The sequence below is a fragment of the Leuresthes tenuis genome, unplaced genomic scaffold (genome assembly GCF_036924035.1).
Source record: "Leuresthes tenuis unplaced genomic scaffold, fLeuTen1.0.hap1 SCAF_19, whole genome shotgun sequence".
Lineage (NCBI taxonomy): Eukaryota > Metazoa > Chordata > Actinopteri > Atheriniformes > Atherinopsidae > Leuresthes > Leuresthes tenuis.
Window position 1 is genome coordinate 7,419,290 of NW_027325373.1, and position 129,811 is coordinate 7,549,100.

The 129,811-nt window shown below is 39.0% G+C and overlaps 5 protein-coding genes across 7 annotated transcripts; 3 read left to right on the forward strand and 2 right to left on the reverse strand.

Moving 5' to 3' along the window:
* Positions 1 to 4,830: 4,830 nt before the first annotated feature.
* Positions 4,831 to 21,690, reverse strand: smad2 (SMAD family member 2). 3 transcript variants are annotated; one of them, XM_072371566.1, is made up of 11 exons: positions 21,541 to 21,690; positions 18,414 to 18,913; positions 11,670 to 11,759; positions 11,283 to 11,476; positions 10,976 to 11,110; positions 10,810 to 10,872; positions 10,546 to 10,599; positions 10,219 to 10,431; positions 9,965 to 10,102; positions 9,063 to 9,207; positions 4,831 to 8,262 (listed from the first exon to the last, which is right to left on the reverse strand). In XM_072371566.1, exons 2-11 carry the CDS (start codon positions 18,668 to 18,670, stop codon positions 8,139 to 8,141), a joined length of 1,413 nt encoding a protein of 470 aa, XP_072227667.1. In that variant the 5' UTR covers positions 18,671 to 18,913; positions 21,541 to 21,690; the 3' UTR covers positions 4,831 to 8,138. The 3 variants fall into 3 exon arrangements, with proteins under 3 accessions (XP_072227667.1, XP_072227666.1, XP_072227668.1); XM_072371565.1 differs by having other exon boundaries at positions 10,798 to 10,872; XM_072371567.1 differs by lacking the exon at positions 11,670 to 11,759 and having other exon boundaries at positions 10,798 to 10,872.
* A 1,398-nt stretch (positions 21,691 to 23,088) lies between these two features.
* Positions 23,089 to 24,644, forward strand: LOC140277061 (N-acetyllactosaminide beta-1,3-N-acetylglucosaminyltransferase 2). The gene has a single exon (XM_072371946.1). The coding sequence runs from the start codon at positions 23,089 to 23,091 to the stop codon at positions 24,430 to 24,432; it is 1,344 nt and encodes a 447-aa protein (XP_072228047.1). The 3' UTR covers positions 24,433 to 24,644.
* Positions 24,645 to 29,302: 4,658 nt separating this feature from the next.
* LOC140277017 (heat shock protein 30-like) lies at positions 29,303 to 30,144 on the forward strand. The gene has a single exon (XM_072371888.1). The coding sequence runs from the start codon at positions 29,449 to 29,451 to the stop codon at positions 30,061 to 30,063; it is 615 nt and encodes a 204-aa protein (XP_072227989.1). The 5' UTR covers positions 29,303 to 29,448; the 3' UTR covers positions 30,064 to 30,144.
* Positions 30,145 to 31,650: 1,506 nt separating this feature from the next.
* On the forward strand, positions 31,651 to 32,403 carry LOC140277003 (heat shock protein 30-like). Its single transcript, XM_072371874.1, has one exon. It carries the CDS (start codon positions 31,721 to 31,723, stop codon positions 32,333 to 32,335), a length of 615 nt encoding a protein of 204 aa, XP_072227975.1. The 5' UTR covers positions 31,651 to 31,720; the 3' UTR covers positions 32,336 to 32,403.
* A 21,941-nt stretch (positions 32,404 to 54,344) lies between these two features.
* LOC140276809 (ephrin type-A receptor 5) lies at positions 54,345 to 117,046 on the reverse strand. The gene is made up of 19 exons (XM_072371621.1): positions 116,770 to 117,046; positions 111,544 to 111,608; positions 104,077 to 104,797; positions 86,408 to 86,563; positions 85,941 to 86,279; positions 77,280 to 77,404; positions 76,044 to 76,133; positions 75,779 to 75,848; positions 75,575 to 75,677; positions 72,496 to 72,563; positions 71,211 to 71,336; positions 70,479 to 70,664; positions 69,962 to 70,023; positions 65,821 to 65,888; positions 65,595 to 65,736; positions 63,513 to 63,662; positions 61,668 to 61,861; positions 60,175 to 60,339; positions 54,345 to 59,664 (listed from the first exon to the last, which is right to left on the reverse strand). Exons 1-19 carry the CDS (start codon positions 116,867 to 116,869, stop codon positions 59,553 to 59,555), a joined length of 3,042 nt encoding a protein of 1,013 aa, XP_072227722.1. The 5' UTR covers positions 116,870 to 117,046; the 3' UTR covers positions 54,345 to 59,552.
* Between the last annotated feature and the right edge of the window lie 12,765 nt (positions 117,047 to 129,811).

The following is a 129,811-nucleotide window of genomic DNA, read 5'->3' on the forward strand; positions in this document are numbered from 1 at the left end:
TACCATTGTGGTTTTCAGTGACCTTTTGAACCCACCTTAATTGCAGGTGACAATGATGTCATTTCAACCACAAACTTCCTAATGGTCGGCTTGATTCCCAATGGTTGGCCGATTAATTTAACTAAATGTAGAATTCACTTGCTACCAATGAGAAATATAGTTTGACTATTAGTATTAATTTATGCACAACCAACATTGAAGTGAAGAGCTTATGAAAAAAGAGACAACTCAACCAGTTTTGAGGACAGTTCATTCATTAAAAGCGTGGTTGTTTTTGACCTGTGTATTTGGGAGGGTAAAGGAACCAAATGGAGTTAAAGGAAATTAGTCTTGGTTTATTTTGGAATGATGAGTATTAAAATAATCCAGTTACAGTTGTTAGTTTATCCAAGAGTGACAGCTAAACCTGTAGGATGGTTGAATGTTTTAAAGAACTTAAAACTCCCCAGAGTTATCACTCATCTACTTGCTTCTCCCTTGTTCCTCCTCCTTGCATGCAACTGTTTTTTTTTTTGCTTGGTTATGGTTAATCAGTTACAGGTCTGGTATACAGGTATGAAAAAGAGTAATGCCCTGTGTGTTAAAGCTCTGACATAGAGATAAAAGCAGTACAGCCTAAAATGATAGCAATATGGATGCAGAGATGGATGACTATTTCAGTATAAATATTTACAAACCAATGTGGCAGTTAGACTTATTTAGACGCAGTTAGACTGAGATATTTACTCAGCTGACTGCTAAAATACACTCATATTACTTATTACTGAGAAAACACATGATCCACTTTATTTATTCTAACACAACCATTAAATTTGAGCTCTTAAAATCCATCCTGACTGGGTTCCCAAGCATCTAATTTTGAAGAATGTTGCATTTAACCAAATCAGCGAACATGTAGCAATGGATCCCGACTGAAGTGATCTGTCTGCCGCTTATTTACAGACAGGCTTGATTGTGAATTAATTATATTTAGTTTTCCCATTTTGATCAATTTATTGATGAAAGGGAATATTTGTCAGCCAAGTCGCAATAATATCTTCATATAGGTCTGAAACCTAATCAAATACAAAAGATGAAATAACCTTTATTGACACACCATGGATGAGGGCCTTTGGTTTAGAGATTTATGGGATTTATTCTCCATTTCAGAAAACAGGTGAGATGGAAATGTTTTTTGTTTTTTTCTGCTCCAACAATCAAACAAACAAAGCTGGTAGTATTCATCTCCTGCAGGAAAAAGAAAAAAAGTAACCACAGAGCCTACAGCATCCCTTCCTTTAGCCCCGTCTTCTTATGACCACATCATGCCCCGTCCGACGCAATGACTGCCTGACCTTCAGTCTATCTTTGTCCCAGTGCTGCCACGACCCACTGAGTCAGTGGAAAACTCATTTAAGCCTAATTACACGGGCAAGGCTTCTACTTCTCTCTTACTTTCTTTCAGTGAAGAGCCACTTCCTTTCTTTCACCCATCTCCATTCTCCTTGGCTCTCTCACTGTCCTTTTCTCTTTGCTCTCTCGTTTCTTCTCTTCTCGTGCTCCAGTTACCAGATCAAGGTAGCCCCGCACTACCAGTCAGCCAAAACACGCACACACACACCCAGGACATCCAACACTCTACTGTGGCTAAGAGGCCACAAGTACAAAAGCTCTTAGATGGTGCATTGTTGTAACACTAGGGTCAGCCATAGGTTAGGACCCAGTCTTAATTAGTTGACATAACTTATACATGATTACCCTTCTTCAGTTATTGTGGCCTACATGTACACGCACACACACACTTTTTTCTTCTAAGCACCCCGAAGAAGGGTTAATCTACACCCATACTACCAAACCACAAGGCACAACCCAGTGATCCCTGCTCAGGACAGAAGCACCCCAGAGAATGAGGCACGTGTAAGGCTTAAAAACAAGGGGTCAGTTGGGTGAAATGTAAGGAAGCCTGAGAGGAACCGTACTCTGGGCTGTCAGATGGCAAAAACACAACGTCTGAAAACAAAAGTCATATCAATGATAGATGACAGTCTAAGGTCAGTGCTCGGGTTGTATGTCAGGAACCTGCATTGCAATGTCACCAGGAATTAATGATGGCAGACTTGGAGAGTTCAGTGTATTTGTAAAATTCCCCCTCACCTGTGAAAAGTAGAATTTTTACCTTGACAGTGTAGTGGAAAACATTAGACAGGTACACAACTACAGCAAATAAATAACACCACAGTACAGGTCAACTGTCAAATTTATATTTCTGCTAAAATGCGACCACCGTAGCAGGTTGAACGCTCACAGTTGCAGTATGTATGCCCTTCAATGTAATTTACCAGACTGAATTACACCGTCATTGGGAAGGATTTTACATTTGCTACTGCTATATGAAAAAGCGTATCCTATAAATGTCCAGTCCATAAAGCAGATGCAACAGACGGAAAAAATTAACAGGCTTTTGTTTATGGGGAAAAAAAAGAAAGATCAAACGGAAGTCTGTTTAGCAACCACAACAGACAAAAATGACTGCCAACATTACCAGTCTATATTACTCTTCCAGAAAGTTTAGGTACACTCAGGATATGGTATTAATTTGTTTGGGAAATGTTTACTGCTCTGGATGGTAACAGGGCTCTGGGGACTGGATGAAATCCAAGGCCAAACCATAAGGAAGGAGGGTGAGTATCAACAAACAGTCTAATGATGCTCTGGTAATGGAGAGGGTCAAACAGAAAGAGTACTCACTCTGACATGCAAAAAAAACAAAGAAAACATAGATAAAATAGTGTGTTCACTATCACAGACTCTTACAGACAGGCCCGATAAGTACCACGTATTTATAAAACTATGCATGCCTAGTAGTAGCAGTAATAATATTAACAAATATAATAACATCTGCAGATTTGAAATGACAATACATTTGGTACATTATAGTAATGGCAATAAACCGCACTTGCAATTGGTAGATAAAGAGGTACAACTGCAAACAAAGACATACTCTGAAAGTCTGTAAAGACTAAATCCAAATCTCTTCACCGCAGAGGTTTTTAATGTGTTTTAATGTGTCTGGGATGTTTAACTATAAGACCGTCATTTGGCTGAGTAGCCTGCTGCTCAATAAACAGAGGGAAGCGGTAAAGGTTTCACTCCCTGAAAGTAAACAAATCTAAATTATTCAGAGGGAGGAATTAAAATTTCATTTATTTGTTACAACCCCGAAACAGTAATTGTTTCAGGGTTGTGATCCAGTGTCTGAGAATATGCATGTTCGTGTGAATGGGAGTGTTCAGGAGGAAGGCTAAGTTAGAGCGCGGTGATGACATGCAGAGGTAGAAGTATCTGCTTTGAGCGGCATCTCATAAACAGTCTTCTTTGGTGAAGAACTCAAAAAAAAAAAAAAAAAGACGGACAGAACCCCACCTCTTGTGCAAAAATGCAGATTAAGTTTCAATGTATTTACTCATCAGATTTCTAAATCAGTCCAATATTGCCTCGTTTAAGAATAGTAACTCTTGGAAGAAAAAAAAGAGGGAATCATTTCAGTTCGTAACTAGATTGATATACAGCCTCTCATTCAGAGGCTTTTCACTTGTGTCATTCCAGCGCCCTCTTCTGGCTTGAAGAGCACATGGCATATAGCAACGTCACTACCCTACTGTACACCACATACTTTGACAACTTTTACTCATTTTCAATACATTTTTAAGACTAAACATTACCAACTTTCACCTAAACAATGAAACAGCGGTGGGGCAGAGAGCTGGGAGTTATTCTATATTACTCTGCTCAGAGGACGGTTTATTTGTCACTTTTTAGGCATTATTTTCTGTTCCGATTTTCTCTTTTTTGGTTTGTTTTTTCTCCATGTTAAGAGGCTTGTTACTGTTTGGCTGTTTAGGCTTACGTTGAAAACCAAAACAAGCTGTCTAAACAAGTCTTCCAGTCTCAGTGGCGCATAGAAGTACGCAATTTTTTACGTTGTATGTTGATTCGAGTTCGGGTCTTCATCAAGCCAGTCATCAAGTTAGTCTGAATTGCCCGCGAAAAGCCCCCGTCACGTTCTTCCTGCCACACCTGTTCCTCGTTAATTAGTACACCTTACCACTTATGGGCTGTTCCAATAAACATATGTGATGTGGTAAAAGATGAGAACCTTTATAATGGGACAGTATTTAAAAAATTCCTATACTTAAGGACTAATACTCCTGCACGAATGACCTATACTTTCAGTCAAGCCAAAATCTCTGAGACAGAGTGATCCAGAATCAGGATAATCGACTACCAATCAAGTATAATCCTACTTTCAGACTCTTAATAGTGAACATGCAGTTCCACAGAGTGGACGTTACTGACAGCCACACAAATGAGACCATTTCTCAGATTAATTTAACAGCTTTATTAGTGTACACTGTAAGAAGTCGTAAATGTAGGATAGTTGGAAAGTCTATGAAATTCAGTGATTGAAGAACACAGAACCACTAACAGATTGTTGCCTAGTGAATATGCTCTGTTAATAGCAAGCAGAAGAAATGTATATGGGAAAAAAAAAAGTAAAATTACAACTATAGAACATCACTAGTGACATGTAGGAACTTCACTTTTTCCAAAAAGTCACTTTTTTTTAGGGACTCACCAGAAAAAGGCTTATATTGGACTACACAATTGTTATCACAATAAGGGAGAAAAAAAAAAAAGATATACATATAGACAGAGATATATCTATATGTATATAGGAATGCAGAATGCGTTGACCTTCATAAAACCTCATTTGATTCCACCCTTGCCTCTGAAGGTGAGAAGAGCCAGTCGGCACTCATTTAAAGGAAGAAAAAAAAAAATGAATTAAAAAAAAGATGTAAAGGCTTTTGCTGAATCCTGGCATTATGCACACAAATGAATGCTTAACCATCAGCAAACACACTATGTAGAATTTCCCAAAAAGTTTTATATTAATGCATAGAATAAAGATGTAGGTCAGCAATGAAACAATGACAAATGAATACTGCATTTGTGTGTCGGGTTGTACGATTTTGGCTTGACCTTGTTCAGTCCAATTTTTTTCCCTGAATAAATGAGGGAAAAACACAAGACAGGTGTACAAATGAAACACATGAAACATTCCACAGAAATTGGCTGGTTTAAGGTTGGAAGTGCTAGCTAAACAATGACGGTTTACCTTAACGTATTTGTTGCAATTGACCTTTTCATGAATAACCAGATGGGTTAAAATGACATTAAAAAAAGGTTTAAAACCTGCCAATCAGTGTGTGCTCTCAAATGCAAATGTTGAATATCAGATTCGGCAGAACGCTAACAGTATGCATGATTAAACATTAAAGAGGTGGAAGTTTAGGTAAACAAAAGTCTGTCATTTCGGTGCTAAAAACCAATACTTAAAAGGAGAATACTTCTCCATCGATCATTGGTTATCAAAGCAGGATATGAATGCGTTTACAATCCCACCAACAACCACCGTTAATTCTGTTTAAACAGGACACCCGGGATTGGTGACACGAGTCCAGATAAGGCAAAGTCCCACACCTAGTCACAATAAAATACTTTTTATATACATGCCCACATACAATTCTCCATTTTCTGGATAATGTTCAGTATGTGCACTGGATTTTGACCCCCACATGAGAAAACCTTTACAGGACAGAGACCTCTAACGGCATGTGTGGACGTAAACACACTCGCATTAAATTTACAGTGTATAAGCATGGTAGCACTGGAATTAGTGTTTACGCTGCAAACTGGAAGGTCCCACGTTATTTAAGAGTCACAGGATAAAAAAAAAAAAAAAATGTAATTCAAACAAAATAATAAAAGCGACCCTCCAGTGTTGAAGCCATTTGAATAAATCCCAACTGCTGCAACACAAAGCCCACAAACCTGTATTGAACAGCCGCAGAATTATCCAAATATCATACACACCTCAGACCTCTGATATCTAAAAGAGTGTGTGTGACCGTTCACTTGTAGAGCTATTCATCAAAGCAAAGCTCAAATATTAAACTGTAAAGATTAGGCCAATAAACGGAAAATAAGTATGTTCACGTAGTATTTGGTCACACCTCTTAGCTGAAAAATTGGTTACTATAAAGACTACTCTACATGCTTTGATACAAGCTGATTAAGCAGACTGTAAGATTCCCCGGCCACTTCTATCATTTTAAAGCCAATTCTGGTTTTGAGGGAATGGAGATGGTTATTGGAAAAGCTCCTCAGTCACTGAGCACACATTTATGAATATTTACCGTGGGCAAACTCTCTGAATGTCCCGTGCCAGATAAATAGCACAAATCACCAATCAAGCTGAAATCCTTCAAGAGGGTATTTTAAAAAAAGAAAAATAATCATTCTAATAAAAAGGAAGAAAGCTTTGATGATTTTAAATATATTTATATATATATATATTTATATAAAAATGCATGAAAATACAAAATGTAGCTAAAACATTGCATAAAGAAAATAAATGTGACGTATAACTAGTTTGTTGAACACTTAAAGCTTGAATACTTTATTCTAAAAATACCAATGTACAAGCTGGTTTATCAGATCAGAAATCTCATTAAAAATCAAATGTGTACGTCAGACACTCTTTAATAAGCTGATTAACAAATTGACAATTTAAGAAACAAAATCTTTACAGTGAATACTCTGAAATATGGAGACATCAAAGTGAAATTGACCTTGATTTTAAATGGTTTGTCAACATTCCTATCTGCACATCGTAATTTACATCAAAGGCAACTTTCTTAAGGGTGCATAATTTGGGGCAGTGCAAGTAAAGTAGAGAAACTAGTATTTAAAGTCTGTAGGACTTTTCCTATTGATAAGCTGACAATAATTGGAAAACTGTGCATCGGTTCAAGAGACTTGTGCGTTTTCATTGTATGTGGACTCGCACATACAATGAAAGTAATGCTCGCTGCCGTAGCAACGAGCATTACTTTATCGAATGGACGAAGGCAAACTTTTACGTGTCGAGCTCAGTCTTAATCCTGTAGATCTACACAAAGCTCCTCTAATATTGAGCGTGTAACAGAGAGAGAGAGAGTTAGAGCATGCAGAGCGGTGAAGCACAATTATGAAAAACAAGAGGTGAAAAACTCGGTTGCGGTCAACTCCCTAATGCTCAAAAGCGGGTTCCATTATGTCCAGAGGGGGAGATTCGTTGTTGTATGCGCTACCTCTTGCTCTGATAATTCCTTAGTTTTGGTGCTTGTGCTGGGTAATCGCTGATCAGAGAATAAAATGAAAACTCCTCAGTTTGTAAAAAAATACAAAGGGTTATGTGACAGGTTCAACTAACATTTAGCAGAATGAGGAAACCCCTTTTTTGTTATAGCAAAAGTTTCTGCGTTGACATTTTGTTTGATTGCAAGCAGCAATGAAACAAAAAGCTTTAAGAGCTGAAGACCATGCAGTCCAGTGTAGACAAATCTATGATCACAACAACCCAGAAACGACAGGGCGAGAAGGAGGAATATCTCAAAGATGGAATGGAAGTTTGGTCACCAAAACCAAGAAAAGAAAAGAAAAAACACTAATAAGAATAATAATAACGATAATAATAGTCATGCCCAGGCGTGAAGTTGACTTTGGTTAAACATAAGCCTGGAGTGGCAGTACTACTGTTGGTCAGCCTTGTGTAAACAAAAGAAGAAAAATTGACACAGTTGTGCTGTGGTAAGTAGGTAGTGAAGAGTCAAGCTGAACTAGTGCTCTGCCAGACTGTTGTAGAATTACTAAGTCACATGCTTGATCCCCGAAACTGCCGTTGTGTCAGTGAGGGCGACACAAAGGGTCCATCCTGCCTCGAGCTTCTTGTTCAGAGCCCAGCTGTTGTTTTGTCCATTATGACATCACTCTCATCATTTGGATATTGCAGGTTGATTTAAATTATTTAGTTGATAATAATTAGAAAGTCAGCCTGATGTTGATCCAACACAACAAAAGGGGGGCATTCAGGTCAACTGACCGTGTCACTGTTAACATTCCATTATATGATGGTATGGTGTCAATAGCTTGTCCCCCAGATCCATTGTTTTTAAAATGTTGTTAGTACATCATTTAAGACTGCATGGTGTTCTTCTTTAGGACAAACTGTTAAATGTTGTGAAATGTCAGTCTGACTTTGCTGGGAACCCTGTTTAGGACATACTGGAGCAGCGCACTGATGGTGAACCCATTTGGGTCAGCACCTTATCCAACCACTGGAGGGGGCCATTGAGATGCAGCTCAATCCAACAGGGGGTGCTGGTTACCGTCTGACGCCTGTGGGAACGAAATACACAAAAAAAAAAGGGTGAGGGGAAAGTATGGCCCTGCTGTAGCTTAAAGAAATATAAAATATCATGTGATGCGTCATTGATTAAATCATAACCCCAGAGGAATTTAGTAACAGTGACAGGATGTCTTCATTTGACACTGATAACAACAGCCGGTCCCACAACCTATTGGTGGGAGGAATGTTACTTGTGGGATGTGGCACAGCGGTGTTCTTGTACAACAACTGATAAATAGAAAGTGAATGGGAGTTCCCAAATCCAGCCAGATGGTCAAATACAGTGGATGGTCCAGCCCAGCTGTTAACCAGACTTGCTTCACACAGACTGGTGAGGACGAGCCAAAACACCAAAAAAAAACAAAAAAAAACACACTGCTGTCTGGTACCTGGGTCACCAACACACAAAACAAAGCCAGGAGCAGGAGCAGAACAGAACAGAACATTAAAAGCCCCTTATATATCACTGAAGTTTTTAAAAAGATGCCTCTCTGGGCTATTTACAACTGCAAAGCGAAGCCTAAAAAAAACTGTCATTAGAGTTTAAGGATTTTCCTCAATCACAACACTTAATAAAACATTGAAAAAACTCATAAAACTTGAACGGCATTAAAACCCAAGAGAAAAAAAAAGCTCACAGTACCCACAGAGGTAGGGTCTTAGTTTTCAGCATGATCTCGCTTAAGAGGGACACACCAGTGAACTTCTGTGATCTGAAGGGAATCTCACAGGCCTCTACTTGTTCTGAATATCAATACAATGGAATGATGTGCATGAGAGTGGAACAAACCTGTACTCCGCTCCCCAGCCCTTGACGAAGCTCATTCTGATTGTACACATTCGGGTTAGCTGGTACACTGCCTCGAACCCCTGATTGACTGACTGAGCCAGCAGCGCCGCAAATTCCTGGTTATTAAAAATCTTCAGATTACAGCCTAAAAAGAGAAAAAGACAGATGGGAGGCTCAGGCTCGTCATCCACAACCGAGAGATAAGTGTGACACCCGGCATCTTCTTCCAGCTCAGGGCTGATGACGCCAATGCAAATACTTCCAGCTCTTTTTGTTTAAATCCTATTAAAGAAAATTAAAAGAAGTTTTACAAAACTAAGCCAAATGTAATAGTGACTTACCCGGCAGCATTGTGCAAACGGTTGAAAATGAGTGTTTTTACTCACTTACTTACTGACTCAAGCGACGAGCAGAAGCATTGTGAAGTGTAGGTGTTTTGTCAGCAATTATTCTCCACAAGGCTGACAAGACCTAAGCCTGAACGTCTACAAGACCCTTGTGTTTGGTTTCTGTACAGCTCTGCACCTCAGTAATGATGCAGTTCACACTCATTTGGCCAGGAATTAAATGTTCAAAGTTACATGGGTACAGATGAGTCAGTGTGTGGGCGAGTGTGTGAGAAATACTGTCACATCGGGGACGATCTTAGTGCCTTTCCTCCAGCTTTATATTCTTTGTGTATCAGCTGGAGGGTGAAAAAAGTTGTGTTTTTTTGCATATCAGCCAGGCTCATTTTCACTGGGCAGGTGAGTCTTGTTTGGTGGTGGTTATTTCTGATCCTTCGCTTTAATTCAAGCTAACCCTTATAACAGATGGAGTGAAATCATACGTATGAATAGAAAACAACACAGCAATTTATATTGTCAGCCAAACAGACTGGAGGTCTGCATGAGTGTATAAACCTGGTGGTATCTTGCAGACTGTGGCGGGGTGCCAGCCATATCGTTGGTTACAATTGGGACTCTGGACAAAAATGGCACTGTCACTGAGGCACTCGGCGAAAACCTCCCCACCGATGTAATATAACCGAACGCCACGTCCTGCAGAAGATGGGACAAAAAAATACCAAGATAAATACATAGCGCTGTCAGACTGTTGAACATTCTCAACTCCCAATAACTGATAAACTGCTGCGCCACTTCTTTCGTGAACCTGCCTATATGTCTCCTTGTCATTTCAACAGTTGCATTTCTGTTAACGTTGCTAAGGAGCCCTAAACAGAAGCGTTCAGAGTTGGAGGGGTCGGTGAAGCCATCGACTGTCAGAGATGGTTGGGAGGCGTGGAATGTCTCTCCGACCCGCTGGTTCAGTTCGTAGTAGGCTATAGAGCACCAGAAAGCCGGTTCACTGTAGGTGACCGGTTGAAGGTCTGAAAAGAGACCAAAGAAGAAATATTTATGCAATACGGTCTTACTTTTAAGATCTATAAAAAGACTTTATAAAGAATAAGAATAATCTGAAAGACGCAAAGAGAGCAATTTACCCAGGCCATGACTGACGGGTGACAGGGTGCTTGGAGACATTTCTGCTGGTGAGCCTGGCAGAGAAACAAACACATTTTATGCACATTGTTTTCTGTTTAACACCTGATATATAGCTTACTGCATGTAAACTGAACTGCTAAACTGTGTTCTAACGTTAAAAAAAGAAACGCTTCCTTCAAGGTGCTGACCTAATAGCAGGTTGTTTTCCCGTGTTTTTGCTCATTTACTAGCATAAAACTCAACTAATCTACCTGATTCCATACTTTGATTCATTTGCTGGTCGCTGGTCTCTCCATCTTCACTCATGTAGCCAGGTGGAGGAGTGTCTATAAAAATGAACAAATAACGAAAGAATGTCTTCCATGAGAAGTAATGTCAGAAGTGAATTTAAAAAAATCTGGGGGGGGGAATCCTGTGCTGCATACAGACCTGGTATATAGTTATTGGGAGGATCTATGCCCGCAGGGAAGTTGGTGTTTTCGGGGATGGAGTTTGTAAAGTCATCTAGAGGTGGAAGCTCTGTCAGAATCTCTGCGTGGCGTGGCACCAACACCGGAGGCAGCACTAGTGAGGAAGGGAGTGTCAAAACTGTGTTATTACATGTAAAGAACACAAGTGCAACACCCTGCCTCCAGTGCATGTGAAAAATATGGAAAATTAACACAATAACACAGTAAACGGTACTTGGAGCAAAAGCGATATTGAAGACAGACACAGAATTATCAAGGCTCATTACCAGGCGTCTCCACTCTCTGGTAATGGTAGGGGTTGACACACACTTCATCCTTTTTGAGGTTGAACGCATACTGGCATGTGTCAATGGCCCTGAGCTCATGGTGGCTGTGAAGGTCTGGCCATCTCCATAGACGGCAGTAGATGACGTGGGGCAGGCCCTTACGATGGGACACCTGAAGGCGGCCGTCCAGTGACCTGAGAAAGTAAGAAGAGAAAATGGCAAACAGCTAAAAGATACCTGAGTCCGAAAGGCAGACTTGGCTGTGAGCAAAAGCAGCCAGTGTGTTGATCATATAAACCATTCTGCAGCAGAGCATTTGTCATGGATCAAAGGATCTATAGCGACAGCCAATGCATTGCATATTTGTGTGCATGTGAGTGTATTCACCTGCTGTGGTCAGGGTATCCGTACATGCCTGCAGACTCCCACTGTTCTATCGTGTGGCCTGAGCCTAGACCCCAAAGGTCTGAGCAATTGCTACAGACGCAACACACGACACACACACACACACACAAGACAAGTGGAAAAAGGAATCAAAATAAAAGCAAACAGATGGCAAACATGAGGTGTTGTAACTTATTAAGATGAGATTTCATGTGTACAGTTGGTCTCTTATTGATGAGAAGAGCAGGACAAAAAAATCCCACCTTCTGCTTCTCAGTAAGAGACTTAATGGATGACAGATGATCGTGAGACAAATCAAAATCAGACAAATTCTGATGTGGTGCAATCAGTTGATGCACAGGGTAAGAGGGGACTGAACTACGGTTACCTGTTAACACATTTAGAGGACAGATTATCCCACATAAACTGATCTTCTGAAAGTAAATCAAACACATGGAGTCACACCAATGGAACATGTAACATGCAATTGGAGAATGAAACGGTTCATAATTTTGTTAAAGCACCGACATTCTGAAAAATGTTTTTTGTTATCATAGTGCTTTAAGATAAAAGGAAGCTCCTACAAAGCCTGACTGCAAGTAATATCTTAAGTACAAACACTCCAAATTCACTTTTCTAAAAGGTCATTTCCAGGAAATAAGAAGTGTAACAGTCCTAGAGAAAATGCATGAGAATGCATGTCATTGAGGACATAGATGAATAAATTCAGGACAATGCCGAATGTGTCAAGACACAACAACAGAATACAAAAAAACCAAACATCTCCAACACTAATGTGTACATGTGCACACAAAAGTAGTGAGTGTGAAGAACGCAGCTTGTTGAGTTTCCTCAGGCGTTATTGGACAAGAGATTGTGCCGTCTGATCACAGCAAAGTTAACACCATGTACAAGACTTTATCTCAACACTTATCGACATAACCATAGAGCTCCACAACTCAACTCATAGTATCACCAAACAAAGACAATGTTTAGCCTTCTATCTGACTTAAAGGTCAAAAGTAAAATCCCTTCAGAGTCTGCCTGTCAAAAGCTCTTAGTCTGAGCATGAAACTTGACCTTCATATGCGAGTCTGCCAATCACTCTGGAGGAAAACTAGAGAGCAAGAATTGTAATATAAAGTGGTTTAAGTACAATTGGAATTTATGCAAAAGACTACACAGGAATCTCTATGTAAACACAAATTAAACAGACAAAAACGTCCTCTCAAACTGAGGCTACAGAGATTTCCATAACAGCTACCCAAACCTACTGTCTCTACAGATTTGAGTTGTTGCAGTCTGACACAGTGACCAACTCCACTCAAAACAGAACACGGCAAAGCTCTACACCTGCTATCACCTCCGAGTCCTCCAGATACCCTTTTGACATCCTCCATCCAACCCCCACTCGCCAAAAAAGACAACAGCAAGACCAGAACCAGAGCAATTTATCTTAAGGGTTTATCAGCCTTGCTTCCTTGTGTTCAAAGGGAAGTGAGCCATGCATCAAAAGCCTGGAATGCTATCTAGTGAAAACCGATGTGTACTTTTAAGCACTACATCCTGCCCTGTATGACAGGGTTGACCCCAACGTGAAGACATTTTTGTTGAGCTGCCATCAAGCCAGGATAAATGATGGTAGTTACAGATCCATTTCAACTCCTTAATGCCACTATTGGCAAATAATCAACATCGTATGGACAACCTGTCTTTTAGTAAACAGTGTAGTTTCATTGCAATCCAATCATAAAATCAGCAAACCAAACAAAGTGGAAAACACTTAATTGCCCATGTTCAATTATTCATAAATTCACAGTTGTCCCCTCTCCGCAGCACAAGCAGAGATAAGAGCAAACTCTTTAAACTGAGGACATGTCTGATGATGGCGCTGAAAGAACAGAGTCTTAACTTGCTCTGAAACCATGCAAAACATAAAACCTCCTTATTCCGTTAAACTTCCTGGCAGGACAAGGGCTGCATTCAAGAAAATGACCTAAAAGAACAACTGTGACCTTATCAGTTCCACTTGGAGAGCAAGTATCTCGCCAACATTCCTCAGAGTGAAGAAACAGGTCAGAAAGGTCTGCGATCTCGCAAGGTTTCCCTCTCGCTAGTCCTTTTTCACCCTCTTTAGCTGCACTTGTTGCAAATCCAACATATCTAGGGTACCCATAGAAAAGCATGAAAAAAAACAACCTCCTACCGTCTTGTCCTAAGGCCTTTCCTTGACGTTGTGCAAAAATGTCAAGAGGTTAAGGAAAGACGGTAGGGGGAATTCTTGAGAGCTTAGGTAAAGACGGGGTTTGCAGCACTGAAACTACATCTGCTCAACAAATTTTCTCCAGAAAGTGCTTTAGAAACTTCATCGAATGCGATCTTATCATACTGTTACACGAAGGCCACCTCATGCATATCATTTGTATAACAAAACAATGTAAAATATTAGTTTATAATCAAGGTTCATCATTCCAAAAAGGAAGGAAGCACTGCTCTCACAGCCTGCTCACTCTTACTCTCTTTCCTTTGTTTCATTGATGGTTTTCCACTGTGTTCTATGCTAAAGGAGGCAAAGGAAGAAAAAAAAATCCCTTATCTTAGCATTTAAAGAATTGAATCCGCTGCGGTTTCAGAGTCATTCCATTCGGTTATACCTGAGAGGAAAAGACTATTCAAACAGACTTCTGCTTTCTTCACACTGATACTCAATTATTTCAGGCCAGTATACATATTTTTTTGCATAAACAACATTGACTTTGCAATACAGAGTGTGCTGCGATGTCATCTTGAATAAACATCTACTGTACAAACTTCAGGTTTTTTTGTTTTTTTTTTCCAGTTAAAATCAGTTTTCCTGCCATTGGAATAAGAGCCAAAAGGTTTCATTCAGATCTCACATCATCAGAACACCATTTTCCGTCATCAATAAACACAGATCATTACATTTTCCACGATGAAGGAAACGTGAACACAAACAGCACATTAACACCCCTTCTGCTAACAGTGCACCTGCTAAGCTTTTTTTCTTCCTTCTTCTTCTTCTCACCTTTCAAGCTGCTAATTGGTTTTATACAGCTTGGTCAATACTGGGCTGTACACTAATGGACCGTCTAGCCAGATGCATAACCAGATTTACCCAGATCATGTTGTAAAGTAAGAAGTAAATGAGATCTTGATTTCCGGTTTTGTTTCCATGTGTCAAAAACTAATTTGAGGAGAAATGGGATTGATAAAAAAAACAGTGCTGGTTTGGGTATGGGTGTGTGTCAAGGCATCGGAAATGTTACATTTTCTAAGGGAACTAATCACATCACTTATACCTTCTAATTACAACTAAACAAAGTGACTTAAAGGAGAGAAATAAAATTTAATATATAAGAAGGGGGGCCTCATAAAATATCTACAGAGCAGCCTACAGTTATCCTGATGCTCAGCGGGCTGACTGACATGAATCACATGCATGTTTTAAGGGCTCGTCTGACTTTTTCCACTTCTATCATGACAGGGATTTACCTGCTCTGGTGTCTTGTGGGGGAATTAAACAAATCTCAGATGCATCAAGATGCAGATGTGCAAGATTCCAAATCCGTTCACAAATATAAAAATGGATATAGTTATGTTGATGGACCATTAAAAAGAAGTGAAAGCAGAAGTGAAACACCCAGACAGTCTGTAGAATGCACAAGAAATCTGAATGGAACCCATCTGATTTAAGAGCTAGTATGTGGCAGCACTTTGGCTTCTATGAAGTCGACCTGAAATATATTGGATGCACTACAAACATGTTAAAACCACATTACACGTTTCCAGCCTGGAGAGGATGAAAAGCACCCAGCTGTAGTTGCTGACAACAGGGGACCACTGAGCAAGTGATATCAAAGCTTCCTAAAACCCCGAAAAGACTGACGCAAATAAGCCATTTGAACTTTTACTGGAAAAGAGTGAGTGTGCATCCCACTGCGAAGACATCTTATTGACACAGTAATCCCCACACTGCACAACGAGGCCTGAGCTGAAATCATGGAATAATTTATTAAAAGCAGGTAGGATAGCTTTACACACATAATGTGCCACAACGCCACAGAATACTACACATTCAGTCAGATTAATGGCAGAAGGTGTCTCAAATCGTCCAAATAAGAGGAATAAATAAAAGTGATTATAAAAGGAGGATGTTGGTTAGAAGTTTTTTTGTTTGTGTTACTAATTCAAAATATGCTGCCGTCAAATCAATTTACTGCTACTACAGGCACACTTTTTCAAGGCACTTGGCAAATGAGACCTTCCAGTTAATTGGCCACATCTCTTGCATTTGTTTTATTAGAAAAATATATTGGAAGAATACCAATGCACGATTAGAAATAACTGACTTAAAAAAAAATAAATAAAGATGCACTGATAATCACTTCATGACTGCATTGCAACCTTCTGAATGGTAAGCCAAATCAAATCTCAAGGTGCCGACTTTACTTCCAATAGTGTCTCCACTTGCCTCCCTGATCACACAACACCATTGTGAACCTACACAGAAATACCAATGACCAGTAACTGACGGCGCAAAGTAGCAGCGCTGCTAAATGTTTCAGATGCAAAAGATTTACACAAAAGCTAGACTGACAGTTTCCAGTTGACAAAACAAAGAACCGATGAACCATGTGGGTTAGTTGGAGTGCTTTCAGAGTACACACAGGTATCTAAATAAAATAGTTTTTATTTTGTCCTTTTTATTAATATATATATATATATTTATTTATTTTTTATTTTACTGAACACTGGCTCTGAAGGGGTAAGAGTTCCCTCACAGTAGAGGCTTTAAACCTCGTGCAATACGCTGTATGAAGCTTTAAGTCCAGTGACAATCTTTTCTTCACTGCAAAACGTTTTGTTACATCATTTCACCAACTGCTTCATCTTCTCTCTTAAGACTTCCAACTATTTCAGTTACCAGTGCACAAACGCTTCAATAGCAATCAAAGCTTCGGGTTCTCGTGCGCTGCCTCTGCCAAGCTGTCAGGGTCTTTGGCTAACTGCTCTGAAGAGCCTTTAAGATTTCCTTGTTTGTTTGCTTCAATAATTGACCTGCTTTATGTAAACCTATTGCACAAATGCCAGGTGTAAAGCTTTGTAGGCTTTACTTCCAAAGGGAGGGAGGTCTCTATCATTTTTTTTGGAACTGATTCAGGCATGAAGTTCTTCGTTGATTGGAAAGCATAACAGAGAGGAACACCAGAATGCAGTGAATTTGAATTTACTTTTCCACAATTTCCTTCTAGATGAATTAAGTATTCATCCATCAAAAAAAAAAAAAAAGCCAGAAACACACAGTTTTAAAGGTTCACAAACTTCTCCGTGGTTGCTTTAAAGTAATTTGAATTTCTGGTGAAACTCTTCTAATCTTAATGGGCTTGGAAAAAAAAGGTTTTGCAAATTCGTTATGGCATGTCTGCAGAAGACCACAAAGTAGATCCTATCAGAAGATATTAAACCACTGCACAACACGGCGCAAGGTATGGTTTTCTGCAAATACAGACATGCAAAGATGAAAGCATCCCTCTTTCAATTTTAAGGGTTTAATCGTGTGCTTTAAAAAAAATTAAAAAGAAAGAAAGAAAAACATGCTATTCTTAGCAGTTCTTAAAATTAGTCCAACCCCAAGAACAACATTTATTCAACTACAGCCACGTGATCCAAAAATATGCACATTTAGATGATTCTAAAATCTAAATAGTAAGGATGAAAGTGTGTGTGTGCGCATGTTTTTTTGTATCATTTTGCCACAAGAAACAGTAGGTATGGACATACAAGCGAAAAATGATTAATTAAGCAAAACCTAGGCCAAAATGTTGAAGCAGTGCAAGTACACCTTACTCCTTACACAGGGATTGAGAGCAACAAGCAGGTGCTGCTTATGTGTGAGCACTTCTGTAAAAGCAGACATTTTGACAGTTTTCTGGTCTGGACCCTTGTGTGTGTGCGTGTGTGTGTGTGTGTGTTAACGCAATGCCAAGGAGGAAAGACATCAGCAATGATCTTAGCAAAGCAACTGCATCCTGAAATGTAAAACCTTGAAAATGAAAGACAGCAGACTTTCTTTACCACGTGACCGTAGCTTAATTCATTCTGATCGACTCAAGTTGGAGCCGGCATCGTGTGCGGAACATCTGTTTCCTTAAGTCAGGTTTCACTTCTGTAGCCTAGCTAACCTTTGGCATGGCATAATGGGGAAGTGGACCTGTTGTTGCACAACAGAGGCTTCTCTTCCTGCAAGTGTGTGGCTGCCAATCGTCCTTTTCTTGTTTTCATGCGTTTTCTACACCTTGCTGTGCGTGTCAAAATAGGTGGTACTGCGGCACACCGGTGTAAACTCCCAGCGGATGTGGTTTTTGTTGTGAAGGTGTTAGGGGAAAATAAATAATATCAAAAATGTGCAAATCAGTGAATTCATTTGGATGATCAATCACTTAAGTAATGTATCAAAGAAACAAAAAAAAATGTGGCAGTATGCCAGAATATTAACTGAGACAGTATATTTGTTTAGATCTTGAAAAGTCACCTACACACACATTCTCACACACACGTTTGGTCTGTGTCCAAGCGCACGTGCATGTGCATGAGAATGGCTGAAAGAGTGAGTACTTCACATAGTTGTCCAACCGTATATAGCTGTTGTGACAGCTCCAATGTTGTGTGTCCATTTCAGCAACGTAAAAAAGGAAAACATACTAAATCTGTGTATCTTGCTCTCACCTGGGAATGGTGACACACTTTGTGTTGCTGTTCTGTGTGCTGATAGCTTTCTCCAACTCATCCAGCTGTCCCGTCTTCTTAAGCTTCTTCACCAGGCTTTTCACAGCTTTTTCACACCATTTCTCCTCCTGTCCTCCTCCATTCTGCTCCCCAACTCCTCCAATTCCTCCTCCTGCACCTCCGCTGCCTGTTGGTGTCTTCTTCCATCCAAGGAGGCGTTTCACAACAGGGGGAGTAAAGGGAAGGATGGAGGACATGATGGCTTGCGTTTGTTTAAGTGGACTCGAGCGACCTGTGACCCTTTCCACTTGATGCAAGGCAAAAGAAAAAGGGGGGGAAGAGAGGTATGAAGATGAGACGGGCGATGGGCCTGAAAAAAATATATAGACTGAGTGTATGTAGGTTTTCTGAGTAATGTCACAACTAAGGCATCGGTCTTTAGTAGTCCGGGGGAATCTTTGAAGTATAAAATAAACCGAGAGGAGAGTATCCAAAGAAACCTGGAAAAAAACAGACAAAGAAAACACAGATCAGCACAAACATAAAAAATGGTTATGAAGATACAAAAAGTGAGATAAAATAGGGGTAAAAACTTTTCCTTTTGAAGTGATGATATTGCGCCCACACTTATTGTATCCATCACACCCTCCTTGTGAATCAAACAGCCTGGCAGTCTAAGCACTACACACCCTGCACATGTTTTTGAAGCATGGACTGTATTTCATACAAACAACTCTCTCTCTGTTTGTCAATCTTTTCAATAAAAACAAAAATGATAGAATCTTCACACTAGAATTTCTTTTTCAGCTTTGTTTTTCATTTTGTAGAGAAAAACATATACATGTCATAAAACTGTGCTCGCAGAGCTTAAGAAGCTGGTGCACCTTGCTGACTGACAAGGAACATAGCCTAAACAAGAGAGCCGTCGCCGGAGACAATGGAAAGGATTAAAAAACTCCTTCAAGAAGGTAAATCAACTCAGAGTGAGGCAACAGATGTCGTTTCTTTCCAGTCAGTCTAAAAGTTGGAACAAGAACAATCATGGGAAGGTTGTAAAAGGAAAGCATGCAGGCAGACAAATAAAGACATCTAAGAAAACTGAAAGCGAATGCCTTGAAATTACAAACATGTACAATAACAAAAAAAAAAAAGGAAAACAAATGGGCAGAAACAAGAGTGGGCGTCTGTGACCAAACAGGGAGAAAACAGCTGAAGGAAACAGGACTTACACACAGAAAAGCCAAATGTAAACCATCGCTAACATCTAATCAGAAGAAAACAAGGTTACAGTGGGCTGCAGAGAAGCAGTAATGGACTGTGAATGATTGCACGAAAGTGATATTTCAGTGATGAATCACCAATCTGCACAGGCAAAGTGAGGATGCTGGCACTTCGTTTGGTGTGAGTCCAATGAAACATAAAGATGACTGACTGCCTGGGATTAAAAAAAGAAAAAAGAAAGAAAATGTACGCAGCCCCGAAAGATGTAGGGTCCCAGTCTTCACTTACATGACAAATGTACAGGTGCACATTGAAATTTTGGCCAATTTCCACATTCCATCAATAGAAAGAAGGTTTGATGACGCTGTGGTTAAGCAAAATCAAGCTCCCACATCCGTCGTCAAAGACTGGCAAATTCTGGCATATCCAAGGTCAGGTACATTTGTATAAATATTGATTTCATACTAAGTGTTGGACGGTGGAGATGATCCTGTGACCCCAGGTGGTGTCTTTCCTTTATGCAAATTCTTTAGAAACTCATTGAAGCCAGCTTGCGAGCATGACAAGCTACAATCCCATTTGAACCATTTATTGTCAAAATGATAAGAGAAATATCCTGACATTGGATATCTATGTCTATATGTAATAAAAAAAAAGAAAACGGTGTCACTGCCTAAATGTCACCCACTTGTACAAAAAGTGAGTCATAACAAACCCTGGTCAGTAACAGGGTAATGGTTTTGAAACATTAAGCAAGCAAATAATAATAATACATCAGGAGAAATAAAGTAATTCAGTGACCAATGCAAACTAAACATCTAGTTTTAGATGAGAACACAAAATCTGACTTGCTAAAGCAACCTCATCCTGTAATACAGCCTGTATTTTAATACATTCCATGCTTATAGATGGAAGCACACATGCTACGACCAAGCAGCAGCCCTGTTGATCAGTGAGGCTCGAAAGATAATTCAGATACAACTACTGAGACACCGTGAACCGAGTGATGCAAAACTTCTCAACTCTGCTGCCAGGGAGAAGGAACAACTGTCTTTCGTGAATTACTCTAAAAACCCAAGCTCCTTCTCAGCATTTGCAGGCTCAACCCTTGAACTTCTGGAAGACTTTGATCACTCCTGAAAACAATTAGCTGAAGACCTAACAAGTGTGTCTGTGTTCGCATCAATGTGGTCTAAATATTCAAGTGTGCTGCCCATTAGGTTCAGCTTGACAAAGTTAATGGCTGCTTCAGGGGGAAGTTTTTGACGTTATTGTAGTCATTCTTTGAGCAAATAGTTGATACACAAAGAAGGTGGGATAAGTTCCTGAAACAACAAAAGCCTTTGTTATTGGGAATACCAGGAACAGAACGCTGTCGTATGAGAGAGCCTTCAAAGTGAGCAGAAAGTCACAACACAAGTCAGAGCACCAAGAGCACAAAACGTGCTCTTATGGTCATAACAGATCTCAGCTCGATATTCTGATACAGCTATCGGGGTATTGTGGATAAGACGAGCAAGGTTATTTTGTAAGTATGGTGTGAGAAACTGTGTGTTTGGGTTACTTCTTCTCAAAACACATACACGATTTGAAGAATAAGCTAACGCTACTTACGGCGGTTCAAAACAGCCCATGGATGTAGACTTTAACAAAAGCCACATAAAGCGTCCACATTTAACTACTGGTTGCCTATTGTCTGCATTTAAAGTTACAGTGAAATTATCTACGATTCTTTTGTCTCAAAATGACTGATTGCCCCCCTCTCCTCCTCCCATCGCCTCCAAAAAGAGTACAAAAAAAATCTGCTAGCAAGCTTGCTACTTAGAGGCACAGACAAATAAACAGGTCTGTTGCAAGCTCTGTCGCTCAAAAATCACATAACTTCCACTGTTAGAAACACACTTACCTAACAGCGAGACGAAATGGCATTGAAAGGTCACTCAGGTACCTGTCAGAAAACCCAGGTGGCTCATTTTAAATGCATTTACAGAATCGTTAAATTGTATTTTCCACCTCCGAGCCGCCGGGATGATGGCCCCTCATTCATAGCTCAACCAAACGTGTATCGCTCCACGCAAAACATTAAGGTAAAAAGGGCTCCTCAATGCCCCGCCTACTCTTTCTTCCAATAGGTTAAATCCAGACAGTCAGCGAGTGACCTGTGGTCAGACGTGTATTCTATTGGTTCAAGGCCACATCTGTCACGCGTTTTTATTTACGAAGGTATTTGTGCTATGTTTATTAGTGGATACCTTGGTTGCACTCATAAAATTACATTAAACAGACGATTTTTGTATTATTTCTTAATATCACCATCTGTTTATGTGTATGTATAAATATACATATATATACATATATATATATATATATATATATATATACATATGTGTGCGTGTGTGTGTGTGTGTGTGTAGACTTGCTCAATTTCCTTATGAATTAATAGACTAATAAAATTTTGAGGTTGGGTCAACTTTGGCAGACCATTTGGCTTCACCATGCAAATATCCACCTGCAGCACGTGCATGCAAATCTAAATCAGTGACTGAGAAATCATAGCCTGGAATAAGTGTCTGCAAAGGGTAATGAGCCACTCCCGTGGATGTTTTCCTCTTTCACACTCAGGAGCCCGTGAGGCGCATGCTCTCTAAGCACAGGAGTCCCTCACCTGAGAGGCGTGGTCAGCTTCAATTTAAAAACTAAAACGGTGTGAGAGCTGTTTGCTGTTAGATGTAAAAGCTGTCCCGTTAAATGATGCTCTTCCGACCTGCCACTATAACCGGCCGGTAGCTAGACCGGATGAGGAAACTACAAGCCGTGGACGTCTCAGATGATTGTTTTTTATTATCTTATTTGGCTTAACCAGCGACAGTACACTCACTTGTAAGTAATTATAAGCCTCACCTCTCATCTTTTGCCAAAATAAATATATTTTTGGTAATTAAAGTTGCTGACTTGTAGAAATATTGAATTGGAAAGTTTGGTATATTTGTATTTTAACTAACTGTAACAGACACGATTATTCCATTCACTACGACAAAGAAAGAAGACTCAAGAGGTCTGATTCAATACTCTGTTTAAGCCATTGGCAAAATAACACTGTAACTATAATAACTTTATTTATCCAATGAAACAAATATAATCCACTTAATTTCATCTTAGAAATCCCACACTGTGTCTACAGGGGCTGTGTGCCTGTCAACAGGTATACAGGATGATGCTCTGAGTGTGCAGACAAGAACAGATAATAATCCCCACTGCACTATCACCAAGGAGACAGAAACTCCAGAGATTTGACTGCAGTTTATAAATCCCATAAAAACGCATGTCACTGCAGTGCTCTGCTGTTCGAGGGAGGGCAGAATTTTTCTGGTTTTTTTTCCTGTTACCACTGTATAAAAATATTAATTATTTTTGTGTGTGTGTATTCAGGTGTGTGACTTATACACCTCTAGCAATGGGAAAATTCTGCAAGTGCAACGGGAGATTACTGTGCATGTGTCTGTTGCCTTGTATGATGACCGGCCACCTTCTGATTTACATCATGGTCTCCATATTCATCACCATCTCCTATGCTCCTCCAAAAATAACAGTTCACTATATTGCCCCAGGGATTTCTGCTAATACTTCTGCTCTGGCTTCTCACCCACTTGGCTCTTTCTGGAACCTTCGTTTGGAGGACAGTGCACTGTGGAACCGATTGCAGCATGCTTGGGACCGTCAGCACAATCCAATACTGAGAGGAAACACAACTGGGATAATGAAGAAGCCGAAAGCTCAGCTTTTAACGGAAATAGAGGATGAATGTCTTTCTGACTGCATGTCACGCAAGTGTTCAGTCCCTCGTGTCCATGACATGAACAGCTTTCCAGAACAAATGAGGGAATTTATCAAGTCAATGCACTGCAGGGAGTACCCCCTCCTTATCAATCAGCCTGGTATGTGTAGGAGGAACAATGATAGCTTTGGAGTGGACTCTCCCATGCTCCTCATGGCCGTGAAATCTCAAGTGGGAAATTTCGAAAACAGACAGGCCATCCGTGAAACATGGGGACATAGTGGTCTGGTGAGGGGGGAATCAAATAAGAAAGGGGGACTTGTACGCACAGTTTTTCTGCTTGGAAGGCAGGACTCAAGTACAGGTCCTCATCCAGATCTCAAGAACCTACTTGAGCTTGAGAACCAGAAGTATGGGGATATTCTACAGTGGGATTTCAGAGACACTTTTTTTAATTTGACTTTAAAAGACTTGCTACTCTGGCAGTGGCTCCAGCAGTACTGCCCCACTGCCACCTTTGTCTTCAAAGGGGATGATGATGTCTTTGTCCGAACAGATGCCCTTCTGGATTACCTGCACAGGAGGAGGGAGGAGCACAACCTGTGGAGAGCCAATAGAAATGAAGATGATATGAATTTGTTTGTTGGGGATGTGATCAGTAATGCAATGCCAAACCGTGAGCCATCTGCTAAATACTTCATACCAGAAAACTTTTACAAAGGCGCATACCCTTCTTATGCCGGTGGAGGAGGGGTGGTGTATTCTGGCTCACTTGCATTACGTTTGAGACAAGTGTCTGAGAGGGTCCACCTTTTCCCAATCGACGATGTGTATCTTGGCATGTGCCTGCACAGACTCGGGCTCTCTCCAAGCCATCACCCAGGATTTTTAACATTTGATCTCCCAGTTACCGACCGGGGCAATCCCTGTGCATACAGATCTGTTGTGCTTGTTCACAAACGGAGTCCCAAGGAGATGCTGACTCTATGGAAACAGCTCCAGAGTCTACACGGTCAATGCTGAGGCTTATTTACCAACCAAATGAGATTCTGTGATTAAGGGATGAATGCTGTGACCGCACTCATTTGAAAAAGAGTACACACTGAGACTACATCGTCATGGTAAGCAGGCAGTACCTGTTTAAAGTCACGTATATTGCAACTTGCCCCTGGAGAGTTATGCAACTCCGAGGAGGAGACTGATCTACCTCAAAAGGTACTTTTACTATGATATCATTACAGGGTAAGGGCACACATATGTGGTTCTCTCTTAATCACTACTTGTATGCCTGTGTACTCTTAACTTTAAAGTTTTATTTTCCTATTGAAAAATACATAATATATAATACTTTACATATTGTATGTGTAAATAGATTACTTTCAAATTTATGTAATACAGTGGTATGTGAAAATTAAGATTTTTATTGTCTTACTCTATGATATTGAATATCAATTGGAGCATGCTATTAGGGTATGAGAGGTCATAATACAATTGCCTGAGAACTCAGACCACACATCAACCTGATTGAAAAATACTTGACTGGCAATTACATTCTCAAATACTTTCATTTTGCGCATCTGTAGTTTGACCATGAACAGCTGGTAGGCTAGTGAGCCATCTTTTAGCCACAATCTCATCATGACTCATGGGTGGGACTCGTTGAAGTTGTAAAAACACACGCCTCAGAATGTAACAGTTGGTGGATGATTGATAACACCATGAAGAAATAACATCATAATTCCTTCAACATATCAGAGCCATAAACCCTGTAATTCCTTGTCACTCCACTTCTCTTTTTTCCTCTTTAAGTTTTTGGCAGCTAACATTAAAAACTGTTGCTTCTGTGGTCAATATTTCACTGAAGCTTGTTTTGTAATCGGTGTTACTGGCTCTGTGGGGATGGTGCACTCAATGACAAATGAGAAATCTATATTTTTAAGAGTAGAGTGATGTCACTTTCACTGAATGACACATTTACAGTTCAAGGAGGCTCAAAACAAAATGCAAAAGTTGCTTTCAGTCCCACCATTTTTTCAACTCAGATAAATATACGTGCAGTTATCCAAAAAGCTAACAAGGCAAAGATTCCTGAGATGCTGTTAAGCATCAATCAAATACTTATTGGTTGAAAGTTAGCTTAAATCGGCAAGAGCTGGGGAGGGGCTGACAACAGATGATGTCATGACAAAGGGGATGAAAAGACAAAAGCCACAAAATAAATCGCAACAAAGCACTGGAGAATAGTTCAGACAAGAGCTGCACGGGACAGTCTTCATTATTTCACTTAGTTTCACTCCACGACAAAGCAGATCTTTGTCCACTTTGACTTCTTTATTTCCCAAAGGCAGATATGAGTGAAAGGACTAACAACAGCACCAGAAAGGAAAAAAAGAGCAGCCCGTAGCTAGATATTTCTGTGACTGCCTTCAAGTGATGGCAGGATGTTATATAGATAAGTGTATTAGTTGGGGCTGTGACGAATATCTCTGTGAAGGTTTGGGACCTAAAGCCATGGTAATTTGGCTTTTTTATGTTTGACTTTGTTTTTGTTCTGTTTATCGTCCTTCCTGTTTTATTTTGGTAGTTCATGCTTCCTTTTTTCCAGTTAGTTTTGTTTCCTGCCACACCAGGTTTCTGTCCCTGATTGCTATCTGTTCTGCATCCAGTCGTTATCTTCCTCGATTTAAATGCTCCCTGGTTTATCCTTTGCAGGATCCTAGTCAGTTAGTCAGTCAGTTTTCCTGGGTTTTGTCTATTGCTTTGTTTTCAGTAGATGTTTATAATAAAAGTTACTGTTTTCTTCCTGCCTTCCGCCTGTTAGTCCTTTGTTTTGGCCAAAGTCATCATTATCCTCCACTCATGGATTGTGACACTTTAGGCAGAAAATGATTTATAACATCATCTGTACTGACTCTGCAAGGGATGGGATTGGAGAAAAACATGATCAACAGGGTTACTGTTTGTAGCCATCTTCAAGGTTTTTACCGAACTGTCCGATATCTTCTTGGGTAAATAAATGTTTTGAAAGTATTTTGTTGAGTATCTTTATTTGGTTAGCATGGCCGTGGTGTTTTGGTTTGGTAGAATTAACATATAAAATGAGACATTTAACAGCATCAGCTCTATAAAAGAAGTACCAACACAAAGCCCATTTTAAGCAGTAAGCACCTCGCACATCAGCAGCCTTACATGATAACTACAGTCTTCTCTTTTCCTGAACGTAGTAAAGTCCATCCCTGTCTAGTCTTAACTATTGATCTTGGTACTAATAGGCAGACAGTGGCTTTGGAGTAATGCCTGAGCAGGAGATAAGCATATCTGTCGACCACAAGAGGACCATTACAGAGCGGATGAACCGCCTATGAGAAAAGTGAAATAATAGTGAATATGAGGGGAGAAGCTCTGAAAATGTTTATCACTTCACTATTATTGCTATTTTGCTTACCTGTTCACTTTGTAATGCATTTTCTAGTACATGGAGCATCTGGAAAAAAAGAGAATTTAAAATAATTTATACAAGAAATAAACTATTTTGGTATTTGAACTAACAACACTTAAATCTTACGAAGGTTTGATCAATGCAAGTGTAGAATTTGCGGAAATGCAGACGCTATCCTGGGAGCACAGGAATAATCACATAAGCACTCCTGTCAGAACTCCACACAGTGGAGATCTGTGGTAAACCAAGCAGTGACATTCTTCTATAACATTCCCTCTGCTGATTCAGGATGGATTAAAGGAAACGAGAGATACCAACTTCATAAGGTGGACCATCTGGAAAGAAAACGCCACAAATAAATGAAAATGTATTGAACCTCATTAATGGAAACACAGAATTTTAGCCTGTTTGTTTGTTTCACCTTGTTTCAATTATGTAATTATTCCATTCATTCTGCCATGTAAAAGCTTAAGACTGAAATAGAATAAAGTAGCCATGATTACATCAGACAACTTTAATGTGATGACTGAAATAATTTAAAAAAAAGGGGGAAAAAAAACTTTTTTGATGACTCCAGGGCAACTGTCACCACTATGAAAGTAAAATATGATATTTATGGTTTCTCTCTTTAGAGTGATGAATGTTCATAGTCTGAAGCCAGAAAACGGGTTTAAAAAATGTCCTGCAGAAAATGGAAAGTGCTCATAGAAATTTAAAATTTTTTAACAACAGTCTGGGAACATCTGGGAACTAATAAGACCAGTTGCTAAACTTTTGGGTGAAAAACATCTCGGTTTTGTCTGACTTTGTCCTTACTTTAGTATTAAGAAGGTGTGTTGTTGTAGATGCAGGCTGCAGTTTCACATTGTCTTTCTGAAATATGCGAAGCCTTCCCTGAAGCGGACTGGATGGGATCTAAAGTTGCCCTAAAACCTGTATATATCTTTCAGCATTGATTGAGCCTTTCCAGGTGTGCATGTTGCCAGTTCCATAGACATTAATGCACCCCTATATCATCAGATATGTAGGCTTTGAACTGAGAGCAGATAACAAGCCAGGTGGCCTCTCCGTTCTTTACTCTAGAAGACGCAGTGTCCATGATTCCGAAAAACTATTTCAAACTTCAACTTGTCTGACCACAGAACAATTTTCCACTTTACCAATTGGTAGCCAAGAGAAGATGACCACACTCATGGGTAATGTTAATATACAACTTATTTTTCGCATGATAGTGAAGAAGAAGAAGTCTTCCTCTGTATTCGTGGAATGCACAGTGAACTGTGTTCCCAGACAATGATTTCTGGAAGTGTTCCGAAGCCAATGCAGTGATATACATAGGCATTCAATATAGTTTTTTCGTCTTTGCACACAGATGTCTCCAGATTGCTAGCATCTTTAGATATTATGTACTGTAAATGATTGTTAATGATCGATAAAAGTCTTCACAATTAAAAGTTGAGAGACAAAATTCTTAAATGTCTCTTCAAATCACAGAAACAATTTACTCTTCTGTTACCAATGAACAAAATTAGTATCAGAATGTTGTCCTGCATTTGTTTCACTTTATTACTACTGCTGACTCCAGCTTTGTGTCACACAACTGTGGTGTATCTGCTGTGATCTAAAGGAGATAATTCTGTAGATTATGAATGTTGTTCTACTTTTTGAATGTTAGATGCCTGTATCAGATTTCCTGTCCATCAGAATTATTATTTCCACTATCTCTTCAACTTTCACTACTTGGTTGAGTCATCTTGAATAAAAGCAAAAGGTATTCAGCTTTTGTTATAAATCAGTTGGCAAGTGATGTCTCTACTTGCATTTCATCGGAGCAAACTGCATCCTAACACTGTAATTCTTTCTTGTCATGCAAGATGGGTGGAGGGTTTGACATGTTCATGAACATGAACAACGGAATAAGTGGGAAGAATCCCTCTTGAATGATTTGTAATTAAAAAAATTAAAGAAAGACAGTAGCAGTTAATTAAGTTATTGGTTCATTGAAAAATGCATTCAATTAAGATTTTGTGTAGGAATATTTTAAATTAAAATGCAAAGCCTAAATTCACAACTTTCAAGTCTTGTTTAATTGCCAGAGATATTTTAGGGAGACCTAATTTGTTTGCTGCAAACAAAATGAGGATAACCAAGAAAAGACAATCAAGAATGATTGTGAGTGTAGCCAGGATACAATCCAACGGATTAATTGATAAAGAATTGCTTGAGAGGCATATTTTAACATGATTAATAAAGGAGCTAATTTTAAACTTCTGATTGGTTTCACTTAAAAAGTGCATACGTTATTTGAGCATGAATGTTTAAAGCATGCAACACATCTTATTTGTTACCAGTAAAACGAGAACTAACTTACTAAATCAGCTACAAGGATGGAGTGGTGTCACGACTGCCGTGAAACAACTCCACCCAGTGGACATCTATGGTAATAACCAGAAACTTCCAGAAGACTCTGGACCTCCTCCAGTTAGAATATAAAGCTGGGACAGTTCCACTGCTGAGACAGAACGCAACACAGAAGAGAACAGACACCTGAACAGAGTTTGATCTCACAACAAGAGGACTCAACACTAAACACCCTGAAGATGCTGTGCTCTCGTGGATTCCAGTCTGCCCTCGGTCCATTCGTGGACTTCTACTTGCCTGTACGCAGTCTGTGGCCAGGGGTCAGACCTCTGATCTACCAGCAGGATCTCCTGCAGAGAAACCTGCAGGAGCTGCGCAGCAGTCTGGAGCTGATGGATAAATTTCAGCAACAGATTCTGGAGGAGACAGAGCCTTTCAGGAGCAGCGTGGCCCTGCAACCAGTCTCCTACCAGCTGGACAAAGAGGGAGAAAACTTTGGCCTGACCCTGGACACTCAAGGCTTTTCCCCAGAGGAGCTGTCTGTCAGGCAGGTGGGCGGGAAGCTGAGAGTCAGTGGGAAGACAGAGAGGAAGCAGGAGGACGGGAAAGGCTCCTACTCTTGCAGACTCCAGGAGTTCAGACAGGAGTTTGATCTGCCCGAAGGGCTGAACCCTGAAGCCGTCACCTGCTACCTGTCTCCAGACGGAAAGCTCCACATCCAGGCAGCCAAAGCTCCATGTGTGGAAGAGGCTGAGAGAGAGCTGACTATCAAGAGGAGCTCGGAGGAGGAAACACAGCAGAGTGTGTGTCCCCAGGCAGAAGACAGCAGACCAGAGACACACAACAGAGCATAGAACAACCTGAAAACATGGACTGATGAACATGTTGATGTGCCAGTGAGATCTGTTTTATATCAATGAATGATGATCACGTGTATATTTTTAAGTTCATTGAAGCCAAATTAATGTAATTATATGTATATAACTGATTAAAGAAAATAAATGTCTTAATTGGTCATTTTAAGATCTATTAAGGTGTTTTTACTCATGCACTGTCTGTGTTTTCTACAAATCTTTGAAGCGTATCTTGAAACAAACAATGAAATTAAATAAGAGTTCAGGTATGAATCTTCCCACCAGTAAAACAAACAAACAGAAAATAAATGCCTAAATAACTTCAATATCTTCCAATAATATGTCGGCTTCCCTAAATAACCAAAAGTTTTTTCTATGTATAAACTTAAAATGTGTTTTTTCCCCCAGTGTTTTTAATCATTAAATGATGTATTTATGATGTGATTTATTAAAGGTATATTCATAAACTAGGAATGTTGTTTAATAATTTGAGTGTTTAAAGGATGGCTCATGTTCACTCTGCCTTTCATCAAACTGATATACATTCAGTAGATCCTCATGGAAAAAAAGCTTGCACAATTGGAAATATTTGAAAATGTTTCAATAGAAACAAAAAGTTTCCAAATTTGGTTTTGAGTCTATGAGTTTAAAGTAAATGACCTCATGTCAGCACTGCATTTTCTCCAACCAGACTGTGATAGTTACAGCAGAACTGTTTCTGCTCATGCCAGTGGGACTGTAGGGACCACATTATAATGATCACAAAGAATGGAAAACAATGGAAGAAACTTTCTCAAATGATTTGGAATCAACTGAATATCAGTACAAACAAGCCCCAGTTTTTTTTTTCCCTCTAAGGATGATGAAGATAGTTTTTCTTAGTTATAAAAATGACTTTCATGTCACTGACTCATTCACCAGATCTTCTTAGAGATAAAAAAAAAGAAGGAAACAGAAGTGGCTCAATTAAATTTTAATCTTAAAAATGTTTCATTCTAAATTTGAAATCTACCATAAAAATGTTCATAATCATCTGAAAATATCAATTGTACACTTTGCCTTGTATTATGTCAAAGTGTTTTCTGAACTTTGTATGAAATGTTTTTTTCTTTTTATGAAAGTAGACTACGCTGGCTGACAAAGAGACCAACGAGTTTCCATTATCTTCACTGGCTAAGAGGTGCTTTATGGGAACACTTTTCACAAGGTCAGTATTAATGTTAGTTTGGAACTTCAGGTCATTAGTTGGAGTCTTTTCTGCAGCTGTGCCAACACCTAGTGGGGCAAATCAAAGGCTGTTGAATATCAAAACATTCTAATGAACGAGCCTCTTGAGCACAGAGAGTTTACTATGTGATGATATAGTTTACATAGTAATGAGCACAATTTGTTTAAGGTAACAGAGAGCATTCCAAACAGCTCACTTGCAGAATCACCTACAAGGATGGTGTGACGTCATAACGCATGTAAAACAACTCCACCTAGTGGACGTTTGTGGTAACGACCAGAACTTTCCTGAAGACTCTGGAACTCTTCCAGTTAGAATATAAAGCTGGGACAGTCCCACTGCTGAGACAGAACGCAACACAGAAGAGAACAGACACCTGAACAGAGTTTGATCTCACAACAAGAGGACTTAACACTAAACACCCTGAAGATGCTGTGCTCTCGTGGATTCCAGTCAGCCCTCGGTCCATTCGTGGACTTTTACTGGCCTGTACGCAGTCTGTGGCCAGGGGTCAGACCTCTGATCTACCAGCAGGATCTCCTGCAGAGAAACCTGCAGGAGCTGCGCAGCAGTCTGGAGCTGATGGATAAATTTCAGCAACAGATTCTGGAGGAGACAGAGCCTTTCAGGAGCAGCGTGGCCCTGCAACCAGTCTCCTACCAGCTGGACAAAGAGGGAGAAAACTTTGGCCTGACCCTGGACACTCAAGGCTTTTCCCCAGAGGAGCTGTCTGTCAGGCAGGTGGGCGGGAAGCTGAGAGTCAGTGGGAAGACAGAGAAGAAGCAGGAGGACGGGAAAGGCTCCTACTCTTACAGACTCCAGGAGTTCAGACAGGAGTTTGATCTGCCCGAAGGGCTGAACCCTGAAGCCGTCACCTGCTACCTGTCTCCAGACGGAAAGCTCCACATCCAGGCAGCCAAAGCTCCATGTGTGGAAGAGGCTGAGAGAGAGCTGACTATCAAGAGGAGCTCGGAGGAGGAAACACAGCAGAGTGTGTGTCCGCAGGCAGAAGACAGCAGACCAGAGACACACAACAGAGCATAGAACAACCTGAAAACATGGACTGATGAACATGTTGATGTGCCAGTGAGCTCTATTCTAAATGAATGAATGATGATCATGTGTATATTTTTTGTATTGAAAACAAATAAAAGTTCATTAAAATGATGATCATGTTCAGTCCAGCTCAGCTATAATTTTCACCACTTCTGCACAGCAGGCATAATTTCTCCACAACTTTTCTTGTCTTTAATTGTTTTTCTCTCTCTTTTTTTTTTTACACGCCATCACCCACGATTACAGCTGATCCCCTTCATGGTGTGTGACTCTGATCATGCACCCATAACTGAGTATTTCAAACATTCAGACATGGATGAAAGGGGATGTATCAAACAAATACATTGATGTCATATTGATTTGGCACCCTGGAATTAATTAGTTAAATCTATTTGGCCACAAAATATCTTTTAGCACAGCATCGTGAGTTGAAGTTGACTATTTTGTTTTTCTTTAATGACAAGACTTTCTGTTCTAACCCTCAAACTCCAAATTTTACTGTAATGTACAACTATTTCCTCTAGATGGCAGTATTTACTTCCACAAATGATCCTCTAAATCCTTCAACCTTTTATGCTAGTTAAATACTTAACCGTCATATGAGTTTAAAATAAGAAAATCTAGATTTACTGATAGTCTTATCAGATATATGTCAATATACAGTCCAAAAGCACTGCTGTGAAAAAGGATCATAAATGCTAAAGACCACATCTGCATGTCAACAGTTTTTCTCAATTCTTCTGATTTGTTTCTCCAAGCTACTAGTAGCCTATCTTGTAAAATCTTCATGAGATTAAGATTCAAGATTTTTTTCCCAGTTGCTTACATCAGTTTAACCGCTTTTCTAAAACATGTTTTCTTCATTTAACCAGATAGTACAGAAGAAAGACTGATCTGGAGGACTGTGCAGAGAAGTAGGGCAAGAACAGCATGGTTTTAAACCCACAGCCTTCTTTTCGACATTTTCTATCTCTGAAGAACATACAGGGGATGATGAAACCTGGCAAACACAGCGCTTTGCTGCTTGGGGATATTGTGTCAAGACTGATGTCAATATTTTTGACATTTAAAGAGAATATATGAGTTTTCTGAGGGGGGAAGTTACTTTTTTTCTCTTTTCTTTTTTTTTTTTGCCAGGGATTCACCTTTGGATGAACTCCTCAAAGTGGAGGCAGGATAGAAGTGAGGAGGAGAAGAATGGAAGGTAACAAAAATAGAGGAAGGATGAGGAGGAGGATGAGGAGGAGAAAGCAAGGCTCAGCTCCAAGTAAATCATCTGCATTGTTCTCCTAATGCGGCTTGTATGCACCAACATACACACACACACACACACACAGGCACGCACACACACTCACAGAAACACTCTGAAAGTGCCGATCAAACAGACATTTAGACGTGCACACAAAGAGAATTTCGGGCACTTCCTTGTTCCTGTCTTAGTTTGGCCCTCACGGATATGTTTTTAACGCGCCATAATCCCCTTCTCTCCCTTGAACACATAAAAGAGATATCCCTTTTTCTGTGTAAGTGGTTCTGATGGCCACCAGCTCATCACAAACACACACACACACACACACACACACACATACGTGTAGAGCCGCCAGCTCATCAACATGCAGTTATTCCTTTGGTGCTGGATCGCAGGTTGTTAATTGGCTGCAAAGCAGAATGTGTGTGTGTTTCTCTGCATGTGTGTGTTTGTGTCTGTACTGCAGAGCTTGGATTGCTTAGGAATTCCCGTCACGTCCCAGAGCTCGATTAAGATGTTGCTCCAGTTTCGAACAGACAGACATGTGGGGAGGAGGGGTCGAGATGGGGAGAGGGTGCAGCAGGGGGGGAGAAAGATGAGAGAACCCTAGAAGAGTGGGAAGGGAGGAAGAAAGGTGATGAGGCGGGACTTGGCAAAGGACAAAAAAAAAAAAAAAAGGTGGTGGAGGAATGTGAGTGAGGGAGAAGAAGTGAAATACTGCAGCGGTCCTGTGTGTGGGACCTCTAACGGAGCCTATCCTTTGCTTCTGCCTTTCTTATGCTGTTGTAGGGTTGAAAAGCAGACACAGGTATTCCAGTAAGGAAGACTTCCAGCAGTGAGAGTGCTGGTCAGCTTCTGCGAAGACAATGTTAGGTGACCAACACTGATGCTTTTGGAAAGCTCTGATAGCATGACATTCACCTGGTTAGAGCACAAAAAGAAGGTAAAAAATGTTACTGAATGTGTACTTTTGTGGATAAAAAAATTACAAAGGTAATTTTAAGAGAATTAGTCAACTGAAACTCTTCATTTTCACTTCAACTATTTTCACAGCAACTTCAATTCAGTCTGTGTTCACCTACATGGCATGCTGAACAGCACCTGATGCAACATTTGTAATTTTCATGAAGTTCAGTTTCAGAAGACGATAACTCTGTTAGAAATTAAATGTCTTTCTTTCTTTCTTTCTTTCTTTCTTTCTTTCTTTCTTTCTTTCTTTCTTTCTTTCTTTCTTTCTTTCTTTCTTTCTTTCTTTCTTTCTTTCTTTCTTTCTTTCTTTCTTTCTTTCTTAATAAACATATATAAATTAATACATTTTTTGGTCTTGTCTCCATCCACTCCAGGATCAGGTGTATTGGTGCCAAAAATCCCTTCCCTGCTTTAGCTTTGGACCAATTTTGCAACAATGGATCAATCCCCATAGCAATAAAAAAGCACTGAATTGATTCAGGAAGTGACCTAAGATCATGAAACACAGATCAACCACAACATTAAAACCATCTGTCAAATATTCTGTAGGTCCCCCACTGCGTTGCAAAAACACAACACACAACTCTAACACTTGACGGTACCTCTAGGGGTGTTGGAGTAATGTGGGTTGCAGGGTGAAGCCTTTATAAATCAGGCTTGTTCAAGTGCATCCTATAGATGCTTGATTGGATGGGGATCTGGGGAGTGTTGAGGGTGCCTCAATGCATTTGTTCTCTTTGTTGTGTCACTTCCTGAACACTTTTGCTGTGTGGTAGAGCTGCTTGGAGAGGCTGCTGCCATGTAGGAGCGCCACTGCCACTGGGATACGGCTAATCTCCAGCAATGCTTAGGTGTTCGGCATTTAAAGTAACATTCGTATGACTGGCAAGACCCAAAGTTTCAGAACACTCTATAAACACAAGTGACAAAGAGATAGTGAGGGAATAGTATAAAACAATTACATAGAGAAACCCAAACTCATGCACAAAACGGTAAAATAAACCATACAAATGTGAAACAAAGATGAGAAAACTGAAAACACACACACACACACAAAAGACTTTCACGGTCGCTGGAGAGGAGCAGGGTGATAATTTGAAGGTTACAGATTCTGAACTTTTGGTTATGCCCTAATGAAGCCATAAGAGACTACTGGATGTTTCTAGGTCAGATATACACACTGAGTCAGACGATACACAAACTTCCTCTATGTTGCATGCACAGACTGTATAAACACACGCGCGTGCACACATCCCCTCATGGCAGAGCTCATGTTATGTAATCATGCCAGAAAAAGAGACGGAGACAGGACAAGAGGCAATAATCAGACACCAGCAGACACACACACACACGCACACACACACACACACCGCTGTCTGTCTGTCAGACCCTGACAGTGGCTGTGTTGCTCTTTCCAGGCTGCAGTTCGAAATGGCTTGTTACCAGCAGTGACGGGATGGCTGGTATTGTTTTCACCTTATCAATGTGTGTGTGTGTGTGTGTCATGATGGCAAAAATGTAGCCATTTAGACACCAACCATGGCAGGAAAAAGGACAAAGGCAGCTTTGGTGGGGGTTCATGTGTCAGTGCTTTCTTTTGTCAGTGCTTCTGTCAGTTTTTTCAACCCATTGGCAGTCATCAAACTTTAAAGGTGAGCAGGTGAGAACAAAATGAACACAAAGCTTACAGATGGATGTGATCTGATCATGCAGTATTTCTGCAATCAGTGCACATTTAAGTCCTTTACAATTTAACTTAAGCATTTCCAATACATTGTACATTTTTCTTCCACTAGATTTTAGTTGAAAACATTGGACTTTTTTTTACCCCAATTCATTCATTTGATAACTGGAATTACTTGTCACTTTCAGGATGAATATTTCAATCAATGTATGAAATGGATGGAATTCGAAACAAGATTAAATATTAAACCACTGGTTATCAACCTTTATGCTTTCTGACATCCTACGGTGAACACTGTGCAGTCAGGGTCTTATTTCAGATGTTTTTGAGGTGTTCACAGCGCCACAAAATAACCATTTTGTCCCTCTAAAACCTTTCACATTGTGTAATTAGTAAACATTAAAATGATCCCATATCTGACCAAAAGCCCAATATCAGAGAAAATTTTTTGTGTGTAGTTAAAACTAGCTGCACCTCTGGCAGCTACAGCAGATACATACCATCAACTCAATCATGCTTCCATATTACTGCTAATACTTTCTAAATCTTTACTTCAGTAGGATTTCTGTGCAGCATTATTACTTGTATTGGAGCACTTTTACATCACAGCATTTGTACTCACAAACTTATCAGAGATATCAGAGAACAAACTACTGTAAGTGATTGTACAGTAATAATCACTCAGGGATTGAAATGCTAACACGTTGTTTGTCACCTCTGGTGTGATCACATCACAAGATTGTTTCTCGATTTAAATTTTGCTGCGGATAATATCACCATGCCAAACATCTTTATTCCAACCAGACAGTCCTCATTGTTTATGCAGTCAGATGGTACTAGTCAACAGCTGCTAAATTGTTCTGCAACAGACGAACAAACAAAGCCCCGCATCTCCTGGTGCTTGAGCTTGCACTCAGCCCAAATGTCACGAGGTCAATGGCAGCACACGCTTTGATTTCCACAACCAAAGACAATAAAACTGGTTATTTATACCGAATTACCTGCGAGTGATCAAATAATTCTATCTTAACTGGTCTCATTTGTCACCTCTCCTATCTTCTGTCCACAACTCATAGGTCATAGAACAGGGTTAATTAAAGAGCCTGCTATCTTTGCTCTTTTGTGGGTGCACTTCTCTTTTCTCTGCTTTGTTGACCTTTGTCTCTTATTTTCGGTATTAAAAGTTAAAGTGACCCTGAACTCCCTTCCTCTGTGTGTACATGTGAAAGACTGCAGTCTGAGTGATCTCATGGTGCGATCATGTTTGTTTAATGGAGGATAATTAAATAGGCAATAGAAGCCAGTCTGCTCTCATCACTATCGATTCATTTGCAGCACTCAAACACACTCTTGTGCTCGTACGCACACGCACACAGCCAATACTCTAAAGCCTCGGGTCTCTAAGAGGAGATGTCTGATACTCCCAAATCAGCAATCAACATGCTTTCATGTTTCAATGGGCTTCTTTAAACTAATCTATAGTGGACCTAGAATCTTTAGACCCAGCAGCAGTCACAATTCATACAGAATCCTTCACTCGGAAGTAAGTATCTGTTTGAATAAAAAAATAATAAAAAAATCCCCCAACCTCCTTTTCTAAATCCAAAGATTTAAAGCAAACTACAAAGAGGCAATTGAGATAGAAAGCGCATTAAAATTCATAACACATCACACACAGAACAAACTATCAGTAATAATGACTAATAGGAAATCAAATTCATAGCCACTGATTCTTTCTGGAGCTACAGATTAATTCCGAGTATTTCCTTTATTCACAGAGATATTAAGACAGTGTGATCCGTGATGTTGTCAAGCTAGTGAGGATTAAAGACCCAACAACAAATGCATTTTTCTGTTGTCTCTTTCCTTTATAAAAATCCTCCTGCAAATTACAGTAAGGGATTGTCTTATTTCTTGGGGCTTTCATATTTGTTGTTGTATTTTGTGCCATTTGACATCACTAACAGGCACAGAGCTGCAGAACAGTAACTGTATAATCATCTGTAAAAAAGTAATGTTTTGAAAACTGGGACTGTTAGTTTAAAGTAATGTATGTGTCATAAACGCTATGTTTCTAATTTTGCTGTGATTTTATTTACTGGCAAATTAATGGAGTGGACAATATTACAAACAATTTAAAAAGAAAATTTAAATACAGAAATACAGAAAGAAAAACAGAAACGTCTCCCTTCTTTTTTGGGGACCAAATATTCATGACTTAACCCTCTTAGGCACAAGTGTGAAAATATACTACATATCCTTTTCCTTTTAGGCCACTGTATTTTGATTTGTGTGAACTGTACTAGCAGCTAAAAGAAAAAAAAATCTAGGATGGAATTATAGTATCTTATTATTACATTATATTATAAAGATCTATATAAGAGTAATGTATTCTGATCTGAAATGACTTTAAGTACTCTGTCTCCCATAGTTGAACATTAAATGAAAAATAATTCCTGAACAGACCTATAAACATATTAATTTACATTTCATATCAATACCTTTGAGATGTTATCAAATAAAGCATCTTTTTTGTTTGTATTGTCAAAGTTCATCATTTAGTTCAATATGAGCGTCACAAACCACAACACAGCTCTTAGCATCATGTGCTCCTTTGTTCTCTAAATTTGTGTTCCTTTGTTCTCTGTGATGCGTTTTGTTTGTCCGTGTCTGTATGACAATGATTAGCTTTGATGGATGATAGTGACCCAATAATTGTGACAAGGACACAACATTAACATTGAAGCGGGGACAATGGCAGTGTTGCTGCGTGGCCACTGCATTATTCAGACAGGATGGCTGATGAAAAAAAAGGGGAGTGGGAACAAGAGGGGACAGGAAGGAAGCATGAGAGGAGGAACCAAAGCAGGGAATGGAAGTGAAGCTACTTATAGGGCAATTTATGGAAAGAAATAGCGGTGGAGGGAGGAGAACAAATAGATTTATGGTACAGAGAGGCGATGGTGGATAGTAGATACTGTGGATAAATCAACAACAAAAAGATGAGGTGTATTACACATATGAAGGAAAGCTATCTTATATTGTATATTCACCACAGTCTCACAAGACACACATGTTTGTTCAATTATCCAAAATGTAGAGGTTTCTCAATTCATGATTGTAAATTGTGGGATTGGAATGTATCCCTCGCCTGTTTATTTCTGCCAGGTAACATTCACATATGACAATAATCACAATGCCTGAATTATGTGTAAGCTGTAACCATGTAGATTTTTGTACATGTTAAACTACATACTTTTCAATCATACACATTGATTCTAAGCCTAACCATATACTTTGAAATTCTAACTTTCACCTTCAAGAAGATCAGTGAAAAGTACGGAGCAGCAAATGGTAGGGAAGTAGAAGAATTTAATGATCGGATGAGTCTTTAACCAGGGATTTCTTGTACAAATGTGTTCAGAGGGTCAGAAAGGTCTGGGGATAAGCACCTTCCAGCTTCTCATTCAACTTACCTACCCAACCTTCTGCTAATCTTTTGTGGCCAAGTAGACATTAATGAGATGTGAAAAATGGAATCCATTATGTGCAAATACATATGGAGAGCTAGGTGATGACGTGCTGACAAAGAAGGCCAACATGTTGATAAAGTGAAACGTCAGCTGTATCAAAGTACATGTGTAGGAATCAGAGTGTTAAAATCATCGCAATTATATGTTTTTTTAAACTGCAGAATCACGCACTGTGTACCAATGTATTTGATGCTCTGTGACAAAACATTGTTGGTATATATCAACTTATTAAGTAGATTGTTCAATACATTTAAGAATTAGAATTGTTGTTACTTGTCGAAAGGAACTATTTAACATGTTACTCACTACAAACCTGTCCCAGCAGGTGGGTTACAACTCCCCAATGGTCCTAAACAGTTACTTCACTTGCCCTAACCCTAATGCTAATTTTAAACCAATCAGTTACGCCATTTACTTTGCAGAGAGTCATAGAAGGCTGAAGCCTATCCCAGCTGAAATCCAGTGAGTGATGGGGTACAACCCTCACAGGTTGACAGTCTGTTATTGGATTTACAAAGAGAGACATACATGCTCACATTTACTCTTATGGACAATATCACAACATGAAATCTCCACATATTAAAGGCTTCAAATACATTTTTACTGTGAAGTGATTCACAGGACTACCATGCTGCACCTAAAAAAGAGGTACCTCCCCTGCACTCCCCACCCCCCTTGCCATAGGAGCGACTGAAAACACTTAGGGGACCCCAAGATAAACCCAGAGTACTGATTTAATCACTGCAGTTCTTTAACAAGAAATAAGACAAACAAGGCCCAGAGGACTGGCTTATTGATTCCTCAGCGGTATCTGTTCACTCCATCTCTGGTGTCCTGACAAAGAAAAAATATAAAGATACCACACATTGGAATTCAAACGATTAATCAGTTCAAGCAAATTTGTAGTAAAATGGTTGGAATGTTTGTCTTTCTGCAGCTGTAGATCAGTTGTTGTCGATACTAAATAGAGCTGGAAGGCATTTGGAAAGTGAGGCCAAGAGGTTCGGCACTGCAGTTCCTGTGTTTGGTCCTACCATGGGCTATTTTAAGTTCTCCGTGTTAAAATTTGTTCTGTCTTGCCTTTGGTGTCAGTAAGCTGATAAAATATGCATAGTTTGGACTTTTCACCTTTCCGATTTTTATTCCTTGTATAAATCAAAGGAAAATGGAGCCTTTTATGGTTGGAGCTCATCCATGTTTGATGTGCAGCCAGGAGGGAGACCTAGATAATAGAACCTATCAGAGACATACAGTGCTCTCTGTGTGTGCGTAGATGTGAGTGTGTCTGTGTGTGTGTGTACATGCACGAGTGTCTGTCCTCTTTTGGATTCTGTTTCATTCAGAGGCATTAATGGACTTGAATGTATTACGACATGGACTTTTAGATGGTCTGACACAAAGCTAAATGGGTTCACATACACATGCTGATACATGCACATATACATGTGTGTTTTTCATTGGTGTATTTAAATTTCCACAGCAGTAAAATCCAGCAGCATTAAACGGGATAAGTTGTTGCACTAAATAAGGTCAAGCGGTGGAGAAATTTATTTTATTCTATTTCATGCATTTGTAACAAAGCTGAAAAACATTTAAATGGAATGTTTTGAAATGTGCCCATCCTCAGCTTCTACATCATTTATTTCTTACCCATTTGCCTTCATCCATTCAAAGTAATTCCAACTGTGATTGATTCTTCTTGCAGGGAGAGTGCAAAATCAGATGAAAATATCTCACGTTTTTTTTTTTTGTATGATCGCAATGGGAAAAGCATGATGGGATCAAAGTACAGAGGTGAATGATTCATCATCAGTTGTGTATGATAATTGTCTGCTGGGATTGTCCTTATAGAAACTTCACTCATAGCTTGTATTTTTGTCATGGCCCTTGGCGGACAGCTCTTACTGTGGGAGGAAATCAATAGCCATTTTAGAAACATGACTTAATAATGACTTATTACACTCTTTAGTGAACACTGGCAGAATGAAGGTCAGACTGGGGAACCTGTTCTGAGATTTATGTTCATATATAGACAAACTACTCTGTTCTAACAAAATATTTTTTTTCCTTTTCTTTTTAACCAGATATGCTTTTAACCTGCAAAAAATTATTAATTTACCATTATCCTGATTTCCCTTAAACTGTTGAGATAAAGGAGAAAAAGTATGAATTATGAGTATTTGAAAGATAAAATATTATGACAAGACAGAATGTAAAACAATCGCCAAGTATGCAAAATGAAGTTCAGTATCATGAGAAGAGAAGCATTTTTCGCTTTTCTGAGATGCTGTTTGCTGAAGAAGCTGATTGACAGATCTCAGACCAGATAAATAAATAGAACTACTGGTGCAAACAGTCTGGAGATTTTTTATCGTATATGATATTTTTGTGACTCACAAGCTGTTGATTATGCTTCTAACATTCCTAAATTGTGCAACATATACTTTTATGGTGTTGGTATCTCCTGCCTCTGATTAAGCTGAGTCGCTGGCTTGGTGAGCACGCTAATGTGAGAGAGGGTGAGATTATCCAGGTAAGATTTTTTTTTAGCACAAGTTTCTTGAGTTTACTTCGAATTGTTGAAGCGTATCCCAGCTGCCAAAAGTAAGTAAAACTACCAGGTGAAAAATTAAATGAGTGCTGAAGGTGACCTGTGGCTCTGTAAAAAGTCAATCCACCAGACATCCACTTACTTCTGTAATCATCAAAACTCAAAAGCACAACATGTTGGCTATTCACAAAATGAATGCACAGTGTGTCACACATAAATTGTAAGTTGGAATAAAAACATGCACGCACAGGCCGTGACAGCTGTAGTACAATGTTACTGACTTCAATCCAGCAAGCACAAATTTGATTTTCTGAGCTGATGTGAAACTACTCTAAACACGTGCAGTGCTGTGTTTTAACTGTGCCCTTCACAAATTTAGAAATTTCTTTCTCATTATTAGTTTGCAATTTCAGTTGATAGATCAAGTTTTACAAATTTTGACATTTGACATCTAAGACTAATCCATTTGTAGAAGGCCTTATAAGATTGTTACAGCATCAGGTACAGAGCAGGCTTTTGGGGTTGCTGTGTATTGGAATATATAGAACATGTTTCCATGCAAATACCTGAGCTTGCTCAGCTATGATTTTCATAAAACTGAGCATTTTAATCATAGTTGGAATACATTTAAAAATTAATTGGGTTTGTATGTGCAGTTCTGCCAGAACTTCAACATCACCAAAGAATAGCAGTGTAGGATAGTAGCGTTTAACTGATTTTGAGGGTTAAAATAACTTTATGTGCACTACTCTGGAAAAAGTATTTTCAGTGTGGTGTTGCCCAATTTTTATCTTGATTTATTTTTCTTTGAACCAGCCTGTTGAGCATAAATACCGTGTTATAAACAGTGCCATGTCTGCCATATTCAGTTTACCCAAAATAGACTAGCAGTATTTGTACATAATTATTTGTATACAATTGCCAGCAAAATCATTAAGCACCATTTGCATGTGCGATCCCACTGATTGGGGGTTGAACAATTTTGCTGGGCCACTTGCAAGTTCAATCTTTCGCTGCTTGACATAAAGAGGAATCGGTGTGATTTTAGTATGTCAGCCCAACCCACCCACACAATGAAAGCATCTGCTACTAACCACAGAGTGGCAAAGATGGGCAGCACATTACTAAATACGATGACATTAATAGGGGATTGAAAAGTTGGCATGCCCTCCATGATGACCTTAAAATAAGTGGGTACATTCAATAAACCAATGCCCACTCTGCACTACATTTCTGGATACATTTTACAAAACACCATCTGGAAACTCCAAATGTACAGTGAAAGCAAAAAAGTTAAAGAATGACAGACCTTGACAGGACTCAAACCCTTGCATACTGAGTGACTGTTGTGTGGTTATCTGTCCATCATCCTTCCAACCTCCAAATGTGGATTCCTATGTCAACTTTTCATGTTTTATTTTGTGTTAGCACATGTACTTTTCCCATCTAAGTGATGCAAAGCATGACACATAGTTTCCTGTAGTGGACCTGTGGGAGCGTTACAGACTGCGATGAAACCTGGTTGTGGGAAGAAAACAAAAACAAGAAAAAAGTAAAAACATAGCTTTCACATTTATTTGAAAGGAGCCAAACAGTTAGATGCCCACTTAATCCTACCATGCTCTATAATGTCAGACTTTCACATTCAAATTGTTTCAAATTTACACATGTACATATTATATATATATAAAACACTAAAAATATTTGCATTACTACCAGAAAAGCAGGATTAATTCTGAGCAATTTGGTGGAGCTGAGTTCTTAAATATCATGCAGTCCAATGCTGAGTTGAAGTTTAAGATGACATACACACCTAAGCCTCAAAGTGTTTAAATGAAATGCATTGAATGCCTCACTATATCTACTCACTTAGTGCATAGGTGCACTGGCAGGAAAAATGCACTGGGCTGTGAATGTATCCCACAATTCAAATTTACTGTATGTGCATGATGGAGACAGGGCTTAACCGAGAGCCATGTATTTGGACATATATGATGCGTAGCACATCATTTATGTTAGATTAACAACTTTGCGGTGGCATATAGGATAAACTGACAGAGGGAGAAAAACTGTCATGAGCTGAAATGACACACCCGTGCATGCGATTCTCTGAAATGTAATATCCAGGTGATACATTGCAGTCATTACTGAGTCTATGCTGAGCAAGGGGAATATTAAGACAGATGGGCTGTCTTTTACAGACACCAAGACACTCTTACAGCGATAAACTAAACTTCATACATATCAGAGGATAATCACAAATTTCCATGTCCTTCAGCGGTGGTGCTCTATGACTTCTGGATTATTACTGGAAATCTACATTTCCGTTTAAGAAAGTGAAGCATTGCTAAATCATATTCTTTATGCTCTACTCTGAGTAAAGAATTCAAATTGAACTCTCTCTCGGTAACACTCTGTTATCTGCTGATTGGATTTCACTTTAACTAAATCACAATCAACTGCTTTTAATGAACAGAAATAAACCCAATTACTCTCCGCCAAATGAAATTCCGCTAATCTATACTGAAAAAAATTGAATTAACTTAGCATATTCGTGAAGATATGAATCCCATCAATAGACACTCAGAATGCAAAAAGTGCATTTTCTTTACACAGTGTTATAACAGTTCACATATAGAAGCAACATTAGTTGATGAAAGCTTGTGCCCAGTTTTTTCAATAATTTCATTGTATCACATCAGCTCCCATACTGAAGATGGTGTTTAGCCAACGGTAAAAAGTTGTGTATCTACAGCACATAGCTCAATAACTATAACTGTGTGGATTGTCCACAATGACCCAGTTTTTGATCGACCTTCACCTTCACCTCCTATAGTTGTATAAAAAGATCAGATGTGTGCTGATCACAACATGAAGAACAAATTCCTAATTTGCAGTTTATTACATTTCCTTTTACATAATCCTATAAAATGGTAAGGCAAGGCTACAAATTAATACAGCAACTGATGACAGACACTTGTTTCTCTGGAATTTAAATCTATGACTATAACACTGTGAGAGTTCTGTATAATTATTGCGTGTTCTATGATACTTAAACTGATTATTCCTTTGTTGCAGAAAGAAAAGTAATGTGACTGTGGTCAATTTGTACCATGTTCCCTCTAACACATACACACATGTTGTACTAGGGCACAGTGCATGCACAAATTTATCCACGCATGGCAACTCTGATTATGGGAAGTGTATGGTAGGAGACGCTGTGGAGGATAATTCCTTTCCAGTTCACAGCGGGTAATGTCAAAATAATCATCAGACGAGACAGCTCAGTGGGCAGGCAGTACCTCTTCATTATAGCAAGGTTGAGGGGGCTAACAGCCTCCAAATGTACCAGTATGTAGACCAAGCAAAGCTTGAGATAGGAAAATCTTCCTGTTCACCTTTATGCGTGTTTTTTGCTGCTCTTTTTGTTTCATCACTTTTGCGATATGATAATTTCATTCACAATATCATCCTACAGCATCTCTCATGGAATTGTCTTGAACTGTTCAAACAAAGAGAGAATTCAGTGTGGTTTTGGTCTTTGAGTTGTTTACCAATTAGAATGTGAAGACAGGGGTATCACCATGAAGCAACAGCATGTTGAAACAGGGTTGTGTGAGTTTAGAGAATGAGATAGGATACAACATACCGGAAACAAACAAATATCTCTAAAATAGGACAAGCTTGCCAGGTTTTGAAGAAGAGTGTGTCAGGATTCATGTTCATGGTTGACATAAGATAACAGTAACAGTTTGGATTATGTGAAAGAAGTAAAATTACACACGAAACAAATCATAAATTGTCTTTTAAAAAAAAAAACTAACTAGTGTAAAGGCTTTTTAATTTTTAAGTTTGCGACAAATAAGCAATAATATTGAGATACTACACATTTTAACAGATACGTTTTTTTTTATGTATGCATGTCTTTGAAGTCACTGTAGTCAATTTCATCACTAAATATGGAAATATGATTGTGTGTTTTGAATGGACTATGAATAAAAAGGAACAAAGAGTATGAGCAAACTTAAGTATGTGGGCATAGTGATCAGTATATGGAAAAGTGACAGACCTTATTAAATAACCACTTGTGCTTTGCAGACAGTGTGTGCAAGTCATTTAGACAGTTCCCAATATCAGCCATAACAGTAAAACCGATGACAGGTAAAATGACTAACACTGCTCGCTTTGCTACACACAATGTTCTGCAAGGAAAACCTGCATTCCGACATTCACATGGACGGAGCTTTGACTCTGGCCACCTACCCAAACATTTTTTCAAAACGGTCACACCCCCACACATGGCAACAGCACTCCCCTACAGAAGCAGCCTCCCCAAGCGGGACGGCAGTGATCTTTCCCACGGAAGCTGAGGTGTTTACTGGACCTCCAAATTCCCCAGATTAGATAACATTCTGATAGGGTCCTCTGCCATCTGTAAGAAGCAAGGGCCAATTCTTAAATACCCCACAACCCACAGGGCCTAAAGGATCTATTGTTAACATCTTCATACCAAATACTCCAGGACACCCTCAGATGTTCTTTGTTCCCACCCTGACTGGTCGGACCTCCTTTGGCAGCACAAGGAGGGCCTACACTGAATTAGGTGGGTTGTCTTATTGTTATGGTTGGCCAGCGTAATACCTCCCCATGTCTAAGGCTAACTGTGCTTTCATATCACCTTGAATAACCTTCCACGCACACATGCATGGATGCACAATTCACATGATGGAGCACACATACAGACAATACACCAAAGGGACCTCACATTAGGAACATTTCTGCTTGTATGATTGACTGCCTTGGATAAAGGACCTTGGAAAAACATCTGGGCAAGTGACAAATACGTCCCCCTGGCTGCCTTTGTATGAAGGAGACAGATACCTTGAGCAAGATAGAGAGAGAGAGAGAGAGAGAGAGAGAGAGAGAGAGAGAGAGAGAGAGAGAGAGAGAGAGAGTGTGAGAGTGTGTGTGTGTGGCATTATCATCGGTGCTACACAACGACCTGCCAGACTGCCACTGCTAGCAAGGTTTTATGTGTGTGTCTGTGTGTGTGTCTGCCCGTGTGTAAACGTGAGTCCTTGCCAGCCACTTGACATCACACAGCCCTCTCATGGCAAGCTTCTCGGATCAGTAGCAGAATGGATAAGGCTATTTACCAGCAGCTTATTTGGTCTGGGTCAGACCTCCAGTAACAGTTTAATGGGTGTTGAGGGTGGCTGCAACACAGAGGGGCACAGCTTTATCTGTCCATATGCACCTTGGGCTTGCATATGCATGGAAAGTGATTTTGAAAATCACATTTTGACAACTCAGAGGCCTGGGAATGAGCAGAGCGAAAACATAATTCCAAGAAAATGGCTTCAAAATTAATGAATAATATTTAAATTTTGGAAATTTATGACGGACGGCATCATACTTATCACCCTTACAGTAATAATTAGTATCAGTATCAGAGACATTGTTTTCAATTTCTTATTCAAGTGATTATATGTGTGTTGCTATGCAGCAAAAGGCTTTCAAAGTATAAAATGTACAGTATCTGCAATTTATTTGTCTTGTTAATAGATATAAAGTGCATATACTGAATTCCCTGACAAATATCCAACCCTGAAATACACAAAGGAAGTAAATGCAAGTGCAGCACAAATGCACAGACAGAGAAATGTACGTGTCGACCCACAGAGATGGCTCCTTCCTTACAGACATATTACATATTCGCAGACACCCACACAATCACAGCTAAACTGACAGCTAAGGTTCTGCTGAAGGTCATTCATAATGATTAAAGAGGCACCTCTGCAATGATTTTCAAATGACCCTTGGGACGCCTCGACCACTGACACCTCTTCAAGAGAAAATTACTTTATTTTGCCCTGGGATACCTGACTTTACTCTGACATGGTGACCGCCTCTAGCACAAATTTAAAGAAAACAGTACAGTGGCTAGTAGAACTAATAGAGTCACAAACCAAATGTTTTGCAGATATGAGGAAATACTGGCATATGACAGCCAGGCAGACTGAGACTCCTAAAACAGATCACAGACAGGAAGGTTTGCATACAGAGCGAGAGTCAGGCCAGCCCAGAGCCAGAAACCCATCCATCCATCAAAGAACAATCCCAGTCAGCACCAGTGGGAATGTGGCTCCACTGCAAGCCAAACACACCCACACCCACATCCACACACACACACAGCAGGTCTTTTCCTCAAGCCGCTGATACAGAGGTTTTGGTAATGGCCATGTTGATTGTGTGATGGCTAATTTCACCTTCAAACACTTTCTGTGTGTGTGTGTGTGTGTGTGTGTCAGTGAGTGTAATAATCACCTTGAGCCATTCAGGCAGTGGATTCCCTTGAGATCAGTGAGGTCTGATTCGACATAACACAGTCACGTATACACACAATTTGGATGGTGATACCTAGATGTAAACTGCAATAGTATTGCTGAGTGTTACCCTCATTATTGAAAAAAAAAACCAACACAAGTCACAACTTACATTATATGGAGGGTTTAAAAAGATAATATTCTGTATGATATGACTTATTTATTTTACATTCTATTAACAACTTTGTACACAAATATTTGTTTTTCTAAAATACTTCCTTAAAAGATGTTTCCCTCCTCCACCACACCTGGGTCATGAGGACTGGGATTGAGAAACACTGGGCTACAGTAATCCCACAAAATCAGCAAAGGACATTTTCATAGCAGACATTTTTACTTGTCACACCATGAAAAGCACAGGCGTAGCAAATTGCAGTAACGATGGCTAAGTTCCTATCAGAGCCTCAGTAAGCCTTGACAATGAAGCCGTGCACAGTGGCAGAAGTGGAAAGAGACTTTTATTAATACACCTGCGCATCTCCTGCTGTGACATGTCGGGATGTCTGTGTTGAAAAAGGTCTTTTGTCTTATGAAATCTATTGCATGAAAGCGATCACAAGATAACATCGTATCAAGTGCTGACATCAGCACTTAATTTTCACTGCATCCCACAGACACATTATTGCCAGGATTTTCATCACCAGGTTTTAAAATATCATGTTTTTTTACAGAAAGTCACAGCTTATTATCATTATAACCCAGCAATGAACTGTGCTTCCCTGGACAATGCACCACTGAAAATGTGCTGGGCTATTTAAAAAAACACTCAAAGATTGAAACGTTTTACTTCGGATTAAAATCAGTCAGTATTTCGATTTCTCCCTAGAACAAAAACTACCTTTGCATCAAAAGACACCCCTCTACCTCCTCTCACATCAACAGAGTGAAAACAAATTAAACTAGCTCCCCTGTTACCCTGACAATTCGTATCTCAACCAGTAAACCATGTCTAATCGCACTTCTGGGACACATTTTTGGGAAACATTTAAATTGTAAGACTGAAGTAGCACATTAGAGAGGAGCCAACAAGAGATACAAACACTGACAAAAAATACATATTTGGTTCAAGCAAAGTGCATTAGAGTGAAGTTCACTGCCTGAAGTTAAGTCTATTGGTGAGTATTAACAGAAAGAAATTTAATCTAGAAGCCACAATGTACAATGGTCGAAAATTAATTACAAACTGAAATTTGTTGCACCAACATAATGAAAATGGATTTGTCAATAAAAAAGGATTTGTTAACTGGGGATGAGGACTGATATCTCTCTCCTTTTTCAATTCTGCAGTATATGTTGACTAAAAGAGCAAACTACACATCTATATTGGTCATAACAATAACCAGTAAGGCAGGATTTTAAACCTATTTAAGAAATTGAACTGAATCATACCTAAATGGAAACAAAAGAAAGAACATTTTATGATTATAGCGAGCCATTTAGGGTTATTACTCTGTGCAAAAATGACTCTCTGTACCAATCGTTGCTTTATCAAACCTGAAGATACCTCTGACTGAACACACACTGTTGTTGGATCACCAAGTTGTGTAGAGGGCATGCTATGAACATTAATATTTTCACAATCAGTTCCAGATGCTCTCGAGCAGTCCTCAGCACAGAGCCAGCCTTCTTTATCAGTTTGTTGAGCTTCTTTGAGTCACTGGCTCAGATGCAGATGGCAGCAACAAAGACTTACACAAGATTGCGCAACGACTTGCCTGAAGGACTTAAAATAATGATATTAATAATACTGATAATGAATAAAGTGTATTCCTTAAACACCACAATCCTCTATTTTGTCTGGTTCACATTCAAGATAAGACAACTGTTTCCACAGTATGCCACAAGCAGTCCACCAGCTCCCAGCACCCAGTCTCCTGTCCATCTCTGGCAATTTCCACAAAAGCAGATGACAGAAGTGTATTGGTTGTCAGTGGTGGCTCCCGAGAAATATCTTGGAGGTTTGCTGTTATGATGAACTGCACCCCAGACAAATTTACATCAAATTAGCTTTTGATGCTTTTTTTTTTATTTCAAAATTTTGTTGAAGGCTAATGACGAAAGTGAGGAGTTTTTTTTCCAAAGATGGAAACAGTGGTTTTTACAACTGCCTATAAAATCCATAAAACGACTACTAACAAGCATGAATGTTAATTAACACATTGCCTTAAAGACAGCATTTGATTAAAAAGATTAATATAAAACAATCAACATCAACTGATTTTGCGTGTATGTGTGTGTACAACCATCTCATTGAAGTCAGGCACGCTCCTGACTAATTACCTCTCCACAGCAAGCATGGCCAGTGCATTGAAATGTCCCCGCTCCACTGAATTTTACAGGGACGTCTTCATTTCCTTTAACATTGAGAAACACCTTTCAGCTTCAGCTGCTGTCATAGGAGTGGTTATGGTGATGTTTAGCAGAGTAAATGTCTCAGAAAATGTTTCCTAGAGATATTAACTCAGTAGAGCTTGGTAGAGTGCCAATGCACCAAAGCATGGGATATGCCCTCAAAGAGGCATTCAGCGCCTCAGTGGGAAATGTATGGCACTGCTGCTCAAACGTCTCTGCTTGTAGCAGTGTGGCACTCACAAGGTGCTCAGTGAAGGAGAACTTTTCCCCTGTTGTGTGTTAGGATTGTGTCATTGACATCTTTAAACAGCTACTCTTTCTACTCTTCTACCTACTCCCTCCTTGGTCTTGGGGTTCCTGTTACTTTTTGCAGCTGCTGTTGAGATGAGTCCCTGAGGGTAGATCAATGTCTGTTGGTGCATCAAAATATAATTATGTAGTAGAATAAAGAGATCATGAGGAAATACTTCTTATAAACTATTATAGCTCTGCTTCATACATTTGTTTTAACATGACAATGTTCTGGATTGAGGAAGATTTAACAATATCTGATCTTACCTTACTGCCTGCACACTGCTTGTGAAGCTGTGGAGGGCATAACTGATGAAGACAGCATCTTTGTCTGCAGCTTCTGTTACAGTGTTTCAATGTGAGGCATGGTTTTATACAACAGTGGAAGAAACTTAAAGTCATCATCCTGCAACATCCTCTGTAAGCTAGACGTCTCCCTCAGTGTGGCACTGTCAAAGGAACGAGATGTCCTGATGGTCTCAAAACATTGTATGAGGTCATCTAAATTCTCAAACAGTGCTGACCGTTAAAGGTCTATCTTGTGAGTGAAGCTCTTGGCAAACTTTGCGCAAAAATCTGGTCAAGAATGCTGGTGTGTGTGGGTGGTGACCAAGTAAAAAAACTTGCAACACCGCACAGATCAGAAAACAAAACTCGACTACTAGGATGAAAGAGGTGGCTTGCTGAATAATCAAATTTTGCTGATGTGCATAACAATGCACATAATGGGCATTTCTGAAATCCTTCTGCACCTTTTTCTGCACAACAGCCCACTCTCCTCTAATCATAGTGGCTCCATAATGTGCTTACGCTAAGAGTTTCTCCTTGTCATCGTCGCAAAAAAATACTGTTCAGTCTCTCCAAAGGAATACTGGCAGTCAAATTATATGTTGCATCAATAAGAGGCAGAAACTAAAATAAAAATAAATCATTCTTGCGCTGCATTCTGTGCATTGATAAATGTCACTACAAGCACCAGCTGTGTGTTGAAACGTAGTCTCATCCGCATGAATGGCTACAAAAGGAGACTTGACCTCCTCTATTACACAATTACACAACTTCTGATGACCACTAGCATGCACTCCACACGCTTGTTCTGCACGGTCTTCGATGTGCCCTTGAAATGTGCCCAGTAGGAGTTTTCAGGTTCTCCTCAAATACCTCATCTAATGACGCCACTAATTTTGAGTTTGTTTGAGCTACGTGTTGCTTTTTGCTAATCTCATCATTGTGAGAGCAAACTGCTGGCCTCCAGCTCTCATCCAACTGGGTGGCAATGTTCAGCCAGTCAAATGCTGAAAATTTCAAACAACTGTTGGACAACATATGGTTATTGGATGATCGTGTGTCATCACCTTTTTATACAGACGGTGCATGTCGGTGAGTCTTGTAGTTGTCCAGGCGGAGGTGTCAGCCGTGGTGCCATCATGGAGGAACAGTATGCATAGGTACTTCACAGAGCATGGCCTTATGCTGACTGGACAAGGACATAAAGTCGGCTCACGCTTTTTAAAATTTTCACAAGTATCGTGGCATTGTGGAAGTACATGATAGGAAAAAAATTAATCCCGTTTTGCCTTTTTTTGGGGAGAACTGTTTCCACAACTTGTATAATTTTCAAGGTTTTCCAAAAAGGGAGATTTGGGGGGGGGGGGCATGCAAGTTGTGGAAAATTATGAAAAAACAATTCTCAGTGGTGCTCCTATGACCATCATCTTAAACATACATTCTTTTATTCTAACAAACTTGTCAGGTAGTCAATACTCTAGGAATATGTGGACCTGTTTCTGGACAGGAGGGCTAAATCTGTTCAGCTCACTGGAGAAATCACACAACATGATCCGTTTGCTCCGCCCAAATGGGAGTGAGCTTGCTGAAGTATGTAGATGGTGACATCTTCAACCTCCTCTACAGTGATAAGCAGACTGCAGTGGGACCTGAAAGGTGCTTACTTGTTTACTCCAATGTTTGCACGCCTGATTGCTTTCTCAAAAACAATGCCTCTGGGAAATAATAATGTAAAAGGCTAGAACTATATCTTTATTCTGCTTGTATTGACATAGCATTTTTTTGTTTGACTTACATGTATAACACACTTCGTCATCCATCTTTTCTGCATTGCAATAATTTAAATTAGAGTGACTTTGTTGATCTCATACCCATCCAATTACAGAACTATTACATCCAGTAACTTTTGTTTTCAGGAAACCGTTAGAAATACATAAAATAAAATAAAATTTAAAAAAAAAAACTTAGACGCTTAGAAAGCCCCACTGGCAACTTGTTTTAATGGTCTATTTGCAGAGCAGTGCAGACACATCAGACCACAAATATAAACACAACCGTGTGGGTCACTTACTTTTAGATAGATGTATAATTCAAGTTTAAGCTTCAATTCCATGATTTGCAAGTGTCTCTCCTTAAACCTTAATTCCACTATTCCTATCAATATAATCCCTCTATTCTCATCCTTGTAAGTGAAGTGCCACACCAAAATGCTGCGCTAATGTACAGCAGGTAACATTCTCCTGTCTGCCTACAAAGTATTGCAGCAGCTGGTGCAAATGCTTTTGGTTTTGCAGCCACTGTTTGATCAATGGCAGTTTTAGACAAATTAATATTTTCACCTTCTGATGGCCGAAAATAAAAGTTGGGGACCGTCAAAAGGACATTAATTGGAATTCATCCTCTGGAGACTAAGCTTGTCTATACATTATTAAAATGAAATACTCCATTAGTTTTGCCAACACTGTTTCAAAAAAATAAAAATAAACTGTAACCTGTGATACTTGTTAGTAATAAACAATAAGATTTGGACTAACATACTTGTTAGTAATAAACAATAAGATTTGGACTAACAGGTTTCTAATGATACACCCATCCACTAACACTGGTGGTGTAGTTATGATATGCAGACACTTCAGTCAGGAGTTGATTTATTTTCCAAGTTTTATTACAAAAATATATAATTTGATAAGACACTACAAAAACATCAACACAACATTATACACGACGGTCTCAAAGACAAACCAATAGCACATCAATAGCCAAGTATTTTCACTGTGCTTTTGATGAATCACAAAACATTTATTCAATTGTTTATAACCTTATTTGTGAGTTACTGATATCATAATTGCTGTTAATGATCTGCAAAAACATAACTGCACACCTGTTTTTTTGTACACTTGGAGTGAAAACTTCACATTTTCCCTAGATATATGACCACCCAATTTATGTACCCAGTTCCCACTTCCTGAGAAGTCAACTACGACTGAGAAGTGGGTGGGGAAATTGTTTTATTCAAAAAACATGAAACTGTCTGCTTCCTCTTTGTAAAACACAAAGCAGTTTATATTTCCTCATACTGTAATACGGTTGGTCACATTGCACAAATTACAGCAACACCCAAAAACCTCACAGGCAGCTGCTATGAGTGAAATGTCAACTAAAGAGTTAAAGCCACTTCGGCCTTATTCCAAAGCGTTTGACACAGTCTTGGAATTTGTTAGCTTCTCGTCTGATCTGATGACTCAGCTTGAAGAAATTAAATTTATCTGGGCATTGGAAATGCATTGGAAACAGAAAGTCACAGCAGTCAAAGAAAATAAAATGAAAAAAGTCAAGTAAAAAACAACAATAAGAAAACAGTATTACAAGCATAACCCTGTCCCCTGATGCAACCCCACCCACTTCTTTAGTTATGTGGTTTTCAAAGACAGCCAAACCTGTTTTAGGATGCTGTAGTATTTTAAAAACCATTCAGTTATAGTGCAACTTTGTATTGTTGTTATATCCTCATGCATTTGTGTATGTAAATAAGACTTTTGCTTGTATCAGGAATCAGGTATTGCTTTTGCAAATCTGGTACAATTCAGTCATATCTGGTATCTAATGGTTTATTCAGCGCTTTTATTATGGAACCATTTCCACCCTCATTTGTATGAATGCAAGCTTTTTGATTTTTTTGTGATGTTTATATATTAGATTGCTTCTTCAAAAATGAAAGTTTTTGATTCAGACTAGATCTGTTATGTGACACCACAAATTCTGACTCCTGCAAAATCATTACATGGCTGACAGAGTTTCAACAGAGTCACTGTAGAGTATCAACACATTAGCGAATGTTCAGCAGATGCTGGTTTGATGTGCTTCCATTCTTCCAGTCATTTGACAGTTGCAAAGATAAAATCATGCTATTAAAAAATGCTAATTAAAATAACTCACTAATTAAGACTATCTTCACAGCAACACCTGTCAGCTGAACTGTTTATTGTGGTCTGCAGTGTCAACAAATCAATGCCTTTTTCCACACTTTTGCACTTAGTGATAATTCAAAAATACCACAGACAATCTTGGACAAAATATCTGGCAGAAGTTTGTAGACATCAAGGGTTTGTGGTATTGATCTCTGGTAAAGAAAAGAAAGAAAAAAAATCATCCAAAGACAATCCATCTTAAGTCTGTAAAACCCTTTCCTTACATCTCGAAGGTGTGATGTGCCATACACAACAAAATGGTGCTTTACATTAATGCTTTCATAGCTTTGATTTGTTTTGAAATATTACCAATGTTTTGTGCTTAACTGTCAAATTTCACACAATGGGAAGCATTGACAAGACAAAATTACATGAGCGTCGGAAATCATAGTAATTATATAGTAAATAATTGAAAAAACTTAAACACAAAAGTACATGATCTATACAAATTTTGCTCAAAGAAAAGGGCCACAAATTCCTCATAAAGTGCAAATTAAATTAGTTCCAACATTCGCAACATTCCAACATTGTCTGACATTCTTCTTATTGCCTGTAGACTTTGTTGGCAGAGTAAATGTTATAGAAAGCTGGGGTACAATTGGAGCATAGCATTTTGACAGGAGAGGAAACATTGGTGCTCAGAAGATGCGAGGCACTTGTAAGGGTAAATTATTCACTAATTGTTCATGCTCCACGCATAGGTTTTAAGTTGAAAATTACTGATAAGAACCAAGAGACTGTGAAACTTTATCAAATAGCTCATAGCATTAATGTGCCCCAAGAATTAAAAACTGAACTAAAAACTTGCTGGTTGATAAATAATAAGCACCTGATACAATTTCTTTTCCTGTAAATATCTCACATTGTGCACCAGATTACTGATGCATATCCCCCACGAAATAAAAAATAAATAAAATACCTGCATAGCCACTATAGTCTACATGTAAAGGCTTACTGCCAAAATCTTGCATTTTTCATGATAAAAAAAAAATTACAACTGGTTTTATTTTTATTTTTTTTAAAGTGGGAAAAAAAACAGAATACCTTTTGAATAAAGGGTAAAAGACAACTTTCTAAATTTCTGCAAGTCAACTATTCCCCAAAATTTCTAAAAAACAAACTAAAAGATATCATAAAAAAGCTGAAGCTTAAGTGATAAATGTAGACTACAGAGACTATGCAGACCTTCATCTTGTAACCAAACTTTCAATTAAGTAGAACATTTTGACTCATAGAAACACAAACCCTTGTAGAATTTCAAGTGTGATCCACTGCTCTTACATTCAATCATCTAAGCATGATCTTGACAATAGGCGAAAGAGCTTAAACTACAGCTGTACAGCAAGTCACTGCCACGATACTTCACTCATCTTGACGTACGAGCAATGGTTTGAGTGTTTAAAAGCCAAACAAGCTCTTAGAAAAGGTGAAATACCCCTTTATAACCTTACATTCTTCTAGTGTGCTTTTCACATGGTCAAGTGATACCACCTCTTAAACAAAGAAAAACAAAAAAATATATATAAACTACCTTTACAATCTCATTGTGTTTGCACCTTTATGCCCTGGCACTAATGTATACTGACAGAGAAAAATATAAGCATGTCATCTGCAAAGATAGATATAATGTGGGAACTCAGATTCTGCTGAGGTGGACACCACATGGAAACGGGTCAAGTTTTTAGCAATACAACACAGTAGCAATTATTCCTCTATGCCAAGGAGAAGTAAAACACAGGTTTGATCACTGACATCATTGTTTACCTTTAAACCATACAACGGTCCCTGTGCTTATTACTTACATACTTGTCGAGGAAGAGCCTATCCAGCTCTATCATTTAGGACCAATGAAAATGCTTCTCAGTCTTGCACCAGAACTATAAATCAAACAAACATCAACAAGATAAGATGATAATCTGTCTTTCTCCATATCCTTTTGATTACCCTTACATGGGGACAAATGTGCTAGTTGCCCTCACCAAGAGGTCTAGGTCTTAAGTAGCAGAAGTGCAGACTTACAACATTTGTCACAATTGATTTATGTGTACTACTCTGAGTTGCAGGATAAATATCAACTTGTCCACATCATGGTGGACAGAAGACAGAAGAACAATGCTCCCTGCTTTAAATATATAATACATTATATACATGAAAGACATATAGGCAGAGCTGCTCAGTAGTCCAAGAGAGTACTGTAATGAAACAACAGTCCACAAAACGTTTTGCTATCTTTTAAACAGGTACAAATAAAAAATGATTATCAAGTTAATAAATATTGCCTCCATATTTCACGCAGTCCTGTTAGAGTGAGGTTTAGTGTGGCGTGGCAGAAATGAGTGAGATATACTCTGCAGTATGGTGAACTGAACAGACTGCTGAGGGTTTTCTGTGGTACCTGAAGGTTGTTGGTTCTCAGTGAAGGCTTACTGAAGATCAGAGTGAACTCTTGATTGGTGAAGGCTGCTTTGGAATCGTTGGAGAGGTTCCATTAGAATGAAAGTAAATGTAAAAACAGTAAACAGTAAATGATTCCACTATATTCTCATCTAACAAATACCCATATTTTTAAAGGGCAGTTCCATCAGGGTTCACTGAACTTTCCATGAATTTCCCACAACTGAATCTTCAATCTTGGATTGAGTGATTCAGCTTAATTCTACCCGAAGCAACATTTCGATTTGAAAATGGACGACTGGTGAGTTTGAATGTCTGGACTAAAAATCCAGGTTTGATGTATCAGGGTCTGAGACAAGGTTGAGTTTAATCTTAATCTGACCAAACTCTAAAGTCAAGCTATGCTAGTGTGTGGTGGTGTTACTGGAACCCGCACAAAGGTTCCCTGCAGCTGATATCACTTTATATTAAACCTATAAGAAGTTTCCAGTTTATAAAGAAGTTGTAGATTAAAATCAATGTAATTTTGTGTTTGATCACTGGGGAACTCTCCAGGAAACCCTCAAAACCTTCCTAAGATTCTTACAGGCTTTTGGAGCAGCCTTCTGAATGTTTTAGAATCCATGGCTTCATTCGTTCTTGCCACATTCTATCATTCCTTTTTACAGCCCTAAGAGGATCTCTAGAGAGTACCCTAATGCCTAAAGATTAGCATCTTTTGAAACTTCAAATTTGCTTCCACAAAATGCCTTATACATGACATTATGTTTGACTGTTTTAGTTTGCTTTTCAAGACAATTAAGTATGTGACTGCAAATGTAAATCTAGACCTTCTGCAAGTGAGTAGGAATGTTGCTGCAGTATATGTGGCACGGTTACCTGCAAGAGACAGCTAAACAAAAAGCCAAGCAAATTAACATCAAAAAGCCAAGACTAACACTTGAGACGATTTTGTTCTTGGTCCATTAAGTTAGCCCTGCCTGAGAATGTTGTTCAAGTCAACAACTCCTGATGGAAATTAACTTCCAGGAACAACTGCAAAAGATATGCCAACTCGGTTCAGAGCAACTGGGCTCAGCTCACCTGAGACAGGTTAAAAAAGTTCTGTTTGAGCCCGTTGTGTCAAACTCCTGTTGAGATACAGCCAAAAAGTGATGGACCAGATCTATGGTCTTTCTTTCATGTTTGAGAATCCAAAGAGTGCAAAGAATTTCACACAACTGGGATCATTAGAATGAAAAACATCCCTTATGTTCAGTGTAGGTCGCCATCTTTATTCCTCCACGTTGCACCAATCAGTCCAGTTCAGTTTGGTTTCAGCGCTGCAATGTCAAATATCTCTTGTGACTCCACATGCAAAAACCATCAAACTGTGGATCATCCAGTGTAGATCCACTGAACACAGGGTTTCTTTGTCCGCAGAAAGTGCTAAGCCGCTCTAGGTCCAACAGTTCTTTGATTACGTACTAGGTCCAAAAAACGTATTTAAGTATGTGCAGGTATGGACGTATGGATGCGTGTGCATGCCTGTACATATGCATCAGATGTTTACTGTAGAGTTGGTGCTGTTCATATGGACTCTCATCTCCTGAATACTAGTGATAATTTTTTTCTGATGTCCAGCCAAGTTCACTCCTACTCTTCGCAAATCCCTGAAAAACAGCACACACACACAGCATGCCACTATTTTTAAACAATCTGTTAACGAAGAAATTAACGATTATAAAATCATTATGAAACCTTAAAAGTGTATTTCCAGTGTTTTACAAAAGCCAGATGTTCGGCGAAGTTCTTGTTCATCTTGAGAGCGGTGCTGTCTCAAGTAAGATCAATATATAATGTCTTGACTTCAGCAATTAAAAAGCTGTTTTGGAAGTTTATGGATTGATGAAATATTCATGCATGTCATGCTGATTTTCTGTAGCTGAATCCATCTCTTCAAAAGTTCAGAGTTTTGCAGGACATCTTACAAGCTTGCAATCTTGCAAATTTTAGTAAAAAACTCCTTTTTGCTGAGGACAAATTGGTCATTTTGGATCGCACTGGCAAAAGAAAAGTAAAAAGTTAAAAAAATGTTTAAAACCAGAGAGAGTATGTCCAAAGCTATCTGCAGGGCCACATGTCTTTAAACTGTATGTTTGTATGTATGCAGGGGGCCTTACTCTGATGTCATCTGAGTCACTGTTTCCAGTGAGGAGTAACCTCCCTCCATGAAGAGTTCAGTGTATCGTCCCATCTTGATGGAGTCAAGCCACTCTCCTACAGTCTGGCTTCGAGTACTGCAGTCTCCCTCTACACTGGCATGTTCCACTAACAGGTTGGAAACCCTGGCACGCAGATGGAGACAACAGTGAGAGAAAGATTGCGACTGTGCAAGAATCCTTTAAACGCCACCCCTGACTGACAGGGTGCTGTCAAACTAGATTCAACAATCATTATTGTGGAAAGATAAATGCCAGATTCACGCATACATTTTAAAGCCCACAGCTGAACTCAACAGTCCGGAGAGCTACCTGAGAGACTTCACTGGTGATTCTAGTTATGCACCATCACACAAGGCTGCAAATGATTCCCACTCAAAACTCTTTGTCATTCAGCTCACTCCTCCTGCTGATAAATAGAGCTCCCCATGCTATCAAATGAAATATTCACTGTAGCTAACAACGTTTTCCACGCTACAGCAGGAACAGGAGAGTGGTGTGGAAAAAAGACTGGCCTTGTTGGTGTCCCTTTAATCTTGACAACTGCCGTATGTCATTGCAGGGCTATTAGATATGGCACTGATTTATTAAGTATGCTCCTTTTTGTGTTTGTGAAAGAAGAAATGAGCGCTCCACTCAAGATCCAACATCATTTCACTGCCTTAGCAAAGAAAATAGGGTTATGAGGTGTCTGAATAAATGGCTCCTCCACAGCACTTAAAGCCACTTCATGCCATTATAGACTGATGCAGTGCACACACATAAGTAGAGAAAAACTAATTGAACACTCAAATATATGAAAATCAAAGGACTGAACCACTTTTAATAATTTCTCTGCACTTCTTTGACGACTTTAAGCTCCCTGAGACAATATCCTGATTTAATTATCCACTTCAGTATAGACTGTTTAACACTTCATTTGCATGACAAGTCTATAAGCTTGGAATGCTACAGTGTTGTTTCAGCTTGTTTTGAAATGAATAGGGGAATGCAAACTCAGTGCAGGTAACTGTTTCACATAGGGCCTTCAATACCTCTTTATGAGAAAAATATGACATTATATAGAATTTTACTAGAAGTGTCATTCCTTCATACTTTCTTCTAAAAAAAAAAAGATCATTACTAAGTGTTTCCTGACTTCAGCTTCACTGAATGACTAGTTTTGTTTTCCATTTAGTGATTAGCTGGTCTCAATTGTCACAATGCACAAATGCTTTTTTAATTTCAGTCTTCAAACATTTACATTTCTCAGCGTCTTACTGCCTTCCACATGATGCCAAAATTAATATACTGATAATCTTTCTCAGATTATTTTAATTATGGGGTCTTGACTCTTTCTGTCTCAAATGAAAAGCTTTTTTATTTGTCTACTTTCTTTATATTATAAATGCTGCCACATACTGCATAACCAACATTAGAATAGTTTAAATGTGCAGACTGACTTCCTTTAGTACCTGTGTGAAGAGTTGACCAGTTTTTTTAATGAGCTGGGGTTGCGAATAAGTTTGTCAAGTAGACAAACAATCTCATCAAACTTGGGGCGGCTGCTGCGTTCTCGCTGCCAGCAGTCCATCATTAGGTGATACAGGGCCTCAGGGCAGTCCATGGGACCTGGCAACCTATAGCTCTCCTCTACTGCTTTTATTACCTGCAGATGGATAAGAGAGATGGAGGAAGACAGGAAGGGGTTATTTTTTTCCACCCCAAGTCATGGAGTGTTGCAATAACTTAGGACAATCTAAACAGAGTTCCTTAATTTAGAATAAAATACACAGAAAAGACTGGAGGTAAAAAGTGTGAAAGTAAAGTCCAGTCCATTCTGACAGAAGGTTCTTCTAAGTCTAAAAACACTACATTTCACCCAGCGACAGGAAGGACAGTGACCAGTCCCTGTGACTCTCAACTGGATAAAGCAGGTATGTAAAATGAAAATACTAAATTTGCTACAAGAATTTCCTGTCACACACATCATGAATTCTCACATCGTTCCATGTTTGAGTTCAAAACCATCCAAAGCTTGATTTTTTTGCTCTAAACAGGTTATACGATCTTATCAAATGCAGCTACTGAATGTAACTCTACTTCTCTAAATGAATTCGTATGTACATGTTTTTCTCCAGTAGTACTGTGACTCACTTCAGCATGGCAATGTTGCTTTGAAATTTAATTTCCCAGGGCAAGATCTTGAATCCTGATACTTGCTGAAGGGATGCACCTGCTCTGTTTCTGACCTCAAACTCATACTTTCACAAAGTTAGCAGGCAACAACCAACCCAGTTTGAGAGTCACACAACATTAAAGCATTAATTTATTTGTTTATTCCAAATGCCGCATTGCTCAGTTAATCATTTTCAAAAGTAGGAAGATGCAGCACAAAATCTCAAAAATGTTTTTCTTTTTGGACCGAGTTGGATGAATAATGAATAAACCCTAGCTCTTTTCGTTAGACCCTGCAGTGGGAAGCAGGCTGGAGTTTTCAGCCTAGTTCTGCCAATGCAAACCACTGCGGGGAATTGATTTGTGGAGTTCATGACAGACTTTATCCGTGTTAAATTCACTCAAAATTCACACAAAACTAGAATCTGACAGCACTCCAATACACATGCATGCATTAAAGTGCACACATGTATGCACTAAACATACATACCACACATACAGTGCATACACCAACTCCAACTAAAGCATAAGAGAAAAGCACAACATCAGATAACTACGTGCTGAGAGGGGGAAGAACTACACTTAGCACACTGGCAGGGTGGAAAGATCAGAGACCAACTAGAAAGGAAGACCAAGAGCATGGATGAGAGGCAAGAAAGAGTAGAGATAGAGACTGTGTTTGAAAGAGACGAGTGAGGACAAGAGTGAGAACTGAGAAGGAGAGAATGGGAAACAGAAGGAGACAGCTTAGAGAAAGAATGTGAGAGTCTGCACTTTCTTGTGCAGATCAGAGAAAATCCAGCATAACACTTTCAATTAAACATCAAACGCCTTCTCCTCTCTTTTCCTCTCATCCTCATCTTCCTTCCTCTCCAACTCCTCTCCAGTATTTGAGACGCAAAGCCTAATAACCAAAAGCAGGGAGGAGTCTGAAGCAGGAAGAGGTCACTTAAGGGCTAAGGGCATACATGTTGCCTGTGTGAATGGGTAGGATGCAAGTATATTGGGTGTGTGATGGTGTCTGGATAAACTGCTACATAGACAGAGCTATATTATTCTACTAATTATATTATGAGAGGTGAAAAAAAATAGAAAAAGGGCACAAAACAAATAGCCATTATGAATTTTATCATGAAACTTACATCTTGATTGGACATCTCCCAGTAGGGCCTCTCTCCGTATGACATCACCTCCCACATGACAATCCCGTAACTCCACACATCACTAGCTGAGGTGAACTTCCTGTATGCAATCGCCTCAGGAGCTGTCCAGCGAATAGGAATCTTCCCACCCTGTGACAAAAATGCAGTGATGTTTACTGGAAATACAAAAAAACACTGAATGTAAAGCAGTAATTTATGACAATTTTACCTTGAAATGAGCAAATTATTATGGCAATCCAACTTGTAATAGTCAAATCTTTGTTCTGGCTAAAAGCGGCAACAGTCTCTCAGGAAACGTACATTGCCAGGAACTTGGATGCGTCGCCAGAGACGCAGAGAGCCGAGCTCAGTAGACTATTAAACTCGGAACACAAAGCCCACTAAGGGGACTGGCGTAACAAACCTCAGGCAGCACAAGCTCAAGAGGAAGTGGTATATGCATGTAATTAGAGGACGTGCATACTGATCTCCAGGGCTACTAACTAAGCTAAGGGCTAGTGAAACCAGGTCAGCTATTCCTTTGCTTTACTGGCCAACTTTTGCTTAATGGACAATAAATAATATCTGCTTCGGCAAAGGAGGTGAGGAGCTTGGCTCAATAATAAGAAACACTAAGTCAGCTTTTCAACATGATGCTTTTTCTAAAGCAGACCAAAACCTGCAGTTAGGGAAAAACAGAGGAGCTGAACACTAACTGCTCTCCTATGCTTAGCAACAGAGGAGTATCTTATGTTCAAATGTTGTACCCTAACGTCTTGTGTTGTTGCCCTTATTTGATTTTCAGCTGTGTCAGCAAATGTGAAAACTGGCTGGTTCTTGATCAGAGGCCAAGTCAGCCAATGCAGACAGAGGTTTCACCATCAACCAAAGAAGAGGCCATAGAGCTGATCAGCAAATGCTACATGCCCCTGCTTCAAAGTAACAAAGTTCAGAAAATGTAATCAAATTTTTTTACATCCGTCGTACAGCTGAGTATATTTAAATTATTCTGACAAGCCCACATAAAAGCAGTTCAGTGCCACACTGGTACAAATAACCAGTGCATAAATACAGCTGCAGTTATTCAACAAAAAAATAAATAAAAAAAATAATAATAATCAATGGTTTGTGACAGATTGAAACCAAGTAAAAAAGGTTAATTGAGACACTTCCTCTGCTAATGAATACCGATTTCGGAAAACATTTGCAATGTCAAGTTTTATTTATTTTTTAACATATTCCCCGTCTAAATTGGGTCCTTAGATTGCTCTGCTTATTTTCCTCATCTTCATTATCATGCTTTCCTTGCAAGGATAGAATAAAAACTTGACAGGAAGGCCGCTGAGTTCCACAGGAAAATGTGTTTTCAGCTGATGAGTAGTGAAATTAGCCTGATGCAGTATTGATGAATACAGCAGCAGGATGTCTCAGTGTCTGATTATTTGAAGGATGTGAATTACGTTATTCTCGTTTGTCAGGGAAGAAGAGCTCAATGACGATGGAGAGAAAGACCAAGAAGAGATACAGCCTGGCACCAAGAGGTGACTGACAGGATATTTTGGCGCGAAGGCAGCGAGACTCTGAGCTAATTGAGTGTTGTGGAGACTGAGCCGAGTACTAATTGGTCCTCCTCTTGCAGGAAGCAGCCTGTCAGCCAAGGATTCACAGCTCAATTTAAAGCCTGGTGCTGTTGTCTGTCTGAGTGTGCAAATGCACACTAGCGTGTGTAATTTGGCAATGCTGCATGAGAGTTTCTCACTTAATGCAAAGTTTGTTATACCATAGTCACAGACTCAAAATAAACACTGGATTAAATAAAAATGTCTTTAAAGATGACGGTGTTCCATCTTTTTACTCACATCAGTGCTGTTACAATTAGTTAATGAATAAATATGCTGATCAGCAGATAAATAATCATTTTCTGTTTTTTCTACATCTATGTTTTTTGGATTCTCGACAATTGCTCAAACTAAAAAACGATTTTAAATGGTAATGCAAGTTTCTTTGACTTACTCAATCGTAACAACACTCAACTTGATTTTCAACAGTATTATATTCACACTAAAGAGCATTCAGCCTTACCCGTGTGGTGTATGCAGCCTCTGGGTCATCCTCTAGGACTCGGGACAGACCAAAATCAGACACTTTGCTTACAAGGTTACTGTTGACCAAGATATTACGAGCTGCCAGGTCACGGTGGACGTAGCCCATGTCAGAGAGGTATCTGTCATGGATTAACACAATGGTAACATAAGCACTGTGCACAATAAGCTCAATAACACTATGTGTGTGTCAGGACTGTGCATACCTCATGCCTGATGCGATGCCACGCAGCATACCGACCAGCTGGATTACCGTAAACTGACCATCATTTTTCTGCTCAAAAGTAGGAACACAAACAGGAACATGCATTCTTAGTGACATTCAGTACTCATTACTATAGTTAAACGAATGACTGCATATGATCTCACTTGAATGAAAACAGGATGCAACACTGGAAAGAGGAAGAGCATCAAGCAAAAGCTAGAACTGTAATCTAATACGTGCCAAAAAAAATTCAGAATGCACCATATGCACTTAGATCTAAGTAGAAGAGTGAGTACAGAGCTTCTTCACTGCTTTATACTAAAATCTAGGGAAGACCCTCTCAGTAAAAAAATATTGCCAAGAAAAAAAGAAGAGGAACAAGCTAGTTTGAATTAAGTTTGTTCAGTAGGTTCTAAGCTCCTGCAGAACTGGGTCATTAACAGAGGGAGAAAAAAAACAGAGAATAAATGCACAATGGTACTTGAAAACAAGTCGAGTAACTGTTTCCTTAACACTTCACCACAAAGCTAATTAACCCGCAGGGTAGCAAAATCAATATTAACATCAACCTTTTCTGTTCAACTTCAACTAAAAGTTTGTTAAGAACATTTTGCGGGTAAAAGAGCTAATTTTACTTTCAGTTACCTCTATTGTTGCAGTTATACGCTTCAACTAAATCTTTCTCAAATGATCACCCTTTCTTTTTCTATAGTGTCAATAATGATGGTCATCTGCTTAATCCTCACCATGTTTAGCATGCTAGGTATAACTGATGCGACTCAGGTCATTCCTCCAATATGTTTCAGCTTTTTCTCATTTCAAGTTGTGAAATAGGTGTCAGAAACAGAAAATTACTACATTGTGGCTCTCTGTCTCAATGTGCAGACCTAAACTGAGATTAAGGATCCCTCTAATCCTGATCAGAGCTCAGGGTTGCAATGCTGCCCTATATCACAGCGTGAGTTTTATGAAATGTCTGACTCCTGCAGGTGCACATTTCCCTGTAGTGAGTCACCATTCTCATTCTCCATTTCTGAGTCTAACTTAACCATTCCCTTTCAAAATTCCCCTGAAAATACATACAGCAAATTAAATGGTATGAGTTTGCATTCTGTCACAGTAAAACAATATCATAATAAAACTGATGATCTGATTTAAACCAGACATCAAATATGCTGAATTGTAGTTGGCATGTGCTAATGTAATAATCTCACAATCAGGGTAAATGGTAGAATTGTCCAATGTCATCAATGTGGTAGGATTTATGTCTATCATTAGTTTTGTAGTGTTTGAACACCTCTCAAAGCTGCTTTCTGAATGCAACAGGAACCAGCTTGACAAATATTAATGATAGAGAGAGATTATTACAGTGGCAGCTTTTTCTTTACCTCCTTGAGTTTCCCTGAGGCAAGACTTAAGATGCCTGAATGACCGAAAGCCATCATGACCGTGCATTGAGTAGGCTTTAACACTTAAGTCCTCATTCAGTTTTTTCTTAAAAAAAAAAACATCACATCATGTTACCATAACAGTTCACACCACAATACCAGACACAGTTGAGCTAAGAAAACTGTGATCTTTCTCCACCTTGGGACACCGACTCTACTATCGCAGCCGTGTGTGAAGTGTGAAGGGAGACTTGAGCATGCCCTAAAATTCTGCAACTCCTTCTGGAGTTACAGTTTTCCCAAAACAGTAAGTCATATTGCCATAACTAATCATAGCAGCCTGAAGGTGTACTGTTATCACATAAGATATAAAGACTGTGAATAACAGCAGCTGAAAATATCACTTTTCCCAACATGTTTAAGCTTTTACAACAGATGGTGTGATATGGTTAGGATTTCTCATGGCTTTTATGCCAACAAGGGTAGATGGTGTGAAGTATAAAAAGAAAAAAAGCATCTGTCACTTCACCTGGGTGCATCAACTCTTCACCACTGTCTAGTTAATCTTCATCTGATAGATTGTTAGCAGAAGCTGCACTGGACATTTGGCATAGTTTTATCTAGGCGCTATGAAGAAAAAAAACACTTAGATACAGCAGCTAACTACAAAGGGAAAGCCAGGATGAAGGAAAGTTTGGATAGTGCTGTCCTTTATTCCTTCGAAACGCAGATCATGTCTCATATTAGGTCAGAACTAACAAAACTACCATTGCAGATTGTTTCAGAAAAGCAGCAGGGTGCTCATTCAGACGTGACGCTCACAAGTTGAGTTGCTGTCAGATTATCGGGAAGCAGTGCATGTTTGAGAGGAGCTTTAGTTTTCTCCCAGTGACAGTTCTCATTGTTAGTTTAAGCTTCAGCTCCTTCCAATCCAAATGTAAACTCTCCAACCTTCCTCTTATCCACACTTCATGTTTCCACAGCCCCCATGGAACTACAGCAGAACACTCCTATTCCCCTAATGGTTTCAACATCAGTTTCCATCACAGCTAAAACTACTTTTTCCATTCATCCACAGCAGAACATCCCACTTACACGTGAAATGAGATGTTAAGCCAAAGATGTGAGTTATGAGGGTTACAGTGCATTGTCCAAAGCAGGGACAGATAATCAGGACCCAGTGCAGCCCCTGCTTTTCTCATGGCTATGTCATTTATACCAGCCTCAGTACACCAGCCATCCATGTAATTACTTCACAGGGTTTTCTGTGCTTCTCTGCCTGCTGGTTCACAATCTCCTCTGCTTCCCCTTTGCCATCCCGGTTTATTGTCCATGACACATAGTACAGTCATGTCAGCAATTTTCACTGACCACAGCTCTGTCTCTGTATACGGTCTCACAGCATCCTCATTTACCATTTAGTGTGAGTGAAAGCATCCCGTTCAGCTCAGGGCTGCAATCTGTTCTACCTTTCAAGCACATCTACACATCAGAGCACCACCATCAGAGTCATCGCTCTATTAGCCATCTGCTGCAGAAATGCATGCTTTTTTCATGCAGAATTAGGCCCCATGCTCCACCTGAGCATTTTGCTGTTGTAATCAGTGATAGAATCAGGAGGGGGATCATTCCATTCAGATTTACCAGCCAGCCTCTTAATTACAGTTCACCTTCTACTCTTAAATTAAAGTCTAGTCTGCACAACTCAGACACTATTCAAGCCTAAAGTGCTCTGATGACTTTCACATTTTTTTGGTGATCAAGAGAAAATTTTAAAATATGCAGGCTATTTCAAAATCTATGCCATGACCATACACTCTACAGTTTCTTTGACTGTATATCATTTGTTGTTGCTTTTAGATTTAATCGACTCTTGCATTGACCACGGAATGTGATAATTGACCTTTGTTTGTTTGCAAGGTTATACAAAATAATTTCAACACCATATATTATGAAATTAAGGAAAGATTTGGGGCAACCAAAGTGCCTTAAATTCTTGTGCAGACATGAATAATTTTAAATAAAATTACAAAATACTGCACTCTATTATGAGCATGTGCTCTGTTGTAGCTTGAGCAAACATTTAATTTACTGTAGTCTCCTTGAAAATGAGAAATGCATCATTGTGATGCCTGCCAACTTTGACCACCATCCCTCTTTTGTGCAGAGTCAGAACAGCTAAGACTTTACACAAACATTCATATCATCACACGCTCATCTCTTGTGAATTTCTGCTTGAATCTGTGGAAAGATTAACAGGTGCTCTGGAATAATGACAGCTTTGGTGGGCATATTTGTATTGCACACTGAATCACTTTAACCACAGTGATGTATCGCTATTATAAATAATACTTGTTCTTCTTGTAAATGTTCTTCCACATCTGTGATAATCGTACTCAGAATTTGACACAAGTAAGTAGTTTCTCTCCATCTCAGTTTGTTTCCCACACACTGCGATCCACTGGTGTTTTACCACAACATTGACCTCAGGCTGACTCATTCTTATTTTAATGACGCCAACAATACGACTTTAATATTCCCTTTCAGTCAATTTAATGGATTCAGTTGTGGTTCTAACTGTTCTCTTATTTCTTTTTTTTTTTTTTTACCCACTGCCTCTCTCTTGTAATTACCATACTGTCCTCCTCTTTTCAAACTTGTCCTTCCCAAAATCTTTACAACCGTTCCCTTCATTCTTCCTAAATTGCTCATGACCATTATTTATGGATGGATTCTTTTTCAGTCCTGTCCTACCTTGAGAAAAGTGTCCAGCGATCCATTCTCCATGTATTCAGTGATGATCATGACTGGCTTGCCTATCGAGCAAAGAACAAAGACACACTTCAATTCAAACATAATTAATGTTAATTCATCTGAGGAAACAAAAGCTAACATTTGACAATATAAGTACATACAAGTACTTTTTTCCTCATTTTCTAGACTGAAATAAAGAATTGTGACATACTATAGACATGGTGAATTGGTAAATCAGATCAGGTTAACATATTGGACATTTCAATTTACTGTTACATTATGCATGTGTGTGAATCAGGAAATGACAATTTCAAAAGTAAACCTCAACTAAGCCCGCTGAGCTGACAAAATGCGATTAAGTGCATCTGACTGATGGATGGTGAAAACCCCAGACAGAAGCACAGACTTAATAAATCACAGCAAAGTCTGAGAAGTAGAACAATATTTCTAAATGTCTACACTGTGTAAAAAGTCTACAGGGAAAAAAACACTGTGTTAAAATGTGCTCAGAACTCACTCTTGGTGACCACCCCTTCCAGTCGGATGATGTTTGGATGGTTAAACTGCCCCATGATTGATGCCTCCCACAGAAAGTCGCGTCTCTGCTGCTCTGTGTAGCCTGCTTTCAAGGTCTTAATGGCAACCTGGATCTCTCTTTTCCCAGGTAGCCTCAGGGGTCCACTACATACCTCTCCAAACTCCCCTGTAATTTAAAAACAGAGACTATGAGCGTGGGCTAAACAGTACAACCAATCTTGACATTCAAAAAAATCCAACAGTAAATCAACCCAGCGTTATTGGAGCTAAATCTCAAACTAAATGTTGCTCTGTTAATGGAATACTTTATAACAAACTAAACAAGCAGTTTTACCAAACATGCATTTCCATTTAATTTCTCTCTCTATCATTTAATTAATTTATTTTTCTTATCGTGATCAGTGAATTTTGTTAGAGTGCACAGGGTTTGTCTTCATCATGTAAAAACATTTATACAAGGGAGCCTATGCAGTTAAAATATGATCCAACACGGTTTAAACTCTATACAACACAACAGAACTGGGTTTGACTCGTGTTTCTTCTCATCTTATTGTGATTTAACAAAGTTTAGTTTGAGATTTACCCATTTCAGGAAAATGTCTGAACATATTCACTTAAGACTTATCATTATGGTCAAATCAGCCTCGTTCTACTGTAAGGTGTACATGCACACACAGATATATAGAGGAGCAGGAACACCGACTGTACTCACCAGCACCAATGATCCTTTCAATGGAAATGAATGAGACATCAATCTCCTGTGCAAATTCATGCACTGCCTGGTTGGGATCCTCATAGGTAAGGGGATCGATATAAGTGCGCACCCCAGGGAACTTTACTGGAGACACAAACAGCATTATTGCCATTTAGAAGTCACTTAGCGTACTGAAATTTAGCTAGGTTTGTATCCACAGCATAATGCAAATGCCATATAATAACTTAAATGCAAACATAACAATACAATGACACAAAGTAGTCATCGTTTGAGATTTTACCCTCTTTGCTACATTATTAAGTTCTTTTCATCGAGGTTGTCAGCTTCAAAATTAGAACCAATTTGCAATATCCAGCATTAGAACAGTATAATTTGCATGAGAACAACCATAATCTGTTGGCAAGGGAGAAGATTTTCGTACGGGAGGCTTTCTGAATTTTGATCAATATTACTCTGACAACAAACCAATCGCATTCAATATGCAACAAGGCTTTGGTTTCATATCAGTAAACAGTCAATTAGAAGGCGTAAGAGGAAGACCGCATGGGCTAATATTAATTTAGCTTTCTAGGAGCTTTTAAATTTACAAAAATGCATTTTAAATACAAACAATGACTGGCACAAAGACCAACAAGTTCATAACTTTATTCTTTCACAGTTATTATTGTCCCTTCTTTAATTGTGATATACATGCACTGAATTTCCAAACTTTTAAACTTAAATTCTTTCTAAAGTGACCTAAATACCATGTCTAAAGAACTAAATATAACACTTAGCACCTTCAATTATTCACAAAAGAAGCAGGACACCCTATCAATCACATATTACACATTCACACATCCTCCTCCATTACAGAACCGAACAAGACTGTATCCCACACATACTGGCTCCATAAGTTGCCATAAGTTGGCAGTTGGCTCAGGAGCAGGTTAGCAGCATTGTACCCTCAATAGCAGAGTACAATGCTATAAATGTAGACAAATATATTAAGCTGTCACAGCCTATAAAGCAGCACAGCTTTATGTGTCCTCGACTGACATGGCTGCCAGTCCAAAAACAGCTCCTGGCTGAAAATACTGTCATCTACACTGGTAGCACAGATCCATGTGTGTGTACATGAATCAACTAACAGGGACATGTCCACTGTCTGAACCCCCTGTACTGCTGTACAAGCAGGATAAACTTGGGATGAACTCGTGTCTCTCCCGATGCACAAACACACACGTACATTGTGCACAGCATAAACAGAATATATTGGAGGAGTTGGGAATTTCTGACTTACAGTGACCGTTGTGAAAGTGCATCTTTTCCTCCTCAGGATCTTGCTTTGCTTTGCTGTAGCCACATCGCCTAAGGAGGAAACCCAATCACATCAGTGTCAGTGTCAACCTGAAGCACTGTTGTATGCACACAAACCCAATTACACTCGTCTCACTGACTCACTGATAACAAATAGAATTCCGTAGAAATCAAAATGGATGGAGGGATTGTTTCTTTTCTTTCTACAGCATCTTTTAGCATTTATCTTCATATTTATCATTGTGCATCATTTCAGTATATACACTTTCAATTTGTTGCAACTATCAAAAGATAGTAACTTTATTAAAACAAACCAATTGAAAATAGTAAGACTGGCATAACATGTCTAAGACAGTAAAAAGCAAACCCTGGCAAGCAGAGGTCACAATCCCCCCTAGATCCAAGTGCAAAATAAGCTTTTTATTTCCTCGGAATCTGCTAACCCACATTCATGTTGATCAGCAATATTGCTGAAAAAGCTGAAATATACTAGGCTTTCAGACAAAAGCAAAAAGCTGCAGTTTTCAAATCATATCATTTTCTAGGAAAGCCTTTCTCAACATATTAACTGACTTTTGGTGAAGAAGAAAAACGTCAATCACTATTCAGAAAAGGACATGCACGTTGACAAAAACTATGATCAAGTGCCTCTGAGGAAGTTTTTTTTGGTTCTTGTGAGTGGGGACATGTGTGTAACCCGATGGTCAAAACCTGTTTTAATTAGCATGTTTTGGGAATGTGCAAGCATATGTACGTTTGCGTATATCCGAGCTCGATAAGCTTACATGTGCCAACATTTAGACAAATGGCATCAGAGATAATCACAGATAACCCAGATTAAACATGGCGACTGATTTTAAAAGTTATCCTTCATGCAAACACTAACACACATGAAAAAGAACAAACAGATTTTCTATATTTACAAGGCGAATAAACTAATTTACTTTGCTGCATTTGAAAAACTCAAGCAAATGTTTAACATTGTTCAGTTGTTTAATTAATTTTTTAGCTCTCAAATATAAATAAACAAAATACACAAACAGGCACAGGGAGGACTCCAGTCCAAGTTTTGTCACTCCTCTCCATGTGTCAGCCAGGGTTGGCTGGAAGGGTTTGTAGAGGACAGCTGGATATTTTGAGGGAGGGGGATCTGCGTGGGTCTGCCAGAGGGTGTTTAGTTTGCTGGGTAAGTTGAGTCAAGGGGTCTGGGCAGTGCACAGCTGGCCCTCCAACTACATGCATGTGTGCATAAGGGTGTGTGCCCGCAAGTGTACTCTGGAGAGGCTTGCATGTGGATGGGTGTGGGGGTAGTGGCTGGAGGAGGAATGTTGTGCCTGTGTCCCAAATCCATCAGCATGAAACTGTGGCTCTCCTCCCCCACACGAAACCCAGAGTGATCCTTGATCGGTGTGCCTTATGCGACTACACCAAAATCACCTCTGTATTGTCCTCATTTGTTTTCAATGCTTTAGCATCCCCAGGGCAGACAGTATGTACAACGCAATCTTTGAAATAAAATCTGGGTTATTAAGGAAGCATGAATCAAATATATTGGTAAAATAATGAAAAAAGAAACCAGAAAGAAAATATGAGGTTTAATACATATAATACTGGGCAGTGATTAAGAGCTTTCTCTAATTAATATTCTATTTTTGCAAAAGTGAAAAATTATTTTCACAATTAACTATACCATATTACCTATAACGTATACCAATTACCGACAAAGTAATGTGATAGTCATATGAGCCAAGAGATATGCAAACATTAATGTGTTTAATATGTGGGGCAGTGAGTGATAAATACTGCTGTAAAGCACAGGGAAGTTCTGTTCCTAGATGAAGGAAAAAAATCCACTGACTTATAAACATCAAGCCTAAAGTTACAATTTAAGAAGCAACCCTTATTCCTGACCCATAACAAAACTCTAGCCTTAAGCTTTTTAATCCTGTAACGCTGCCCAAAACACAGAAATATCTGGAACAGAAATTAGATCTGATATTTGAAATTTCTGTTACGAGGCAATAGGTCAAAGTAAGATAAAGAGAAGTCATCTGATTATGCCATAAACTGTGTGAAAGATGAAGGCCACTGCTGCCATCTGAAAAGTGAAGCCAGCACACAGCTGCTTTCATTTTTAGTACCAGTAAGGGCGTCTGTCTTCAAACCAACCTCTGACATGGAATACATAATGTTCTGCTGGTTCCTTTCACAGCAACTCATGATTAAATAGATATTAGGCCTTAAATAGGAGTATGTACTAATCTAATTAACATGCCTCTGTGTATGTACAGAAGTAGTGATTGAAAAGCCACTTGAGGGAGACAAACCAGGAGATTAATCTACTGGGGAACATACATTACTTGATTCATTTATTAAGACCCAATGCAACATGTGGATATTGCAGAGCCCAGGATTAGAGGGGGGCTCAGGCTTGAATGAGCATTGTCACATGTCTGTGGGGTAGGTTATGTATTTCATACAGTAAGCTTTGTTGTTTTTAAGCTTATTATAAGGAGTTTTCAGTTTATCTTAATCATGGCTTACTCAGTTAAGACATAAATCAAAGGTAAAATCGTGTTAATTTTGTTCACATTATGAAGTCTGTATGCATCCATAGGCCAATATACAAAGTTGTAGAAAGAAGCTGCATAACTGGTGCACTTTTTAAAAGGACTTCATGATCAGGAAATTTTTCTATCAGACTTTTATGAATTTCACTGAATTCATTCAATCCAATACAGTCCCTAAACATGCATTAGTTTGGTATTAACAAATTTAGTTTAAATACTCTAATAAGGTAACATTTTTAATTGCATTGCATCCCATCCTTAATTAGAGTGTTGTTTTGCAGAAATACACTGTCACAGTACTACTGTTACTTTCAATACTTTTTACAGCATTTAATGTACTTTGGAGACTCTTTGGAGACCTCTGCTCTCAAAGGAGAAACATGTGTGGGCATAAGCTAGGTACCCATTTGTGCTTTCACCTGCAAACATATCAATACATACACACTCGCCTGCTTGCATCTAATTTCTTTAGGGTGTGTATTTATACCTTACCTTCCACTGAGCAGGAATCCAGCAACCACTGCCAGAAGAACCAGAGCCAGTGTGATGGCCACTGCTATTATCGAAGCTTGAGCACGCTCACTGGTGGCAGTTACTGGCAAAGAAAATATGTGGGATTAGACACAAGCAGTAAGCACACAAAACCACACCTGGCTTCCATTGTTGATTGTCATGCTTTTTCTCCGGTGTACTCACAGTAAGGGCTGGTCTGGAATTCAAAACGTCGGCTAAATGCACCGTAGCCTGCTGAGGTTCTGGCTCGTACCTAAAATAAATAACATTGTAGTAAATAGCACCACAGTACGTCCATACTAATATGTGTTATGCTTGAAATTAAATATTTCCTTTGCAGTCTAATGGAATTACACTTTGCTTTTTCCATTCTTACTTATCAAAACATTTTCCCGTTTAGCCATCTAATTAATTATCAGCTGATTTTTTCTTTTACTCCATCTTTCACCTGGAAGATGTAAACTGAAGAAGGCTTCAGGCCTTCCACCACCATCTCTGTGTCTTTGGATTTTATTATGGTGTAACTGGAGTCCTGCTCCTGTAGTAAGAGAAAGAAAGAAGATTATTCTAATTCATTGCATATAATTAATTTCTACATACAGAATAAATGTGTATGCTTGAGTGAATGAGATTAGTTGCTGAAGTTATGAATCTGCCAAACTTTGTGCTCATGCATCTGTGCTCACATATTGATTTCTGCCAATTCACCTCTTCATTTTTGTGGTTAAACTACCTGTGGTATATGTGAGCATGATTGTGTTTAATTGAAAGTGTGTGAGGATCACTTTCCTGACTGTAACCACAGAAGGTTTAAACACAGTTCCATTAAGCCAGAGGCCATTAGCTAAAGACTGACCACAAACTGCTCTGCTGTCCTGTGAACCACTAACCTGACCTTCCAAGAAAATAAGACATTTGAGGAGGGAAAACAGGAAGGGCACCAGAAAACTGATCTTAATACAAACATCAAATTGCTTTACCTGTCTAAATCAAGCTAAAAACTAACTTTGTTTTCAGCTTCTGAAATAGTAACACGTGAAAGAGGTGCAGATAGGGGCCGTAATGGGGCCAAAGTGAGCTGATGATGGAGTAATTTTAGGTTTTCTGTGCACACTCAGGAAAGAAATAACCCACAAAACAAAACGTACGATGAGTCGCATGTCGATCAAATATTGTCTACCCAAAATAAACAAACTTATCTTTACCCCAATAGTGGCCACATATTCCTGTTTGTGATGTGCTTTCATCTGTAAAATGTTTGTGTGAAATGTATTTCCATTTTGATGAACATGACATGGACAACACACAACACAACTTTGAGTCAGTACTTAGTTTAAAATGGGTGTAAAACGAAACAAACTGAAAAGAGACGCAGCTTTCCAAGGACAAAGCATAATTTCCCACTAACCACACAGTCAGTGTATATGTAACTTCATGGAATGCATTCTGCCAATACATGTGCTTTATTCACATAAAAAAAAACACAACTAAACAGACATAAGGGAGATCTGAAAATCAATAGCTCTGACAAGCACAGAAACACCTGCAAGTCTTTGCGCTTAAAGAGGCACTGTCAAACCACAGGTGGCCTAAACCCAGTGAACAAAAGCACACTCAAAAGCCCACACAAAAGAAAATATCTTATATATATAAATATATATACATGCATTGTTATTTTTGTTACCTTTTCAAAATACTTGATCTCATACTCGAGGATTATGCCGTTGGGCCGATCAGGCTCAGCCCAAGAAAGCGCAATGCTGCTCCTCCCTGTATGTCCTTTCCTTACCACACTTACTGGGGAGGGTGCTGCATAGACACACACACACACACAAACACACACACACACACACACACACACACACACACACGCACACACACACACACACACACACACAGATATGAATTGACAACATAGGACTCTTTGAAGTACCAACTTCAGTTACCATTATATTGACAGCACAACAGTATAGCAGCTTAATAAAAGGCAATCCATTGCAATAATTAAAATGAACAACACTCGTATAACATCCTAATAAACAGTGATTGCACGCAAGAGAATTGGTGCTAATATTGTGAAATCTGTTGGGTACGATCAGCCTCCATAACACAAACCTCTTAATGACACCTCCCCGTCTTTTGATGTTTAAACACACAACGATAATAATGCCTGTTGTGATCATGTGAAATACTAAACTGCACATGAAATGTGAAAAAGGAAAAAACAATCTGTTAAAAACAATATTATTTCACAGATAGCGGTGTGAGGAGGGGTTTTTGCTAATAGAATTGGTATGGTAATACACACGTCACTGTTGTCATGTCATTTCTGATAACAAAAGTAATTTGCTGTGTTTTTCATGAGTTTTCTGGAATTTAAATTCCTAAGAAGCTCTTTGGCTCAGTTCACTGACTCAAGAAAAGATATCAATTTTAGTTTTAAAGCAGATCTGTCTCTAAAACCATGGCTGCAATCTGGCAGCAAGGTACACCGCGTCAAATTAAATAATCCGTTTATATCCTGCTACTGAACAGATGCATGGAAAAGGTACAACAGCTTGGAACTGATTGAGCATTGGAAATTGTCATCACAAGACAAACCAAAAACATCTGAAAAACTGTTTCAGTTTAATTTATTTCACATCATGTCACTTTCATGTCGAACTCAAGATATTCATACATTTTGTCTCTATTACAGTTTTTACCTTCACTTTTTTATGGGATTGGTAATTTATTGTTACAGCTTTGAAGTCAAATGAGTTGAATTGTGTGAGTTTGCATCAATCACAGAGCCATCCTGTTGTAACCTGAACCGTTGAGCCATCTCTCAGAGGGACAGTTGGCGAGTCTGACACATAAAGAGCTTTTAACCAGGCAAAATGCTCCCTCAGGCAACATCCTGATAGTGTACGAGTATGTGTGTGTGTGTGTGTGCATGCTGGCCAGTGTGCATCTACTGCAAATGCTAAACACCGTTTAGGTTTCAATAGCCTCAGCAGAACTCCACAGGGAATAAATCATTGCTACAAACACAGTAACTGTATCCTGAGTGGATGGTTGCACAGAAGCGTTATCCGCGACATCTTAAAAGCCTGAAACCAGAGACCAAAAATCACACACACACTTTCAATGCTTAAATGGTATAAAGGCTGGGATTCAATGATGGGAGAGGGATTATTTTCCCAGCAGCTTAAGGTGTAACAATACCCCAAAATCTAAGTTTAAATCCTCCAAAAACGGAGGCAGTTCTCCATGGTGTATTCAATCAAAGGGTTTGAATAGAAGCTGTCATATGAGGGTGTATAGATTGCAAAGCCCCAAATACGATGATCTCAGGTTTTACGGATAAACCTGATGCGACTTTCTACATGCAAAACATGCGCTGGTGCTGAAGCCATCAATTAGATAAAGATAGATAGATATTTTTTTTAAATAATCAACTACCGTAATTTGTCCTCTAATTATTAAAGTGAATAACCACAAAACTCAGATTCCACAATCTGTAGGTTTGGTTTCAAGGATATCTTGTTTGGTTCCAGCCACAGTCAAACACCCTTCTGCATTCAGTGGAATATCTGTTACTGTAGTGCTGATGAGACTGTCTGAGACATGATGAATAAGCACGCACAAGAAAATCAGGTTGGAGATACTTTGTTATGTCACATTAACATTGTATCAATTTAGGTATAAAAAGTATGTACTTTTAAAGACACTTTTATCATTGCAGTTTACATTACATCATATCAATATACTAATTTGTTCAAGTTAAAGAAATGATATTGCCCATTGCAGATTTTTCCTCTTTTTGCGTAGGCCAAGTGAAAAGTTATAATAGAGAAAGTAAATGACCATAATCCATAATTCCCACTTTTCACACTTCCTGACTCTTCCATTTTCACCAGAAATTTAAAAGTATAGACACACAATTTTGAGCTCACAGACCAAAACAAACAAATGCTTTGGAAATAGGATTTGAGAGGCAGTAACACAGAAAGTTAACAAGAGGTGATAAGAGAGAGGGACAGACTGACAAAAGCAGGATGAGAGAATGGGAGACAAGCAGGTGGGATGATGAGAGGGGGAAAAAAAGTGAGAAATAAAATATCAGAGAGAAAGTGAGGGGGAGACATGTTGAAAGAGCGTTGACAGGGCCCCAGCAACACTTTTATTTTAGCAACAGGGAAGACAGTGTAATGACGCTTCTGGTTTAAACACTTCCATTCACATCTCCTAATGAGAACATGCAGTACAGTAATGAGGAATACGAACGTACAAAAACTCCTGGTGCTCTGACAAAGAGACAGTTGTGTGTTTTCTGTGAAAATAATACTTGAACTGTAAGAATAAGAAAGGTTAGAAAAGGGTAAGAAAGCACTCCAGTGTATGAATACAGACCTTCCAGTGTAACAACTCTGGCCTCAGATAAGCACAACATTATCAGAGTGCTGAGCATAAGCCTCTCAGACCCCTATCTGTCTGCACCATCACTGAAATCAATATGGACTTCAACTATCTGGTTTATTTTTCTATAACTACCCTCAAAGAATGGCAGAAAGATAGATTGAGAGACAGAATGAAAGAGATGGAAGACACAGATGCCTTTATTAGTGCTTGCAGCTTAACCTTTTGCCTGACTGCTGCTTTTATGCCACTTTAAATTGATTCAGCATCCTAGAACTGACCTGTGGTCTTCATTCATTTGTGCATTTTCATCAATTGTGCATTTGAGTTCTGAGCAATTCATAAAAGCTGAAGAGGGAAGAATACTTAAAAGTATAGGGCGATTTCTAGACCCAGGGCTTTAAAATTCCCATGAAATGACTAACACAGAGCTCTTTGCCTCTACTACACCTCCTCTCCAATAAGCTCCAAAAAAAGACACTTCAGGGCATTTTAAACTCTCTTGCCAAGAAATGAGAAATACAAAAAAACTTTTACGAATAACTGGGAAGATACATTGTAAAAGTTATAAATAATCCAAGTCAGACAATACAAACAATTAAATATTAACTTAGGTCTCATGAGGGCTTTCAGGCATTGATCATTGAAAACAGCATTTCTAGTTACTGTGTAACCAGGGTCTTTTGCTGTAAATTTTTCACCATCTCTCTCTCTTTACTTTCTTTCATGTCTCTTAGGACCCATGTCCATATAGAGCTTTTCTCTGGCAGATCACTCGGGTGCGCTTCCTGTCAGCATTTAATCTAAAAGCACTCTGATGTCTTTTGCAGCTCTTTTTTTCTTTTAAGTTTCAAAGACAACAATATCTCAACAGCACAACTCCACTATAACTGCTGCTTTGTGATAAACCAGCTTCACATCTTTCCTTTGTATTATCTATTTGTTGAACATAGTCTTTCCACTTCGACCAACAAACAGATGACTCTTGACCTTATATTGGCAATGGATGAGGCTGTCACAGCTCAGTCTGACATCCATAGTGCAGGAAGGTCTGTGTTGGATAAGATCTATTACAGACAGCAGTACAATAACTATGGTAGCCTTGTACAAGTGCTAATATTGGAAGGAGCCCACCTCAATGTCTGTTTTAGGTTAAATAAGGAACAATTTTCAGTAAACTGAAAAGGTTCATCCCCACAGAGCTTTGTGATTTGTGGCATTTCTTTCTTTGTTCTTAAACTTTGTTTTTATCTACCATGTCATATGCTATGGCTCAGTACAGACAGATACAAGGAGAACAAGTTTAACTTCCATTTTCTTGCATTCGAAGGTTACAGTTTCTGCCTGTATGATTGGTAATCTATTAAAAAAAAAAACACCAGCCATGATGACACCAGCACCTTTCTGACGAGTTTAAAGATTTTGTGACTTAAAGCAACTGGGTCAGCTACGCAAAAAAAAAGCAATGGATTTGGCATTTTTCCTAAATGCTGCATTTGTTCTCAACTCTTTTTTAAGATTAAACAATCAAAAATAATGCAAAAGTCATTGGAAAGTATTTTTCTTATTAACCAAAACATCCTAGATGTTGTTAAAGTTTCAGGAAACATTTGATTCAAACATTTGATGCAGATTCACAATGTCATACATTTGCTACCTAAAAACAGGATGTAGACTCTGCAAACATCCAGCCGGAGCCCCCCAGGACTCCACTAACCTTTCTGCAGAATGTATGCCAACAGCAGCAGCAGGACACATAACCACAGCACCAGGCCGTGCATTTTCACCAACACAACAAAGCAATGTTTCGCAATTAATTTGAAGAATAGCTGACAACAGCCAAAATAAAGTACATATGTGATATATGTGTATAGTATATTTGGGAGCACTTACTGTGCAGTTACAACGCAATGCTGAGTGACACGAACAAATAACCTGAAATAAAGACAACATAAGCAATGAGCTACCGTGAGACTCCTTTTATCAAGCTTAACCAGCACGATTTACATTTACTTCTTGTCAAAAGGCAGCAAGATAGTTTGTGTGAGGGGGAGTTATTAATCCAGTAACGTACAAGCAAAAAGTGGCTTGTTAAACAAAAATTAACGAGCCGCTTTTTCTAATATGTGGGATTTCTCTGCCCTATATTCTCTTACAAGACATCTATCCATTCATTTTCTACACCAGCTTCTACACCAGGGTCAATTTCAAATCACCAGTTAATCTAACAAGAATGTTTTTGGAAGGTGGGAGGATGCCAGAGTAGCTGGAGAGAACCCACGCATGCACTGGGAGAACATGCATCCTGACCAGACGAAACATGAACATTTTTTAATTTGAAGTTGGTACCCCTTTAGTTGAAATGGAAAGTTAAATACATGTATCATCGCCTTTTTACTGTCAGTTTCACGTACAAGATCTGGATAGTGGACTCTTAGAAAGCATAATTAGACTGCAGGAATAGTTGGGCAGTCATTTCGGTGATTCTTTCTTTTTAAAATCAGTTTCTACAACTTAACGTTTACTTCAGGTAGCAACTTCTCTGAAATGAGGAATTGGTGTGAAAGGTAATATTAAGGTAGCAAATGTTTGCTCTTCCCTTCCATCATCTTTGCCACGTTTTCCCTCCGAACATGCTCCATTTTTACAGCCTCTTGCTATGTGACCTTTTCTTTCCTCATCACAACCTCCCAATCATTTTCTCCTCCAGTTTGTCCTCACCACCTCTACCCCGTTGTTGTGTCTTTTCTTTTTTCAAGTTCTCCCCAGCCTTTCACCGCTTTCCATCTTCTCCTCACGAGTACCAAACACTTTATTATTCAGCGGGGCTTCACAGAGATACTGTGAAATCACCTATTTCACGGATCCCTTATCGTATGTGACACTTCCCTCACATCAAACAGCGGATCCACAGAGTCTTCTTCGCTTTTTCTGTCCAACTCTCGCGTCCGTCTCAAAGGAGTTTTGTTTCTGTCTCTTGTTTTTGCCTCTTTACCAAAAGCAGAAATACAGCCAATGACAACAGTCTCAAAAATGCAGTGTGTTAAACTGTTCATAACAGTTGATGCTCCAGGAATATCATTAAAAATATAGTGACTTTGGCAAGTCAGCTGATGCAAAGAGCTCCAACTTTTAAAGTTCTCACTTTGTTGACTGCATAAAAAATTTAAGGTATTTTTAAGGTATACTATATTGTAAAGTATACAATTAATCTAATTGGTTTTCTGACATGGCTATGTCTGAGACACTGAAGTAAGTAATCCGTTTCTAAATGACTTTAGCACATGGATAGGGCTTTCAATGTTGAATAGATCATGTCTGTATAGGTTGTAATTGAAATAAATAGCAGTTGGTCCATCGTGAAAGTGCCACCAGTCAGGCGCTGTGAACACAAAACATACTGCTTCTAAATGAGAGAATAAAGAGAAATTTGTGTAATGGAGGGCAGGAAGTGAGCTGAGGATATCTCGTCTGAAAAAATGCCTGTGTTTTGAGTCCAGAACTGACGCAGACAGACGAGAGTGTTTCGCTTGATATTTGAGAGTGGTTAACCTTGAAACATAGGACTGTCAGGTTAACGTCGTCGTCAAGATGTGTTGCATATCGCTTTTCTTGGAAAAGCAAATGTGTTTGGCATAAACGGTATTCAGACTACAATTCTGCTGCCATAATGGTGGACAGGGCAAGGGGGAAAAAAGATTATAGCCACTACTGCTAGCTGCTAGCATCTTAACACAAAACAGTACAAGAAAAAAAACACTCACCCTGGCGAAGACTAAACAATAATCATCGTGGAGCCGTTTGGTACCGAGGTTGTGGACCCACCCGCTAACGAAAAAATATATGCTTCCATACTTTTATATGCTTTCATCTGCTGTTTAGTGTAGTAGGATGTCTGAAGGACCAGATAGTTTGTGACGTCAACAATCTTGATTGTCGGCAAATCTTTAGGTTCTGTCGAAAAGTCACTCATCTTCATGAGATATGGGTCACGTGCAACATATTTATTGATTAACTGTATCTTTGTCTCGAAACTGTCTCTAAATCTGTATAATACGGACTCTCTGCAACGTTTTTCTCAATTTTTACTTCCTGCCCTCCATCTTAACTCGCGCCGCCTTCGCGTGTCATTATAATCACGTGACTGAAACCCAGCTATTAAGCAGGACGTAAGGGGTCTTCAGCGAGCCGCCCATCAAACACTATCACCTGGAGTTTGGTGAAAATGTGTAACTAATTAATGCTTTTTCTGCATCATGATGCAATTTGATGATAATTCAAATTGTTATGTGATAAAAAAGTACAATTCTCAGGGATTCTGTCTACCTTTTAAATTAAACTTTGTTAATATTAAGTTTGCTGATTCAACTAAAATATAAGCATGATTTACTCCTGTATTTTCTTTTGTGTCTTACTTTAAGAAGTCAATTCTTTGAATGTGAATGGAGCAACTATTCTCGTGCAAAAAACAATGGAATCATTCAAATTTGAAATGCCTTACAGTGCCTGTAAGTGCTTCAACAAATATTTCCATGTGCACACAATCTACACTTGTGTCTTCACCTACAGAAGATTGTGCCTCACTCAACCAATGAGAAAAAGCAGCGCTTATCTGTCTGCAACTCTGGCTGCCATGTGTAATCTAACATAATCCCAAATCTCCATTTGGTCCAGTGATTTGCTAATCCAGCTACAACTTCACTAAACTGAATTTGAGTTTTTTAGTTTGGTGTAATCCACTCAGTCTGCTGACAACCGTAATGACAAGACAGTTAGATGGCTGTCAGCAGTCTTGATTGTAAGACAGCCATCTGCCTCTAACTCTCTTTCTGTCTGTTTGTGTCTCCCCTCAGCACACATTGTATCCACTATCTGCCCTATTACTACCACTTCTATTTCCTACTGAAGCTGCTAGTAATACTACCGACTATTTCTTGAGTGCCAATGTACCATCTGTTCAGCAAAATGGAGCAAAGACAATCCTTCGACACTCCTTTCACCCCCCCCCTTCTTGGCTTTCCTCCAGATGGAGGCGTAGAGGAGGAGAACAATCATCTCATGTTTCTCCCTTTTCATCATGCTGTGTGCTACCCATTTCACTACAAGCAAATAAAATAACCTAAAGAAGTGTCTACCTCCTGTAAACACAAAAATGGATTCCCAAAGCAGATACAATGTTTCATCTTCATTTCAAAAAGAGAGCCAGCAACAGCAACGGTACATGTATGCAAAGTAGCCGGACTTCTTACCTGTCTTATATGAATATGGCCTCTTATGGTCTCATGGTTGGCTGCTTAAAGCAGAGGTTACATATATTATTTGACTTAAAATCAAAGTGTAAATTGATTAATCTTTTTTTCATTGCTGTTGGCAGGCACGCAGAATAACACCTGCTACCACACAGGAAAGCCAATACACACAACGGCCAGCAATTCAGGGGCTTTCATAATGCCACAGATTCCTGAAAATCTTGTTGGTGCAATCTATCACCCAAATGAAGGGAGCAAGCTGCTTTTTCGATTACATATCTAGATGCAGGAGCAAAAGCAAAAAAGGCTTTCTGCTGTGCAATGTTCTGTCATTCACGGCAGGGATGGTGCATAAGCGAAAATTAATACAGCAACAGATTTGTTGGACAAATACTGTGATAATTCGATCATCTGGTGCCTTTGTTATCAAACTCAGCTATTTGTTCCTGGAAGCCTACACGCTGATAACCTTTGGCAGTTTAAGTGAGGAGGAAAAATAATTTTGAGGAGAAAAATGGGACAGCTGTGTTTCTGGTAATGCTAACAGTACTTTATTAAAACTAACTCATTCATGCAGTAATGCCTATTGCACTTCCTGCTAGTTTTTTTTGTTTGTTTGTTTTTCAAGCAAAAAAGAAGCTTCATGATGGATATGACAGGCAGAAAAACAAGATAAAAAGTCTGGTGCAACATACCTGCCTGATTGGTTGTCACATTAAGTGTCACATACTGCTTAGCGTGGTCTTTGGCCAGCTCTGACACCCCATTGACAGCCTCCAGCAGAAAGCTGTAGTTGGTGTGTGACTGCAGGTCAGCAACCATCACCGAGGTGTTTGACAGGCCAAGGCGGCGTGGCAGAAAGCGTACGTTGGGGCCGCATTCCTCCAACCCCCTACCGTCTGGCAGGACCCGTCTGCAGAGGATATTGTAGCGTACATCTTTCCTGCCACCTGTCTCCATGGGAATGGACCACTCCAAAAAGACGCTTGTCTCATTGACATTGGAAATGGCATTCCGTGGAGCGGAGGGAGGGCCTGAGAGAGATGGAAAAGGATCAACTAATATCAATCAATAGTATCTTGATGAACAAAAAACTGTAAAGATGAGCTGTAAAATCACAAGTGAGACTATGCAAATGTAAAAAAGGTGTGAAATGTCTCACGTGTGCAGGCCATATTAGGAGGGTCAGAGTCTATCTTATAGTATCCATCTTCACAGCTGCAGGCTGTGGCCCCCGTCTGTCTGGCCACACTGTGAGGTGGACATTTACTGCAGGCTGAAGACTCCAGCAGTGAGCGGTAAAACCCCACTTTGCAGACTGAAAGAGAAGGAGAGGATGTCGGGAATAGTTTGAGAGAGAAGAGATAGGAGTAGATGTGCAAATAGGGAAGAAAGGGGGTCACAGGCAGAGTGGTGAAAAAAATAAAAGGGACAGGAGAAATTGCAGGACAACATGGTTATTTCCTTTTAAAAAGGAGGTCAACTTCCCCATAGTGGACAAATTTCCTTGGATGGTTGTGACTGTTTTGAAGTCACTTGTGAGATGCTTTTAAAACGTCAAAGAAAAGAAGGATTTCAAATATTTTTACAACAATATTTCTTTTGAAGTTTAATCCCTTTTTATGTTTCTCCAGGGATTATTTCTTTTAAGCCCACACAATTTTGTCCTATTATTCATGTTCCATTGTCTTAGTCAAAACTTATGACCTTACAGTTGGTTTTTCACCCTTTTCAAAGACCTAAAATCTATATCCAATTTAAATTCTGTACCTTACAGAGTGTTTATGCTTGAGTCTGCTGCGCAATAATGTTCCAACACATGTGTAGTTCAACAAGCCAAGAGAGAGACAGAATATCTTCATTCAACACAAACTCAGATGGCTGATCTAAGTGAGGCAGGTAGACAGGAATGTATTCGGAATGTTAACACCCATGTGCAACTCAACAACCCCAAGCGAACTGATCAACTTATTATAGCATTCTTTAACCTCCTGATTTAACCTCTGTTAAACAGAGCTGTGAAATAACAAATTGATGTTTCTTTTAAAAAAGAAAGATGAGTAGTTGTCAGGATACCAGACAAAGGAGAAAAAAACAAGAGCCATGTTTCCTCTGTGTTTGTCCACTAGATTTAAGAGCCGTTGTTTTCACCCATTGTGTGAGTGTGGGTGTTGTGGAGCCCAGTCAGGCTGCAGCTTTAATTAACAACTACATAATTAAACTTCAGGTAGGAGGACAGCAGGATAAAGACTTGGAACGGAGAAAATACAAAACGCAAACGGGAGATATGACGATAAAAGTGAATGATGGGAAGAGAGAGGCCAAGTTTACGAGGACGAGACAGGGATAGAGAGGACAATGAAGGAAACAAAGGAGGAGCAGTAGGATGCTTTGTGTGTGTGTGTGTGTGTGTGTGTGTGTGTGTGTGTGTGTGTGTGTGTGTGTGTGTGTGCATGTGCGTATGTGTGAGACCGAGTGTGTTTTAGTCGTTAGACAGCAGTGGCTCTGATTCACCTTGACGGAACCTTGGTCTGTTGTCATGGAACATTAGTCCTGAAAAATTCTCCCTCTGCCCTGGATCACTCCAAGTCTCACCTCTCATTCTCTCTCTCTCCCTCTATCTCTCTCTCTCTCTCTCTCTCTCACACACACACACACACACACACACACATACACACACACAAACACACTAAACTGGAATAATTCCTTTCATGTAATGTGTTTCAATCATTCCAGAATCATAGAACAAGCTGAGGCAAACGTATTTCAGGTGTTAATTAAGATATATCAATAAATAAATTTAAGAAAAATTCGACATCTTTTTGCATTTTTTTGTTTTATAATGGAGTAGTTGTTGTACTAATTACATACTATCTGAATCTTTGCTTGACTTAATTCACCGACTTACCTTAAGTTCTATAATTTGATACAAGTACTGCCATTAGGATACACCAAATATTTTGTGTCAGTTGCCTGTACCTTGTGTATCCTTAACAAGAACATTGTATTAAGTCCAATTGATTTAGTGCAGTTACTGTAACCCATCCACACTTAACCCCATGTTAAACTAATCTCAAATACTTACTCATAGCCCCAGTCATTTTACCTTTCTGCACCAGGTTTTGATCCCTACTAGAACTACAATTCCCAACACAATTGGTATTTATACCATAAATGTTCCAAAGGTAGGTAACACAAAGACTACACACACAGAACCCATTCATGGTTGCTAGTAGATTTATTGCCATTGTGCAGCCAGTAGCTCTCCTTCATTTCATCCTCCAAACCCCCATGGCCAAATCAATGAATGGCATGTAAGCTCATTTCACACATAAATACCAATTCCTAATAACTGGGGACATTACCATATGCTCAAATACAGTATGTCGATATAAAAGATAGAATATTTTAAAACGCATTTCCACATTTTTCTTTATTAGCTCTCACATCATGGTGTGTCTGCTGCACTCCAAAATCAGTTGTCAGTCAAACAGTATGCTGTGGTACCACAATGGCACCCAGTGAAGAAGTTTTGACTCTCAGGAGATTTAAAAATCAGGAGATTTTTTATTTGTTCGTTCACCACAGATGTTGCCATTTGTCAGTCTTGAGAACAGCTACTTGGTTTTAATTTCTGCAGAAGTCCTACATTACTTTGACATTTACTGTAATGAAACAGTAAATCTGCATTTATTTGCGGAGAATAATTATAATCAAAAACACAAAGAGAGATATTTAACCAGCCAGATGGACACACACATTGGCAAAGACAGTTGCTCATAATGTGGTTGTGTGAAAAATGAGATGATCTGATCAAATTAAAATATAGCATGAACATTTCTTTCCCCTGGAAACTGCAAATGATTATGATAATTATATAAACATTTGCAATTAAAATGTGCAAATTGAGTGAAAAATAAATCCTTTGCATGCCACTTTAATAAAAGTCAGTTTCAGTTGACTAATAAGCACAGGCAATAGTGAATGTTAAGGTATTTGTTATCATTAATATGAGCTCATTTCCATTTAGGATGAATAGACCATTCGTGCTCAACAGGAAAATAAATATGACAGCACTGCACAACACGAGGGCAAAATACTAAACAGTTACAGTTGGTCATGCAGCAATTTGACTGTCTTCATTTAATGCGTTTTAAGGATTTGAAGGAAAACTGGGGCATGAAGGTCAGGAAAGAGAGCAGAAGGCTGAAACTGGGATAAAAGGGTCAAAATGTCAGCATAAATCAGAACATGTATGTTTGGGATTTAAAACCAAGCCACAGTTGTAGGATTGCCTTGATAGGCTATCAGGCCAAGGGTTAAAAACATGCAAAAAGTTTAATTTGAATGGTAACTAGATGACTTACTGGGACCTAAAGATTCCTTAGAAATTAAGCTGCTGTTTTCGATTGACCAATGTATGAAGAGCATGCAACTGCTGGTAATCAGCTATATTTCTTTTGTGGAAAAAGAAAACAGAAATTGTCTTAATCTTTTAAATGTTATGTAACAGAAGCCTATGTTTGACACAAACAACTTGTTTTATGTTTGCCATACCTCAGACTCGGTAACTAATTTCTTCCTATACTTTAATCCTCTCTTATCATGTGAGACGTCTCAATGAAATGTATATCAATGCAAACAAGCTATAAGATCAGGATAAGCTGCTTTCATTCTTTGACATAAGAGGAACATTTTTATACCTGCAAATTAACAACACATATACACTAACAAACCAACTTTCTGTCATGAAATCATTACAGTCATGGCTTGATTAAATGTCCCATTCCTCATTGTGAATGCAAGCCGAAAAGACGGCGTAGGTGGTATTAATACGTGCACGCGTGAACGTGTTGCCCTTGGGGAAGCTGTTTTTCTGATGCCATGCAGCTCTTAATGCACAGCACAAAGGCTAATAGGTAATTAATATGCAATAGACACTACTGTGTCTGTATGGCTTTGTGAGTGTGTACATTTGTGAGTGTGAGGTTAATATGTAATTAATATGCGTCACACACTCGCATCCCAAGCAAATTAAGGATCCAGCGGTGTCCGCTGATGCTTCTTAACAGACGTCCTCGTTAACTGGAAGCATTTCCCTGTAAACATGTTGATTTATATGTTCAACTGTCGTTTGGAGGGATTAGAAAATGTAAGCGATTAAGGCTGAGAGAAGGACACAGTGATAGGTGGGCAAGGGTATGAGAACGGAAGTTCAAGTTAAAGACTAGATAATGTGTATCAGCATTGGATTTAAATTCATTTGTTCTGGATCTAAAAATTGGCTCATTACTCATCATACTCAGTATCATGAAAGTAGCACAGCTGGTGAGGTGGAGCTAGATGCAGCTATATTGCACTTTTTCAACTGAAGGTTTTGCATCACATTAAATCATAAGAACATTATTGTTGTGGGTTAAAAAATTTTCTTTGCAGGAAATCTAAGCTGCTATAACCAACTATAGTCGTCAAATAGCCACAATGTAATGCAATATTAATCATATAGGCCTACTGCACATTCAGACTTGTAGAAAAGTAGAAGTCAAGGTCATAAGAAATGATAAACTTTTCTTTTTGTAGTTCTGTACTGTTTAACTGCTTAAAGTCAAACAGTAACAAACAATCTGACAAAATAAGGATGGAGAAGCCAAATGGCTTGCACCATTGGCTGCTTGCGCCTTACACTTTTATTTCCTCCATTCCTGACAGTCTTCTGACTGTACACAGTCTCTGCAAGACTGACACAGATGTAAACACTAAGAGAACACAAAAAATCTGCTCGGATGTATTTCAATGCAATGCCTATCTTGTTAGCTGATAGAATTGTGAACTAATAAACCAGTCGAGGAAACCCAGTAAATATCCTCTTCCTGTATTTGTCCTACAGCAAACTACTGGTCCAAGAAACATAAACACAACTGGGGTTGGCCTGTTTGTGTGCGTGAATGTATGAAGGTTTCATACCTTCATCTGTTATTGTTGTCTCATTGTGTTTGTGTGTGTGGCTCTGCGTATGTATGCACCAATGCATGCACGTAATCGTGCATTTCTCTGTGTGAACACAAACAAAGACAGATGATTATACCATAATAATATACAATCAAGTCAGAGGGGTTTTCCTTTCTGGGGGATGACAGAGCAGGTCATTGTTCAGCATCCATTTATTCTCACAATCAGGCAAAAAGCAGAAACCAGGGGGTCAAACTGGTCTCAACAGTTAGAGAAAATACAATTTATTTGCCGGTAGATTATCATTACAAGATGATGATGATTCAAAGTCAATTTATGCTGAGAAGATATGTTGCTAGAATGGCTCAACTAGCAATCACTTCGGTCGTATATTATTTTCTATTTTAACATTTAGTTAACCTCCATTTTGTCGACATATTAGTCTCCATTAATGCTTGTGCAACTGCCGAACGCCGTTTTCATTCTTCTCTAAAAGCCTGAAACAAGCATTGTGTAGGTGGAAAAGCAGGACTTCTTGTAATTGTAAGACTGACAGTTGTATTCCCTGCTTCTCCTCTCACCTTGGAAGAAAAACAGCAAACCCCAAGTTGCTCACAATGACAGGTGAGCACTTTGCCTAACAGCTCCACCACAGGCTGAATGGAAAACTCATGGTGAAGCACCTTGTAGAACCATGCTAAAGTTAGAGTGCAATTTAGGTGCAGACCATTCGTCATTTATCTTTTTAACTCATCCAGTCTCATGTCATCATATCCCCACCTTCATGCTTTACTGTCACGTCCATTCATTCACTTTCTTTGTCCTGACCAGAATCCTGACAAACATGGTGGGTGCTACCCAAGGCAAACATATGTTGTTCTTATCTGACCTAGAATGGGCTCTCAATATTCATAAAGCTTCTTTTAAAATTGTTTAGCAAAGTGAAAACTTTATCCAAAAAGTGTATCTTTCTTTTTCCCCCTTCTAGGATTCACAGTGGTTCATGTCTGTAGTGCCTTATCTATTATAGAAACTCAGATCGCCATTGGTTACGCCACTGTTAGTTTTGGAGCTCTTGCCTTTTTTTTTCCAGAGAAAAACTGTAAATAGCACACTGTGGCATAATTGGAAGAGGATAGTCACTGCAGCTCTGATTAGTGGAGCCATGGCCCATTTTATCGACGAGCTCCTGATTACAGCCACAGCTGTGTTTCCACTGATTTTCAGTCAGTCACCACTCTCCTATGATCTTTTCCATCTCCATGAGGTCTCACAATCAGGTTCCTTAAATTCATATCATATAAGAGTAACATTGCAGACATAAATGTAGACAAAGGCCATCAATCCAAAACCTCAAAACGGTCTTCTCTTCACAGGTCTTTTCACAATGTATTCATGCAAATAGGCTAACTGTTGGTCCGAGGTGTGCTCAGTTTTCTATTTTTGACCTTTTTTAGGTTTGTTAAATTAACTGACTCTTATATCCAATTGGAAAATGTATACACCTCTTAAAGACGGGTTTTCTGTAAAATAATGTTTTCAAGCTGTCATGGTAAAACATGCAAAGTTTTTCTTCATTTTAGATTACACATTTTCACAATTTTTTTCAGACTCTGTAAAGCTTTATTATTTATCTATTAATTTCAAATAAACTGTTGCCATATGGGTAACTCATGTACCTTCTGTTTTGCACTGTCAGTGATTACTCTTTTTACCTCACAGCCATATGTGCCTAACTTTTCTCATGGCTTGACCATCTGTAAATGCAGTCCAGTTTTTTTTTTTTTTCCACCTATCAACCATAATATTATGACTGTTTGACAAAAATGAGCCGGTCTTACTGTTGTCACCAAAAGAGGTCCAACCAGTCAGTTTGTTTGGTACCAGCATTTGATCCTTTTGGCCCTGTGGGTTATGGGGTCTTTGTGGACTTGCTTGCTTCCCACAGATGTCATAAGAGCCTACGGTATTGGAATCTGGGGAATTTGGAGACCAAGTGAACACCTCAGAATCTTTGTTATGGTCTCTAAGAATTTGTAGGGCCTGCAAGTGAGAGCTGTTGCCATGATGGGGTGGGGATTGCGATTAGTCTGTAAAAATGTTTAGGTTGGTGGTAAATGTCAAAGTAACATCTAAGTAAATGCCAGGACGTAGATTTTCCTAGGAGAACAATGCATTTTAACATCATATGCAGCATCACTCACTCTACATGTCACAGGATTGAGGCAGGACCAATAAAGTATCTTTCTATCTATCTATTCTCTTCTATATTTGAGCTTAATGTACTAGCAGTGTGCAGAACTACCAGTCTAACCAGTCATAAGAACTGTCTAGGGCTCTGGAGACGATCAGGCTTTCATGGATAGAAGCTAGCACTGCTGAATGAAGTATTTTATCAATATTTTACCATCTTCAGGAATGTGCAGTTGTGTGTGTGTGAGCTCTTGCACATCTATCTTTGTAAGTACATAGGGACTATCCTCTATTTCTTGAAAAGTGTTTGTTTTAAAAGCAGCGTTAGGGTTAGGTTTATGTATTCTTTGGGTTCGGCAATATATAGGTGATTCATTTACCATGTTGGTTATGGCTGAGGTTATGGGTCAGGCATTAGGACTGTGTCAAATGAAGTCCTCACAAGTACAGAAAAGAAGTGTAAGGATGCACATTAACAGGGGGAAGGGTAAATGGGAGATGGCACTTCGGGGAAAGTCAGTTTACCCAACAAGCACTCAGGAAGCACTTTAGTTGTCATGACAGCATCACCGCATTGAGATGATGGGGTGATGGAGAGGGGGTGGGGAGAAAGAAGGAAGCCCTATAGAGGGATGCAGGAGGGCAGCACAGAATGGGTGACTTTTATCATAGAAGCCTTTCAGTATTACAAGTTTTAAAAAGATGAGTCTTTTTGCTTGACAAATCCAGTTCATTCAATTTTCAGGAGATGATAACTGCCTGAAGTTTGAAGAATATATACCTTTTGCCATATGATGAGAGAACTTCTTTCATTTTGAAAGAAACACAGTTCATCCTTAACTATAAAACTTACATACATGCACAGGACATATTGCTTGTGTGCCACTACCACACATTATGTTGCTGCCTTACATTGAAGTAATAATTTACATAACTGAAGTACTAACACTTCCTAACACTTTAACACACTCGAAGAGAAAAATCCATTAGAAATGTGTATATATTCGATGTTTTACATCCGTGACAGAAAAATATGTTAAAGGTTTAACTTTCTGCTGTTCTCTTCTTAGCTACATATAAAAGTGCAGAGAGAGTAAATAAATTCCCCTATATTAGTAAAAGGATGTGAGCTGGGCCACACGTGGTATTAAATTAGCAAAGTTTAAAATAAATGATTGAGGTTATAGACAAAACTCCTGCATCTAGTGTTAGAAGTCATTTACTTGTCAGAGCATGATGGTAATTCTTTTGAAGAGATGGATGCTGCAAAGATCATGCGTTAATCTCAGTGTTATGCAAGCATCTGTAATACCCTTGTCACCACATCATCTACCACAAGACCCGCACTGCAAGTGTGAGCTGCTCCTTCACTGTTCCGCTATCCCATAATTCTCCAGAGGGGGAGGGCAGAAAGCTTCCACATATTGCTAATCCACTGAGACGGGTTTTGATGGTAGGGCCACCGCTGTGACCAGATCAAGTTTGACATATGCTGCAGTGAAGTCTGACAGGCAGGCAAACACAGAGGAACACCAGGGGAGCCCTAGCACTGAAACAAAGTATCATCAAGGGGAATCCAGCACTACCCATGACACACTTAAATGGTAATCTCTGAACAAAGTGCTCCACGTTTGTATTATTCCTCCGGCGAGCAGCTTTTTTTCCTTTTTTTTTTTAAAGTAATTCTGTTAATGGATGATACAAAAGTTGTCCTAATTTTTTTCATTTGTATTCCCTATCTGTTGCCTTTTTCTCTTCCTTCTCTACCTTTTCTTACCTTCCCCCAGCTTCCCCTACTGTCTTCCCTAAACTTACTGTCCATATTGTACCTCAATTCTTCTCTTTTTTTTGTCACAGGAATTCAGTGCAGCCTGAATTTCAACATCGCAAAGCTGGCAATCCCAGGATTTTATTCCACCCTTTTTTGTCTTCAAAACATGGCATTCAGCTATGGTTTTCATTCATTATCAGCATTCATTATCCTAAAGGTCCATTTTTCCATTCTTTCAACACTGAAACCTGCTCTTGTTCGATCTTCAATTCACTACTCAGTCGCTTCCCCATTATTTTGCTCTTTACTGTCATTACACCATTTCAGTTTTCACATTTATGTACCAATATTCCATCATTCCAGGAACTGTTGCAACCAACATCACATTTAATAATCAGTCCTCAATATAATTCCAGCTATTCATTAAGTCTTTATCAACAAGCATCATTTAATAATGAAACCCAATTATTCAAACAACTGCTTTAGCACTTTCTCTACTCTTTCATTATCAAAGGCAAATTCAATAATGATATTCTGAAGAAAACGATAAGAGGAGGATTATTTCACAGCCAAGATGGAAAAAGGAGATATGTATTTTTTATTTAAATAGCAGACACATGAATATAAATTCATAGTTGAAAATTAGAATTGGCTTGGTAATGTACATGTGTTACAATTTGTTAATAAGCCTTTTGCTCTGTTTTTTTATGATAATTAACCATGTGGAGTTATTGTCTGGGACATTCATTCCTGGACAGAAAGCAGGCTAGACCACCAAAGACTGTAATGTTTCAATTAGTTCACATAATTCCAAGAATGGATTAGAGATAGTTAACAATTACATCATCTTAACGTTATGTACGGTGCCTCCATGCCAAAGCTGTAAATACTGTATGTGCAACTAATGCATTACAGCCGACATGTTGAGATAAATGTTGTACTTATGAAAACGAGTCAATGTAGCTTTCATTCATTCAACGATAATAAGGGAACTGATAAACGATAGCTTACAAAAAAAAATGGGTTACGCAGGAGAGCTTTAAAATAAAATAAAAAGAGATCTGAAGGATTCAATAAACAACTCTGCATTGTGAAAATTCTGGGGAGTGCATCTGTAAAATGTAAGCTGAACTTTTGATTTGGCCTTGGTGCAGACAGTGGATGGATTGATCTTATGTGTACAGCATTTTGCTTTTGCTGGTTGTTTTGAAATGACATTATTTCCCCAGCTACTGAAATTAACTTATGTCCTTCTGATACTTATTGTGCGATGGAGCTATTTACCACCGTCACAGATGCTTAGTATGCTTTAATTAGTGAGTGGAAAGTTGAATGGCAGCTGGTAATGCAAGAGGCAAGAGGAGAGTAGCCTGTGGATTCATTAGTAACCTTAATATATCATAATTCATTGGGATGGGCAGGGATTTGACCATGCAGCATTTGGGCCCTTGTTATGGCACTGCCTCATGCACAGTATTGTGTTCCTCTTGTGGTCAATGGAGGCAGCCATCAACCAGCATCAGAGACAAATTCCTCAGATTCTGATTTCTGTTTATAGCATCATTTATGAGCTGATTAAATTGGACAAACTGACAAGATGATTTGTATTCATTTGTTGTTTCCTGTTTAGAGCTTAAACCTGAATGAATAATATCAATTTTAAAAAATCATCAGAAAAGCTAAAAAGGTAAGTGGACTGTACTTGTATAGCGCTTTTCTAGTCTAACTGACCACTTAAAGCACTTCAATACTACATGCCACATTCACCCATTCACTCACACTCATACGGCACTCTACAACTACGTGCTTTCTACTCATTCACACACATTAATACACTGATGGATGGCAATGTGGGGTTCAGTGTCTTGCCCAAGGACACTTCAACATGTGGCCCAGGGAAGCCTGAGTCGAACCACAGACCTTCCGATTGGTGAGCAACTGCTCTTCCTCCTGTGCTACAGCTGTCTAACAGTTGACTTTGACTGTATTATAGGCTGGTAATATACTCAAATGGGATGATCCTGTGTATTTCCTTGTTTTATAAGGCTAAACAATTAATCCAGACAACAAACTGGGTTGATTCCTAATTATTAAGATCGATGTCACTGTAAATAAGCAAAGTTTTAGTGATCCATATAAAGGAAATGTAATTTCCTGACAATATTCCCCCCCTCCCCTCACATTCAGTTAAGTTTTAATTAAGAAATTCTCCCAACACCCAACTCAGCCATGATTCCAACATTCAGGAATGAACTCAATCCGCACTACCCCTCCTTCTTATCATTCTTCTATTTATCCAATTGCCCACTTCAATCCTCAGCTATCCTGTCACCATCACCCTCGAAAAAACGCTCATCCATCTCTCAGCCCTCATACCCCGTAGAGTGAAATCTACAATTTATCTTGTGCCCCCTTGTTTTTGCCTACACTTCTCCTTTCTATAACAATCCTGCTGTTCAATCCATCCACCCATTTACCCGTGGATGTACCCTCCACCCCCTTCACTCTTACTGTGCTGATAGTGCTGCAGTTAAGCACCAGTTATCCTTGCTGAAGTTGTACACTCATCTTATATAATCACATACAATATCTGGTGACAACATTACTTCTCACATGACATGCATCATCGCACGATATGTAGTTCCGAGTAACACAAATCCAACTATTCTTTTCAGTACAGCTATTACGGCAGAGTTTAGCTTTTGTCTGACATTTTATAGTGATGTTCATTCCAGAGAAGCTTGTGTGTTTGTGTGTCTGTGCCTGAGAGTAGATGAGTGTAAAAAAAAGGAAATCACATGATGTGTTTACGCGTTGATGGATAAAGATGGACAAATCTCTAAAGAGGGGAAGGAAATTGAAATGAAGTGAGAAGTAGTGGTGAGTGATAAAGACAGGAGAGTGTTATTGTAGATGGCAACAACAGCAGAAGATGCAGGAAGAGGGACAATGAATAAAACACTGAAGAAACACTCAATGATGGGCAGTCATAGGCAGAAGAAATGGGACAGAGAGAGACAATGGAAAAGAGAAAGAAACACAAGAGCAAGAAAGATGGATGATGGACAACTAAGGTATTGAGAAAGACATTAAAAGCAAATGAGTGAAACCAAAAAAGATGAGAATGTGATAAACCACCATAGCAAAGGAGGAAGACAAAAAGAGAAGAAGCAGTCCATAATGAGTTCTGCCCCACATTCACAAAGGTTCCATTCAATTATGCTCAACTAGGCAACACACACAGGATCCACACAGATGTATGCAGACGTGTTGCACTGGGAAACCAGTATTATAAAGGTATCTCAATACCTAACCGGTGAATTTGTACCTTGCGCTTTTTCAGGAGTACTGATGTTTTAACACTGTAAAAGACCTGTAATAAGGGGGATATTTTCAGTGATTTTAGCTGATGTGCCACAGTGAGGCATTTATGCGTGTGCGTACAGCGCCATGCGTCACCTCCCTGCAGGCACAGAGGGCGGGCCTTTCTGCACTCAACTTTCACTGCGACATGACATGACTGAAAATCCAAGCGCCATCTCCAACTGGCAACATTTTTTGTCTGAAGCAGAAGCACAATGCAAAATATGGAGCCCACTGCAGGGAGAGCTAATGGGCAACGCAATGCTGCTTACAATAAATGTTTAAAAGCTACACAGACGGGGAAAACAAACATATCAACTTGGAAAATCACACTGCTGTTGTGGTGTTGAAGATTAGTGAAAAAGATGGATAACATTTCATTTTGCTCTCAAATTCTAAGTTAAATATTGTCTTCATTAAGTCTATTCAGTGACCTTAGCTCTTAATTTCCTGAGGCCGGTGCACAGTATTGCTAAAAACATTACAACATTGGTCATCTTATCTTATGATTGCAAACAAACTGGATATCAGCTAAAGTTGTTTCTGAAAAAGAGCTGATCTCCAAGTACCAGTGTTTAAATCCTAATGCGCTCCCCAGCAATAATACCACATACTTCAGTACAGTAAAACAACAACAAAGAAAAGTGCTGCTATCTCATCCTCACCACATCGCTCAACGTCCTTCAGCAGCTTTTTAAGGGCGACTGAGACTGAGTGAGCCGGCACACAGTCAAATTGTGGACAAACAAAAAATAAGAAAAACAGGAAATAAACATTTTGAAAAGGTACTGTAGCATCAAATCATGTTGCAATCAATAACTACAAAGTGTCTACAAATCGTGTGCCAGTCTAATCTATAATGTGATATCGATCACTTGTTGTTAAGCTTATCCAATAAGTTCTAGTGATTACAGAAAATTGTTCTCTTTAGGGTTTTTTGCATAAATTAAATTTATTTGAAGGAAAACTTGACTTAAAAAAAATAACCTTAATGAACTTTTAAAAGAACTTTTTGTAACAAAAAGGTGTTTAGGTGGCTTATGTCATGTTTTTATGATGCATTACAATAGGTTTTCACCACAGTTCGTCTCAGTAATGGTACTGACACATTTCAGCAGGTAATTCATCGCTCATCATTTTTGCATCATAAGCACAGTAAACACTTTTTTCTCATGTGCATATGTACTGTTTTCTTTAAACTTTCAACCACAGCTCAAAAGGAAACATCTGGAGTCTCTCTTTTCTGCATTCCACTGATTTAAAACTAAATCACTACACCCAGTGAAAGTTCTAAAATCCACCTCAACAGAACTTCAGAACTCCTTCCCCCTAAAAAGACACATAATGCACTCTCAGTATGGAGTCCAGACTGTCAGTGCCTCAAAACCAGAATTCAACTCTTCGTACTCCAACATGAGTGACAGTAAAGCACATGAAAAAGTGTTTACTGAGGCAGTGAACACATATGGTTCCAACACTGCCAAAGAGGAAAAAGCTTGCCATGTTTCTCTCTATAGACAGTTTCAAAGACTGTCAGTTTAACAGTCTCATCTGCATACGAAACTAAGCCGCTTCATTAATTGCTAGGGATGTGTTATATTCGCTCACGTAAATATGGGCATTTATTTGCAGATACATTTTAATTTAAAATATTTAACCAATAGGAAAAATTGACATATTCAACAAATTCATCTACCCTGAAAGCAACAACACTCGGAAATTCTATTCAGCCGTGACATGGCAGGAAAAACAGCCACCAGTTTCCAGCAAGAAAAGATGGCAAAGTCTGACTTTGTTGATGAGTCAAAGACAATATTTGGTTACCTTGTTACCTATATATATATATATATATATATATATATATATATGTATATATTATGGCATGCCGTTCAGGAAATTAATCTTTGAATATATTGAATGAAACTCTGAATATATTGAATGAACCTTGAATATATTGAATGAAACTTGAATATATTGAATGAACCTTGAATATATGGAATGAAACTCTGAATATATGGAATGAAACTCTGAATATATTGAATGAACCTTGAATATATTGAATGAAACTCTGAATATATTGAATAAACCTTGAATATATGGAATGAAACTTTGAATATATTGAATGAAACTCTGAATATATTGAATGAACCTTGAATATATTGAATGAAACTTGAATATATTGAATGAACCTTGAATATATGGAATGAAACTCTGAATATATGGAATGAAACTCTGAATATATTGAATGAACCTTGAATATATTGAATGAAACTCTGAATATATTGAATAAACCTTGAATATATGGAATGAAACTTTGAATATATTGAATGAAACTCTGAATATATTGAATGAACCTTGAATATATGGAATGAACCTTGAATATATGGAATGAAACTTTGAATATATTGAATGAAACTCTGAATATATTGAATGAAACTTGACTGACGTCAGACTTCACGGAAGTGCCTGCAGCCATCTTGTCTAAGGTGTGGATACTGTGGCGAAAAGCGAATGACAATTAGTCAGTCCGCTCGGAATTTTGTAGGATGAATATTAAAGTATGAGGACATCATTAACACACTGGCGAATGCATGTACGGGCCAAAATCCTCCCGATAACCCTGCGCGTTCTTCTAACGAAGAAGTCGTGGCAGACTTTCGACATCAGGCCAACCTCAGCATGCCTTCAACCTCTCAGGAGTGCCCCAAAACGGCAATGCAGGCTATATATTGTTTAGATACAATAAGAATCACCCACATTCATAGACCAATGTAGGCTGAATATTTAGTTTAGTATTGAACGTATTTGATGATCCGCGACACAGCTTTGTTCACGTTACTCACAGCAGATTGCGGACAGACAAATGCATCGTGCCCAAAGTGGACATTGTGTCACGGATCATCATATACGTTCATTACTTAACTAAATATTCAGCCTGCATTGCCGTTTTGGGGCACTCCTGAGAGGTTGAAGGCATGCTGAGGTTGGCCTGATAAACAGCTGCCTGACCTGTTGTCGTAAGTCTGCCACGACTTCTTCGTTAGAAGAACTGGCAGGGTTATCGGGAGAATTTTGGCCCGTACATGCATTCGCCAGTGTGTTAATGATGTCCTCATACTTTAATATTCATCCTGCAAAATTCCGAGCGGACTGACTAATTGTCATTCGCTTTTCGCCACAGTATCCACACCTTAGACAAGATGGCTGCAGGCACTTCCGTGAAGTCTGACGTCAGTCAAGTTTCATTCAATATATTCAGAGTTTCATTCAATATATTCAAAGTTTCATTCCATATATTCAAGGTTCATTCAATATATTCAGAGTTTCATTCAATATATTCAAGGTTCATTCAATATATTCAGAGTTTCATTCAATATATTCAAGGTTCATTCAATATATTCAGAGTTTCATTCAATATATTCAAGGTTCATTCAATATATTCAGAGTTTCATTCCATATATTCAGAGTTTCATTCAATATATTCAAGGTTCATTCAATATATTCAGAGTTTCATTCCATATATTCAAGGTTCATTCAATATATTCAGAGTTTCATTCCATATATTCAAGGTTCATTCAATATATTCAGAGTTTCATTCAATATATTCAAAGTTTCATACCATATATTCAAAGATTAATTTCCTGAACGGCATGCCATAATATATATATATATATATAAATAAACACTACTACAGCAACACTGATACCATTAAAGAACAAAGTGAAAGCCAACAGAATTGTACTTACCACAAGTGGTTAGCATGATCAACAACTAAAGCCCAAGTAAAACAAAAAAAGGAGAACTTCACACCGCAGTAATGAGCAACAATACAAGTCCAATTGGGAGAGCAATTCCCAAATTATTTTAAGCAGGTTTGAAAAAAAAAAAATTGGTTCAAAGGTTGAAGTTTGTATTTCGCTGTTCATAACTGCGGCAACAAGCTATGATAGCAACACTGTTCAGATCTGGGTCTTTCACAGTACAGTTTATCTTGTATTCACTGCTTTTCCCTTCACTTGTCGCCACACTCATCTCATCGTTCTGTCGATCAATACACCCAACATGGATGTACTCTCTCCTCCCTTCAGTCTGGCACACAATACAGGAAGCTGCTTTTGTAAACTGCATACAAGTGGTTAATGGATATGGTTGGTGGTTAAGTGTTATACATTACTGATATACACAGTGGTGACTGCTTCCTGTATATAGTTACTATTATTGCCCTCAAATTTTTTTCAGTTGTACTGTTACTGCTGAATACCACAAAATATTATAATGTAGTAGTCTTGTCAGCCATACATTTATAACAGTAGTCTGGCTGACTGGACAGTCTGTGGCAGAATGACTGCAGGCAGACCAGCGGCCGACTGACAGCTGTTTCCTAATGACCCCCCCAGAGAGATTCACTCATTTGACAAAACAATGCTTTGAGATGGAACACTCTCTGCTAAATGGCAGCAGTGTTTTATCTTTGGATTATCGGGAGCTGATCACAGATGATAACTATGTTACCATCTAATTCTATGCATGTACATTTGAAGTTGCATGAGAGGAGAAATTACATCATCAAAAATCTCCACTGTTTTCCAGAAAGAAAATAAAGTTTATACAATTTGCTTGAGTGAATTGCTTGAATTTTCTTAAATTGACACACTGATGGAGCAAAAATGACAGACCATGTGAACAATCAGCCATTTCTACTTCATAAAATAATTATGGCAACGTACCAAGCTGAAACAAAATCCTCTCCGTTTCTCTGATATGTGGCCCAGGCCACTCTTTAGTTTTGTTCAGCTGAAGTGGAAAATCTTATAGCGTCTCATAAAACTTGCGCTGCCATGCAGCCTCCTTCAACATTCATGCCGATTTCAAAATTCTCATGCGAATCTGACAACTTACCTCAAACAATAGGACTTTGCGTGAAGAAAATAAACACTCATGTGCTACCAGATAAACATACATTTCACATTTCTGTTGCACATAGCTTCATGCTGCTACAAAACGTGGAATCGAACATTTCTCCATGGCATTCATAGCTGCTGTGGGCTGCATAGGTAGTGAGTGCAAATCAGAAAATCGAGTAATTCAAAGATGGTAAAGAGGACGACGGGAAAGGACGGAAGCAGAGACAAACAAAGAGACCCAGGGTGCCCGTGGAAATGGCAGTTAAGGTCGGCAGAGGGAATGCTTGGGCACGAGTTGAAGCAGAACAGCGGCTTTATGAGAGCAGCAAAGTGCTGCGGGGCTCCGGGGAATACCCTCCACTAAGCAAAGGAGAAACACACACTCAAACACACATATACACGAAAACACTCTTAGTAAAAGAATGAACAGATCTGTGCACGCTCACGCACAAAGTACTAAAAATAAACATGAGCATAGATATGAAAATAAACACAGGATGAAGATGGCAAGCCAAACAAACATACAAGCCTAATAGGGTAGAAAACTGGAGGACTGGACAACAACGTAGAAGAAAAATGTACCGCAATGATTTGATTCATCTATCAAGAAAAGTAATGATAATTAGCAATACTTAATCTTTTCTCTCTCACCTTGACAATATCCGCTGATTTCTTCAAATCCTGACTTGCAAACGCATTTCCCAATGGGCACCAGCCATTCTCCCTCTGTACTGCAATGCATCCTGGGAGGCTCAAATAAAGGCAGGGAGTTATTGACGCAGTGGCCTACTACCTCCACCAGCTGTGACGCCTCTGAGCCCGGGATGGTGTCAGGAAACTCGGCCAGGCTCTTCACCAAGAACGGGCAGCGCTTGTAAAAAACCCGCACCGAGACTAAAGCAATGCAGGCCCCTAAATCCTGAAACGCTAAGTAGAAGCCTTTCCGTGTCAAAGGACCTAAATCACGGACTTCGGTGTTTAGCTTCATCACACGGTCCCCCAAGTCAAGCTCAGTGAAGCTCTCGTCCGCTGCTATGGTATCAATTTTGATATATCTGCTTTCCCTCATTGCTCTGTCTTCCTCCTCTGTCATGCCAACGTCATCTCTCATCTCTCCATCCTCCATTTCCTCTTCATCCCCATTTGTTTCATAGTAATACATATTAAAAGTCTCCTTGCAGGTCCCGACCCCCCCAGGCAGGCTGTTGCAGTCTCTCAGGGTGAACTTGAGCTCAATGTATACCCGCTGGGCACCCTCGGTCAGGATCCAGTTGGTGTGGAGCCAGTTGTTCTGGTTCTGCTCCATCACGCGACACACTTGGTAGGTGTGGATGGGAGCGTAGTCTTCGTCTACTTCCCCGATCTCTTCCCACTGAGACAGAAAAAAAGGAGGAAGTAATATCATTATTTAGTTGCAAACCTTACAGAAATGTACAGAAAAATTGCCTAAAGACAGTAGAAATCAAGCTGTAGCCCAGTTAACAGAAGATACAGGACTTTCCTTTGTAATAAAGCGGGGATTAGTATGAAGCAGATCTAAACAGGCATTTGCAAAATAATGTGTGAGCTCAGGGGAAACTACATATGGAACTCCAACAAGTGGGGTTGAAAACCAAGGAAATGCAGTCTAACTGAGCAACAGCAATGCCTTATTGAAAGCCTTAGTTGTGGTGAGGAAATTGTAAAGAGTGTGTGTACATGTGTGTGTCTTGGTATAGCTAGCAGAATAATCCTCATCCCTTCCACCTCATTTCCTCCTACTGCAGAAAATAGAAAAGAATGAGATGGTGTTAAAGGGTATATGGGAATTTACCGTCAAGGAGGGGTGGAGTTCTTTAAAGCAAAAAGCAAAAAAAAAAGGTGCACTTGTAATTGTGTTAATCTGTATAACCATGCCTCTGAAAGTGCGTCAATAGATTTCTGCCTGTGTGTGCATATATGTAAATTATTCTGGCAGTATGTGCGTGTGCATCTGCATCCATGCCTGTGTGTCTTAGACAGCAGCATTAATTCCCACTGCAGGTCTCCTGGGACGTGGCTATTATCTGCATCACTAGCACTCTCCCATGGCTAATACAGACGCTTCATCATGTCACCGTAATATGGCCAGAGGGACGAGACTATGATCTGGTGTTATAGCTTAATAGCCCATATTAATCAATCCTTGCTGTAGCTGTTGCATACAACCCTCTGTCTTGGTCTTTTCTCTCTCTTCTCTCCATCTTGTTCTCCATCTGTCTGTTTTTTGGTACTCTCTACTCTAGTCTTTTGTTTAATGGATACAATTATTAAGTTGCTGAACCCTTTCTCAATAAATGTGAGGATTTACTTTACTTACTATATATCTGTGCGTTTAAATGTACATGCCCCTATGATGATAACTATTTGTGTACGTCTTTACACTAAAGTACTTCTATCTTTGTGAGGACAAATCTGACTTTTATTCCTGATGAGTGAGGGCATTTAGATCATTAAGTAAACTGCTAATCACTATATTTCTGAGTTAGACTTCATCTCAGGTTAAGACTAGCTTTGAGTGAGTTGCCTCAGTGGGGGTCCTCACAAGTATAGATGTACAAACACAAACGTGCATGCTCATGTGTGAAGCCCCCGTTTCTCCCAGACTTCAGCCCAGTCAGTCCCAGTGCAGACATTAAGCCTCTTACTGGTTAGATCACACAGATCCACCAGCCTGCTCTGAGATTTTCACAGCTTACATGCGCACACAAGCACAGACACAGACACACACACACACACACACACACAGAACTACAAGTTATTATTGGTTTCCCGGCAGGGAAGTTAACAGATGACCTTCTCTCTCATTTTTGCCTTCTACCAGATGGGTTCAGTATCCATGAGTTTGGGTTCCGTCGTTGCCACCGAAAGTCATCAAAATCAGCAGTTCAACCGTTTTAAAAAGGTTTGATTTTGAAAGTAAATAGACACATAGATGAGCAGACCCTTTCAACTCCGTATTCAAATTTGATTTTACACCACACATTCGCAAGTAAATATCCTGTAAAATGAGCTGCAAACATACTCAAAACAAAAGTAAGCACTCTTGTTTTGCGTGAAACTGAATCCTGCATCAATGGTGTAAAATATTTTTTTCAAGATGTCAAGTTTATAAGAAATGGTCTTTTTTTTGCAGAAATGCGCATAAGAGAGGGCAGCAGGGTCCTCAGATATCACATGCACAGAGTGGCAAAACATACTAACACTGAATGTCAGGACCAACCGTGTTGATAACTAAGGTACTGAAGAAAAAATTAAACAGACTGTCTTTAAAAAGCTGATGGCGAACTGAAGGCTCATCTAATGACAGAGCTACTGCTCAACTGTTCTCTCAATGAATACAGGTATTCATTCACCATTTCTTTCATCAGTGTGATATAATCTGCTGTGCACCCATTTCACTTCTCATTCCTTTTAGACCATCTCAACCTAAAATGGCCACTTAACTCACATACCAGGGAAATTACATTTTTCCATCTCTTTTTAGTGTTATATAGACATGAAAATAACTCAGTGTTTTTTTCCAGATAAATGAAGACAGCACCCAGGTTATTCTATAAACCCATGTGGCCAGTTTCACTTGAACGTCTAAAGAAACAGTTCCTCTATTTTGCAATATGATTTAACATTATCCTCTAATGTTAACAAAGAAAAAAAAGCAGACTGAATTAGGTTCTGGTGATCGTACTTGGTCTAATAAACAACCCCAAGACCATCTCATCCAGCCTTAACCTCTCTGTCACCTTTGCATTGTCTCCTCTCTGCTTCCTGATCTTTTCCATTTTGCTCCCAACAAACAAATATTCCTTCAGGCCTCCCTGCAGCTCCTCATTAGTGTGTATGTTTAGTTTTTTTGACTATTAAATGTGTGGGTGTATATCTGTGTGACACATCCATCAGCAGATCCCCTGTGGCTGTGCTGAGTGCTCTCCCAGCTCTAATTCTATAAAGCTGTTTCCAACTTATTATTATCACCCATTACCGCTGACCATCGTGACACTGTAATAGAACTGTCCCTTTTGCTTCTTACCCAGACAACAATCCCACTCCCCTTCCCAATTTCTGCCATAATTTCATTCATCCCTCTTCTTCCGTCTCGTTCTGCCTTTTAATTTCAGCCATGTCTATCATCATTTCCCCTTTGTGTCCTCTATTCTATTCTCAATTATCAAATCTCAAGTCTAACCTAGAAATGCTACTCGACAGCCTATCCCCTTCTCCATCTACCCATTTCCACTTTCCTCTGACTTTTTGTCATCTACCTTGTCCTTGGTATTCCTCTACTATCCTTTTTAGTTATATTTTTATCCTTCTTCTTGCTAACTTTTTGTTAATCTCCCCCATTCTCTCGTACTTCTCAGGATTTCCTGTTGTTCCATCTCATCTTTAGTCCTTCATTATATTATGATCCATGAAGGAGAGGAACGTTAAACAGCACTGGAAAATCCTAATAAGAAATTTCTACGCAAACAACCTTTGAACCGTTCAAATAGCAGCTTCATTGTCCTCATTAGGGATAGACAGTTTAGGGTCCTGGCATGCAAACCCAGCTGTCAGCTGTCAGTGGACATCATTGAGCATATTTACTCAACCACTGACTACAGCTTACAGTTCACTCAGCACCTTTGACGCTAGCCTGCCCCTATTTAAGGTCAATTTAGCACACTGAATGAAAGGAGGCACTAAATGAACAGGAGAATCATAGCTGCCTGTTCAGCCATGTGAATCAGTGATTACACCAATTTAATGCAGTTTTGCCCTATTTCTAGTTGCATCTCTTTCGTTCGTTGTCTTGCACAACCACAGAACTGTGGGCAAAATAGATGTGAATGATTTGCTAATCACCTCACACCAACACCTGACAGGTAGATCTGTAGTTTAATGTGACAGAACGTATGTGTGAGCAGAGGTCTGAAGCACCCAGTTGTTCAGGCTTATCACCCAACAACTCTGATCATGCCCTTCAGGATTCAGGGTGTAAAGCTCTGTGTCTTGCCCGTTAGCGGCGGTAACGATGTTGGAGCTGGAGCAAGTATGTGCAATGTTTGCATCATTAGGTATTGTTAGGGTGATAATCAAATTTTACAAGAAATACTTTAAGCTAATTTTTTAAGTCATAAGAAAATTTAAAAAAATCTTAGGTTATCTCATTTTGAAGTTTGTCGTAAACTATTGCGGAGGCCCTATTTATGTTATAGAAAATAACTGCAATCATCATTGTTAATGTAGTAATTTTTTAAAAAGCAAAGGGCCTTTACGAATCCAGTGACAACTACCAAACTGATGTTTAGAAACAAATAGCAAAAGGGTTTGGATATTGACAGGACTGGTGAGTGGTAATAGACTGACAGCAAAGATAATGCATATTGTGAGAGGCATCTCTTTTGAGCCTTATTCTTTCCAGACATCTTTTAGTTTTTTCCTTGTGTCTTTGTGATGCTTGAATCCTCAGAAGATAAAAGGATCCACTTTATGTCATGCAATCGGCTGCCCACCCAAACGACATGTGCACTCTTCTCCGATGTAACTGAACAGTAAGTAAAGGAGGTATTAGACGACAGTTTAGAGATAAGTTGAAAGCTACAAAACAGTATGAGGAAAAAAAAACAACTTACAGTATGCTAAACCTAATGATGCAAACTTACATTAACCAAACAGAAACATAACTATGATTTATTTTTCACAGGAATACACTTAAGTCTAATCTGCCCTTTATTTTCCACCTTCAGCAATGATTTCTGATCACCTACACCAAACAGGATGTGTATTCTGGGGTCAAAGGAAGAACATAAGTCTGTTGACTATCCATTACATTTTTAATAGAGGGGTGAAAATTCTGGACTGTAAGATGCTTCTCGATGCGCATGTGAACGCTTTTTGTGTCGATGCAGTGACTCAACATAATCCAGTCTGCAGCTAAAAAAACAAACAAACAAAAAAAAAAAAACGTTTTGTGGCAATTTCTTGCGGCAGCATGTCAATAACCCTGAGAGAGGGTAGAAAACCCCCCAAAAAAACAAGTTCACTTTTTTGGTCTTGGAGAATTCAGTGTTTCCCCTGCTGTTGAACACACTGGAGTGTCACAAACTTTAAAGAGACAGTGCACTCGATATGTAAAGGACTCGGTAAGTAAAGCCAGTCAAGCATCCATTATGTGCCATTTGTGGACTTCAGAGGTAAATGACTCATGTGTAACAGCAGTGAGGTGGCTCACTTAGACAGTGGTATTAAAGAAAATGCAGCTTTTTATATTAAAAACCCTTGTCTGACTTTTTTAGGTAGTAAATAATAGACAAATCAGACTGATCGTCTTTGTCAATGTAAAAGTGAACGTATTAAGTTTTATATAGTAATTTGAGTATACATCTTAAACTGTATAAAACGTTAACAGATTATTTGCAGTCGACTAATGAGGCGGATGAAGATCCACAGCTCTAATTTATACGTGCATTGTAAGCATGTTTCAGTGACCTTCGAGGAACATCTAAGCTTTGGAAAGGCAAAGCAAAAGGAAGCACAAAACAGAAGAAAGCAAGGAGAAGCCGTGGTATGAAGTAACAAGCTGATGAAAGAAAAAGAAGAAAATTGGGATGAAGTGTCAAGCAAATGTTTGGAGATGGGGAAAGAAGAGAGGAACACAACTAAGAGCTCAACCAAAAGGGAAAAAAGGGATGAATATGAGAACAGGCAATGAAGCGGAGACAAACCAGGACTTAAACAAACCATCTGGAGCATGAGATGAAGTTATAAAGACTTTCTGTCTCTTCTACACAACTAATTCAGCCAAGACTGGAAGTGTGAATATGTGTGGAGCAGGCTGCAGATGGGATGCCATCGGACAACTCTGTGGCTGAAGATTAATTACAATGGCCAAGTACAAAAACGAATTCTATTAAATGTGCCAAATATGGAATTAACTATGTTGTCTGTCAAACATGTTTGTCCTGTGTGTTGGACAATACATTAAATATTTGAAAAAAAAGGAATCATCTCAAAGAGCAGCTGAACACAAACTGCCAATGAAGTTATCATTATGATATCTTTCATGTTTTATCATGTCTTATTTTCTCTCAGTCTACACTGAATGTAGTAATTAATACAGTCTGATTGTCTGAAGCACACACGCAAACACACAAAAAAAATCACGTTCTCATTAATATGAACGTACATGTGCCTGCTTTTGTCAGCACTATCTCTCCCATCTACATACTGTACAGCCACAGAGTGGGCCATGCTTTGAATAGTCAGAGCTGAGAAAACACTGTGGTCAGCACTATTGGCCCGCTGGGTATAGCTGTATATTTGCCAACAGGAGTTGCGACTATATGAGGGATTTTTTTCATGTAGATCAAATAGATACAGAAATGATTATTTTTCTTTAAACCAAGCAACATAACATACTCTGCAGAGGTTGGGGAAATAAGACTTTTTTAAGTTAAAAGGTGAAAGATTATTTAGCAAACCGATGTTTTATGACTCAAGGTAGCACTGAAACTCTAGAAAAAGCAATCGTTCTTTAAGCACCACTTCTTCTTCATTAAACTACAGTATATCATATCATGAAATTACATTTTTACAACTCTAGTAAGTCATTCTCTAATTAGCCTTCACTTTGGGAATACTCGGAAATGGATATTCAGTTCGAGGCTTGAGAATAATATATTCCACGGTGACTTTGAATACCTTATTCATGAATTCAATTTACTCCTATAATGAACTGAGAGTTCCTGGAAATGAAATGACCTTTAACCTCCATAAAACAAATCAAGCACTAGAACTTTACAGGAAAATATGTATGAGGTGTCTTCTACCATACCTAAAAAGTGGGTCTATACTACCTGAATTGTACACGCATCAGTTTCTAGACTGGGGCAAGTTAATGTGCAATCCTAAGATTCCCTTGATAATATTTTGGTTACTTCATAATTGATTGCCAATGGGTAACTAAGTTTAATAAATCTAAATCTAAAGAACAACCAAAAAACTGCACAATAATAAATGACAGCTTCACATTTAAGAAAAGTTTTAGATGTTTCTAAAATGGGTATAAAAATAAAAAGGTCTCCAAATAGATTTTCATGCATCTTGGATAATACTCACCCCATTCTTTGGGTAAGCCACCCATCCTAAGTCTCCCATCACTGAGCGGGAATCCAGCAGATTCACTGTTAAAGATTGAAAATACAGAAATACTTAAATAGTTATTTTTTTCTGAAACAGAGCGTCAAACACAAAATTCATAATGGACATGCACTTGCAACCTGTTCCGGGGTATTTTCTTTTTGTCTCACTCTATTTTACCTTTATTAATGTCATCAAGATAAAATCATTTACACTCATCAAGTTATCAACTAATGAAGGCTGAGGCTTGCGGCAGGTGCATCAAAGGCAGACTGCTGTGTAGATTTGATTGTGAGTTTTTTGAAAGGACAAAGCCTTGATCACATAATGAGGCTTTGAAAAGCACTTTTTAAAACCTTACATGCCTTCCTGAGGCCATATCTTAGTCCATATAAAATGGTAAATGGACTTGTACTTGTATAGCGCTTTTCTAGTCTAGCTGACCACTCAAAGCGCTTCACTACATGCCGCATTCACCCCTCTCACACACATTCATACAGCACGTCTTAGGACATAACTACGTGCTTTCTAATCATTCACACACATTCATACCCCCAATGATACACTGGGGGAGCAACGTGGGGTTCAGTGTCTTGCCCAAGGACGCTTCGACATGTATCCTGGGGAAGCCAGAGTCGAACCACCGACCTTCCGATTGGTGGGCGACTGCTCTTCCTCCTGAGCTACAGCTAAAAGGGTTCCTATTTCTGTGCATTTGTCAAAAATTAATGTCCAGTTCAAACATAATTAGACTGTAATTTGCTGCAAGTGTGTGATCTCTGTTACCGTACATCTGAAAGAGTAGAGGCACCTTTACTTTGTTGCTTCTGTTATATCTTCTTCTACTGGTATTAATATGTGGTGGTCTGAAAATGTTGTAGTCCCAATACATAAAGTGCATCTTGTTGATCACAAACTACCTAACTTTAGACCATGATTTGAACATTTCAGAGTCAGCTAAAACTAGTAACTAGTAATAATAAAAAAAACTCCCTGTTCAGCCTCTCAGCTGAAAGCTGTCAAGTGCAATTACTTGACCACTCTACTCCTCAAAACATGTTTCCATCTCCTTTTGTGCAGTGCCGGTAACAGCGTAGCCTCTTATCTTCCCCGTCAGTGCAATCTGAATGCTTCTTCGACCACAAACTCACCAAAGGTCTTGGTTAAAAAGACTAAGTGAAGTGACCTCCTGGTGGAGTTTACTGGGTACAACATGGTGGGACTACAAAAGTCAAAGTTTGTATATTTTCTCACTGCAACAGTCTCTTTGCTGACTGGTTAGTACACACAGTGCATGTCAATACATGTCTGGGTTACGGTTAATCAGCAGTCTGTTCTAGCAGGAAATGTGTTGGCTGTGGGAGAGATAGGCAGGTGTAAAGACTTAAGCGACTTTGACAAGGGGCTAAGGCATTATTTCCAGATGACTGGGTCAGAACAAACTCCCAGCCCCCACTTACCAGGCCCCCCATAAATCACACAAGCACATGATGCACCTGTTATATGGAGGCTCCAAAATGTGTCTTTTGTAGTCTGAAACAGCTTGTAAAGGAGACTAAAGTTCTGTCAGACTGGTTTTCAGTTAGCTTTATCTGCTCTGAGATAATGTTTTTTACTCAAAGAGAGCAGTGAGCACTCAAACAATAAAAGGGAAAGTCCAAGTTATCTTATGATCTGTTGACAAACCTTTACGCTTGCATGTAATGGGAAAGGCACATAGGCGAGTCATTTGTGCAGAGGCTAATGCCAACAGAGGCAAAACAGCATGTGCAACGTGGACAGAAAACGCTGTCCTCTGATCATAATTTTAACTTGAAAATGTGAGATATTTCTTATTTTCTGACATTTTAAACCCTAATATATATCAACTTCAAATCCAATGCATCATGAACAGTGAAACTTTATTTAGCATTGGAATCTAGGATCTGTTTGACCACTTAAAAGAGTGAATAAGTATGAGCTGCGGAAATCAGAAAAAGGTTTTTAATCAGAGGTAGCACATAATATTTTCTGTTACATATGCTATGAAAAACAGAGATAAAAAAATAAAAAAAAACTGTTAATCTTCATTTAAGCCATACCCAAATGTAGACAAAAGGACAGTCATACCAGTAACAACTCTGCTGATAAGCTATATGGCTGCATGCAGAACAGAACAGAGGCAAAGGCTAGCAAAGTAATAGAGATAAACTCATGCTGCAACCCCTCACCACACACACATACACACACCTCATCTTACAGTCTCCACTGCTCTGCAGAGAATAATAAAAGATGTCCTTAGGAGGCGATTAGACAACTAATTAGGCCATAAAGAAGAGATAAGTGATACTGAACTAGATCATAAGGGATACAATACTTCTTTCACTCTATCCTGCTCTCTAAGGATCAAACCACCTAACCAAGTTAGAGCACAGCATTGACAAGGATCTACAGAATGTATATCTAGAAGTCATCACCAGTGAATGCCTGAAATTACTTAAAATCTTGAATGACATTATTTCAAGGACACACATTTCAAATAAGCAATAGAGTAAGTGATTTTCAGCTTTAGAAATGCTGGCCAAATTCTCTTTAAGATTACAGCTGAATTCAATTGTGCGAGGCACAAAGATGCTGGTGCATTTATTCTTAAATTGGACACTTGAAATTCTGACAGTGGGTGATGGCCATTATTAATAATTTTACCACATCAAACCTCAATTCAATATTTCTTCTGGAATAAATGTTTAAAGTACATAACATGTCATTTCTTCAACATGGTTGCCTTCTTTTGTTTTTGTCCTTGTCTGTATCTCTTGATATTTTATTGTGGCATTTACATGCTGACTTTGATTGCCCTGAGCTTAATGGTCTGCCTTCACTCACACACACGCACGCACACACACACACACACGAGTAGACAAATATCCACTTCTATCAAGCCCGCTGCTATACTGTTAACATACTCCACAAGCTTGTTTGGTAAATACCATCCAACAATAAGTGAAATGATGGGTTTTAAAACCTCTTAATTTGAGGACTGGTATACTCCATGTCAACCTTAAGATGACAATACAGTTAAACAGTTAATCCTCTGAAATGTATCAGTTTAAATATGAATGGATTAGTTTAAGCAGAGGAAATAAGTCAACTTGACAAAGTGTACAGTTTCCCTTAAAATCATATGTCAGGAGATATGTCAGTGCAAGAAAATGCTTCCCACGGTTAAAGGACTCTTAATTTAACAACAAAAGTATCTTTATTCCCCCCTGAACTCTTTATTTTCCATTCAATTTGATGCAAATTAAAGTTGAACCTCAAACTCAAAAGTTGTTTCATGAGGGGCATAATCGTGTTGCAGTGCCTCAGGTTGTTTCCAAAGAGGAAATTCTACTCTGAACAAGACACAATATTAAGATGGGAAAGTGGCCAGAATCTACAATCAATTCTTAGAAGATCTATCAATGTGGATTTTGGTCACTTTGCCAAAGCAGAAATATTTTCTAATCTTATTTTTTTCCCCAATTACAATAAATTAGTCAAATGAGAGAACAGGCTCATTTAATCATGGGCTTCTCTCTCCCCTCCAATTATGCATGCAATTGTATGATTATCAACTGCAATGCAAATGTGTGCCAAATTAATCTAAAGTTTGTGGTGAATGGCAGCCTCCGGCAAGTTATTCTTGAGGGGTGAACAGTTTCATTTAATGTGCCTTGTTAAGTAGAAGTTCAGTAGAAGTCCAAATTTGAAAAGGAGAGAAAGATTGAGAAAGAGAGCTTTTGTATGAAACTTAAACATTTTTCCCCATCAGCACGATGAAGCAGAAAAACAAAGGAAAGGCTAGATAATTGGAAACAACAAAGAAAACAAAGTGCGACTAATTTCAGAATGTGAAACATCAAACGTGGATGTGATTATGGGGATGCCTGTCTCCACTCACTGCAGGCTTTACAAAAGATGCATTTTAACAACACAGGGATTTATCTATTGCTGGTAAACACAAATAACCCCCATGGTAAACTTAAGTGGGTGGAATATTCTCATGAGACAATTTTCACTCTTTTTTTGAGACTGTGGAAAAGGGGCATCTTATCTCCCATTGAGTACAAACTGGAAGCCTGGTGTAGTTATTCAATCCAGAGGACGCAGAAACAAAGAAAGACATAGTTGGACTTGATGTGCTGCAGAAAGATCCCTTGCACCCCTTGTGTATCCAGACTTTGACCAAAATAAAACCTGTCATGTGAAGAATAAGCAGACTGATGAATGATCTCCCTTTCCCGGATAATGCTGTCTTATAGCTTCAAACAATACCTTTCATCTAGCGCTATTAAAATGCTGCTCACTCTGCGCACAATAGCGTGGGAACAATATTTGAAATATTGTTTTTTGACACTTACTTAGTTTTCCTCCACTTTTTTTTTTTAATAGCTAAAATACTTGACTTAGTAGGCATAGCACATGCAGGCGTACATCAGCTCTTATAAATGTGAGTGGTTACAAATTCAATTGTTAATATCTGACAAGCAATATTGGCTGCATATGATCTGAATTGTCCTACGTGTAAGCCTGTCTCAGTATGCCACGGTCAAAATGCAGTAAACTGCTTCTTTAAAGACTTAACTGAATCCTAAAACTAAACCCCTTTTAAATTGAAAAACAGTATCCCTGTCACAGTTCATAAGGAGAAGTAGAAAAGATGGGGAATCGATCTAAATTTCCTAACAGTAGGCTAAAAGCCACCAAAGCCAAGTCATGTAGATATGAATTCCATAGTCTTTCTACAGTAATACAGTTGGTAAAGGTCATTGCACTGCAGTTGTTTTCAGCATTTTACACGCTCCAAAAGGGAAATGTTTAATACTGATCCAGAGATTTTCTTTTCCTTTGCTGCTCTCTGCGAGTCTGTTTGCGCTTCTATGTCCTCATAGGTCCGGGTTATTAAGGAGGCATGTTCTGCTCAAAGGTCCTTTTTATTTCAGCTTTTATCGTGTCGGAACACACAATCATTAAAGGCTTGGAGAACACAGCTGTCATAAATTTACCTGCACTAAATAATTCTATTGCGGACCTTTTTTTTTTTGTCAAACGGCGTCAAAGCCGAGCAGTCAAGATTAAATGTGCGACGGTTTGGGACACGCGATAGACCTTTAACCGGCCAGACTTCAGTGCCAATTAAAGCCCAGCCGCGCTCGGAAGATTAGTGTCAGTGCACTGGTTTACCTTCATTTGCAGGGATGCACCACGCTCCAAGCAATGCCACATTGCAAACCCACGTCCATGCCACCAGCCGAATGCCACAAGTCCACCAACGAGATTGCATGGCGCATCCAAAGAAGAAAAAGGAAGAAAAAAAAAACAAAGAAAAAAATGGTAACAGTGGCTGACTGTTCCTACACAGCAGCAGTTTCGGTCAGTATGAAACGGGAAAACGTGGTAACACCATCTGTGTCGCTCGGCGCCCGCTTAGTTAAACAGGAGTTCATGTTTAGCTGCGGCCGGTGGAAGGTATGAGGAGAGGAGTGCGCTCTGGCGATGGGAAGGCGGGCGGCGCGTCGGGGGGCGGGGTGAGGGCGAAGTCTCTCCAATCACAGACCCTCCGCAGGTAAACCTGCTGCCGCTGTACTGGTTTCTCCAAATGATAATCGATCACATTTCACTCGTTATCACTCAACCTCAAAAGGTATTACTTTATAGTTCCTATTTATGTCAGTTCCTCTCGCGCTGCATGTCCCCAAAAGCGAGAGACTGTAATAGTATAAGTGTGAACGGTGAGAAACTTTTATATTCAGTCAGTTACACTATCTCTGCCTTTCTTTATTACAAGGCCACTTGGTGAACGGTTTGGTACTTTGAATGACTGGCTAAGAATTGTTAAACCTTTGAAATATAGCTTTTATATCGCAATAAATGCAGCAGTGCAACATAAATCAAGATCAAAGAGGTAGGCCTAAACCAAATAATGAGCCAGCGGCAACTACTGGGTTTTTTGTGATGATATCTGGACTGGGACAGTCTCTTTTCTCTGTTATCATTTTTAATCAATCCAAAACAGTTTCTTTGTTTTAGAAACTAATCTTTGCAGGGCAGCACCAGAAATACTGACAACTTTTGAAAAAAGTGAACTGAAAAAACATGATGGGGCTAGTCCATTTCAAGGCACAAAAATCGTAAAATCAATCGAGTAATGAAAATGAAGCCAGCTAAATAAGAACAACACTGGCGTGTCATCATGTTTTCTTGTTCCAGTTTAAAGACAAGCGGCTGCATTTGTAGCTGCTGCAAATAATGACTAAATGACTCATCCATGTCCACATCTGTGACACTCAGCAATGGTGATGTAGTAAAACTGTCCTTTTCTCAATCAAGATCCAGAATAATTTCCTTTCGGGGCTCAGGTCAGCAAACTGCTGGGTGTTTTAGATCTAACTTCAAGAATTTCTTTGACAGATATTATAGGGATATTTCCATGTAGTTTTGTAGCACTGTGGGGTTCACTATCTTGCCCAAGGATACTCTGCTCTGTGCAGGACAGAGGACCAGACCGATGACTGGTTAGTTGGAAGATGACCAATCAGCTGAGTATTGGCTGTCCCTACCACACTGTTTTATTTGAAATGTGTGAACACTGCCTATTTAATTCAGTTTAACTGTTTGACATGTGTATGGTCCTTGGTAGAACAGATGTGTCACGGTGTGTAGACTTTGACTGCTGAATTAGAACAGTCCAGATTAAATTATTACACAGTAACAGTATATCTTAAGCATATAAACCCAAATTATCCGCCACTCTTTTTTTCTGTAGCTTCCTCATTAAAGTAGAATATATTTGTTGCATTCCATCTTTAAATTAAGTCTAGCATTATTTTGATTCCTTCAAGTGTCAAAGTAATTTATATTTCTAGGGACATAAAACTCAATGATGTGGCTTAGCTGTCTTTAGTCTTTTTTTTCTCTGTTTGCTTTTTGTTTGTGTTTGCTGTCTGCTTTTTTCCCTCTCTTTTTCACTCTCTATGGTATAATCAGATTGTTTGATCACCGGGTGGTTCGTGGTGATATTCCTATGGTTTACCCTGCTGACACCTCCCACTCTCCTTGTGTATGCACCCAGTCGTAATCTCACACATGCGTACATATACAATATATTGATTTCTTCCTCACTTGAACAAGTCCGAAGCGCACACTAATATTTCCAGTGACCTTTCATGCCAGACCCCAATAGATGCACAAATTCCCACCACATTTTTTTACCAGAAAAAAAAAACATGGTCAACCTCACATTTCAAATGCCACTTCTTTCCCAATAAATAATCAAGTTTGCTTGCCAAGCATAAATATAACTGTGGGTGCAATGCCAGGGTGGTGGTGTATTGTAGACGTGTAGGGGTCTGATCGGCACTGACAGCGGGTGTGGAGGTGGTTCTGGGATGCCAGAAACTGTTCTCTCCTGGAGGTGTCTAATTCTATAAAAGATCTGCGGAGGAAAGTGTAAGAAAAATGCACCTCCTAACCATCCTTACCATTGACTATTGGTGATGTATCTTCTCCTTTGTTGTGAGGGGATGTTTTTTTTTCAGTTAAGGATTTGCTGTAAATGGAGAGATGAGGTTGGGCCAATTTGAGATATTTTCAGAATGATAATGACAGGGCTTTTATGATAATAGGCTTTATAATAGCAATGATTGATAGGTAGGAAATTAAAACTCAAAGAAGGTGATGCAAGGTATAGGAGGAGGATATATCAGGAAGCCAAAAGCAACATATTCATTTCTCTTAATTCATTACTGTCCTAAATGTGTTGAGTGACTTCATTCTAACTGATATAATCTAACATGATTAGAGTAGTATTTGTATTAGTATTCATATTCCACTTTCCACCGGTTTCACTTCATTTTGCTTATCAATCTAACATATACATGTGGTAAAGATATCAGCATGTACTTATATAATAATCATTATGAATAAGTAAGGATCTGCTTATCTTGATGTGCTGTATATCACTTTGATTTCTTTAACATATCCTTTGCGTCACATCCTGCCTTCTGTGTGCGCTACCCAGGTGCTACTCTGGTGTGTTTCCAATTGTGGAAATGCATCACAGTCAAACTCTGCTGCCAATTTGAACATTCTCTGTATATTCTCCTGTAAAAACAACATATGAGTGTCACAGTTATTTGTTCCATATCTACTTTGAATAAACATGTAGATACAGGCAGATAAGATCAAAATTTTTTTCGTTATTTTTGTAGCAAATTAAATGCTAATTTACGAGACATCCATGTGAATAGACATGAGCTTTTACTGCACCATAATAACTCTTGTGATGTCCTATGAAGGCCTCTTTCCTGAAAATGCTGGTGAAATCAGTGTTTTCGAATTAATCACACTTTTACATACCAGCCAGGTGTTATACCATGCATGTTGCATGCCACCAGCTACCCTGACATCAAACCTTATCACACTGGGTACCCTTTGGCATCTTCATTCAAACGTATGGTTACAGTTGTTTTAGAGTCAATTTGAAGGAAATCATGACATTTTCCCAATCCTAACACAGTCGTTTTGGTGCCTAGACTTTCACACACAACTCACAGCGAAGTTAAGTAACAGAAATGGGTTTAGAGTTGAATTTGGGTCTCAAAATAAAAATCCTACAACTTATTCTGCAAACATTCTTCCTTCTTTTGGAGGAAGACTTTTACTCCATTTTGACCGAAGTGATTCCAGTGTTGGTTTTAAGTTGGTTCTATAACGAATCGGCTGGGTAATGCCACAGTCAGAGCTACAACAGAACCATGTCATTTCATCACTATAAATGTTTCCTTCAATACTGATCTGAACCTCCCACAATCACTGATAGTATTCTGAGTTTCTATAGATCTATTTTTTTTCCTGCTCTGATGTCTGAATTACCCGTCTAATTCATAAATGCAGTTTAAATTAACCAATGGCCATGTTGTCAAGGGACTGACACCAAAGAGAAACTTGTTTGTTCCTTATAGACATAAATGGCTTTGACAAAGCATCAGTGTTGGATGCCCTGATGATGAGTATCACCCATTTTCACTTTCACATCATCACATACTGATGCTTTTTCAGGTGCCATTTGCGTCAGTTCCAAATGCAGAAGGACCACCACAAGCATCACTTTCACAATTATGGGGTTTCCAAAAACGTAACAGTCATATGATACGTCCCTATGGCAATTTGGGAATTGTTGGTGAAGCTTTCTGCAATAAAATGTATCTTATGTATTTGAACGCGTCACCATGATGTTTCCTAACAACAAATACTTGTATTGCTTGACATGAAAAAAGCACTTTTATTGGGCAATGAAGTAATAGAGTAGTAGAGGAAGAGGAAAAATTAAAACCGAACCAGCATGAAAAGAAAATCAAAAGGAAGTGTCTCAAGGTGGGATTCAAAGTAGTCCCATGCTTCAGAGTCACGTGTCTATTGCCATCCTCCCTACTGCTTTACATGTTGGTAAAGCAGCACTATAAAATGACATTTTCCTTTTGCCCTTTACTATTGGAATGTCTGATGTGCCACTTAGTTACAAAAAAGGAAAGCAAGCAATATGCAGCAGTTCTGTGTTTGTGCCTGTAAATGGGTATCCCATGTGCTGAGAAATTATGTTTAGAGCTTTTATACAAGCAGAACTCTGCAATGAGCTGGGAATGAAAATGTGTTGTGAAAAAGAAGTTCATTCTCAACAGATAGTAAAACTGAATATATGGATTAGATGAAAAATATTTAAATGGTCATGCCAGACAAACAATCCTCTCATTTTCACTGGTGGCCTTTTGTCACTTTAGTTTGTTTGGTTAGAGCATATGAAAGCATTTCCCAAAGCCAACAGTTTCGTGCAACCTGATGTGATGGTACCTTGGGGGCTGAACAGTCAGCTTTGATTTTGTGGCTGGCTACTCATGACAGTAGGGGAGGGAAAGGGAAAACAAGGTCACAGAGGGTCTGTTGAGCACACACTACACACAAATACATGCTTGCATCTCCCTTGCTCAGTCTCCAAGGGTCACACACACAAGCGCATACATTTCTTTTACAGGGAGTACTCTGCTGTCACAGTAAGGACATTTCTGCCTGTTGCAGGAGTAGGAAGTCAAAGCCGACTAAGGGCTCATTTATACTCAAAGTTAAATAAACATACATATAAAGACAGAGCCTTCTGTTTGTCCTCTGTATTCATTTTGTGCATATATCAATAAGAGACCTTACGGAACTTATGGGGGCGTTGTGCAGTATAGCTAACATGGGACCAGTGATAGGCGCAAACAAGAAGAAGACAAAAACAGTAATGGCAGAAATTTTTGAAAAAGGCTGGGCAAATGTGTACACAACTACAAACACATGATATAACCTTGCCTGGGAATCGGGACAGAGATTCCCTAAAGAAGAGTTGGGAGGAGATTGGACGTGAATTTGGTGGACTCCGAAGGAGGCAAAGGAACTCAGAGGTGAACTCTGAACTTTACACTGCCCTATGGTGGTTGTTTTGCCTAACAACCATGCCAACGTAAAGCACACATGACAGTGTGTGGGCAGTGATGCTTGACATGCACAAACACATATTATATTTTATTTGTCAAGTATTTTTACCTTAACACACACACACACACATACACACAAACAGTGCACTCCCAATTCCCAAAATATTCAGCTTTGGGTCCTTACCAGTTGGCCTCAGATTTAAGGAATTGCAGTTTTTCTTCTGAAATACCATGAAAACATTAGGTGAAATATTGCAACACAAAGAAGGTTTAAAGAAAAAATATATTGCGATAAGAGCTTTTCTCTGACTTGACACTGTTAAAGGATAGCTCAGAGAAATGCGGCATTCAATATTACATTTTGAGTTTGTAAAAACAGTAGAAGGAGGCCCCATATGCTCTGTAGGCCCAAAAGACACAAATCTGAATGGACTTCTGCAAAAAAAAAAGCATGAAAAAGCATGAAACCCCAATGACGATGTATTCCGCACACGATGAATGACTCGTCTCATGGCAGGAATTTTTGTATTTGACACCAGGAAAAGCATGTTTAATTGCTAAAAAGAATCATGGCAGCGTTCCTGTAAGATGTTCCAGAACCCTGCTATTGTGCATACAGGCTCAGTGGCAAAAAACAAACAAATAATAATAAACATCTGTAAGTCTATGCATTCATGTACGGTATTCTTGGAATGAGATTCAGAGCTGTTTCAGTATCAGAGTTTTAAACATCTTTAAAAAAAGAAAACACACACCATAGCAGTGACATAGCATGAAGGAGAATAGTCAAGCTGGACTGAGTTTGAACGTAGGAAATATGGATCCACACACGAGTTTGATGCTGAAGAGACTCACAATGTGAATGCACAAGCACCTAACAGGAACACAGCCTTATAAATTTGACTCTGATAGGCGTCAATGAGCCCAATGGATAAAAATCAAGAGATGTATCTCCTATTTGACAGAAATTAATTTGTGTTGTAAGGAGAACCACTCAAAAACTGATCTGGTGTGGTGTTGGGTTAACATTTTAGCTAATTATTGCAAACAACATTTTAGGAGTAATGTAAAGTCTGTCATCACATATGAGAGTATAACAAAACTATAACATGATGCAATTGTTTACTGCTGGGATATCAAACTAGACATAAAAAAGAATCTAATGCCCAAGGATCAGTTGGTGGGCTAGTCATACCACCAATTGGTTTACAAAGCAAATCTGTTTTATGGTGCTGGAGAAGCAGAAAAAAACAGAACTTACGGCTGATAGTGTCCTTCTTTGTTGGATTTATCTTATCTCTCTGTGTCGGTTGATCCCTCAGTTTTGGACATCGATATCCCGGCTGTCTGATGCAGATGAAGACACGCAGCAGAAGAACAGCCATCAATCAAACACTTTTCAGCAAGCTTCTTCATCCCATCTAGAGCCCAGTCAAATCTCTAGGTACCGAATCCTCCTATCCAAAAATAACACTACATATAGTCAGGTTTGTTGTTCCAGTGAAGCCCGGTTCGTCGCCTGCACAAAGTGTACCCATTCAGGAATGCTAACTTTCTAAGTTCAGGATGACTGTGGACCCTGTGGCTTGGAAAGTTGGAGTTACCACAACCCAGACTTTCACAATTTCTGGGTTTCAAAAAAATTGTGGAAAAATAATGATGAGGAAAAAAAAAACAGAAGCATTTTTAGGAGCATGTCTAAGAATTGATTCGCACTCCAAAGAGCTCCTGTAATATCTTTTTTTTTTTTTTTAATTGATGCAACCTTTGAACCACCAAGCTCTTTTAGTAACATTTCAAGCACATATGTTCACAAGAAATTATTTAAAGACAATGTCAACAATGTAACCTGCATGTTGTACATTAAGAAAAGAAAAGCCATCATTACAGTTATTCCTCTGCTGTCCCTGACAAGTCTACTGCAGGTCTACTGCAGCTGTCAAAATGGTTAAAAAAAATATGATCTGCCTTACACAACGGCTACTCCAACAATATGATGGCTCATGAAAGACAGGATGTAGAATGTGGGAGATGGTGTGAACCTTATGCTGTAACTCTCATGGTGAAATTCTTGCTGTCAGGTGAAAAAACAAGTGACAACTCCTTCACAATCCTGCAGACCTGGCTGCTTTGAAATAGTTTTCAACAGGACTGTTATGGCACCATGCAGTCTACAGGACAGCCATTAAGCTTAACTACTGTCATATGACTCCCGTGTCTGTAGAAACAAGAAATGAGCAACTTATTTTACCTTTGCTCATTTTGCTGAAATTAAATCCACCTGCTTTCACTTTGACAATTTACTAGCAGTTTGACAAGTTTCAGGCTTTCAAACAAAGTTCTACATCTCAAGTTCTCTGGCCTCTCATTGACCCCAAAACATGGAGCTCTTGTTTTGGGCTTATAACGAAGGAAAGCACACAAGCGCACGTGCACACATACTGACACTGATGTGCATGTACGCACACATACACAACCCCCCGGGCATCGTTAAGCCCTGCTTAGCAGCTCAGTGAGGCTGGCAGGCAGTGCCGCTTATATTCTGTCTTTATTTTGGCTGCTCCCATCTGAATGCTGCTCCAAATCCTACTGCTCTCATTTCACATATTTTATCTACTAACTCAGGACATACAGAAGATATACTTTATGTGAAAAAAATTGTGTAAGGGCTTATGAAAAAAATCCCCCCAAGTGCAATCTTGGAAGTATGAAAAAAACAGAAGATCAAAGATTAAATGTTGCATAAATATTGAATGGATTGATTTGATATAATGATTTTTTTATACGTATATTTAAACCATATATAGAAATGGTGGTTAAGCATTGAATTTCCTTTGTAGTTGATGTGTGGGCAGGCAACTGTCTCATATATTGTTGGTTAAATTTAAAAAATGGAGTGTAAACAGTAATGACATACAAAACAAAAGAACAGGATTAATAGATAATTGAGGCTTGCTGAGCCTAAAGCCAGACATTTCATTTCTTAAAATGACTCTCTATTTGATCAGAATAATATGTTAGTTTAGGCTGATCGTGTGATTTGTCTTAGAAAAAGTTTGGATTAAATTAGCTGCAAAAAGTTTCACTTTCAGTAGGCCTTTTTCTGACGATGTTCCGGATAGACTGAAATAACATTTAAGATGTAACATTTATTGACGTTGAAACCAAAATGAAAGCTCATTAGCACTCATACTCAATCAGTGGAGGATTTTCATCAATAACTGGCAATAAATTCTTCCAGAATCAACTAAGAAATTAGTATATCAATATCTTGGATGGTGACATTTCAACCATCAACCATCAACCATATCAGAATGTTAAAGTTTATTCCCAATTTATTCCCAACTCCTAACTATAACTCTATGTTAAATTATACATCTCATAGAGCAGGGGTGCTCAATACGTCGATCTCGATCTACTGGTCGATTTCGACCTACTGGTCGATCGCAAAGGTTCAATTCAATTAAATTCAGTTTATCTATATAGCGCCAAATCACAACAAATGTAATCTCAAGGCACTGAAATGATATAGTCTGATGCAAGCCAGCCAAAGGTAGTGTGGGTCATGACATAAAATGATAGGCTATCATCCATCTGCACATTTGTCACTTGATTGACATACAGGGCAGCCAGTCTGACATCTGATCTTGTACAGCCTATTGTGCAGGGCTGTCAGACATTCCCTCCGACCTACTTATAGGCATTTTGACACTTATTATATTACATGTTACTATTCTAAAAGACAGATGTAGGCATCTAATGATTTAGGAAACCAAAACATTTTGACAGTTCACAATTTACGAGCTTTTTGACCAACAAAGATATTACGCAATCTGGTGTAGTGGCACGCTAAACACATAAATTTGCTCTTATGATAAGTCATGAATTGTTGCCATGTATGTATTACATCTCTGATACAGGAGCTGATTGAAAAAGGATAAAAAGGAAAACTGATTAGTATGCAGGTATCTATTTACAACAAAATATTCAGTCTTTAGCATGAAATTAAATTTGATTTGGCAAAAACAGAAAGTAGAGAGCATTGATTACTAAAATAATGAATGTTAGAATAAAGATTGTTACAATTCACATGACTGAATTCCTCTCTTGCTTGATTTGCAACAGCCAATTTGCAATTCCATGAATTCTATACAGAGAGGGCATCAAATGATGTAAAAAGTTTCATATTTTTTTTGGTGCCGGCTATCATGAAGAAAGCCTGGACATAATGGAAGGACAACTGGGGTCACACTATATGCTATTAAAGATGCTCCTGACCCTTCATCGTTTATTATTTACTGTGCAAAAATCACTTGGTGCTGAGATGTTAACTTGTAAACCACAGTCTTTTGACATTTTAGGATGCATAAACAATTCTTTGGCTTATGCTCAGATTTATGCAGTTCCATTCACAGGAGACGGTGTCAGTGATTTGATCACACGGAAGTCAGCCTGAAGCAGAGATGAGGGTGCTCCAGAATTCTGATTATTCTGAAAACCAGGGCTGCCATCTTGGAGTTATATAACACAAAACCCCCTCCTTCGCAGTATTTTGGCATCTTTTTCTATCGATTGCCTCCGTTTCCCACAGGCATGCCCTGCTCCCCTATCCTTTTAATCTGTTTCATCCTTTTTGTCTTTTCCAATCTACCCCCTACTCTCCCCCTCTACTTTGCCAGTCTTCCCCTACATCAGTCTCTGTACTTTTATGTCACTTGTTTCCTCTTTCACTGCTATTCCAAAGAGCTTAGAAAAAAAAGTATTTCTATACACTGGGCATTGAAAACATACAGTATCATTTGTTCCCACAGTTTGAATAACCTGTATGCATGTTATTATCATTTAGTTTTCACATTTTAGTTGATTTATTTTAACAAAATGTATGAAATGGATACATTTACAGAGTCATTAACTTGCTCTTTCGTTGCTGCTCTCTTCCAGTCACAACAGTTATTGTTTGACAGTTTGTTTTTCTGATACTTATTGCTCATATTCTTTCTCAGTGCTTTTTGTGTGAATTAGGAAGTCCTATAACTCAGAGAGGTTGCTGTTTTTGTGGGTTAGCTGACAATTGTAATGTATCTTTTAATTTGGGCATTTGACAAATAAATTAATTGAAGTCTCAGCTCTAAACAGATGTCTATGCATGTTGCCCTGCTAGTTTTGAAAGACTTTAATGAATACTTTAATTAACAAAAGCCCTAGATCAATAATGCTTTGTGTTGCACTGACAGTTTATTTTTGTAAACTGCTCGCTTGGGGCTTTATCAAGTGGGCTTCAGGCATTATTTTGGTTAATTCTGTTACTCTATCTCTCCCAGTGTTTGGTTAGCACAATAACCTCCAAGATGTCCAAGAAGGATTCCAGTTTTAATCTTGGCTCTGGCCTCTCACAGCCAAAGACATGTTAGTTTAAAGGGGTGAGCAAGCATGGACATCTGTGTTCCTACTTCGACTATTGTGAAGGACTTGCGACCTCTTCACAGCACACTCTACATACACACATTGATAATCAAGACTAAACAGGAACAGTGCGCTGTGTCCAATTGTACAAATACAGTGACATTTGTTTTGTACTTATTTCACCTCACAACTTTTTAAGATGTAAGGGCAACAATCAGAAAATTGCAATATTTTCTCACTGTTTGAGCTTCGTCAGGATGTTTAACAATAAAAAATGTTAAAACCATCTAATATGTCCTCTTCCTATTACCCTACAACTTGTGCATCATACTTGTTACACATGCACAGACACCCACACACATACAAACACAAACACACACCATTTCTTATTTTCTTGTGTTCTTTTTTCATCCAAATACAGTCTATATAGAGTCTTACAGGAAAATAACCAGACATATCTCGAAACTTCTTCATCACATCAACAAAACCACGCTGACAAGCAGGATTCTAATTGAGAGCTGACACTGTTATTTTAACATTGTGAAGCTGGAGGGGCAAAGCAGTAAGGCACATAATCAATAGGATCGATAATGTAATGGTGTCACGCAAAGTGCCCAATGGAAAACTCATAGAATACTGTCAGCATTCCCCTTGATCACGAACCCACAAAACATCTGATTAGCAGGCACAGTGTTCACATTTTATAGCTCATAATACAAGCACCTATTAAAACAATGCTCATTTTTAGAACCTTATTAAGTTATGAGGCAGATCATACATAAATGGTCCCAGGAAAATGGGAGGATGTGTGAGGAAGTCCTTCCTATAAATAAGCTACAAAAAGATGAAGACAGATATGGATGCTTAAGAAAGCCTTGTAGAAAAACACAATCCCCTCAAAAAGGTGTCTACTCAGTCAACACCAACTTCTTAAGTGTAACATGGTAACATCCATAACAACAACTGACGCATACATATGGCTTCACTGGTTTTTGTATTGAAATTCTTCATTCTTCAAAGGCCAGCCCGGTCCTCTTCAAAAAATAGTTTCCTTTAGACCCTTACCTCTTGACAGGTAAGTCTGTTCGGGATTATTGCTTCAGTCTTAACACTGTAGACATCTAAACAAAAGAAAAGTCAATCTTTAGCTCAATACAACCAATCTTCCCACATACTTGATCCCTTGCAGTTACGTTACTTAATGAGGTCAATTCATCATCCTCATTTCCTCCTTTTGTTCCTGTATGGTAAGAAACAAATTTCTTTAAATGAATGAATAAACAGACCATTTTAACAAAAAAAAAAAACAGAAACAAACATGATACTGGTCTGTGTCTTTATTTTAAAAAGATATGTATTTTAGCTGTAGCAAAACGTAAATGAACCCGGGACGGTTGGGGTCTGTTGACCACTGAACAAAGATGTAGCTAACACTGTTAAATCAAATCAAACAAGTATAGTTAATGCAAGAATGTTGCTATGATGTGAGACAGTGAGACAAATAGATTTCACTCAGCCACTTTGTCACACAACACCATCATAGCCTCTTATGCATCTACATCCAATGCTCTTAGGCGAGCTCTTACCTTAGAACAAAACTTAAAGGCCTTTAACAGTGACATTAATTCTGTGTTCATACTGTATTCCTTCTTCTTTTATTTCCCTCAACGGACACACATGCATATAGCAACTTCTTGACCACACATGATGGAAAATTTTAACGTAACATATGGCAATGAGTGAGTCCCCAAAGGACAATATCACACTGAGCAGCATTGTGTGGATGACCGTAAAATAGTAAGGAGCTGATTTTTTTGTAGATAAACCATAAATTATTTTCAAACACAAGAAATAAAGAAAAACAATTCTAGTTGCAGAGGTTTATTTGTATTTATGGTAAGATCATGGTGATACTTACATGGTGAATAAAGAATTTTACCAAGCAAGGTAGATGTGAAGTTCGTGTGATGAAGAAAAGCTTGTTACACACAATAGACTAGAATCTACCGCAGTCTTGTTTTTTTTTTTTGCAGTTCACCTTAATTCAGGATTTATGGTCTTTCTCACAAGGGACACACATTTTTCCATAACTTGCAAAATAATTCTTCACTTTATTGTCTGGCAAAAATCTGCCACTAATCAAGGTCACTATGGCCAGGTCAGATTTCCTTTGTCTGCAAATTTACATCCTACCTTGCTTTTACTTGCTCAGTCTCTAACGCTGTTGAGGAAGAAGAGGTGCTGTAGAGGAGGGCATACTGCACTGGTGTCGCTGCCTGATGCTTGCAGACACAGATGGTTTTGCGACTCTGTTGCCTGCCAGAAGAGAGCTGGCACAGCTGGTAGACACT

What these genes read in the sequence shown, in the direction of transcription:
- smad2 (XM_072371565.1), bottom strand. Translation starts at nt 18,670, where the DNA reads ATGTCCTCCATCCTTCCCTTTACTCCCCCTGTTGTGAAACGCCTCCTT. An exon ending in GAATCAAAGTATGGAATCAG is followed by an intron (nt 10,600 to 10,797) that starts GTAGATTAGTTG and finishes TTTCTCTGCCAG; the next exon opens with GCTCACCAGCAGAAATGTCT. An exon ending in ACCCGTCAGTCATGGCCTGG is followed by an intron (nt 10,432 to 10,545) that starts GTAAATTGCTCT and finishes GTCTCTTTTCAG; the next exon opens with ACCTTCAACCGGTCACCTAC.
- LOC140277061 (XM_072371946.1), top strand. Translation starts at nt 23,089, where the DNA reads ATGGGAAAATTCTGCAAGTGCAACGGGAGATTACTGTGCATGTGTCTG.
- LOC140277017 (XM_072371888.1), top strand. Translation starts at nt 29,449, where the DNA reads ATGCTGTGCTCTCGTGGATTCCAGTCTGCCCTCGGTCCATTCGTGGAC.
- LOC140277003 (XM_072371874.1), top strand. Translation starts at nt 31,721, where the DNA reads ATGCTGTGCTCTCGTGGATTCCAGTCAGCCCTCGGTCCATTCGTGGAC.
- LOC140276809 (XM_072371621.1), bottom strand. Translation starts at nt 116,869, where the DNA reads ATGCAATCTCGTTGGTGGACTTGTGGCATTCGGCTGGTGGCATGGACG. An exon ending in GTGCATCCCTGCAAATGAAG is followed by an intron (nt 111,609 to 116,769) that starts GTAAACCAGTGC and finishes AATCTTTAACAG; the next exon opens with TGAATCTGCTGGATTCCCGC. An exon ending in CGCTGGACACTTTTCTCAAG is followed by an intron (nt 65,889 to 69,961) that starts GTAGGACAGGAC and finishes ACTTTTGAGCAG; the next exon opens with AAAAATGATGGTCAGTTTAC.